The 140,240-nt window shown below is 44.1% G+C and overlaps 9 protein-coding genes across 25 annotated transcripts in view; 6 read left to right on the top strand and 3 right to left on the bottom strand.

Annotated features, from left to right (window-relative positions):
* The window catches only part of apmap (adipocyte plasma membrane associated protein), a 5,701-nt gene extending 565 nt beyond the window's left edge, over positions 1–5,136 (top strand). The window contains exons 2-9 of the mRNA XM_076973931.1: positions 133–249; positions 1,134–1,249; positions 1,509–1,601; positions 2,121–2,237; positions 2,405–2,579; positions 2,795–2,929; positions 3,561–3,753; positions 3,902–5,136. Coding sequence (XP_076830046.1) covers positions 133–249; positions 1,134–1,249; positions 1,509–1,601; positions 2,121–2,237; positions 2,405–2,579; positions 2,795–2,929; positions 3,561–3,753; positions 3,902–4,111 — 1,156 coding nt within the window. The 3' untranslated portion in view covers positions 4,112–5,136. The remainder of the gene's footprint in view (positions 1–132; positions 250–1,133; positions 1,250–1,508; positions 1,602–2,120; positions 2,238–2,404; positions 2,580–2,794; positions 2,930–3,560; positions 3,754–3,901) is intronic.
* Positions 5,137–5,266: 130 nt separating this feature from the next.
* cst7 (cystatin f) lies at positions 5,267–7,073 on the bottom strand. Its single transcript, XM_076973935.1, has 5 exons — positions 6,821–7,073; positions 6,505–6,665; positions 6,090–6,265; positions 5,890–6,009; positions 5,267–5,477 (listed from the first exon to the last, which is right to left on the bottom strand). The coding sequence occupies exons 2-5, from the start codon at positions 6,560–6,562 to the stop codon at positions 5,385–5,387; spliced, it is 447 nt and encodes a 148-aa protein (XP_076830050.1). The 5' UTR covers positions 6,563–6,665; positions 6,821–7,073; the 3' UTR covers positions 5,267–5,384.
* Positions 7,074–25,142: 18,069 nt separating this feature from the next.
* Positions 25,143–42,710, bottom strand: syndig1 (synapse differentiation inducing 1). The gene is made up of 4 exons (XM_076975540.1): positions 42,200–42,710; positions 39,084–39,715; positions 35,037–35,174; positions 25,143–26,113 (listed from the first exon to the last, which is right to left on the bottom strand). The coding sequence occupies exons 2-4, from the start codon at positions 39,630–39,632 to the stop codon at positions 25,955–25,957; spliced, it is 846 nt and encodes a 281-aa protein (XP_076831655.1). The 5' UTR covers positions 39,633–39,715; positions 42,200–42,710; the 3' UTR covers positions 25,143–25,954.
* Positions 42,711–44,391: 1,681 nt separating this feature from the next.
* cul9 (cullin 9) lies at positions 44,392–69,155 on the top strand. 6 transcript variants are annotated; one of them, XM_076975536.1, is made up of 43 exons: positions 44,392–44,582; positions 45,611–46,249; positions 49,138–49,292; positions 49,588–50,166; positions 50,327–50,468; positions 50,653–50,843; positions 50,931–51,345; positions 51,724–51,916; positions 54,726–54,927; positions 55,197–55,387; positions 55,588–55,784; positions 55,952–56,189; positions 56,574–56,679; positions 56,776–57,003; positions 57,152–57,242; positions 57,513–57,684; positions 57,766–57,871; positions 57,972–58,067; positions 58,163–58,338; positions 58,555–58,688; positions 58,929–59,114; positions 59,395–59,424; positions 59,781–59,920; positions 60,052–60,234; positions 60,376–60,533; positions 60,630–60,831; positions 60,956–61,127; positions 61,269–61,414; positions 61,549–61,675; positions 61,912–62,114; positions 62,214–62,476; positions 63,937–64,306; positions 64,676–64,813; positions 64,923–65,087; positions 65,284–65,447; positions 66,017–66,110; positions 66,242–66,316; positions 66,412–66,522; positions 66,792–66,909; positions 67,059–67,192; positions 67,526–67,617; positions 67,834–68,056; positions 68,403–69,155. In XM_076975536.1, exons 2-42 carry the CDS (start codon positions 45,616–45,618, stop codon positions 68,048–68,050), a joined length of 7,734 nt encoding a protein of 2,577 aa, XP_076831651.1. In that variant the 5' UTR covers positions 44,392–44,582; positions 45,611–45,615; the 3' UTR covers positions 68,051–68,056; positions 68,403–69,155. The 6 variants fall into 6 exon arrangements, 5 of the variants coding, with proteins under 5 accessions (XP_076831651.1, XP_076831652.1, XP_076831650.1 ...); XM_076975537.1 differs by having other exon boundaries at positions 59,398–59,424; positions 67,834–69,155; XM_076975535.1 differs by having other exon boundaries at positions 67,834–69,155.
* Positions 69,156–69,333: 178 nt separating this feature from the next.
* LOC143476923 (uncharacterized) lies at positions 69,334–90,052 on the top strand. Of its 2 annotated transcripts, none has more exons than XM_076975336.1 (19): positions 69,334–70,322; positions 72,004–72,132; positions 73,181–73,362; positions 73,522–73,564; positions 73,725–73,850; positions 73,949–74,047; positions 74,949–75,170; positions 78,495–78,632; positions 78,715–78,846; positions 79,034–79,156; positions 79,968–80,195; positions 81,146–81,280; positions 81,430–81,534; positions 81,620–81,702; positions 81,978–82,716; positions 82,805–83,200; positions 84,067–86,271; positions 86,467–86,557; positions 89,393–90,052. In XM_076975336.1, exons 1-19 carry the CDS (start codon positions 69,636–69,638, stop codon positions 89,410–89,412), a joined length of 5,883 nt encoding a protein of 1,960 aa, XP_076831451.1. In that variant the 5' UTR covers positions 69,334–69,635; the 3' UTR covers positions 89,413–90,052. The 2 variants fall into 2 exon arrangements, with proteins under 2 accessions (XP_076831451.1, XP_076831450.1); XM_076975335.1 differs by having other exon boundaries at positions 88,046–89,606.
* Positions 90,053–90,361: 309 nt separating this feature from the next.
* Positions 90,362–104,390, top strand: znf318 (zinc finger protein 318). 9 transcript variants are annotated; one of them, XR_013121424.1, is made up of 14 exons: positions 90,362–90,819; positions 90,905–91,008; positions 91,961–92,486; positions 92,668–94,009; positions 94,103–94,206; positions 94,463–94,562; positions 94,658–94,953; positions 99,229–99,396; positions 99,562–99,652; positions 100,184–100,302; positions 100,603–102,770; positions 102,887–102,977; positions 103,070–103,100; positions 104,257–104,350. XR_013121424.1 is itself a non-coding variant. In XM_076975337.1 (12 exons), exons 1-11 carry the CDS (start codon positions 90,550–90,552, stop codon positions 102,754–102,756), a joined length of 5,274 nt encoding a protein of 1,757 aa, XP_076831452.1. In that variant the 5' UTR covers positions 90,362–90,549; the 3' UTR covers positions 102,757–102,770; positions 102,887–103,531. The 9 variants fall into 9 exon arrangements, 2 of the variants coding, with proteins under 2 accessions (XP_076831452.1, XP_076831453.1); XR_013121425.1 differs by lacking the exon at positions 104,257–104,350 and adding an exon at positions 103,333–103,531; XR_013121423.1 differs by lacking the exon at positions 104,257–104,350 and adding an exon at positions 103,215–103,531.
* Positions 104,255–134,191, top strand: ppp2r5d (protein phosphatase 2, regulatory subunit B', delta). 3 transcript variants are annotated; one of them, XM_076975341.1, is made up of 17 exons: positions 104,255–104,353; positions 106,456–106,539; positions 108,926–109,100; positions 123,207–123,406; positions 126,171–126,281; positions 126,452–126,544; positions 127,064–127,194; positions 127,347–127,406; positions 127,537–127,645; positions 127,784–127,837; positions 128,012–128,182; positions 128,495–128,622; positions 128,754–128,855; positions 129,109–129,181; positions 129,898–129,945; positions 130,100–130,213; positions 130,985–134,191. In XM_076975341.1, exons 2-17 carry the CDS (start codon positions 106,498–106,500, stop codon positions 131,120–131,122), a joined length of 1,749 nt encoding a protein of 582 aa, XP_076831456.1. In that variant the 5' UTR covers positions 104,255–104,353; positions 106,456–106,497; the 3' UTR covers positions 131,123–134,191. The 3 variants fall into 3 exon arrangements, with proteins under 3 accessions (XP_076831456.1, XP_076831455.1, XP_076831454.1); XM_076975340.1 differs by lacking the exon at positions 104,255–104,353 and adding an exon at positions 105,212–105,357; XM_076975339.1 differs by lacking the exon at positions 104,255–104,353 and adding an exon at positions 105,956–106,249.
* Positions 133,679–135,393, bottom strand: mea1 (male-enhanced antigen 1). The gene is made up of 4 exons (XM_076975342.1): positions 135,235–135,393; positions 134,772–135,082; positions 134,536–134,644; positions 133,679–134,445 (listed from the first exon to the last, which is right to left on the bottom strand). The coding sequence occupies exons 2-4, from the start codon at positions 135,048–135,050 to the stop codon at positions 134,282–134,284; spliced, it is 552 nt and encodes a 183-aa protein (XP_076831457.1). The 5' UTR covers positions 135,051–135,082; positions 135,235–135,393; the 3' UTR covers positions 133,679–134,281.
* An 80-nt stretch (positions 135,394–135,473) lies between these two features.
* dnph1 (2'-deoxynucleoside 5'-phosphate N-hydrolase 1) lies at positions 135,474–138,308 on the top strand. Its single transcript, XM_076975343.1, has 4 exons — positions 135,474–135,879; positions 136,101–136,169; positions 136,516–136,626; positions 136,804–138,308. Exons 1-4 carry the CDS (start codon positions 135,744–135,746, stop codon positions 136,929–136,931), a joined length of 444 nt encoding a protein of 147 aa, XP_076831458.1. The 5' UTR covers positions 135,474–135,743; the 3' UTR covers positions 136,932–138,308.
* Positions 138,309–140,240: the final 1,932 nt, after the last annotated feature.

Raw genomic sequence — 140,240 nt, 5'->3', positions numbered from 1 at the left:
GTGAGCGGGACAGGTAGCCAGATATGGGTGTTTTCTGTGGACTCTCACCGGGAGTTGTGCTGACATTTACAGTCATGTTGGTGATGTACTTTGCGTCAAATTGTACTTTAAAATGTCAAAAACCCCTCTCAGCACTTACAGTGGGAAGGTGTTCCGTGTAACTTTGCTTGCGCTGGGCGGACTCCTGCTATTCCCGCTCATCGTGGTCGGATTTCTGCTGGAGTGTCCGATTGAGCCTCAGGCATTCAGGTAAGATGAACAGGTGAGCGCTTAATGGAAATGCTGGGCTGTTTCCTTTCCAGTATGTGATGTACATGCATGCTATGTGATGTGTCTATGTGGTTATGTAGTATATGGTTAAAAAAAAAGAAATAAAGGACCATAGGTGAACTTGGAATGGTTCCAGAAGATAAATGTCTGTTGATCCGCTTTACTACGCGATTATTATTTATATGTAGTGCGTTCAATCAAATCAACTAAATGGCCAAACATCTTGGGTTCATAAATGGTTTTATACAATATTTTCATACAGTCGTTCAAATGTTTGCTGAAGATATTTTGATATTTTTGGAGCTACATGGATTATCTTCTAAGATATGTATGTTGTCGTTCTACTTTAACTCTAATGTTTATGGAAGGGGTTACAAGTGGGCATTGGTTTTATGCTCAGTGTTTTAAACCGACAGCATGCAGTGGCTAAAACCTTGCTTCACTGACAATGGATGTTTTAAAATATTCAACTGTAGTTTTGAAATGCTTCCTGTGTTTGCTTAACCAACACTGGCAATCGTCCAATTTTCTAAGGGGGGGGGGGGGGGGGGGGTTGCTTGTTGAAGCCTAAAATGACTGCTCAATATTCAAACACCCTTGGCACTAAAGACTGACCAGTCTGATGTGACTCCTCATTTAGATTCATCTCCCCGTGTCGGTGCTGTGTGATTGATCTTTCTGCGGCTACAGGCTTCTTGTTAGCTGCTGAACCTTGTTTTGCTTCAGTTCCCCAGTTTAATTCAAACCTCCACTGGGATTACAAGCCTCTGAGAATCCAAGGTTTAATTAATCTTATCCCCCCTCCTTTCCTTTTATGTCCTTTTCTCTCGTGTCTTTTTTAAACCCTGCCCATGCCATGCTAGTCTCAGTGAGCCCCCTCCTATGACCGGCTGTTATGAACCCAACCTGAAGCTAAGGCAGGCGGAGAGACTGTTTGAAGACCAACTTATAGGACCTGAATCTATTGTCAATTTTGGAGGTCAGTACACACCAGTTGTGTCCTCTCACCCTTTTACACAGTTTGTAATTGTGCAACGAGTGGGTATGTGCCCATGTAGGTGAAAGGTCAGGTGTGTTTGTCTGGTGAAAATCTAACCCGAATGGCTTTTAAATATGTTTGTTAAACAGTATCTGTTTGATATCATCTGTAAAAAAGCAGTTATTTTATTTCAAGGTACAATTTATTTGAGCTGCAGTTTTTGACACCTTTAAAAAAATATATATATATTTTCTTGCAGATGTTTTGTACACTGGGACTGCAGATGGAAAGATAGTAAAAATAGACGGAAGGAAAATGAATGTTTTGGCAACTCTAGGCAATCCCCCATGTGGTAAGATCAGTTCATACTGCCACACTTAACTGTTCCCTCATTAGTGTTGTTATGCAATATTTTACAATCATGTCTTTGTCAACAGAGCTGTCATTGTTAGCGCACATAGACTTCACATGATTGAGCTCCGGGAAGCGATTTTTCATTCTCGGTCATTATTATAGTTACTCAGTAAACCAAACCGAAAAAAAAACACAGATTGCTTTGTGTGTTTTAAGCTGCAGTCAGTGTTCAGGTCGACGTTTGCTCTCTCATCTCCTTATCCTGTTCTGCATTGGTAGCTTAAGACTGTAAAGCCAGGATGGTTATGTCAGATATGTCAGGCATGTCTCTCTTGTTAAAAAAGCTGCTGCTGTGCTGGGCGTCCGAGAGACTTGGAGACAGTGGTACACATTTAGGCTCGTCAGGGCTGTAGTCTAGTGTAGGTGGAACTGCCTTTCAGCAGGTGGTAAAAACGCTGCATAAATGCTGTCGGCTAGTTTTTTCTTTTTTAAAACGTATTCATTATTTTTACCGAAGGTTCTCGTGAGCGGGAGCACGTTTGTGGGCGGCCGCTTGGAATCAGGGTGGGTCCAAATGGGACTTTGTTTGTGGCCGACGCCTACCTGGGCCTGTTCGAGGTCAACCCGATCACAGGTCAGTAACGACGACGATAGACTCTATTTCTCACTTCTTTCATCCTCTCTCTCTCTCTCCCCCATTTCTCTTTCTCTCTCAAACGGTCCAGATGATCACACGTTGGGGCACATGCATGCTTGCGTCAGCTGACGGCCTCTTCCTCCGTGTGTCTCTCCGCCCTGCAGGTCAGTCCACACTTCTGGTCAGTGCCAGGAAGGTGGTGGGCGGCAGACGCCTGTCCTTCATCAACGACGTGGATGTGACTCAGGACGGAAAGAAGGTTTACTTCACTGACTCCAGTAGCAGATGGCAGCGGAGAGACTTCATGAACCTCATCATGGAGGCCACAGCAGATGGACGGTAAACGGGGCTTAAAACGAAAAATATCATAGCGACCACAGCGCTTGGGGTGACCCCAGTGGCATTATGGCCGTGGTATAACTCCTGGTTTTTAGAGGTTGTGATTTCATTCAGGTTAGCACGGTTAGATCGCGTGATCCCTCATTTATGCAGCAGTCATATAAATGGTTTAAGCCAACGACTGCAGTGTTGAGAACATCATGTTTTTTTTTCAGGGTTCTGGAGTATGACACGGAGACCAAAGAGGTCACTGTCATGATGGAGAACCTGCGTTTCCCTAACGGTATCCAGCTCCTCCCAGACGAGGAGTCCGTCCTTGTCGCCGAGACCACGATGGCGAGAATAAGGAGGTGAGGCTCCTTTTTCTCTCTCGGAGGCTGCAGCAACAGTAGCGGAATTTCACCAACTGCAGCTGTCTGCAACTTCTAAGCAGCAAACGCGATTCGGCTCGTTCTTGGGGACCGCGCCAGGGAACGCGCGTCTTGATATAGACGAGGGAGGCTTGTCGGATTCCTTCCAAATTCAGCACATGAAATCAGCTTTACCTTCCCCCTGCCTTACCACAGCTCCACCCCCCCCATCCATCCAACCCTCCCAGGACTTGAACGTTACTTATTTTAGATGTTTCCTCACTTGGCCTTGGGTCAGTTCACTCCCCTGTCAACTTCTCTCGCCTTATCACGTCTCCCAACGGAGTTCCATATGTAAATGAGCTCCGCCCCCTCTCTGCCGTCTCACTTCGCCCATCTGCTCCAGGCAGTGCGAATTCCCCAAGAACCTCACCTGGATAAATGATGCAAGCTTGCTGTTGCCTAGGAAACAGGATCCCTCATTAAGTGTGGAGGGACGAATGGCGTGTTGGCGCTTAATAGTGCACACTGTAGAGCAGTAGAGTGTGGAGAGGAGTGTGGAGATGGCCTCTATGGCTTCTGTGCTTGCTGTGGAGATCTAAACACCTGTTGACTCTTTGAATTCCCTTAGGGTCCACGTCGCTGGGCTCAATAAAGGAGGCATGGACACTTTTGTTGACAATCTCCCCGGTTTCCCTGACAACATCCGGCGCAGCTCCTCCGGGGGTTACTGGGTCGCCATGTCTGCGGTGCGGCCGAACCCCGGTTTCTCCATGCTCGACTTCCTGTCCCAAAGGCCCTGGATTAAGAAGCTAATTTTTAAGGTGGGTACGTGAGGCCGCACGTGGCCCGTCGCGGTCCCGCTCGGTCGGGGAGAAGACCCGCAGGCTCGCGGGTTCATTCGATCCCCGGGGGGGCGTCCCAGACTGTTTTCCCACCTCACCCATCCTGAGCGTGTGTTTGTGCTTTCAGCTCTTCAGCCAGGACATGCTGATGAAGTTCGTGCCGCGCTACAGCCTGGTGGTGGAGCTGCAGGAGGGGGGGGCGTGCGTGCGAAGCTTCCACGACCCCCACGGCACCGTGGCCGCCTACGTCAGCGAGGCGCACGAGCACAACGGCCACCTCTACCTGGGCTCCTTCCGCTCACCCTACTTGTGCAAACTCGACCTGAGCAGCGTTTGAAATTAGTTTAGCGCCCAGCCAGGGGCCACGGGGTGGGGAAGGCGTTTTCTGTGGGGGGGGGGGCATATTAACAGGAGGACACAGGAACCTGTATTCCTCTGCTGAACAACCCGAATCCCTCACGCCCATTCCTCACTTCAGTCTCTTTCTTTCTTTCTTTTTTTGTTTTTCTTTCTCTTCCTCTCAGTACACGTTTGTTCTCCTAACTCCCCCCTGAGCCTAACGCCATGTTTTAATTCTCCCTTTTTGTGTGGCCTGCTGTAAGCATGTCTGGGAAAATGCACCAGGTTGCTTTATTTTAAAAAAGGTAGCATTTCTATTTTCACGTACCCACAAGAGAGGTGTTTTGCCTTTTCTTCGCCTGGTCTTGTTTTATTTGCACTGAGCTGTCATCTGGCCCTTAAAATAGTCACCATGGTTCCTACACAGGCTGTGTCTGTAATACCAGAGCTAAAGATGACTTGGGGAATTGTGTGACTTCATGCAACACTGGAATGTAGCTTGCAAATGTGAACACCTAAAATCAGCTTTACCGTTTAATTTCCATTACTAATCTCTCTGTGTTTAGTCCACTCAGACCAACTGAGATATATATCTCATATTTTCATTCTAGTTTGTCTGGGTTTCACAATGACACCTGCATCAGTGTTGAGGAGGTTCTGATCTTCCATTCACACAGACCATCCCGGCTTTGATAACGGTACCGATAAGTAGCAATAATTTCCTGCTGAATGCTTCTACCTGTATGTGAATATATGGTGTCACGCACATTTCAGGGCAATTACTTGATAGCTTGTGGAGAACAAATCTGTTCATATGAACACATCCAAACCTTCCACCCACCAGTCCTGTGGTGGCAGGAACCGGGAACAGACGAGACCAGACTCTGTATGAAACGAGTGTAGAAGAGGAAGAGGCTATTAAAGGTTCTTTATCTGAACACCTACTGGACCTGAAAGACACCAATTACATGATCTATAATCTAGTGTTTGAGCGCTTCCTCCGAACATCTCCATACCTTCTTTATCCCAAACAATAATGATAATAATGGATCATCACATGCCATCCTGCTCTTCTGAACATGCTGCCAGTTGCACGTGATGAATGTTAATGGGTCTATTTACCAATTAGTTCATATCCACATCACTTCAGAAATGTTGGTAACAGGTGTTTTATTCTGTGGCAGCGTAACGTTGACATACTGTTTCATTTCAGATTCATATTGCTTGCATTGTTGAAAGAGGCGAAAGAAAATTGTGGTTAGCATGGAATATTAATAGTTATTTAAAGGAAGGCAGAGAAAGAATGTGGTCTTCATTATTTTCAACCATGGAAGTGCCCACACCTCAAAATTACACAGGAAAGTCTGAAAGAAAGAGAAAATACTTTGCTAAAGATATGGTTAACACTCAATATCTGGGATTAAAGAAATGCTTGGTTCTAAAAATGAATGCATTACTGAATTTTTTTGTCCACTGATTTCTTGTCTGGGGATCAAACTTGCATGACCGAACCTACAGGACATGTCCAGTGCTAAAGAACCTACAAGACACGTCCAGTGCTCATGAAGCTTCAGGATGTGATGTCCAGTGCTCACGACCCAACAGGACATATCACCTACAGGGCATGTCCAGTGTTCATGAACCTACAGGACATGTCCAGTGCTCATTAAGCTTCAGGATGTGATGTCCAGTGCTCACGACCCAACAGGACATATCACCTACAGGGCAGTCTTTATCACCTGTCTGGTTACCTTTTTAGTTTGTTAACCACAGTACCTGTTGCAGTCTGTGGCGTGACTGGAAGGCACACTTATCCAAGTCGACATTCAGCTCTCTCTTCCTGCACACAGTTCTAGATATTTCGATCTTCAGAATGTACTTCACACCTTTAACGACCTACAACAGAGTGGGTGACGCACCGTTAACTGCAATGTACACTGCATATGTGAACACTAACACGTGGTGGGGGACCATACCTGTCTTTGTGCTTCATCAACAGCTGATTCCTTGAAGAGAAATGCATCGTTGGATTGATTATTAAATGAGTAGGTTGCAATTAGTACAGCCCTTTTAACTTCTGTGTCATTCTTGCTGATATTTTGTGGTTTTCCTGGATTTACTCCACTCACAAGGCTGTGTACAGGATTTTTTCCTGAAACAGGTTCAACCAACGTATCACTGCATGTCTGATAAACTCTTGATAATGTAAGTTGTTGGTGCTTACATTTATGCTCTAATTAAAAATAGATTTTGAATTTGTGTCCAGGTAGAGCCTGTTATTTTTTAAAGTAGTCCACGAAATCTCCAAACCAGTTTCACCCAACAACAGTCTACATATAAAAATAAAAATAAAAAACCCAGAAGTTTCAGTGTAATGAACAGGGTCCTTACCGAGTGAGCACAACCCAGTGAAAAGAAAGAGGAGAATGAAGTGATAACAGACGTCCATGTCTGTGCAACCAGCCAGTTTGCGTAGTTACTTCCTGTGCAGAGACACTTCAACCACTTTCCTATAACTGATGCACTATTGTCACATGCATCACTCGCATACACTGCAGATATACCAAGCCACGTCATATATCAATATGAAGTACCTCATATAATACATAGCAAAATCAATAAATTAATGCGTGTTAAGTATACTTTGCTGGTGACTGCAACTCAAAACTCAAACGTGACAATGACCAAACATTTTTGCTATTCTTACTTGTATCTGTATAAAATATCTAATTGAATTTCACTGATGATACTGCCGTCAGAGGCAGAAAATAAGAGAGATAGTCGTTTTGAAGTCAGCCAACGGACCCCCAGCGGTTTGCCACACATCCTGTGTTCAAACTAAACTCATAACCACGCAACGTCAATGAAGAGGCTATGGTCATGGGGGACCAAGTAGGGCCTACAAGTGCAGAATTTGTAAAAAAAAAATCTGTTCTTGTCTTTGATCAAAGGATTTTGCCAAAAAAACAAAAAAAAGCAAATAGCTGCTGCATATTTCTCGAGGTCGTGGAATTTAACTACATGACTGGTCCGTTCTCGACGACAGCGACTTGGCCTTTACGAAACATGTTTTTGGCCAGCAGGTGTCGCTGATGCTGTAATATTAGTGACTCTACAGAGGATCATTGCTGCTGTCAGGTCCTGTATACGGAATAATCTAATATTAAACAATCAGAAACTGCGAAAATTCATACCTCTTGAAATATGAGCATTATCAGTATCTGCCCATGTAAAATATGCAAAAAAATATGTTTTTTTTCCTTTTATAGAAAGGATTAAATAAATTAGGCGCAACATGTTTTCAAAAAGTGGTTTTTTGTGAAGATGTCGCGGTTTGCTCTTTTCGTGTCCTGCTCAGAGAGCCATAAGAAAACGGATGAAAGTCTATAAATGTTACGAGCCTCCTTCAATCGAGTTTTGTCAATTTATGATGGCTGATCTCTTTATGATGGCTGATCACTTTATGATGGCTGATCACTTTATGATAGCTGATCGCTTCTGTTCAAATCCAACCACTGCCCCCTTGCCCCCTCGCATATAATGCGTCTTGTAAAGGCGCACATGTCAAAGGGGGCTTTACGACTCCGTACATGGAAATCACACACTCCAACCACATCAAATACTTTCGCGTGCCCCTCTCCCATATCTTATCTGTTCGTGATTCAGTTCCGCCACTTCAGGCTAAATTGGATGCAGTTGTGTGTTTTTTTCCACCGTGCTACAGTGTTCTCGCCTACAGATGAGGGGGGGGGGGCGCACAAGCGCGCGCTTGCCGAACCCCTACAAATCCCTCTCCATCTGTTGTTTCGCAGCTCGTGCTCCAGCAGCCCGCGTGTCGAGGGCATACTCTCACAATGTTCTTCATACCGACCCTGGCAGGGTAACTCCCACACCCTAACGCTGCCAGGGACAGCTCTCAACCCATAAGCAGGTGGTGTTTGTTAAGATTAGTAAGACCTCACCAGCCACACTGGTTTGGTGCCCTCTGCCAACCGTATGTAGTCTATGAATATTCTAAGTATAGCAGTAATTGCAAATGCAAACCGATACCCACCTGAAACAATGGCGTTTGCTTTTGAACTGGAATGAAATGAAAAACGAATGATGAATACATTTAATTTTTTGTGCTCTTTTTTGTGGTCCCTTCAGATTGTAATTTTGTATGTGATCATTTGTGGATTCATAGGATAAGTGATGTCTCTAATATTTTTAATCCAAATGAACAGGGTTTTATAGCCTTTTTCCCCCCATTTTGTTATACAGTTTTTAACCTCAAAACAGAGCAAATGTTAATCTAACTGAGCTTCACTAGGTTAATATCTGAGAAACTCTGATATGAGCTCTCTCTGGGGTCACATGGCAAGGGATCGGAATATTATCCAGTCTGTACTAAAGCCAAAGCCAAATCTCAAAGGAAAAGGTCAGATACTGTAGGCAAAAAGTAGTTATCTAGCGTAGAGTCTATAGGGTAGAGTCTGTAGGGTAGAGTCTCTAGGGTAGAGTCTGTAGGGTAGAGTCTCTAGGGTAGAGTATAGGGTAGAGTCTCTAGGGTAGAGTATAGGGTAGAGTATAGGGTAGAGTCTATGGTAGAGTCTGTAGGGTAGAGTCTGTAGGATAGAGTATAGGGTAGAGTCTCTATAGTAGAGTCTCTAGGGTAGAGTATAGGGTAGAATCTCTATAGTAAAGATTTGGGCGTTGTTTGTTGTTGCCATAAAGGCAATCCACAGCATTGTCTTGAGATCACAGTGCGCGATTTCAAAATAAGAGCGGGTAGCGTGATTGAAAAAAAAAGATTCCTAAAAAAAAAAAAAAAAAAAAAAAAAAAACACTTTTCAAAACAGCTCGCGGGCCAGAAATAGATAGCCCGCTGGCCGCATGTGGCCCGCAGGCTGCTATTTGAGTATGGGGGTGATAGAGTCTGGATGGTAGAGTCTGTAGAGTAGAGTCTAGGGTAGAGTGTCTAGGGTAGAGTCTCTAGGGTAGGGTACATAGGGTAGAGTCTATAGGGTAGAGTATCTACGGTTGAGTCTCTAGGGTAGGGTCTCTAGGGTAGGGTACATAGGGTGGAGTCTATAGGGTAGAGTATTTACGGTTGAGTCTCTAGGGTAGTCTCTAGGGTAGGATACATAGGGTAGAGTCTATAGGGTAGAGTATCTAGGGTAGAGTCTCTAGGGTAGGATACATAGGGTAGAGTCTATAGGGTAGAGTATCTACGGTTGAGTCTCTAGGGTAGAGTCTCTAGGGTAGGGTACATAGGGTAGAGCCTATAGGGTAGAGTATCTAGGGTAGAGTCTCTAGGGTAGGATACATAGGGTAGAGTCTATACGGTAGAGTATCTACGGTTGAGTCTCTAGGGTAGGATACATAGGGTAGAGTCTATAGGGTAGAGTATCTAGGGTAGAGTCTCTAGGGTAGGATACATAGGGTAGAGTCTATAGGGTAGAGTATCTACGGTTGAGTCTCTAGGGTAGAGTCTCTAGGGTAGGGTACATAGGGTAGAGTCTATAGGGTAGAGTATCTACGGTTGAGTATCTAGGGTAGAGTCTCTAGGGTAGGGTACATAGGGTAGAGTCTATAGGGTAGAGTATCTACGGTTGAGTATCTAGGGTAGAGTCTCTAGGGTAGGGTACATAGGGTAGAGTCTCTAGGGTAGGATACATAGGGTAGAGTCTATAGGGTAGAGTCTCTAGGGTAGGGTACATAGGGTAGAGTCTATAGGGTAGAGTATCTAGGGTAGAGTCTCTAGGGTAGGGTACATAGGGTCTATAGGGTAGAGTATCTACGGTTGAGTCTCTAGGTTTGGGACAGATGCTGATTTGATGGAGCTGCACTTTAAAAATACCACACATGCTATATACAAGATAGAATCACCACCCACTTTATTAAACACACCTTACCAGTACCACTTTCATAGGTACACCTATCTTGGATTTATAGATGTACAATTACTGTAGACTGTAGAGCCGATTTATTGTTCAGATTGTCTCCGTCTACCCTGTTCATTACTTGTCAGACTGTAGGGAAACTTCTGAGCAGATATCCTCTGGGTGTCCGGCCGTCCCTCACGCAGCTAGAACACTGAATCGGTGGCATGCTAGTGGGTGTCGTGCAGATATGAGCGTCTCAGGGACGGAAGCTTTTTCCGTGTCGATGTCACTGCTGGATTGAGAGTGATCTGTCATCTAAAAATATCTAACCTGAATGTCTAATACATACCTGATCTCTTCAAGTTATACTTGTCACGAGGCTCCAATAGAGTTTGTCACCGCATGTGCTGGAATGATAGCTATATCAAGATTGGTTTTTTTACACCACTGAGACGGTTGCTGATGGAGCTGTTGGGTTTCGTCAGGGGAAAGAGCTCTCGCAGGACACGGGTTGCAGGACACGGGTTGCAGGACACGAGTCGCAGGACAAAGGCAGAAGGAGCAGAGCAGACCATTATAGAGCTGAAACTGGGACCATTGGCACCCAGTAACTTTATGTCCCTGCGTCACTGTAGTGAATGGACAATGAAGTTAATGCAAAATCTCCAATAGCAGTAAATAAATAAACCAATACCTGTTATCTGCTCTACTGATGTGGTCACTTGTTTTTCCCACCGCATGTGACCCACACTGAAATTCTTTTATTCTATTTCCATCCTATCTGAACGTGAATTTACGTGGTTTCCATGTTGACTATTGTGTCCCTCCCTTTGGGACATCTGGCATTTGTATTCCTGCTGTGTAGCATTTTTAATAAGCCTAAGGGATTAAATCCCGTAATCCACAATCCTCCATCAACAATTAATAGAATGTGAGACCTCGGGAAAAGCATCGTTAACACAACTGTGTGCCATGGTAACTCAAATTATTCGGAGACAAGAGCCTGGCATTTTCACAGGCGCACCTCTGGGGAGTTGAAGATCCACACGCTCCCTCTGATTAAACTATCACTAATGGAACGTCCAAACAAGGGGGTAAGGGACGGAGCGGTGGATATAAACCAGTTTAGTCACAAAAGACCAATGCAGACCGCATTGCTTATGTAACATTGTTATCGAGTCCGAGGCGTCACGTGAAGCCGTGCGGCGAGGTTGACACAGGTCACATGTCCAAAACATGCACACGGAGGTAGATCCATCTGAACAGCATTACGCTGACATGTGAAAGTCAGACCATTGTGCGGACACTTGTAAACACCCCCCCCCCCCCCCCGCCTTGTTTTTTTTCTGTCTCCGCTTATTGAAGAGGAAATAAGTGAAGTGGGAGAGCTTGACTTTGTGAGCGACTCTGCAATTGGTTTGTCCTTAAGGACTTGGCTGAGGGTTTTGGAAGCCTTCTGACAGAAAATGTCTGGCAGAATAGTAACCATGAACACCTCGGCTTGAATACAGATACAGTCATCTTAAGCATGCTCTCAGCTCTCACTGCAGCTGGGAAGAGATGCTTATAAAACATTGCCTAATCCTGAAACATTATAGTTTCTACTAATTCACTAAATAAAAACTTAGCTGTCAAAGAGAGTCCCTTCCTGCCATCACTATCTCTAATCAAGACTCTTCTGTCTTTTGTCTCTGCTGTCCTCAAGGCTTAAGTGGGACTCCACCCATGCACATTTCTCCCCGTAAACGCCTTTGTCTCACTGGCCTTCCTGCTTACTGCGCTCAGTTCCGGCTGAAAGGGAAAGGTCGTGCAGAAACGCCGCGTGTCTGCAGTCCTCATCATACCCGGGCAGGAAATAATAACTTCAAGGTCGAACACGCGATTGAGATTCCAGAACCTTTTTAAAAAAGAAAGATCACTGCTTAAAAAGAAGAAATTGTTTTTGTCGGTCTAGGTTGCGTCACCTATGTGGGCTTGTTTTGGTAAACGCTAAGACGCGTGGATATCTGCTACTGATGCTGCTAGTTCAGAAGCTATGTCTGACAGATGAAAATCTTTCTACCGCATCTAATTCCCATCCCTCCCTAAGCTATCGAAATCCAGGAACCGCTTCAGATTGCCATCAACAAAATTGATTTGTTGATGAATATGTTTTAAACAGAGGGCCCTAGAAAATGAATTCAATCTCAAGTTCAATCTTAAATCTGGAAGTGGCTGTGACAATTCGAATCTTTAGGGATGTAACCCCAAATGAACAAGACAGATACTGTGCATCACCTGTTCAATATTTTACAACACTGCTGACATAAATTCAGAAGGCACCTGAATGAGATTAGAAGGTTTGGATGGGCCCAGATAACACTGTATTCTGTTCCTCAATCAGTATGACAGGAGTTTTATTTATTTATTTCTGTTTATTTATTTATTTTTATAAGGCACGTGTCACTGCAGAAGGACTATCAGTCTAACCTCACTCTACACCAGCTGGTCTCAGGAAGAAATAGAAACACATTTGGCCATGCAGTCTTGCACTGGCTCTTGCAGTCTTGCTGAACTCAACCTGTGATATTCCCTACTCACTGTGATCAGCCTTTTATAGTTCAGTGCTGGTGCACACCCCAGTGACTGACTGCAGCAGTTTCACTACAAAGAGGAAAGAAAAACAAAAATGGAGGTTGCGGCTGGTGCACAGATCAAATACACCCCCCCCCACCCAGCCCCCCTTCGTGGAGAAGTTGATACAGTCTCAATAAAATTCTTGCCAATTCACACACAATATAGAGCTACATCTCCCTATGCGGTGTGTGTTTACATTTGTGTATGTTACATAAGGCATTGTGCAAACGTAAACAAGCTGTCTCCGACCGCAGCGTACAGCCGAGCTTGTGCTGCAGCTCAGTGTGGACCATCACAGTGTGGCCTGATGTGCTTCCCCACATTTCACAATATGGGCCGCCCGTGAGGTCCAGATCGCAGGGAGGTGAGCCCAAACCGCATTCCTGGAAAGCCACAGTGCCGCACACCTCTGGGTCTTCCTGAGTCAGGCACACCTGCACCGTGGCATTTCGCCCACGCGCAAATTCAGTCGGGGGGGTGCTGACCTCTAGACCTGCAGTATTGCGGCCTGAGGCGTTTAAAATAGGCCGGTCTTTCATGTGGGTTAGGTATGCAGTAAGTCCTCGTGAAAGTGCACTATTGTTTTTGAGCGCAGCTAAAAGAAGTGTTATTTAGAAAGCCGTTGCTATTAATATGTTCAGACACAAGGGGACCTTCATCAATATTCAAGTGATTCTGGGAATGTCACATGTACAGATTTTGAAACACAGCCAACATGATTGCTAGTTCGTTGGTTATTCATGTGGAGATGCCTTGGCAGACGTTACACAATAGCCCAGCGATATGATTATTCAACAAGTTCAAACCATTAATCTTTGTTATTAGGGGAGTAAAATAGTGAGACGTACCTCAGGGGGGAGTCTTTGTCCTCTAGAACATGTATCCATGACGTGCTACAGAAATGAAATGAACTGAAGTGATGAAATGACACTCGAGTGTAATTTCACCTGATATGGCCAACGGTGGCATGACAGCTCTAAATGTGACCGGCAAACTAAACAGTGCTAAAAATAAGATGTAGCGTGCTGCATGTATGTGTGATGGCACTGTTTTCACACTGTCTGCATGCAGTGTTTGTGCACCAGCACAATTATATTCCTCTCTCCGGGAACATTAACTGTTCGTCGCTTTCTGAGGCTGTCACATCTGCACAATGAACTTTAACCCTTTTAACAGGAAAACTCGCGTTTCAGACCATTTTAAGCAAGGTTGGCCCTCAGCTCTGCTTGGAGGGTAACCTAGCAACAGTTTGCTGAATAGTGATGCAGGGTAGATGTTAAGATAGAAGCAAATCCCACCGGCACTGGATCGTAAGTGCCTAGTACTTCAGCCTGGACGTCCAGCACACAGGCCCCAAGCAGCATCCGTTGTATTTCGTGCCATCCGCATTGACGTATTAACATTGTACATCTGACTTTCTTTAAGTGGTATTGCATAAACGTTGTATTTTTAAAGATGCAAAAACACATCTACTCGCTGGAATCTGCTTACATCTGCTGAAAATGGCCATTGTATCGAGTTACACCTATACGCTACGTCTTGCTGATAGAGTGTGAGGACTCTGCTACTCGTGTGTCGCGATACAGTTATGACCTTCGTCGCATTGTTACTTGTTATGTAAATACGGAAGCAGCTGTGGTCACTCCCTCCACGGCTCACATCGTCTCCGCGGGGCGGCCACGGCGTCACTCTCCTGTCCTTTAAGCTCCCGCAGCGAAAGGATTTCAGCTCGCGGGTCATTCGTCCTCCCAGACCCCACAGGACATCCACCTTTGCGGCGGGTTGGGTGGCACGGAGCTCTGCAGGGAAGGAGAGCCCGACGCAGACGGTGCGGTCGATCGTGAGCGGCCAGGCAGGCCAGGAGAGCCATGGGAGGTTTGTTTTTCCAGCAGGCAGAGCTGATGGATGACATTAGAAAAGACATAATGTGTTGTGTACAGCCCATCCTCCTCCACTGTACCCACCTACCGTATGTTAATTGGCCACCGCCTCTAACGATGTTAATCTTCCACACACTTAGAGACTGTGGTGCGTTGGGGGGTCTTTGAAGGTCGGGTGGAACTCCATCACCAGTAAACTATGAATACTGAGCTCATTCCTCTTCCTTCTGATCACTTCTAACTTCTCCCACGTTGATTTAGATGTTCCTCACAATCACATGCAAATATCAATAGGAGGAAGACCTGGGTTATCCTATCAACTGTGAGGCCCAGGAAAATCCCTTGCTGGAAACAGGATTCCAGAGAATTAAAAAAATATATCATCATTATATCATCAGGCCAGTGGAATCTAGAGGGAGCATATCTCTTACATCTACACTAAAGACTTTTGCTATACCTTTGTTCACATAAACTTGCTCTAACTAGCATTTCTCACAAACCTATGATAGAAACATATCTGTTTATGCTGTGTATGTACAGTGATGGCAGTTTGAGCATTTAGTGGGCACCCTGACTACAGTTGTGGGTGTGGGTCCAGTGACACAGTAGTGTCGACGTCTGAATCAGTGCTGTGGGTTGAAAGCTGAAGCTGATATGGAATGTGCTGCTATAACGTTCTTTGTTCTTTGCTCAAATGATATTAATTATTTACTCTGTAATAATACCAATGTATGTGCCAGATGGCATATACTGGAGACATAAAGAGTCCTCTGGCAAATGAAAGCTATTATTCCTAAACTATTTCTTTAATTGACATAAAAGGTGTTGGAGTGGTTTTGTGGTTATAAAAATCACATGTTGATGTAGAGACTGAAATGGAGTTTTGGGATCCATTCATGGCATTTAGTTTAAAATGAAGAACAGGCACTGTGGGCAAGAGAGAAGCAAACCCAGAATCGTGATGGAAAACACGAGAGCCAAAGGGTCAAGGGTCAAGCTCAGTCAACCAAAACAGGCCACGGAAACCAAAGAAAAACACAAAAGACCAAGTCTGAAGAGTTAGGCGAGGACCCACAGTCAGGTGGAATACAATACAAAGTGATTGGACATTACACAGAGCCCTGGGAATGGCAATACTTCATAATCACAAAGAAACAAAAAGTATTTGTACAGGTAACAGGTGAGCCAGTACACGAGTCCTGGTTAGTTCGAAGCAGCATGGCGAAGGACCAGTTAGATTTGGTTAGCATAAAAAGCTATATATAATGTCTGTGGTAATATGTGTGAAATAGCTCCCTTCTAACAGCTATGTCAAGTAACTTTAGCTTCTGCGCAGGGCTTGATCTGGTCGTACACTAAACTCTACCATGGTCTACCAATTTGAAAGACCAAAATGACATCAGTGTCAGAGTGATTATTTTGTAAGATTGTAATCTTTTCTGTATCTCTTTCTATTTTACTTATTAGAAGCACTGCCCTTTCATGTAGTTTATTACATTATGTTTTTTAATTATGATTCCTGTGTGATTTTGATAGATTTTCAAGATATTATAATAGTACTGGTGATGATGACGGAGGTGATGCAGTAATTCATTAATATGCAATTTTTCAAAAATAGCTTTATAAAGTGCTTCAAATGATAATCGTGACATTTAAAGTAAATGGAGCAGGAAAATGTATAAAAAGTGAAATTTGTAAACATCAAGCCACAGAAGTCACAATTGAATGCAATACTGAATGTGTCATTGTTGATTAATAATGTAGTCATTAACTAAAGTCAGTCAAATGCGTACATAACAGCCATTGCTCTTTAGAATAGTGAGTTCTCTTGAAGTACAAATGCCACTCACATCAAACAAATGTAGGTTACAGCGCAACCCTCTCTGAGGCTTTCTGGAATTACAGGGTAGTCTTAACACCAAAGAAATGAGGCGGACCTGAACACCACTCCTCTCTTTATCTGAAACCCCTCTTCATATTTGGTTATCTCCCCTCCCATTTTCTAGAGGTTGGCTTTACCCCTTTGTATTCAACCTTTGATTTTTCCATGCGTGCAAATTTATTTTCAGTGTCACTCAGAAGAGTGAAGGTCACCTTGCCATCCTCTATGGTGTATCATATATCTGTGTGTGTGTGTGTGTGTGTGTGTGTGTGTGTGTGTGTGTGTGTGTGTGTGTGTGTGTGTGTGTGTGTGTGTGTGTGTGTGTGTGTGTGTATTTGTGTGTGATTGCACCTGCTGTGTTTTACCTAGCAGAAACCCAGTGTTCCCAAGAGGATGGAAAATCCTGATGGCATGTGTCATTTTCCCCCACAAGAAACAGAAAATGGAGGTGTCTGTTCCAAAGCTAAAAAAATATGCAGGTATAAAGGTAAGGTCTAGAAGAACTAAGCGTAGTGGTACACTAATACAAAGTTCAATGGACACCCACATTTCCCCCATGATACTCTCTGTGTAGAATTAATTCCTTTTGATATAGTCATCTCCATTTGTATCTCTATTTCCCCACTTCCGATTTGCATCGTGTCAGTTATACGGCTATTTAGGCTATGTGACGTGAATGGCTAATGAGCCTCCTTACTGGAGAGAGTGTTTGAATAAGTATTTTATAGTTATTGGTGTTCAGTTTCTTTCTGGTGTTTCTTCTTGAGTTACATAACTGCCATGTATTTGACCATGTGTTTGTGTGTGGGTCTGAGACAACAGCCAACACCTACTGCCTTCAGTATACATGCTGCCATGTCCGTGTCCTTAGTATGATTCAGTTCATTTGACTGATTCTGCTCTCTGGTGCCAACTTTATACCTCATGCTGCAAATTTTGGGCACATTACACTATAAAATCAATGTTCCAGAGATCTGTATCGTATCCTCTGTCAGCTTGTGTGTTTCTGACATCATTCACCTTTAGTAAAAAAATCAAGATAATAAAAATGAAGCCATCTTTGTCAAAACATCTGAATGGACACAGATCATTTGATCATTTGATAACGACCCTTATATGACTGGCTTCCTGTCGTGTCCTGACTTCGTATCCCAGCATGCCCAGGAATTGCATAGTAATTAACTGCTTGTTTCTGGGTGAGAGCGATTTCCATTTGACTGCTTTAAATGTTCTTTTAAAGGTTGATTTATTCTATCTTCTTTTTAAACGAGCCCCCCCCCCAACCTTCTCTTTCAGCTCTCCCCTTTACAATCTGTTTTGCTTTTCTTCCCTAATTATTCCTCAAGCTACCGTTCCGTGAAGAGCTTTAATAGCAGCTTGGACCATCTTGTTTACTCTGTGCTGTGAGTAATGTGTTCTTCCTGTGTTCAGGCATAAACTTTGCAGAATATATTTTTTTACTTCCTGATATGATGCATCCATCATTTGAATAGAAGCCGTTTGTGTACCTTTGTGTGTCAGGCTGCCTACACATCCTTGTGTACTATCAGAGGACCTAGGATATGAACACATCACGCCTCATCAAGTTCTTTCCTGTTAGCGGGAAACATGGCTGGATTTCACTCTTAATCAAATCACAACGGTACGAGGGTACTAACTGCTGGTGTGTCTCCTGTGATGTCAGCGTGCGGCCTACACCGCAGGGTGTCTCTGGGGTGCAGGGCCACCATCAGTGCACACATAGGCAAGTCTGTGCACAAGTAGGCAAAAAGTTAAGAAGCTCCTAGGTGCCCTTCAAAGAAGCCCAAGGAACAAGTGCCTATAGGTGCTGTGACCCAGTGGATGAGACACACAGTAAAGGGCATTTCGGTATTTTGATGTGATCTTTAGAGAGCACTAGTAAAATTGCTCCAGTTCCATCTGCATACTCTATCTCTGATATATGCAGGCCCGTCGCGATGGGGCAGGCAAACCAGGCAATTGCTTGGGGCCCCAAGCTGGCCTGGGGCCCCCAGACAACAACAGGTTAAGAATTAAATGCAGCGACAAACTGTGTGAGCCCCCCTTTACATTCTCAAAGTCATGAGCAATGACACTGTTCTCAGAATCCCCCTCAAGGGGCCCCTCCCACCAGCTGCTGAAGGCAGGCAGACACTGTCCTGGCAGACAGCCAAGTTTTAGACGCCGGCAAATATGAAACTTAACCATGAAGTGAATTTATCCATCAGGAAGCCAAAAGAGAAAACAAAAGAAGGAAGAGGAACACAAAAAAACAAGTGGTGGGCCGTTAACGGCGTTCGTTAATTTGATACTCTTATCGGGCGATATAAAAATTATCGCCGTTAATATATCTACTAAATGGGTAAGCAAACTATGATGACTTTCAACTTGACAGTTTAGCTCGGCTGTATTCCTAACCAAATTGCACAGTAGGGGCGAGAACGAGTTTTCAAACCTGTGAATTAAAAATCGTACGTGTGTTTACATGGATGCAGCCACGAAGTCGCCAGGTTTGCTTCATGGAAAATTCATTTTTAGGAACGTAAAATATTACCGGAGCGGAGCTCGGAGCGGTCGTTTTCTGCATGGTCCTAGCGCTAGATTCGTCGCTATTTAAATATTTATTTTTAACCGTTAAAACTGCAGAGGACCAAACCGGCTTTTGAAAAAGTCCCCCCCAAATTATGTCCGTGAGGTTAAATGTACTAAATGTTGGCTTACATTTCAAATATCATGTTTAGCTGAATAAACATGTTATCAACCCCTTTTAATGTACAGTATGTAGGCTTACAAATTCATGTTTAACTGAATAAACCGTTGAACATGAGTAGCCTACATTTTATTGAGTATGTTTTTTTCTTCAAGTATCAAAGTAGAACAGCTTCCTCAAGCAGTCATTGATGCATTTTGGAAACAGGAGATGAGCCCCTGGTCTAATGCATCCTCTGTATTAAGAAACCCTATCTCAAAAGCTGACTTTTAGTTATTACTTGGGTAGCACACATATGAGCCATTTTAATATAGATTAATCTAGATTAATTTCAAGATTTCAGTGAGATTAATCTAGATAAAAAAAATTAATCTATGCCCACCCCTAAAAAAAACACAAGACAGTGGTAAGTGATGATTTACACTGGATAAATTAGGCCTACCTGTACAAATGGTGTAATTTAGCAGCAGGTAGGCTAAAAACAATATATACGTCCCGGGTAATCCCATACTTAAATCTGCTATGTTCAGCTACAAGTAGTAAATTTGTAAAGTAGTTAGTTTGAGGTGTATATGCTGTGGTTCTTGAAGGTGGACCGCGGCCAGATATGTTTTTTTTTTTTGGCCGGAGGGGGGTTTGGGCATGAGATTTCTGGTGTGGAGGTTGGGGGGGCCCTGGTTGGTGTCTTTGCTTGGGGCCCCCAAATACCTTGAAACGGCACTGGATATATGTATTTTTTATATAAAAATATATAGGTCTATATTATATATATATATATATATATATATATATATATATATATATATATATATATATATATATATATATATATATATATATATATATATGAGAGTACTTAGAGTGCAAGCTCACTTTGCTTGCACAGCTGATAAAAGGAATTCTGTCTGACACGTCCTGTTTCTCTGGAATTTTTGTGTAGGCCTGCTTCATCACAATTTTTAATATTTCTCTCTGTCTCTCTCTGTCTATATATTTTGCTTGCACAGCTGACAAAGGACCTCTGTCCGAAACGCCCTGTTTCTCCGGAAAGTGTGTGACTGACTACAACTTTTAATATCTCTATAGATATCTGATATGTCTATGCGTGCAGTGTTTTGTATTAGGCTGTGTGTAAGTCATCGTTACCTGTGTCTTTTTAAAGTCATGAAATGCAAACACAAGATAGTTTTGACTGAACACTGTGTATGATTTCTCATTTAAAGAATTTTTAAAAGAACAAAAATCACTATTGATTAAATAAGAAATAAGCCCTTGTGTATTTTTAGTAACTGATCCATTTATTAATTCATTTGTTTTTTGTTTGCTAGTAAAAACAAGTTCAGCGTTTTATTGGCATCTGAAAATATCCAGTGGCTTTCATACACGCCGGTGTCACGCTACGGTCCCCGAACCCTTCCTTTTGGGGCGTGTGTTAACGTTGTCTGTGTCTACTCGTCTGCGTCAGTGTAGCTCCGTGGGTGCGGGTGTGTCTTGTCATTATCCGTCTCACCTGTGGCTCGTCTCGTCATCACGTGGGGTTGATGTGGTCTGTCTATTTAATGTGCGTTCGCGCAGTGTCTTGTGCTCGTCGTTGTCTATGTCTGCACGTTGCTGTGTGTGTTGGATGTTTAACGTGCGCTATTGCGCAACAGTCAGAAAAATAAAGTGTGACGTTTGTAACGGAGAAACGGATTCTGTGTCTCGTCCGTCTGTCGTCGCCCAGCGTCACAGAACGACGAGCCGACCAGAGACACCATGCCAGGATACACCACCCGACCTAAGAAGGGGAGGAGGCCCAGCAAGCACCACCACGCCTCTTCCCCTGCACAGCACCGCGGAGCCCCCGTCACCCTCGAAGCGATGCAGCAGGACCCGTTATGTGAGATCATGCTGCTCCGGGCTCGGGAAGCCAAGACGGAGGAGTTGGCGGACTATTTCCGCGAGACTGCGGTGCGGTTGTGGAAGGAGCGTCACCCCTCTCCCTCCAGAGACCTCTCACCTCTGCGGGTAGGCTCCCTCGAGCTCTGCTCCACGGAGAAGACCCCCGAGAGCGAGTTCGAGGGGGCGGAGTCTCCGGACGAGGAAGAGGAGGAAGAGGACCGTCCACCCTCTATATGTTCCGCGCCCACCGTAGATTATGGCGAGGGAGAAGAGGAGGTGGACTATCCCCACTCCGTGTGCTCCGCCCCAACCGAATACTACGGTGAGGGTGAGGAGGAAGACCGTCCCCCTTCCGTGTGCTCGGATTATACCGAGTACACGGACAGCGAGCGGTACACCGAGGAAGAGGAGGGCTCCTACAGGGAGGAGGAGACGCCGCCCCCTTCGGAGCTCTCCGCTGGGATGGTGAAAAGGAGGAGTCCAGATGTGGGCTCATCCCCCGAGCGCTCCCAAGTCAGCGAAATGGACTGTTCCCGGGGTGGCAGCTCGGGGCAGCCCATGAGCTGGAGCCGTGGTAGTGAGGAGGCGAGGGAGGACGAAGGCACTACAACTGCCGGACCCAGAGGGAGATCCCAGGGCAAAGATGGACTCCCATACGGCCCACCGAGGGGAGGGGCCAGCCGCGCTGCATCTGGCGCGTCCGCCAGCCGCGCTGCATCTGGCGCGTCCGCCAGCCGCGCTGCATCTGGCGCGTCCGCCAGCCGCGTTGCACCTGGCGCGTCCGCCAGCCGCGCTGCGCCCGGTGGAGGGTTTGCAGCGAGGGCAGGAGGAGCACCGCCCACCGCAGCGCCTGCAGCACCAGCAGCTCCCGGTCTCTCTCCCCTGATCGCTCTCCTCCTGGCGCGCAGCCTGGCGCCACTGTCATGTGTGTCCGTTCCTGTTTTCGTATGTATTCCCGTATGTCTGCCTAATCTCCTTTTCCCTTTCGTGCCTCTGTGTGTTAATGTTCCTGTTTGTGTGTTTGTAAATGTAAATGTTTTCCCCGGTCTTCCCAGGGAGGGTGTTCTAGGCTGTTCGTGGCGGATTCTCCACCGAGGGCGGTCATCTCCCAGACGCAGGACTGGGCGCTTCGGATCCACCCATCGACGTGGGTTCGGGGCACTCGGTCCTGTTGGCACCCCGGGACGGGTAGTGCCCTTGGTGGGGGCGTCTGTCACGCTACGGTCCCCGAACCCTTCCTTTTGGGGCGTGTGTTAACGTTGTCTGTGTCTACTCGTCTGCGTCAGTGTAGCTCCGTGGGTGCGGGTGTGTCTTGTCATTATCCGTCTCACCTGTGGCTCGTCTCGTCATCACGTGGGGTTGATGTGGTCTGTCTATTTAATGTGCGTTCGCGCAGTGTCTTGTGCTCGTCGTTGTCTATGTCTGCATGTTGCTGTGTGTGTTGGATGTTTAACGTGCGCTATTGCGCAACAGTCAGAAAAATAAAGTGTGACGTTTGTAACGGAGAAACGGATTCTGTGTCTCGTCCGTCTGTCGTCGCCCAGCGTCACAGCCGGAGTGTAACATGGCCGGTAGGTCGATAGAGGCACGTGCCGCTTCCTTTAGCTCACTGCTCTGCCCCGCTGTTTGTGTTCATGTCTAATTAATGACCCCGGTGGAAAAGCTGCCCTACTGATTCATTGACTAGACCTCTGAACACAATGACCAGCCTCTGATAAATAGTGACACTCTTTATTTATTTTTTCTTTGACTTACCCTTTACGTTTTTGAAGTTACATTGTACACACTCTGTAAACCTGGAGATGAATCTACCTCGAATAACATTTGATAGGAACTTCCCATAAAGGAAAGTCACTCTGTCATTTGACATAACGTACATGAATACGTTACATATGTATATATTCTTTCTTTAAAACGCCAATTAAACACTATCGTGAATACACGGACAGGGGAATTCACTTGGGGTCCGACTCCCACATTGCTACTCGTCATGGTGTCAGAACTGTAATCTGTATTCACCTTTTCACCTTTCCTCAGGGGGATATCGCCCAAACAAACTCCGCTTATATCATCCCATCTATTTAAAATCTGCCTCAGCGAGCTATTACAAACGAAGGCAAAGCTGCATTAAGCTAATTGCGCCATGGCCCTTTCTGCCATTTCACCCTTTTAGTTGCGTCGTATGAGTAATGTGCCTGTAATGTAATGAGTATGATTACATGTAGCGTATGAGTAATGGCTGTGTCCGTGTCTTAAGGGTTTGGATTTTGATGCGAGTGATGAAGTGTATGTTGATAACGGGCCCCAAATGGTTTTTTTTCCCTACCTCAACAAAATTTTGCTCAGCCACGCTGCCAAAACATCAATTTAATTTCTCCATCCTTTCCAAAAGATATCATAATAAAACTGCCCACAACCAACAGACTGCAAAGGAATACCGATATGGACTAAACCTTGTGCACACGGCTTGGCCAGAATTTTAGTGTGACATTGTAGCTTAATTATTTCAAGGCGATGTCTTAGTCAATGTAGCAGATGGTAGACTACGATCATTCTGTTGAAAAATGCTGGTGAAGCCTTTGAATATGTTTTATATATATTATCGAATATGTTTTATATATATTTCATGAACATACAATTTTTTTACTGTAAACTATCACCACACCACAAATAATGACTGTAACAAGAAGATATGGTGTTAGATAGATGGGTTGTAAACTATAGTGTCAAATCAATTAAAAAATGTACTACCGGTGACGACTAGATGCCGTCTTGCTACAGTGGTTAGTAGACCAGTCTAAGAAGATAGTCGTGATAAGCACTTGTTTTTGGTACGCTGCTGGTAGAGTTTTTAAGTTCCGGTGACTCATCCGTCATTAGGGAACAGGAATTCAGTGTAGACTTGATGGTCCTCTCTCGGGATTCACTGCACTACACAAGCGCTTTCTCTGTGTTTTCAAATCTTACAACAAGGGTATCCTTCAAAAAGAAAAATTAAAGCCATCCATTGTAAGGCAAATGGTTCCTGTACTATAATAAATAACTCCTTTCACCTGTCCCCGCCAGTATCATCAGTCTGGTTCACTGGAACAACATTTGATGCCTACGGACCCTGAATGGAGACGTGCTTGTGTTGCTGATGGAAGCTACGAGTGTTCAGCGATTCTCTTTCTTTAAACGGTGGACCTTTGTGAGTTATGGCTGCAGACCCTTTGAAAAGAAGGCAGGAAAGACCTAGCTAGTGATCCTGGCTATAGAGCGCTGCCACATTTTAGCTCCCAGGGTCGCAGATGAGATGTGATGGAAAAACAGAACGTGTTATAATTGCGATTCAAGTCAGTAGCCGGCTTTGCTACGTCTCTCCTTCCTGTAGCCTGCACTCATGCACACTGGCTCACCAAGAGCTTCACTAATTACCTCGAGATGAGCATCCTGGCAATTTGCTTAATTAGAGAGAAACCTCAGTTCTCTCTGATCTTCCTCCATGGGGTCCTCACCTCTCACTGCCAGCTCTTAAGTGGAGACTGTCGTGACCTACGATGTGCCTGTCTACATCATCCAAATGTAGGGGGCAGGGCCAACTAAAATTTTTGACAGGCAGCGAAGATGTTTCTGTTGCAAGTGAAACATGCGTGAGTGATATGGGTGATTAGTCATTTAGCCTGTAGAAGAGAGCCAACCTCATTGGCTGTGATAAGTTGTGATAGGACTGGACCCCTGTTTATACAGTACAGAGTAACTGTGCTGGTGTACGTGATGTGGTTTTGTCATTTAAGTCCTGTTGGTGTGTTTTCATGGGCCACGTTCACCTGATCCCATCAGTTTTTGTTATACTATATTATAATAATATATTCTGGAGACTTAGGCTCCAGTTTTAAGCTATTAATTTGTTTTGTATTCCTTAGCTGCATCTCCAGACTCCAGTAATTTACAGTAACTGGGACTTCCCCTAGCCGACTGCTAACATATGTACAAGAAGCACAGGCCTCATATTGCTCACACATACGCTGAATTAATTTCTGACCAATGTTTTTGTGTCTAATTTCTGGTTTGTATGACTGCTCTGCATTTGAAAATTGATATGTCACACCTTAATTGCCTGTTTTTTTTTAAAGTTTTTTTTTGTGCAAGAGTCCTCTTAGCCGTACAAAATCGAGCCCGTCGTAAGAAAGGTCACATAGATGACAACTAGATTTGAATGAAAAGACTACATTTAATTGGCAAGTGATGGCTGGAATCGGCCAATGGTAGAGCTCATTTACAGTGTAACCTTTCCAGAGACGGCAGGTGGAGCGTCGTTGTTTGGCGTGTTGAAGTTGAAAGCATGGGGCCTGGTGACGGAAGGTTCCTCAGAACTGGACGGTTTACAAGTTTACACGTGCTCACTCGGATCAGAAGGTCACTGCAAGATCAGAAGAGTTGACATCCAGTCTTGCAGCCCACTTATATGGCTTTGTGTCCATTTTATCCTTGAAATGTCTTGAAAAGAGTCTTGAAAAAGGCCCTTCTTGTGGTAGAGAATCCACAAGATAATATTGTAGCTCTTGTTAAAACGTCTTCAAAGCACTGTGGCATGTCAGATAGATTGTTTTTCAAATCCCAGCATCACCATCCAAAAGGAAAACAAACACCACCAAAGGTTCAAAGGGTTAAATTAGCACATTGAATACTGTACACATTTTGTGACTGCTCAAGACCAACTGGACCCAGGTCCTCACCTCATAAATATATATTGAAGTGTCTGTTTCTACAGTCTCTCAGTGCAGTCTCTCCACTGTAATGAACAGTAAGTACAAAAAAAAAACAAGTCATGGGTTCACACTGCAAAACAATCACTATGTTTAACAAATGAGCATCCATTCAGTGATCTCATGTGATTCATAAAAGTGCTGGAGTCGAGTGTCTGTTGTTAATCAGTGTTCAGTGGCCCTCAGAGTAAATCCACACTGACTGGCCATTCGTCCAAGAGAAGGAGGGGGAGGGGGAGGGGGGGGGGGGGGCAAGGCTACCAGTGGTTGTTCTTGGAGAGGTATGCTATAAGGGCCACGGCCACGCCCACATAGATGCCAGTCCCGATGGTGATGGAGAGCACAGCCAGGAAGAGAGCTCGTCTGGAGCTGGAGCTGGCCTGCTGGAAGTCCCCTTTGGTCACCGCCTTGTTGGTCTGTTGGAGAGAGACACGGAACCGGGGCGAAGCCCGTGAGTACACCAAGGTGGGACAGAAAGAGAATCAAAACGCACGCATCGAATATTATTAGAGTGAAAGAGGAGGGAAGAAGATGATGAGGGAGAGAGGAAAAAGAGAAAGAGAGAAAACAGAGGCGAAATTATTAATTGGCCCTCTCCTGCAGCTGACTGACATGGGGATCTGGTGGAGAGTGGCTGCATAAATAATTAGACTGCCATGGTTCTGTTCTCTCCTAAGGGCCTCTAAGCCTTTGAAGCTCAGTAAATGTGGCCAAGATTAAGGACTTTTTCTTTTTCTTTTTTTTGGATGAATTAATTTATGTCTCCTACTGTTCTAAACGTACACCCTGCTGTCATGTTGTTTCTCTTCTCTTCCTCAGTGGCAAATGTCTCCTTTTGACCTGTCCAATATTCCTTTTCTCCCTTTTTCTATTTATGTGATCTATTGCATAACATCAAGTGAATAGCCAGGCTGTCTGCTGCCTGCTGCCTTTTGGGTTACATCTTCACCAAAGCCACCGCCGATCAAACAGGCCACAGCAAGCATAACCCGATGACGCTAATTATCGTACTTGAACTCTAATCTATCAGCCAATCATATTATGAAAAACCTGCTTCATACAAATCTGATTACAGCCGGCAATGGAAGACCAAGATGACAGAAGACACAAGAGGACGCTGAGAAAAAACCTTACGCCCCACAACATCTTTACTCTCAACTGTCTGTTAATTCATAATAAATAAACAAATAAATAAATACATTTATAAATAAATAAATACATAAACACATCATGCATTTGTGCATTCTCCACACGACTGGATAACCACAGAGATATTAGCATTGTGAACGCAATCCCCAATGAAAAACCAGTGTGAAGTGATGCACATACTGGGGTCTCAAAGAGGATGAGGGTCGGTGAATAAAAGCAATTAAAGCACAAGTTAACCCATAATTTAGCATTGCTTTTGCAAGAACATAAGATTAAAAATACTTTATTGATCCCAAAGGATATTTCAGTGTTGCAGTAGTAAACACAAGATCCACATAAATATTAGAAAAGCAATACTTATAGGCGATTGCAAGGACCCTAACAACACCATGGGTTTACAAAACACTTTGTAGGTTACTACATTGTTACAAGTAATAACAGTTGCATTTTATCTACATAGATCATTTTTTTACACATAGTTTCTATTGGCACCAGCTGTCACTCGCTAAGAGCCCAACAAAATCAGAAGGTGAGGCGATGATGTGGTTTTCCTGCCAGTGCTTTGTATCTCTGTCATCCTGAAAACGCAATCTGTTTCACCCAGTGCACCAGTGGATGGAGCGGCAGTCACTGGAGGTGTGAGCGTAGTTGATGAGAACGTGCAGGTTCAGGCCGGGTCTCCGAGCTCCTGCGGCCTGCACGATGGACTTAAACAGTGCGAGTGTGATTTTAGGCTCATGGTGACTACACTGAGGTCGAACAGGCAGTAGAGTTTAGTAGAATCTACTAGACATTCAACATTAATTTTGCTTTGGCATGTAACAAAACTGGTTAAATGACCAGGTGGCTAAGTCTTCAGTCCCTTGATTTGTATAACTGGGTCTTCTGCTCTTTAAATCGATGTATCTTTATTTTTCAGTATCTGGGTGGGCAGAGGCTGTCCTTTGCATTACCGAGGACCTGATTTAATAAAACTCTCAGTGATATTTTCATGATGCAGTGTTTGAAAAGCAAACATACCGCCAGCTCAAAAGCCTTGTTGGTACAATGAGTCCTCCCACACAGACACTCCCCTTGCACGCCTGCAATACAAACCCAGTCAACAAGATTGGTGTAACGCTTTCTGCCAGGGCATAAATTTTAGCCCTCAAACCCTAAGAGGCAAGCCAGCAAGTCGTTATCTCCAGCTCTGTGATCGATTTTCTTTCCTAACATATTGCTTAAACGTTCCTGACTCTTTGGAAACATGACATAATGTACACCAGGACCACCAGGACTGCATGATGGTTTCATAGGCCAGGACAGGAACTGGCAGGAGAAATGAATTTATACACAAACATCACTACCTTTCAGGGATACATCTGTGAAAAATATATATGACTGAAACCTAATCATATGTAGGTATAAAACGAATATAAAACTCAAGAGCAGTGATGGCATAATTTATTTGCCTCATCGTTACCAACCTTAGAGCAGTGCAGCAGACAGGACCTGAGATTCATTCTGAGCTGCACCATTCTGAGGCAAATGTCAAACAGTCTCTACTTTTAACAAAAACTGACAGTGAGTCTTCATTGTAAGCTCAGAGTTGACAGTCTGGAAGATCCAGATAAACAAAAGGAATAATTTCCATGAAGGTGAAAAGGAATTACAACTGTTGTCCTTGTGAAGAGAGAAAGTAGCTATTGCTCTCTGTATAGAGATTTTTTTTCTCATACATTATAGCTATCATTTTCTCCTTTTGCCCTAGAAATGCCCTTGGGGTAAGTTTTTTTCATAACAGTCACTTGGCTTTAAACCAAAGCCCCAACTTTAGCATGGTACGGTGAACACCAAATATGCCTCCTCTAATGAAGGATGTGTACACACACACACACACACACACACACACACACACACACACACACACACACACACACGCACATACACGCACTCACACACACACACACACACACAATGTAACCCTCCTCACCTTCCAAAAAGAAACCCGTAGGTGAGCTAACATACTGTGACAGGAATATTAAAATCAAGCAATAAACCGAACTCATAAGAGCTCTGAAACACACACACACACACACACACACACACACACACACACACACTAAATGTTTTGGAAGTACTGTATACAAAACTACTTGGTTTCACTGATTCAGCTTCATGGTTTGCTGATTTATGGTGACATTTCAGAATATATAAGCACAATGAAGTCTGCATGCCTGTCAAGTAATAGGTCAGCATTGCTATAAATAAAGTGTTCGATACAACAGAACAAATAAGCAAATATGTCAGATGCATTAACGGCACAGAGCTGTAACTACGTCGGTGTGCACAGCCTGTTATGTGGATTGCAACAAAAACATGATGGTTTGTCTCTTCCATATACATGGATGAATGCCTCGGGTAATCTTAGTAGGCTAAGGGTGAGAGTTTAAAATGAATTGAACATTTTTGAAATTCTGAAATTAAGTATAAAAGACCTACATGCCCTTTTCTTAGCATTTGATTAAGCAAACCCTAGCTGCACAATTACAGTATATGAATTGTGTTTTTTCACTTTCAGCTAGTAAAGACTTTTACAAGGCAAACATGATTAACAAAAGTATTTTTCTGCCCAGATAGGACATTTAGCTTTATGTCTTCACATTTTGCTTGCTTAATAATATAAAAATCAAAGCCAACCTAATAACAACTGTGCAGTGGTGATGTTGGAGATACAAGGGAAATATAGATTCAAGTAAACTTGAAAATGGCAAAAATGTATTTCAAGGATCGATCAAGCTGTTGTGTTTCTCTTTGGTACACCTTCAAGACTACGTACAAGTTTGCATGAGATACGATTGAGATACAGAGCACTTGATTGTCAAGAGATACACAAAGAAACACTCACGCATAAAGAAATGTAAATCTGATCTGCTGAGCGAATAAGAACACGAGAGACACCCACGTGCCTGTTCATCTTTACATATACATATTTATATATACATATTTATACATAAGTAACACCTGCTTTTGGTTAAAATGTCCATTCATTGTCCTTGGAACATATTTATTCTCAGCTTATGCCTACGTGGCCCACACATGCTCTACCATGAGCCAAAATATTACATAAAGAGCTTTACTCCATTTGTGTTAGAATGCACTCTATAAGTAACAAATCAGATTATGCTCACAGGCTTAGTGGAAACAGATTGTTGAAGATCAGTTTCAGGACTTTGAAGGAAACAGCATTAGCAAGGGATCTTTCTCCCTAACTGAGTAATTGCTTAGGAATTACTGCAAAGGAATTACTGTGTGCCTCAGTTTCTCAAAAACGAGCAAAGATGAGAAGAAGAAAAATAAAACAAGACTATTTTGGATGTAAACCCTATTACATAGTCCTCGGGAAAAAAATATTAAACACAGCCTTATCAAATCAAGGACTTTCTAAGTAATACATTTCTTTGGATTTCCCAGGTTAGAGTTAGAAACTATGCTGTGTTGATCTCCTAGACAGTTTAGAACTGTGCTGTCACTTGGTTACAATTGGTTTCAACAATCAAAATAAACGCCATTCTTAGACACAGCAGTGATGAAAAGGATATGTTGCAAGTTGTTTACCTCTGACCTCTCTCACAGAATCGATACTGGTCCTTTCATAGAAAAAGTCCTGTCTTCTTCTATGAGTGAATGGGTTTCACAGAATTGCCTGTCTGTTTGCTTCTTGGCCAACCCAGACAAGAGATGAAAACACTGTGCCAGGGCTGAATGCATAAGTCATGTTATTTTAATTCCACTGTACTCTACTCAGGGCACATAGATAATGTACTGCTGAAATGTTTCGATTGTTGAAGTTTGCTTAAAACCCAGAGATAAGGCAAACAATTTAAGGCAGGAAAACAATTTAGGAAGACCAGTTGGCATCGACGTGACAGAATATTAAATCTCACCTGGGATACACACATTTATCAGACATAAAGCAAACATGGAGGTGGGCTATCAAACGCAATGTTGGGATTTGGTACAAGAACTTTTCTACGTCTTTGGTTTGTTGCAAATACTGGTCAGTCAAAAATACTGTAATCCCCAGAGGTTGCACTGAGCTGTTTGGTGGTGCAGAAATAAACAAATCCAAGAGAAAATACAGAGAGAAAGTTGAAGAAAAAACCCAAAACAATTTAGGCTGTAATGGCTCTCTTGAAATCCTATTTTGAGCCAGAACAGCAGGGGATCATAAAGACAGACAGACGTCTCGTGTCACCATGTCCCCCAAAACGAGACGTTTGTGTCTCAACGTGATCAGTTTTCTATGGATTGTTTGATGAAAAAAAGAAGAAACCAGTTTTAAGCCATGTGACCTTTGAAGCTTATGTTGATACATTGAGATCAAGCTGAAAGCTGTGGCCTAAAGTGCCTCTCATTTTGAAGTCTGTTTGAGGTTCCCGCCTTTGACAGCAGGGTTGTTAAGCAACCATAAGGTAGCATTCAACACCTCACTGTCACGTTGTGGGGGGGCCCCCTACCGGTCGCCCCCGGTTACAGCGGCAGCGGTCCTGTTTTTTGTCATGTGATGTTCGTCCTTCAGGTGGGCGGGACCCGTGATCCGTCTCACCTGAGGGTCGTTTGTTCGTCTATATATGTCTTGTCTTTGTACCAGTTGACTGCTGGTTATTATTTCCTTCATTTGGAACAATGCACGGGTTTTTGGTTTGCACACTTTCTATTAAACCATCCTCTTTCCCTGAGACTTGGCGTGATCGCTTCCTTTTTTAGTTGCTCACCCTGCCCGTCACAGAATAACCAGCCACCTTTCGGAAGCCGCCAGTCTCCTTTGCTTTCTCCTTCGTTCGTGGTCATGTCTCGTGGTAAGTGTTTGTCTGCGTGCTGTGTGTTTGTCGTGTATTGTCTGAGAGAGTGTTGAGTCTGTCCCCACTCGTCCCGCCATGTTTAAATGTTGTTTGTGTTAAAACCCGTAAGTCACACGGCGGTGACTAGAGCTGGGGACCGGTAGACTCCGCTCTCGCCCAGCGAAACTACCGGTGCCTCACATTGCGCACGTCCGTTGTTCGTTATCGTCTGTATGTATGTGTGTGTGTGTGTATGTATGTTGTGTTTTGTTTTAATAACGACGCGGACGTGAGCGAGTGTGTGAGTGTGCCGTGGTGTGTGTGTTTCGCTGGTGGTGTTTGTGTGTATGTAGACGGGTCCACCGATGCGTGCTGCGCGCTAGAACGCGTGAGATGCGTCTCTCTGCTCCTTTCGCCTCGCGGTGATATCCCGTGGTGACGGGGGTGAGCGACTGCGAGCCAGAGGGACGCGTCGCTGTGGGCGTGGCGCGCAAGCCGCTCGCGTATAGCTCTCTCTCTCCAAAGATCTACGGATCCCGTGGTGAAAACGGTGAGAGAGAGAGCTGGAGTAGGCGTGTCGCGCTCCGCAGAGCGCACGCATCGGTGGGTCCTGTCCGTTTGTTTGTGTTCTGTCTTTGCGTGTTCGTTTTGTCCTAGAGTGTAGCATGCTTTGTTTTATGTAATTCCTCTCTTGCACCCCTCTTCACTGTGTGTGGGGAGGGGCCCATTTGAGGTCCCGTGCCACTGGAGGTGGCACGGAGGGCATCTTAGGTGCGTGTGTGTTATATGTTGTATCTGTGTTTTTTGTTTTGTTATTCCCCAGAGGGGCCCCCCTAAATATGTTTTTGGGGGGGAGCTATGGGGTTCCTGAGCCACGACATGTGGCTCAGAAGGCACTGCTCCATCAGGAGACCTGACCGGTTGGGAGGGACCCCTGAGCAAAGAGGAGCCCCTTTACCCCTTTGTAGGCGGAGGAAGCCTGGGGTGTAAGGACAGGGTGTCTCCTCATGCCAAGAAGGGGTCCCTTCCCCCCTGTGTAAAAGGGGGGTCAGTGGTCGGAGCAGTGCGCGTTTTGTGTTATGTGGTGTCTGTGTGCGTGTGTGTGTGATGTGTTGCAGGTCGCTCCTGGTGGTGGACTGCGGCACTCCCGGACCTAGTGGGGTCTCCAGGAGGAGACCCCCTCCTTCGAGCTCGGGGTGACCAGCGTGTCCCTGATGCGCACTGCCAGGGCCCTGGTCTCTGGCGCTCCTGGGTTGGGTGGAGGAGTCCACCTTGAGATGAGGGGCCCCGGGAGGGGTTCACTCCCCAGGAGTCTGGGGTGACCCCTAGCGAAAAGGGCAGGGGTCAGCTCCGAGCGAGGAGGTAGGTTCGGGAGGTAGTCAGTAGAAGCCGTGGCCGCACCCCAGTGTGGTGGCCTGCACACATCCACACCTGTGACGTTTGTTGGGCCATGTGCTCCCGGTCCGCGCACAGCGGTGGGGCTTAAGTGGCCTAAGGCCGGTTAGGGCGCGAGGGCCCTGTGACCGACCGGGGCGTGGTTATCGTCTTGTTGACGGCCCAGTCGGTCCAGGGTCCCGCCCAGGAGGTGAGCTAACCTATGTGTTTTATGTTTTCAGCTCCAGGACAGCAGGGAACGGGTCCCTGCCTGGTCTGCGTCCTGCGACGAGGAGCTTTTGTGTTGTGTTTCAGCTCAGGACGGCAGGGAACGGGTCCCTGTCTTGTCCTCGCCCTCCCGCCCCTTTGTTGTGTTTTGTGTGCTGCCGCTGTAAGCCGCACATCCGGAGGGGAGTGCGGCTTTGGTGGGGGGGTCTGTCACGTTGTGGGGGGGCCCCTTACCGGTCGCCCCCGGTTACAGCGGCAGCGGTCCTGTTTTTTGTCATGTGATGTTCGTCCTTCAGGTGGGCGGGACCCGTGATCCGTCTCACCTGAGGGTCGTTTGTTCGTCTATATATGTCTTGTCTTTGTACCAGTTGACTGCTGGTTATTATTTCCTTAATCTGGAACCATGCACGGGTTTTTGGTTTGCACACTTTCTATTAAACCATCCTCTTTCCCTGAGACTTGGTGTGATCGCTTCCTTTTTTAGTTGCTCACCCTGCCCGTCACACTCACATTTTAACAAAAACTCGAGGTCACACAATCTTGATAAGAGTTCACTGTTGAACTCTGAACTATGACACAAAGATTTAACCACAAATTTCAATTTATGTAAATCTGTTTTAATCCGTTGTCTATTTTATTGAGATAACAGATTAAATATATTTTGTGTTCAGTAAAAAGACACTATTAGAATGTGTAAACAGCACCTATCTCTAATAGTAGTTGTAAAACAATTTCATTTTTATGGAAAAAATAAAATTATTAATTGCAATGAAGTATGTCGTTGCGCATAAACACATATCTTGAGAATAAAGAGTAGAAGTCTTCTATACCCTTACTTAATTCTAATTTCCGTACAGCGTGTGACAGTTTTGCTTTTTGGAATAAAAAAACTGTAATGTTTTGGTGGGTGGTTTAACTGAATTAATTTTGATGTGAGACTTTGTAGCGGGGATTTAGGGAGCTAATTTTGTCATGAAACTTCATAGTGGGGGTTTTTGGGCATTCATTTTGGCACGAGACTTTGTTGTGGGGTTTTTGGGAATTGATTTTGGCGTGGGCCTAGTTGCCAGTAGCAGGCTGAGCTAACTTTTTTTTCTCCTTTCAGTTGGAGAATTGCAGAGCTGTAGGTGTTGAGTCGTGATGTGCAGAATGACAAAGAGCAGAGGGAGGGTGAAAGAGAGGAGAGAGAGACTGTAGTGGGTGAAAGAGAGGAGAGAGAGACTGTAGTGGGTGAAAGAGAGGAGAGAGAGACTGTAGTGGGCTGTCAGCTGCTTCCAGCATCAGCATTTAACAAAGAATCAATGTTTGGACAATCAACCAGATGCAAACTTTGGGATACAGTCACAAATGCATACAGTTCTAAATATTCATCTACTTTTAAAGCAGTAGCAGCATCTGCGAAACGACATGAAATGCAATTGACTTGGTACCACGGACAGCGTCACTTCTCCCTTGGTTAGTCTTGTGAGGAAACCTCTCTTCTCTTGGTTAGGTTCTGTAATTTCACACTGGACCTATAGAGTTGCAGGAGGTCCTTGTTGCACAGTAGTGTGCCTCTGAAAAGATGGCACACGCCTCCTCACTTATCGTGCCCTGATGCTGTGATCTATTGCTGTGTGCCATTATTTTCAAAAAATTCATCCTGAAAAAAACTCGTTCCACCAACCCAAGCAGAGCAGAGCCGGCAGAGCAGAGCCGGGTACAACAGACTTTGGCACGGGGTTGGGGGGGGGGGGGAGGTGCCGGGTGGCTGAGCGCTCGTTACCTCGTGAGACAGGTAGAAGGCGGCAATGCCCAGGGGCCAGAAGCAGCACAGCATGGAGAAGACGCTCAAGCCAAGGTGGTCACGCGGGGGCATCATCAGGAAGTTGTCCTCGCTCTCCGAGTCACTGGAATACTCGCTCTGCGGAGAGGCACGTGAAAGGAATCAGAGGTCAGAGTGCGAGCTAGCACCCTCTCTACGCACAAACGAGATGGAGCTATGACCCACGATGTCCGGTATCTACTCTCCTCTTTCTGACGGGTGCACATTCTTTCCCATTCTCAGGTTTTCGAATCGGACGCCATGATGAACGACATGTTCGTGCCTCCCATATTTCAGGATGCTATTTGTGTTATAGCCTGGAAGTATTTCCAATTCAAATCTGATATATTGCTCCTCCAGAACAATGATATAATTTGCCATTCGAATGGCAGTGTCAGCTTAATTGAAAAGTTTGATTTTAGATAAAGGAAAACATAATCTATTCTTGAATATGAGTGTAATCTACTTTGAGAATTATTGTCAGTAAATATCCTAAAAAGGTCTTAGCATAAAGATAACAGCCAGAATCAGCAATGTCAGACGTTTGCGCACACTATTGGAGCACTGAATGGTAATGGCGATGGGTCAATGTACAGACATACAGTAGAGGAAGCATGACACCCAGAGTTATGACAAACCGAGGAAACAAACGTCACGCCTTGTGCCCACAGAGAACGACGACAGATATTTGATTATTTGTGCCACATATTTGCAAACCATGTGCTTTGGTGAGTATCGTTGTATAGCTCATGGATCTGTGAAGGGTTTTGCTCTGCTGTCATAGTGTTCTTTTCCCCTTATTGTGGGTATGCAGAGGGATAGTGTGTTTCTTTTGTCACACATTTGCAACAGCATGGTTCTCTGAATGGTCACAGACACGGGCATACTCCATCACCCTTGCTGGACAATGGTTTATTCTCTCGTGCTCTCTCTCTCTTGTCATGTGACTTTGTTTTGCACTTTCTCCCCCTCTCTCTCTCTTATAAAACGCTCCTTAGCAATGATTCGATGCCTCGTGTATCATGGCAACATAAATCTTTTCATTTTAATAGTCTCTATCCGTTTAAAATGTGTAATGGAAACTCAGTTGCAATATTGTAGGTGTTTGCAAAGATAGCAGGACTGAACACTAGTAACAGTGTGGGAGATTTTACACCCACACACACACACACACACACACACACACACACACACACAAAAGCATAATGGAACATGCATCTGTGAAACAGCAGATCAAAGGCAAACAAATCATGTTTATATTGTTAAAATATAATACATTCATTCCGATTACTTCAGAGTGTAAGTCCCTTAAGCGTGTTACATTTAAAGAATTCCTAAAAAAAGTGTGCAATGCATATTCATGAACAGCAGTGTCAAATGGTCTGCACCCCAAATGAGATAACAGGTAACCACCAATAGCAGCTAATAAAAATATTTAATAATATAATCATAATTAGAATGCTAAGGGAAAAGAGTTTAGTGTAAGTCCAACAATCCAGTCACACAGCTCACTACAATGTATATTTGCTACATTACAGCAACAGGTTTGCAAGGTCATAGTAAATAGTAAATGCTTAAATTAACAGACTGAACAATTGTCTTTCCTGACAACTACTTTTGGACTGATTCATACAATGCAAATTCCTAAGTCCAGAACAAAGACATTTATTCCTAATATGGAGCCTTTTCCCAACAAAGGAATGTTGATGTGATCAGTTCGGGTCTATGCACGTGAACGGCCCCCCTAAATTAGAACAAGGGTGATTTCCTAACTAAGGTCTAGCAACATTCTCTGAACACCCTCTGCATACGTTCTCTGATCTCTCGTTTCTAAGTGGAGTGACATGACAGAAAGGGGAGGAGTCCAAATCACCTGAATATGTGCAGCCACATAATTGGTCGAGTGCTCTATTAATTTGATGCTAAAATGAGTTTCAAAATACAGGTTTATCAAAAGGTCAGAACACATCCTGAACGGTTAAGATAATTGGAGGGTGAAGGAGGTATTTCAGTGCAGGGATGGATAATGGATGTCTTCCCCAACACAGCTCCATCAAGGGAGGCTTCATGATGCCACACTCTTGGCTCATGAAAATGACGATGGAACCTGCTACATTATTCACTTAAAGGTACTGAATAAGTTTTTGAATAATATTCATGTTGTAATGAGATTTACATTTGTTGAAAGAACAATTATTTCTGCACATTAGTGGTTTATTATTATTATTATTATTATTATTATTATTATTATGAATATTATCATAGGAAGCATTTAACAAGAGAACCAATTACAATGTGTAGTCTTAAGTGTTCATGAGGCAACGATGATTCAGCATCAGAAATACATACTTCTGTATTTTTACATGGCTAATTCTAAACAGTACCTGCCTAAAATGGGCAGTCATGGCCTGGCGGTTAGGGAACTGGTCTTGTGACTGGAGGGTCGTGGGTTTGATTCCCAGACCTGAGGCCATGACTGAGGTTCCCCTGAGCAAGGCCCTCAACCCTCAATTGCTCACTTGTATATATTAAAAAAATGAGATAAAAATGTAAGTCGCTCTGGATAAGGGCGTCTGCCAAATGCCGTAAAATGTAAAGCAGTTGTGTACTGCCTTTAGTTCTCCAAAGGGTATTCAATTCAACTTTATTGTCATTATATAAAGCAGAGTTGTACAGTATAACAAAACGCTTCTTCAAAGGGTACAGTGTGCGGTTAGATTTTACTTGAAGGATTCAATGAAAAATGTGTAGCCCTAGCTTTTATTTCCAAAATATTTAAGAATTCTTATGTAAACATTTGTCGATAGTGTATGTCAATATACTGTATATGCATTATATTATTAAAATTCACCACCAAAAGTTTCAGCTACCCTGCCATCACACTGTGTAGCTGTGTAAACGCCATTATTAGAGGTTTTAAAGGGACAAAACACAAAACACACTAACATCTGTTAATTATGCCACACTATAAAGTAAAGAAGCAACAACTTGTTATTTTTGTCTTGCAGTATTTCAGCACTGCATAGTTATTTTATGACCTTAAAATCAATGTAAAATTGATGTGTTCAATACAGTTAGTTAGCTATTATGACCCAAGAAATTACGAGAATTATTATGCTTCAGCTTGTGTGCTCTAAAATCTTTCATGAAGCAAATATTATTTATGCTGTTTTGGCAATTTAAGGTCATTGACTGGTGGTTTGTCCTTCACCATGTTAGGAGATGATCATCCAAGACGTCCAGATAAACGTCTAGTGGGGACTTGAAGACAAAAGGGTGAATGACACTGATGACTGTTAAATATCTGTCTACAGTGGAACTGGTTCCCTGACAGGGACCCTTAAATAAATACTGGATACACAGAGAATCATTTTCCAGTGAGCTTCACATAAATGTTCTCTTGCTGTTTTTCGGGCATCATTTCAAGGTTTCTTAGAGGTTGTTTGGTTTAAACGAAACGACCACTGACTAGGCCGCCCAACACATCTGCACGCTCTCCTCCTGTCCCAACATTATGGTCGCATCGCAGGGATCCGCACAACTGCCGGGCCGCCTCAGAACAGGTGGTGGAGCCTGTCGGGCCGCAGCAGGAGCCCCGGGCCGTTCACACAGCCACCCCACTCACACCTCCCCTCTCTGCCTTCCAACAAGCACTTCCCCCCACCGAATACACACCTCACACACCACACATGCCTCCCATGCCACACACACACACACACACACACACACACACACACACACACACACACTCACACACACACACACACACAAACACACACACACTCACAGCCAGTCATGTGGAACAAACTTGAGAAACGCGCTCCATATGACTTGATAGTGTGAAATGAATAACAATAAACTACAATTCTTTTTTTTTTAAACACAACAAATAGGATAAATAGCATTAAAAGCACTAATAATAGTGAGGCTTTGAAAAACATATGTACTGCAACCACAAGAATACTTGGTATTGGCACATTCTACAAATGAGAAATGTCCTAATCTTACCTCCAGTTCTTGAAATTCGTCATCTTCATCCACATCATAGGAGAGGGTGTGAATCTTGGCGTCCTCCATAGACAGGTCCAGGAACTTGCTGTCGGCGAACATGATCCCATCTTTAGTGGCAGCGGAGGTAGAGGAGGCAGGAGCCATGTCCTCGATGAAGGTGGTCTCACAGCAGTCCCCGCCCTCCCCCCACGCTCTCAGCGGACCCTCCGGGTACAGGATGAGGTTAGGTCTGAAGAAGGAGTCCATCGACTGTGGGAGAGCACTGGGGTTGAGCAACTGGGGGTGGTGCCCCCCAACACAAGACCCACCGCTGTCCCGGCCCACCTGTTGGGGCGAGAGGTTGACTGCCATGTGGCCCTGATAGTGCGGGGCGGAATAAACCGGCATTAAGCCGTCCTTGGTCTCCACCATTACACCGTGAGTGTTGATCAAACCGTTGCGTTGGTAATGCTCATGGCCCGGGTCTCCCGCTGTCGAAGGCTTCCGCTGACCGGGAGGGTCTTTCTCCTCTCCTGCCCACGGTCCTGCCCTGAACCCAGTATCCATTCTGACCTAGAGGATGCTGTTGATGGCCTGCCTCATGAGTGATGTTGACGAGACTTGAGGTGGAACCATTGCCCAGTTCTCTCCTATAAGGGTTAGAAATGAATGTGATGTCATATATTTCCATCTCCTTGTTTGCTCACAGAGGTTTCATAGCTGCTCATATCTAATCACAAAACACTGCCAAAACACAAAACACAAAACACCCCAGTCCAGGGTGGGCTACATCCCCACATACATCTTCCACTTTGAGACTGCTATTTATGAAAACTAGGTCCTTATCAAAGGAATGGGGTTAACCCTATAGCAAGCTCAAATATCTAAGTTTCAACTTTTCACAATCCCTGAGTAATGGGAGCCACTATATATTATATTATATTATATTATATATATAATATATACTATATTTTTTTATCATTTATATCTACATGCATATACTTTTTAAAATAGCTTTAACATATTCTCACCGGTTACAAAGATCTGATTGATGACTGCATCATAATTATTATATTTCATTAATGGAAGATTGCTACACAAATGCATAAGTATGCTAATGATTTAGAATCACATGCATTATATGAGTTACTGGGTTTCTGTGAAGCATATCATGGCAGGTTTAGCACATCCCACTTGTTGTAATACCACGCACACTCAACAGATGGTGGCCCAAATCCAGATTAATGAGACATTTTCCACATGCCTTTAAAGAAAAACATTTAAAAGAAAAACTAGAATCTAAGTCATCAAAGCGACCGTGATCCGTGTTTAATATTTAATAGGCAACCTTTTTAAAATAAGATCAATGAACCCTCAAAAATATTGCAATTAATGTCCTGTCCCCAGGTGGTCTCAAAGGTGCCTGACATCTCTCTACCATTTCCTGTTTAGAATTCTTCTAAGGAATTGTTTCCCCAGTACGTAAACGCTATAGCTACCCAGACAACACTGTCATGCACCCGAGAGCCATTGATTCTGCCCTTAACATCAGCACATTTTTAAAGCCACATGATGAAGCAACCCAAGAATTTACACACACGTTTCTGCGAAGATCAGCAGGAAAACTCTGTGTCCAAGATGAGAGACGGTCATTGCTGAGGCCCCTAATGTATAATGCACATACACCTTATTATTAATGCACTCCACTGTAAAAATGCGCTTCCAAATCTATAGGTTTGAAAAGCTGCACTTTCATTTCATCTTTCTGGTGCTGATGGATTTTGCATAGGGCCACATCACAAAGGACTCTAATATTTTAACACTAATCTAGAGCATGAAGCCTAATTTGTTCTCACGTCCTGCTAAACAAGTGAACAGACAACATGTTTCTTCTTCAGGTCTGTGTACCCAATTAGATGCTTAGTTACTATTAGGAAATTAAAACGTTTGGAAACTGGATCACAGTGTAATGGCAACCAACTTCCAACTTCATGTACTACAAAGCAGTTTTTTTACGTGTTGGGAAGGGAGATAAAACTATCAAGTAAAACCAATAGGTCCCACGAAATAAGACTTTCAATGTTCAATGTTCGATTGCATGTAAGGCTTGGTAAAAATTGTAGATTTACAAAAATGTCACATTGTGTAAATGAATGTAAACACCAACACTGCTCATTGGCCGCAACTACATAAATTAATTAAAAATAATTGCCCATTGGAACAAGCATGAGGAGCCTCGTCAAAAGTGCTAGATCATAATTCAATATGACACTGAAAACGAATATCTGCAGGAATCATTGGCGCTTATGTCAGGTGTGTTGAATCTCCATCAGTATTGCTTTTACTGAGTGGGAATGTCCACACAGGCTTATTGTCATGGTCTGTCATTCAAGACAGGGGACCAGATTCTTTAATTATTTGCAGTGGTTGTCGCCTTTATCTTAAAATATCCCCATCACACTATTATTTGGAAGGCTAACTCTCTCGCAGTTCTCTCCTTAACCGTAAGAGGCTGTGATGATACAACAGCGTGTGTGATTAATGTTGGAATGCTAAAAATCTAAAATTAATTAATTATTTATTAACCAAAAACAAGCGCCAATGCCTACAAAAAACCCCAGTCCATTTTAATCTAAACTTTAGGTAATTTCAATGGTACATTCAGCCGTTGAAACACTCAGCTTCTTGAATTGTGTTGCTGTCTTTTTAGTTAAGCCCAGAATATATGTCAAATATAAGAAAGATAAAGCAAACAATTTATTGGCAGCATTGCGATAGATGCTACGAGAAGTCAGGAAAACATCATTTTTGGCGCTACCACAGGAACTGTCCATGGTACCGCACTACATCGTTCCAAGAATAAAAAGAGAAACAGAAATTAGGTAATCAGTCAAGACCTTCGCCGACAGACCGTGGTAGTCTACAGGCCAGTGGAGCAAAATGTATAAAACAGCTAATGCTACCAATTTATACAAAACCAACAAGAAAACAAAAATACTAATCCAATGATTTTACTCATTTGCTTCGAACAAATCTAAAGGGCTACGCGAGGCTAGAATGCATTTATGTGGCATTGGTGCAATCATTCATTTGCTGTACAAGTTCGTGATCTGACTGGTAAGAGATCCACTTACCTTTGGAGCTGAACGCATAGTCTATGAACCCCGTAGAATTTACGTTAAAACAGCTGCTCTATTGCACGGAAATATTGGTGGCTTATATCCTTCCAAATGCGAATTCTAGAGGTCTTAAAAAGTCCAAAGTGTCCGACTTGCTGTCGGTATCTTCAAAAAGTCGTTTACCAAAGTGAGGGTTGAAAATCATCCAGATAACAACGACTCGCCTTTCGTGCGGAAACGGTGTAGAGGATGTTGCATTTTAACACTCGTTTTTAGAGTACGGTTGAACCCATGCACACCTACTGCATTTCTCGGACGTCTCGTGTGTGTCGGAGCTCCGTACGCTAATGTACGTGACTTGAACGTATCTGCCTTGTTTATAGCAGCGCGCCCACTTTCTCTCGCGCTCTTACGGAATAACAGACAGTGGGACGCGCGTGCCAGATATTCTTCAGGTTTACGTGAACAGAAGTAAATGCCATATCGTTACGTTACAGGCAGCGTAGCCTACTGAAATCTGAACAGAATCAGGCCTGTTTTTTTTTCAGAGTTAACCCTATGTAGTCTATTCCCTGTTTTCAAATGCCTAGTTAAAAGATGTAAAAACCGATGTGTATGTCAACAGTTCAAGTAATACTAGTAGTTAATCTGAGCTAACAAACATATTGAACATATTTTACGAAACTTTTGCAGATTTCATGTCGCCTGCCAAATGTAGGTTGAACTACTAGGATAACATTGCCACCCAGTGACAGAAGGTAAAAGAACAATTAAAGATACCTTTTCTTTTTTTTTATGGCCTGCTATGAAAGCATAAAAGTAAAAGACACATAACAACTCTAATAGGAAATATATGTATATAACATATACATTGTGCCTGACGTCTACCCAAAAGCAAATCTATATCTAACTGTAATGCATCACAAGCTTTGTGAAGATATACACACATATTTTGATTCCAGTTCGATTAGACCCTGTTTGTTATTTACACCTCAGGCAAAAACTCGGGCAAAACTTGCAGACTACATGAGATGAGTGCATGAGAGGTGTTTTGTACAAATCCACAGAGGGCCCAGAAGGTGCTGTTCTTTTGTTAATTCAAGCCGTGAGCAGCAAAGACAGGTGCTTCATCACAATAGCAATATCCCAAAGCTCCATCCTTTATCCTCTCTCTGTCTTTATTATTTCTCTAGGCTCTTGTGTCTTTCAAATTTTCAATTAACCCCTTTGTTTTATTCCCCACATATCAAGTTCTTCTTAGAACCTTCACTTTGCCAGACTGCTTCTTCCTTGCTTAGTGTGTGGTAGCCATGGTAATAGTGGCCAGCAAAGAACAGTAGATTTTATTATACATGTTGAGTATGTGTAGATTACATGCTTATGTGTTGCAGTTTCATTGCAGTGTTGCAGTTTCATTGTCATGGATATATTGGGATGTGTTTGTATCTGTATCAGAGCTGTAGTACTGGAGAACATTATTTTATTAGTCAATGAGGCAATTTGAGGCGGAATAGGCGAATTTTATTAAAATGTCTTTTTGCAACAGTCACCGTGGTCCTTTTGGGAAGTTTTTGTCATCACAAATGAACAAATCAAGCACGATTTATGAAGTCATTGATCATTGGATCATTGAGGATCATTGAACTATGTGCAGGATCACTGTGGCATAACCCCCACATTTTGGCTGCACCATCAATGCTGAATTAGCTGGAGAATGTCATTCTGCCCTGGGAGCAGGGCTAGATGTGCTGTATGTCCCTAACCCAGTGAGAGAACTTCTTCATTTTCAAAATATATTTTCAGCATGCACTTGAAATATTTGAAACATTATGTATTAGTTTATAATTTTGTATGCATGCATGTAATTGTACGTATAGTGAGACCTATATGCAGCCAAACAGGTTTATTGGATGTTTATAGTATTGCACTGGATAGTTGATCATAAGATAATGATTTTTTTTGTTTTCTACGTCAGTGGATGTAGATCTTGATGATATGGGATGCGATTCTGTTCATTCTAAAAATAAACGCTGACATTCCGTTTCAAACGTCAACGCTAGGACAAGAAAATGATTGAGTATCTCGAGTTTATAGGTGAATTCTCTACTGTGCTTTGTTCAGACACTGGGGGGCGCGTTGACTTCTGTACATGTTCCAATAAGAGTTCTACGGTTAAACTTTTTTTTTTTTTTTACTTCCGCTCTCAGACCGGAAGTTAGTCGCATAATTCACGCAGAAGCGTAGCTGCAAATATTGTGGATGGATTTCTACGCGTAACACAAATAGCGAAGTTCACCAAACGCGTTCAGGCTGGGCAACGACACTTTACCACGGAGACGAAAACTCCATCGACCGAGGGAGAAAGTAGCGAAGAAGGAGCAAACCCACAACACTGGAGGTGAGCGGAAACTGTGGTTTTTGTCGGGTTTTTATTTCACAGAGCCAGCTGGCTAGCTTAGCTTAGCCGTGCGCGAGGCCGCGCCGCTCGCGGGTCTCTAACGGTAACGGCGCGCGAGCTAGCTGGGTCGCTAACGAGCTAGCCTGCTAGCTGCGCTCGACTCGGAAGTGGAGCCTAGGCCCCCGTCCCGGCTACTGCCAGCCCCGCTCCGCGCTCGCCTTCTCGGGTTCGTGGCTGCCGTGTCGGGGTGCGTCGCCGAGACAGCGACGTTTCTGGCGAGCTGGACGAGCTGTGGAGCGGAAGGTACCGGGAGGTACTGAAGGAGCGGGGCGCGTCGGGCAGCACCGGGGGGGGAGGCGGCTGGTGTGTGAACCCTTCAGAAGTGAGTCAGCACCTGGAGTCGGTTCGCTGTGGCCCAACAAACCCTCGAGTCTACCGGTGTCCCGTCGTGACAGCGGTATTAATAATAATAATAATACTAATACTAATAATAATCTCTCTCTGTTTGGGAGGGGAAGTGTAACTGAGCACACAAGTCGCGTTAACCCCGTTAACCTGACAGTTAGAGCGATCAAGTAAGCCAGCTAACTCGATAATGAAAGTCAATGTAGTTGATGGTTAACTTGAATAACTACATAGCTAGCTTAATAACGTTGGACTTGCTACAAAACCGCTTCTAGCTTCTTGTTTTACATCAAGAGAGAGTGAGTGTGATGGAAGAGTTTAGCAAGGATAGTTACCCCGACGTTTTCTTTTTTTCACATAGCAATCCACTCCTTCCTACTGTTGTGTACTGTATCTTTCATACTTTAACTGTCTTAATTGTTCATTCTCATCTTAATTTGCGTATCTTGATGGATATGCTTGATGTAGCTTGACAGGTGAAAACGAGCGAGTTATCTTGTCTGTATTTCAGGACTGGCACACCTGTAACAAATGTTATTATAGTTCACTAAGAAAAATGAATTAATATTATTAGACCATTACCTTTATAATATACACAAAATCTATTTGTTGTTACTTTTCAGCTATAATGGTGGGTGAGCGCCGCAATGGGAACCTGCTGGTTCAGCTGGGTCCAAAGCAGCAAGCCTACCCAGAGGAGCTGATCCGGCAGAGGCGCACCCACGACGGCCAGACGGAGTACCTGATCCGCTGGAGTCTGCTGGCGGTGGATGATGGGACCAGCTCGGGCGGCAGCGGGAACGAGACGGGAGGCGGTGCCGGGGGCAGCTCTGGCTCGGGGGGCTCCGGCGGGTCCTCGTCCAACGAAAACAAGACGGAGAACATCCTGATGTGGATGTCCACGGAGGACGTGTACGCCAACTGCCCCACGCTGCTGGGCAAGCGGCCGCTGCTGGAGGAGAAGGCCCGGCCCAGCGGCCAGTTCCCCGCCAGCGAGGTGGAGCAGGCCTTCGACATGAAGGGGGACGTCAAGAACCTCGTCGAGCGCGCTCGGAAACAGATGGCGGAGAACAGCGATTTCGCCGTCAGCCTCACGCACACCATCCACGTGCTGAGTGCCTACGCCAGCATCGGCTCGCTGGTGGGGGTCTTCAAGGAGACCGGGGCGCTGGACCTGCTAATGGAGCTCCTGTGCAACAAAGAGCAGCAAACTCGCCGCAGTGCTGGGAAGATGTTGCGTGCCCTGGCATCTCATGACGCAGGTGTGTAAATATCACTTCTTTTCCTCTGCTGGTGCTCACTCTCGAGACTGAACATTGTCACAAAAAACTTTGAGCCATCACGTTCACATTGCTGTAATTTTTGCCTCGTGAAGAATGTCATACTTGTTGCTTTACTGAATTTTCGTCTAGGACTGTCATGCTGTAGCCTAAAGAACATGCTAATAACAGAGGTTTATGGCTGTGACCAGACTTTTATATATCACCAAACGTAAATCAGTGTGTTTACATGCACTTAATAATCTGATCTGCATTCATCTGACTATTCAAGTGGTCATGTAAACAACACACTTATTTGGATTAAGGCCTAGATATCCAATTAAGAAATCCAAAAAGAGACCTGGATTGTAGCTCGGCGATCAGATTCCTTAGATGTTTACCCTGGTTCACATTTACAGCGTTTAGCTGGCACTTTTATCCAAAGCAACTTACAGTTATGATGGAACACAACTTGAGCAATTAAGGGTTAAGGGCCTTGCCCAGGGATCCAGAAGTGGAAGCTTGGCAGAGGTGGAGCTAAAACTGCCAACCTTCTGGTTACTAGCCAAAACCCTTAATCACTGACCTGTCGCTGCCCTGATTTGAATTGGCCAACAGAATTAAATGCAACATGGATATGGCTACAAAACACTTCAGTATCAATATAGGGAAAGCTGTATGGAAGACGTCATCATCAGTAACCATATTGGCCAGTAAAGTGGGTTTGTGTTCACAAAAAGCTGTGGCAGGGAGTTTGAAGTTCACGTCATACCCCTCTGTGAGACTATTGGTTGGTGGGTTGCACAGTTGAAATCCGATTATTGACTGACTCATGTAAACATGGAGTTTTTACATTATCTGATTACTCAAGCGCATGTAAACGCATCCATTGGATTACCGACAAAATCTGATTTTCTGCAGTTATCCCATTAAGTGAATGTAAATGCACTCAATAATTGAATTAAGAAGTCCCTTGTTCTTTTGACAATGTCCTGTTATCTGTTGCTCTGTTGAGCTGGCTTGCCTCTACACCGTCAATATCTTACAGTTCCACCAGCTTCGCTTGCTGGGTTATACTGAGATTTCTGGATAATAAAAATGTATGGACTGCGAGGCTCAATGAGTCATACTTGTTTTGCTCAGGGAGTTCCTATTTGAAGAAATGTTGGGCCATTTGAACGCAAAAAATCGAATTTATTTAGTCTGCGCTTTTGGAGAGAAATCATATTTCCAGGCCTTGTTTTTGTCTGCTTGAGTCTTGCACGGTTGTTACAGATGTTGGTGCTGTACCCGCTTGCTGGGGATGGACTGAATAGATGGAAGTCTCTTTCATCTTGTGATTTTGCCCTGTATGTTGGGATTGAAACTGGGTCATCAGTTGTCTTCAAATAAGCCCAAAATGAGATGTGCTTATGGCGGGTCTCTTTCACAAAGATAAGTGGCTTGAATCAGCAGAAACAGGAAGAGCTTAATGAATGAGCTCCCACTGAATTTATATGTGCACAAGATGCATTCTGAATGAACTCACCAAGCTCTATGAAGCCATTTTAAATGCTGTTTGTTTACTCAGAAATGACTAAGCAGCAGAGTTTAAAGCAAGAGAGAAACGTGCCATTTTAGGTTTTTTCCCCCCTTTCCGTCATTAGAGTTTCCTGTACTTTAAAGTAAAATACTTGGGTTTTCTATGGTTAGGTATATTTGTACTCATAAACTGCAGGGTTTGCCTCAGCTGGTCTTATGTAGTAATGGTAATTCTATAAGATATTGGATGATATTAAATGTTTATGCTCACAGTATATGGCCTGTGTATTTACTTTTCATACTTGGTTAAATTAATTACAAACCTTAAGCTAATGCTGCAATTTGGGTGCATATTTTTGTTCCCAATTTTTTTTACGAAGCAGAGTCTATTTTCCCAACCGCATCATAGTGTTAAGATAATCTTAAATGAAAAAGTGTTTGATGTGATACTCTGCCAGTAAAGATTGTGTTAAGCCGCTTTGGGGAAACTTGGTCCAGTTCCCAGAGTTTGACTTCAAAGAAGGTGAAATGGTTATAAACAACAGGTGAATATTTAGTGGACAATTTTACTGAGACCGCATTGATTTTCATTTTTATTTTGGTTTTTATTTAGATTTTAAAATACTCTGTGATGGGTGTGTTGCCTTCCACTTCCTTTCTGCATTCTTTGGTTTATGATTCATGGTCTCCTACCCACATAATGTTCTATGGCAGGAATTGTGATAAAATTGTGAGTTATTTTTCCATTTAAGGTATCAAACAATTTTTAAGCAACCAAAACCAAAACCTTGTGGTCAAATGTGTTGTAGGAATGTAATTCGTTTTCTGCTAAGAATATTGGCAGTGGTTCTTCCAATCAGAGCAGCGCGGTGAACATTCTGTAACTCATCCTTCACTTTTGTCTCTTAACTGGGAGAATTAAATGCCTGTTAGATTTTCTGGCATCTGGTGTCAGAGGTATAGTGGAATTAAATGGACTGCATGCACGATATTAACCTTAGTTCATTCATATAAGCCACCTTGTATTGCATGTTGCCTTGTATTGGTGTTTGCTTAAAACATGTTTAACACTTGTAGTGCACAGCAACATTGATCGTTTATTGACACACATGTTGTGTTTATTCCTAAAGGGAAATGCAGACCACTTATTGCAGTATAGAATGTGGAAGGCTAGTCCGTTTTTAATGCATAAGAAACAATCCAGTAAACATTGACCTGTTCACTTATTTCAGACAAAATGTTGATTACATTTCATGACTTCTTTGACGTTATAAAGATGGAAGGGGTAGACTGCGTGATGTTTTAGTGTAGGCCAAACTGCTTTCCAAACTGGTAGCTTTCACAGTGTCCTACTCTCTTTACTCTTACAGGAAGTCGTGCCTATGTACTGTTGTCCCTTAGCCAGCAGGATGGCATTGAGCAACACATGGACTTTGACAACCGTTACACCCTGTTGGAGCTGTTTGCGGAGACCACCTCCTCCGAGGAGCACGGCATCTCCTTCGAGGGCATCCACCTCCCTCAGGTGCTCGTCCTCGTGTCCTCGTGTTTGCTTTACCTGTTTAGAGCGCTCTACCGTGAACGAGACGGCCACCGTTTACTGATGGTGGTTTGAATATCCGCAAATTAAATATTAAACATCATATCTGAATGCTGTAAAGAACTTTTCTGCTAATAACAGAATTAGGAGAGTGCATGTGTGAAGGTTTTGTATCGCGGCCAGCATGAATTTAGCCAGCTTGTGTAGCCTCCATAAAACGGTGAACACCGAGTTAATTCTGGCACCAGATCTTCACGCAGGATTTCCTTGCTTGCTGCAGATCCCGGGCAAGCTGCTTTTCTCTCTGGTGAAGCGCTACCTGTGCGTGACCTCCCTGATGGACAAGCTCAACACGGCGGGGGCGGAGTCCAGCGGCGAGCGCCAGGAGGCGGGGCCCTCGTCCTCCTCGGCGGCCCACCAATCGGAACAGTCCCGAGTGCAGCGGGAGTTCGAGTTCACCATGGCCATGGCCAACCTCATCTCGGAGCTGGTGCGCGTCATGGGCTGGGACCGCAACCGCCAGCCGCCCCTGCTCTGCCCCGCCTCCGGGGGCGGGGCCAACGAGACGGAGGACGAGGCCGGCAGGCGCACGCTCCGCTCCATCTTCCAGCCCCGCTTCTCCGCAGCGCCGACCGCGGCGGCCGCCACGGCCGCCCCGCCGGCCGCCCCGCCCAAGAAGAAGGCGGGAAACGGTTTCAAGACGCGGACGGACTTCGCCACGCGCTCCGCCTACGTGGAGTACGTGCAGGACAACCTGAAGAGCGGCATGCAGGTGCGAATGCTGGAGGACTACGAGGAGGTCAGCGCCGGAGACGAGGGAGAGTTTCGATACAGCAACGACGGATCGCCGCCCGTCCAGGTAGCTGCCGGCTGGACGTCCCAATCGTGTGGGTGTGGGCTTAGAAGCTGCCGGTCTGTTGATGTGTGTGTGTGTGTGTGTGTGTGTGTGTGTGTGTGTGTGTGTGTGTGTGTGTGTCTCTGTCTTTGTGTGTGTGTGTGTGTGCGTGTGCGTGATACAGGTATACTGGAACTCCATCTCCAGGACGTACTGGGTGCACTGGCACATGGTTGAGATCTTAGGTGTTGGGAGCAGTGGACAGGCTGAGAAAGAGACCCAGGAGAAGGCCTCGTCTCTCACAGAGACACTTAAACTCACCGCAGGTTAGACTAGTGTGTATATATACACTTTATATCCGGTTAATAACATTTTGGGGGCGTGCGGTAACTGAGCTGATGTGACATTGACTGTTTGTCTGTAGTGCGTGTGATTGGTGGAGAGCTTTAAAAGGTATGTTCATCCCGTCTGAATGTTGTGACCCTTGACCCCTCTTCTTCTGTGTGGCAGTGAGTCAGACGTTCTTCTCGAAGCCACCGGGTGGTTTGTACTCTTTGCCTTATCTGATGGAGGGTCTTCAGGACGACCCTGGCACCCTCAGCCGTGCCGAGTGGTGGGAGGTGCTCTTCTTCATCAAGAAGCTGGAATCAAAACAGCAGCAGGAGGTCAACGACATCCTGAGGCAAAGCCTCGACGAACAGGTGAGGACGTAGCGGCGCCTTTACGCCGCGTCCCGAGGTTTAGACGAGGGCCTCCGGTCGAGATCTCTCCCCTCTGCTCTCTTTAAGATGGCGGAGCTGGACGAGTCCACGCTGATCCAGCTGACCGTGTCGAGCGAAGTGTCCCGTAAGGTCCTGCACTACCTGAAGGACACGCTGCAGGCCTCCTGTCTGTGCGACCTGCTTTGCTCGCACACCTTCGCCAAACATTACCTGCACCGCGGCGGAGCCGGCCTGGAGGACGAGGAGATGCTCTCCGCCGGCTCCTCAGGGCTCGCCGCGCAGGGCAGCACGCCCGCGTCGGCCGCGCCCCCCACCTCCGCTCCCTCACCCTCCTCCTCCTCCTCCACGCTGGGCTCCGTTTCTAAGAAGGCCAAGAAGGAGATTCCCACGGACAACGGCAGCTGCAACAGCGACACGGAGAGCGAGCTGCCGGCGGAAGACGAGACCAAGTACCCCGAGGACCTGGAGGAGAAGATGAAGGGTAAGCAGGGTCCTGAGCAGAGTTGGTGCTCCTCTGAAGGCCAACTGCGATAACCCTAGTCCTAGTCCTTTAAACTCATTACCACATAACATTTATTAGTATTGAACAGTTATAAGGTGTGTTCTCTAAAGAAAACTCTCTTGCTTGATTGAGCATGATTGTTTTACCTGTGTAATCCAGTCAAACAGGCTTACGGGTCGTTAAATATGCTCAAGGAGCGTTATGAACAAGGAACTGCAAACGGCTTTGGCAAAAAACTACAGGAGCTTTTTGACCACGTCCATTGAACTTCTTATCGTGCTCACGTGATTGCATTTCCCGAAACGGATCGAGGTCTATTTTTGCGTAAACCTCTCGTTCTGCTTCCCGCGACCGCAGTGTTTAACAACCCGAAGGTGCAGGGTAAGAAGACTGCGTTGGAGAAGATCGGCGAGGTCGTGGACATGATGAAGAAGAGCAGCTCGGACTCGGGACACATGCTGGCTGGCATGAAGTTCGTTGGCCGGGTGCTGGAGGAGGAGGGGCCTCAGGAGCGCAGCACGCTTAGATCGGACTCCGCACAGGCCATCCGGTGAGGCTCCGCGTCCTGCCAGTGTTTACATTCAGGGCTGTGTTTTTTGTCAAATTTACAGTCCTGAACTTTGTAGGGAAGAGGGCTGTTCAAGACTGTTTTCCACGCTTTATGTTGTCTCAGCGTTGATGTGGTCATTTGATTGCACCGTACTATGCTAATACAGGTTGCACAAAAACTGTAAACAAATATTAATGATAATGCAAATGTTAAATCGTGCAATTGCGTACTTGTCCCCGAAATACCTGGGATCAACAGGATTCAAAGATTGCAGCATTGCAATTGTTCATTGAAGAATGGATTTTTAAAACTTTGCAATACAATCCAAATATGAAAGTTTCTATTTTAAATAATTATAAAATGTCAAATTATTTTTAGAAATACTGAAATTATTTTGTAAATGAATTTCTGTCTGTGGTCCGTCTGTCTGCTCTCGGGTCATTACTCGAGCTGTGTCAGGAATTTCACCTCACGTGACTGAAGAATGCGTGTCTGTAGGTTGTTACTTGAGTTAATTATGCTCGTCTGTCCTGGTGTCATGCGTGTGGCTCGGGACAGTAGACAGGATTGCGTGCTTAATTGTCATAAATATGGAATAATTTTACAGAAACTCTAAAACTCTTGCCCACATAGCCCAGGGCACAATGTAATGGTCTTTTGAAGTGTAAAACAAAGGATTTGGCCTTTGAAAATAATCTGCTGTGAAAGAATTTAGAAACAGCTTATGCTCAAAGCAGAAGACCACCCAAATGCACACTACGCCGGCACTGGGCTTTGTAGCAGTAGAAATGTGTTCTCTGCTGAGATTGATCACATTTCACTATCTGGAAACGTGATGGTCAAAACTGTTTTTGGAAGATGCCAGATATATTTTTCCCTACCAAGCAAAATACTTTGTGCCAACAGTAAGGTTTGGTGTAGGAGGGATTATGCTTGATAGTTGCTTGGGCTTTCAGAGTTTGGGCTAAGCCACTTTGTCAACGGTTATATAAATGCTATAGCGTAGTTGTATGCTTCCAACTTTTTGGGGCAACAATTTGGGAAAGGCCTATTTCTGTTCTAGTGTTACTGTGCCCCTGTCCACAAAAAACAAAGTCCATAAAGACATTATTTGATGACGTGGGTCGGGTGGCCTGCTCAGAGCCCTGACCTCAGCCCCACTGAACACCTTTGGGATGAATTGGAACACTTGATTGTGAATCAAGTCTCCTTGTCCAATTTCAGTCCCTGATCTCATGAATGGTATTACAACTAAATGCGTTTAAATCCCCATTGACATGGTTCAAAGTCTGCCCAAGAAACGTGGAGTCTGGCTTATATTTGTGCCTTTGGAATATGTTCAGTTAACTTTGTTTGCCCAGTAGTTAATTCTTCATGACCTTCCCAAGGTGGTCTTGGGTTGTAAAAAAGCTTCTTCTTTTTTCCCCTGTGTAAAGCACTTGCTGAATTGCTGTCTTGTATGAAGGGTGCTATATAAATAACTACCTTGCCTTCAGTCTTAAAGTATTATTTAACAAGAAACTAACAACCTGGAAGAGTCCGAGTAGCTCGGTGTTGATGATCCGAGCCCACAGCAGTACCCTTCCTTCAGGTTGCTGATGCATTGCTCCAACTGATACACCACCTACCCACACAATCTGGTTCATCTAGAGTGACTCGTTTCATCACACCTCAGTAGTTGCAGTGTAGTGGCATTTTACAGAGTTTCTCTTTTCAGTCTCGTTTAAGTCTCCTTTTTGGTCCAGAGTCCTGACGTAGAGAAGCTTCCTAATAATAATGCGTACCTTTACATAAGGTGTTGGTCACTTTAAGCCACACCCTCCCTCATAAAGCAATTAAACTTCACCTGAAAATAATTATAACCAGTTAGCATTTAGGTTTTTATGATTAAGAGTTGGATGTTCTAGATAATAATGTAATAATGATTCAATCATAGCACTGAGTTGACTAATACCTTTTATATACAGTGTACATTCTGCCATCATTTAAATCAATCAAGACAACAAAGCTTTTAATATTAGGATAATTGCCGTCTGTTCAATTCAGCATGAATAAAAATGGCTGTAGAATCACTTCCTTCTTCAAAATGAAAGTAAAAACACGTGACTAAGAAACAAGTTGCAAGGATCGAGTACTGCAGCTGTTGGGCGTTGAGCTCAAAAACCATCTCGCTGTCTAGAGTACAGAAATGAAACACACCAGCTCTTCCTCCATTTGTATCTAAACCTCATTCACCAGTTAATGCTGTAAAAATATGTAACTTTCATTAATTTGATCCAAATTTCACAGCTTTCCACAATATGTGCTCAGTTTGCAAATCTATGCATCCTTAGTTTTCTCTCATTATGAATACCTAGCTTGTGAAGCATCACAAAGACGCTGACAGTTGCCCTGCCCTGGAGTCCAGATCAGTCGTCTTATCTGTACTCTGGTCTTGAGTGTGCTTCTCGGGTTTTGCATATCCAAGCAAAAACTCGAAGCAGAACTCATAGAGTTTGTTGTTTAAATCAATATTGAACAAAAGAACAGCAGATACCCTTTGGACTAGAGCAGGGTTCAAGTTTGTGTTTCAAGAATGCCTTCTATACTTGCAGGGCGAGGCTTTTGGACGAGTTACAAGAAATGCTAAATATTTGGCCCATAGAACAAGAAGACATCATAAATTTCTTTTACAATTGACCGTTTTTAGGGGGGGGGGGGGGGGGGGGGGGTGAGAATCTAAAACAACGAACTTGTTTGTGTTGATTTTCTGTTGAGCGATCGAGATAGCAACGGAATGATTGAACACGATGTTTTCCCCGATCCCCAGAGACAAGGTGTTAAAGATGCTAGTGGAGCTGATCGGCAGTCCGCCAAAGCAGAACGCCATTTTCGCCCTGCTCCTCACGCGCAGTCTCATGCTCAAATACGACTGGCGGGTGTCCTTCGCTACCGAGGGGGGGGTGAAGGCCACACTGTCCTGCATGCAGGAGTATCCCACTTGCCAAAGAGTGCAGCAGATCGCACTAGCAGTAAGTCTCCCTATTGACGACCAAATGTGACGTCCTTCCAAAGAGGCTGGTATTGTTTATGGTGTTAAAGAATCAACCTTGACCAACCAGACAAGAATTTTACAGTCTTTTACCATTTTACCATCAGTAGGAACCTGTGATTTAATATAAGCTATGTGAGCACAGACTAAACAAAGGTGTGTGTGTGTGTGTGTGTGTGTGTGTGTGTGTGTGTGTGTGTGTGTGTGTGTGTGTGTGTGTGTGTGTGTGTGTGTGTGTGTGCCCTGCAGACTCTGAAGGTGATCACAGGCGCCAGTAAACACGATCTGCGTGGTGTGGGCAGCAGCCTGCCCCTGTCTGAGTCTGGCACTCAGATGATGCTGGAGATCTTTGCCAGCATTGGGTCAGCAACACCTGAGGGCTCCAAGGGTCTTCTGAGTGCCGTTCCCTCTGCGATCGACCTCATGCTCAACACCCCTGGGTACGTGACTCATTCTGACGTCAGTCAGACATCGTGCCTCGCAGGTTTATTTGTTTGACTTACTGATTCGAAGCACGTTTTCAATGCAGTAATTGTAACGCTCGAAGTGTTGTCGACTTGTCAGCGATTGTTCAGTAGGCGGTATGTAGTCTGACGACGTGCAGATCTTCTAACGATGTTCTCCCCTCCGATTCGCCCAGCTGTGGTCGGTCGGTGCGGAATGGCCTGCTGGTCATAATCATGCTGATATCCAATCACAAGAGTCTGGCAGAGCAGCTGGTGGCCTGTGATGTCATCAGCGTCCTCAAAAAGTGTCATTCTGGCCAGCGCTCGGAAAGGGTGCTGGCTATACTTGCCCTCAAGCTCATTACGTTGGTGCACAACTTGGAAAATAAAGGTACAGTGATGAGGAGACATGTCCTGTGCTTGTTCATGGTTTCTTCCGAGCATATTCACGTTTACATTTTGCTCATTTCTCGTGACTTTCTCGTGAAGTGGTTTGGTACAACCAGAGTTCTGTCACCCGCGGCGCTCTTCGACGTTTTTGTGGTGTCTTTCCTCCAGAGTCCAAGGAGGACATTGACTTCAAGGACCGAGAGCTGATGATGCTGGTTGTGGGCCTGAAGGAGATGACCACCACCAAGGAGGTGATCCTGGCCCTGGAACGTCTGCTGTGCGACGACGCCACTCAGCTGGAGGAGGAGAGGAGCGAGGTGATGCAGAGCAGAGACACCTTCCAGGACCTGGTGCGCGTGATGGACCAGCACAGGGTGGACCGTGCTATGCAGCTCCCCATCCTCAGGCAAGTGTTCAGTGATGCAGCCACATCAGGACACGCCCCCTGTTTATGGGTGGAGTTTGGCCACCATACTGATTGTTTTTTTTTTTTAATGCCTTTGTACTGCAAAATGGTGAGGATAGTCTGGATCAGCTTTTAGAAATCTACGACAGAATCCTCACAAATGTGCTAAATGGTGGTCATGAAATCGTTATTGTTGGTTTGATTCAGTATGTTCAGTTCTGGTTGTCGTTTGCGAGAAACATTTGGATATTTATGCCTTTAGTTATTTGAAAGTGCAGGAGATGTTATGATGTGCTGCGGTGTAACAAAATAATAATTTGGGGAATAATTTAGGGCAGAAAACTGAAAAATGAATGTTTCTTTTTTTTTTTCTTGCATTAACAGAATCTTGAACAAGTTCTTAGACCACTATCAGGAGGATCTGTTACCCTGGCATGAGTGCATTGAACCTTGCCTCTCCTCCATGACGGCCTGCATCAATGACCGAGAGGTAGTTATTGGTCTTCGCACATATGCCTGGGCATGGTTGTGTCTCCACACAGAACCTGGGAGGTTCTAGTCTTTGTTTTCCTTGCACTTTCCCCAGACTGTCCAGCAGGTCGTCCAGTTCCTCTATCGCCTGGCCTCTCTGAACAAGGACTACGCCGTGGTCATGTGTCGCCTCGGGACGAAAGACGCGCTGGTCAAAGCTCTGGACAAACACAGCACCAACCTGCTGATGGTCACAGAGCTGCGGGATCTGATCAGTGACTGTGAGAAGTACGCCAGCCTCTACAAGAAAATGACCACCAGCGTGCTGGCGGGATGCATCCAGGTGGGTGACTGTTGCAAACTGCTTTGTCAGATTCTTACAAGAACACCCACACACACACACACACACACACACACACACACACACGCTTGTACTGTGTTTGACACATTTTCCATAGGATCTATTATATATAATTTCTCTTTTGCAATAGATGGTTTTGGGCCAGATTGAGGAGCATCGGCGGAGCCATCAGCCCATCAACATCCCTTTCTTTGACGTCTTCCTACGTAATTTGTGCCAAGGTTTGTAAAAGACACGCGGTACTGATTTCTGTCTGATAAAGTGAGCCTGTCACCTTGAAAAAAGTAACTTCAATGTATTACAGTAAAGATGGCCGCCTGTTTGAATCAAACTTGAGCTGCACAAAAAGCTCAGAACCTGCTGGTACTCCCTCTCAGCTGACTTGACTTCCCCTCTAGATTTGGAAATAGTGTATATAGATGAAATGTGATGTTTTGTGTAAGATGCTCAAGTCGACACAATGTTCTCAAGATGTTTTGTGTGTCCCTCAGGCTCCAGTGTGGAACTGAAGGAGGATAAATGCTGGGAGAAAGTGGAAGTCTCCTCCAATCATCATCGAGCGAATAAATTAACTGACAAAAACCCCAAAACGTACTGGGAATCCAATGGGTGCACAGGTTCCCATTTCATCAATATCTACATGCACAAGGGGGTGGTCATTAGGTACGTTTCCAGGCATTTGATGTATGTTTTTGTGGTTGTGGTGTCTAAATTCGTTTCTCTGTGTTTCCCCCATTTCCCCAGGGAGCTTGCGGTGCTGGTGGCCAGTGAGGACTCGAGTTACATGCCGGCTCGTATAGTGGTGCTGGGGGGAGATGATCCCACAAACATCAACACTGAACTCAATACTGTAAACAAGCACCCTTTCCCCTCTGCAGTAATCTTGTCAAATGGGATCGTTACGGTGTGCCACACACTCTGACTAAACGCTCGATTCTGTCTATGAACAGGTAAACGTTCCTCCCTCTGCCGGCCGCGTGGTTCTGCTGGAGAACATGACCCGCTTCTGGTCCATAGTTCAAATCCGGGTCAAGAGATGTCAACAGGTCAGACGAGAATTGCTGCCTCCCTTGTGCCCATTGAAGTTGAGACAAAGGGGTCAGACTTGGTCAAAGCGCACTTGTTGTTGTTTCTGCGTCAGGGTGGCATCGACACACGCGTGCACGGCTTTGAAGTCCTGGGCCCCAAGCCCACGTTCTGGCCCGTGTTTAAGGAGCAGCTGTGTTGCCGCACCTACCTCTTCTACACCACCAAGGCCCACACCTGGTGCCAGGAGGTCCTCGGCGAGAAGAGCCAACTGCTGCAGCTTTTTAATAAGTGAGTCTGCCCTGCCCAACATCTCCTGTCTCCTGGAGCCAAAACTAACGTAGCTCCTTTGCGCATTCACACCTCTCGGAAGTAAATCACGCACCATCCGTACCACCGCGTACCGTCTCCGTGCCGTCTGCGGCCGTGCGGTCCTGCGGCTCCCTCCGTCTCTGGTCTTCTGGTCTTTGAAAGCTGCTTTCTTCTGCCCCGTGTTGTTGGTATCAGGCTGAACAGCGCTCTGCGTCACGAGCAGATGTTTGCTGAACGCTTCCTCCCTGATCCCGAGGCAGCGGAGGCCTTGGGCAGGACCTGCTGGGAGGCCCTCATCACCCCCATCGTGCAGAGCATCACTGTGTCTGGTAACCAACCACAGTTCACTCTGAGGAATATTGAATTGGCCTAACACGGCTTGCCCACTTAAGCTTCTCATGCCAGGACATTCTCCTGTCTGTGGCCTGCGTTTATAATCGATTTAGGAAGTTAATTAGAATAAATTTCATTTCTTCTGAAAATCGACAATAACATTGGTTCCAAATGTACTTTTTTTTTCTTCTTTTTTTATTTTTTTATAAACCCACTGTTCTCCTTTTGCATAACAGAGACGTCTGTTCTGAGCCCTCTGGCCTGGTTGCTCAGCGAGTATTTGGAAAACGCAGAGTCCTCCAGGCGCTATAAAAGCAGGGCCTCCATCTTTAACTCTCGCGTGCGACGCCTCACCCACTTACTCGTGCACGTGGACACCAGCCAAGCAGACACGGAAGAACTCAAACCTCCCGTCAAATCCAGTGAGTGACCCCCGACCCCCCCCTTGTAGGAGAGAACCCCACTCATTTGGCTCTGCCCTCCCACACGAAAACATCTGAATATTCTTCTTTTAACGTACAGTTCACGTCCGATGCTAGCGATGCTGGTCGTTGCTATGATTAAGAATTCGAAAATTGCTGACGAAGTTTTCAGACGATGTAGAGAAGTGTCCTGGCTGTTTCGTTCTATCTGGTGATCAGTAACAGCTTATAAACCACAGTAGTTCAGGCTCCTTGTTCAAAGTATTTCTCTTGTTTTCAGAAGGTATCAACAGAAGCAAAGATGTGAAGAGTAAGTAACAGCTTAGAGGATAATCAGAGATCCCTCCCCCATTTAATTTTGTCACACAACACAATGTTTTGCTCTTCATTGGACCTTTCAGCAAAATCCATCCATCAACTCCGTACTAACCATAACAAAGTACCGCCAGCGTTTGGACTTTTTTTTTTGTTTTATTTATTTCTTTTTCTTTTCCTCTTGCTTTTTAAAAAAGTCGTTAACGTAAACAGCCTTCAAATCCCACATGCCGGTTACAGAAGGCATCATTTCCCCCTCAGTTCAGCTTGGCTTTTTGGTTGGCATGGAACTCTTTATAGCCTTCCTCGTGAGATGTGGGTGAGGACAGCTTTTGCGGTGTTGCCTTCCAGATGGGAAAGAGGGCAAGAACAAGGAGACGTCTGCCGCCTCCTCCTCCTCCTCTTCCTCATCTGCTGCTAAGCCCAAAGTGAAGAGCACCAGCAGCATTGCAGGCATCGCGCTGTGCTGGCAGGGCGTCGTCCAGCGCCAGGTAATCGCCTTCCTTGCGAATAAATTTGAGGCGCTACGGTGTTTTTCCCCAAGCGAACATGCCGAGGAAGAGTCGTTTAAGCGGAGCGTCGTACCGCCGTTTTTAATGCCTTTGGTTCTTGTGCGCCGCAGGTGAAGAAGTTCCTGGACTTGACGTGCAGCTTGGGGGACTTTGTGGAGCGCTACAGGAACATGTACCTGCACCTGAAGAAGGCCATGGAGGAGCTGTTCGGCCAGCAGACGGCCTTCGTGCTGGCGCTGCGCCAGGGGTTCTCCGCCGCGTTGCTGCAGCTCTCCATCCTGACGTCCATGCACGTGAGTCTGGGGTTCCTCACGGGTTCCTCACGGGTTCCTCACGGGTTCCTCACGGGAATCCACCCCCCCCGTGGGAGCCGTTTTGCCAAAATGTTCGCAGCAGGTGCCGTGTTCTGATTTTATTTATTTTTTCTTCGCTAGGTGAGCGAGAGATTTGCGCAGTACATAGACCACATGATCGAGGAGAGCGGTGTGGACTCCGGGAACGTGGAGACCCTCAACCAGCTGCAGCAGTTCCTGGAGCCCATGCTCTTCCTGTCTGGCCTGGAGCTGGCCAACACCTTTGAGCATTTTTACAGGTCCGATAAGACGCTCCTCGTGTTTGAAGGCACACGCCGGTCTTTCTGGTTTACTCACGCCCCCTCCCCCGCCCCCCCCCTCCCTCCGCTTCGCAGGTACTACCTGGGCGACCGTCTGCTGAGTCAGGGGAAGGTGTGGCTGGAGGGGGCGGTGATCGAGCAGATCGGCACCTGCTTCCCCAACCGATTCCCCCAGCAGATGCTAAGCAACCTGAGCGAGTCCGAGGAGCTGCAGCAGGAGTTCCACCTCTACCAGCTGCAGCAGCTGGACAAGAGTCTGCAGGACATGGACGAGGAGGTGAGGAGCCCGAGGGGCCCCCGCACGGTCAGACACGCCCACACGGGAGACGGGGCGCACGAGCGCGTTTCGGGCCGGACGTGGCGGTGACGTCCGGGCGCTGACTTGCGCGTGTGTTGATCAGATGAGCGAGGAGCAGCTGTCGGAGCTGGAGGAGGAGAGCGAGGTGAAGGTTCTGGTCTTGTCCCCGCGCTGCTGGGCCGTCTCCGCCCCGTGCTACTTGGAGAACCCCGGCAAGTTCTTCCCCGTGCAGCTCTGCAGCTACCTGGCCGAGTTCACCGACTTCTACTCCAACAGTTAGTCCTGCGACTCGCGCGCACACACACACCGTCCAGATTCATCTTCGTGCTTATTTTAGAACAATGTCGTTTTGTGATGATGTTGGTCTGACCTGTGTGTGTGTGTGTGTGTGTGTGTGTGTGTGTGTGTGACGGTAGGTCAGTGCATGTACAGCCTCAGCAGCAGTAAGCCACGGCGTCTCCAGTGGACCTGGCTTGGCCACGCCGAGCTGAGTTACGGCTCCTGCACGCTCTACGTCTCCACGCTGCAGATGTACATCCTGCTGCAGTTTAATCAGCAAGAGGTACAGGACACACAGCCGACAGCAGAGAAATCCATTCATCGGCTTCTTTAGACTTCCCCACTGCTGAAATTCCACCCCCTCTCTCTATCTCTCTCTCTCTCCCTCTCCCTCTCTCCTCTTCTTTCTACCCTCAGGAGGTGAAGCTGGAGGGGTTGCAGGAGGCCACTGGCCTGTCTCCTGCTGTGCTTGCACACGCTCTGAGACCTTTGACCTCCGAGAAGGGCGTCCTGACGCAGGAGCCAGTAAATGGTGAACACACTGGTGAGAGAGAGCATCAGTATTGTCTCGCTCAACCAAATGCATTATTGTATTGTATATTTATATTTATTTATATATGTATTATTATTTGTTTCATTGTAACATAATACAGATTTAAACACTATAAAATGAGTTTTGATTTATTGTAAGATCCATGTTAAAAGGAAGAAGTTATCCTTGACAGATAGACGTGACGGAAGACGTGAGTGTGTTTAACTAATTTACCGATGACACTCCAGGTGTTCTAAGATTAAGAAAGAAGTTGTTGGCACAGAACTGTGAGAAGCAGAGTTACTGCTACCTGCTGCCCAAGCAGACCTACCTGAACGTGGACGAGGACGTGGCCTGCACGCTGGAGAGGAAACGCAACTACATGTACTGCATCATCGTGCAGATCATGAAGAGCGAGAAGGAGATGCACATCGACAACCTGGTCTTCAAGGTAGGGTCACCTCATTATAGCACCTAGCCCCTCGTTATAGCACCTCGCACTGATCCGGCTCGTCGGTGCTCATTCTCCGCCCCTCCGTCTGCGCCACAGGTGCTGGACGCGTGTCAGAAGCAGGAGGCGGGCCCCTCCCCCGGCCCCGCCCCAAGCCCCGCCCGCTTCAGCTGCAGCACGGCCGACGTGCTCTCCTGCATCATGCACGTCATCAACAAGGGCTACGTCCGTCGCAACGAGGACAACCCCCACATCGTGGAGTTCCTCGCCGAGGAGCCCTCCACGCCCCAGAAGGGGCAGGCACACTTCTTCAGCAAGCTGGACCTGAAGAAGGCCCCCAGCAGTGGCAAGGCCGACATCAGGTGTGCTGATGACCCTTAACCCTTGACCCAATGTACAGGCGGTGGGAGAAGATACTCGGTGGCTTAAATATGGCCGGATACATGCTGTGCCCTTCGGAGTTTGTTTGTTTGTTTGTTTTATTCATCAGTCTAAAGAAAGGAGAGATTTTTCCAAGTGGGCTCTACTCTCAGGGCAGGCAGACCTCAGCTCCGCCTCCCCGACGCCGTCTGCTTTCGCAGTTTTCCTGTCTATGTATCTGAGGCATTCTAGGAAGATCATTTGTTTATCATTGTCTTCACATCTCTAAGCAATATTACAGACCTGCTGCTTCTGTGTTTGATCTTTAAAGTGCACTTTATCTTAAATAAAGGCTGAACAGCTCCGTTCCTGATGACTCCACCTACATGGTGCCAGACTAAACCAGACTAAACCAGTGCCATCGGCTTTGGCCCGATTCCCTTGAGATGACATCGTGGTCCCACTGAATTTGACCAGCCCATTTTTGAGGGAAACTGAAGAGGGCTTATTTTCAGATTTGTCAGAATACTTTTGTTGAGGTGACCAAACATAGAAAATATGTTAATCGGTTTTGTTCCTTTCATTTAGCCAGAGAACATCTCGTAACACAATCTACTCAGCAGTCAAGTGTGATCTCAAACCTTCATGTGGTCTGCAACGAGATTTCTCTAAAACGACTCATGATACCTGGAGTACAAGCAGAATTGTGCTCTTCCTCCTGGTTCTACAGTGTGTACATGATTTGAAGTTATTAGAACAGCACATGCATTGATCATCAGGAATGTTTCAGTCCTCCTGTAAACTTGACATGTTTGGTTCATGTCTGTGAGCAGTCAGGTTGACTGACTGAGCTTTACAGCTAGATACTGCACTTCACTTTAAAGCCATCAACCTTTCAAAGAACTATATGGCTCTATGATATTACTGTGCCACAAAATTGAAACATGTAGTTATGCCACATGTTTAGAAGCAGGCAAACGTATACATATGTTTAACAAATTTTAAGAAATAAAGTTAATATTCAATTTTGAACCGTGCTTGTTGTTTATTCTTTTGCTTAACCTGAAAAACGTTCAGAAGAAAAATCTATGTGTCTGCTTGTTGATGCACCGCTGAAAAATCAGGAAAAAACAGACAGCATGTTTAGTTTACCATCTCTGATATGACCGCAAGTTAAACTATCTTCAGTCTGTTGATATGAAGAAGGAAAAAAAAAACCTTTGGTACTCTTAAGTATAAATTGTCACGATGGATTTCTCGGATGAGAAGTCCGTGGCTTTCGAGTGTACAAATAACCACATCTCAAAAAGATAAACGGAGCCCTTGCTGAAAAGGGTGCTTGCAGAAACGTGTTCATTTGAACCCCTTCCTACATGTGACTTGGTGTGTGTGTGTGTGTGTGTGTGTGTGTGTGTGTGTGTGTGTGTGTGTGTGTGTGTGTGTGTGTGTGTGCCCTCTGCAGCCTGGGAGGCCTGGCCGTGGCCCCTGCGAGCTCGGAGGAGGGCGTGCTGGAGGCTGTGCTCTTTTCCATGGGCCGCACCATGACCCAGGAGGAGGTGAAGCAGCTCATGCAGCGGACCGTCCAGCAGGTGGCCTGCACTCTCAGCCTGGACCGCGACCGGGCCGAGCACCTGCTCGTGCACTGCAAGTGGAACGTCGACCTGTTGATCCAGCGCTACACGGACGATCCGGACTCCCTGGTGCTGGCCGCCGGCCTGGAGATCCGTAACCCCCAGCCCCCTCCCGTCACCCTCTGTCCCGTGTGCCTCATCTCCCGGGCAGCCGACGGCGAAGCCACACCCATGCTCGGCTGCATGCACTATTGCTGCAGGGTGAGCGTCCGATACGAGGTTACGCAAGTGACCTCTGCACTGAATTGTGAGGTCCAGACATGGCAAAATAGTATCGTGAATTTTTGCAGCCGGTGCTGTTCATTTTTTAAACAGTTACGAGTATTTGAAAGGTTTTGCTAATGTATTTAAAGTAGCTAAAGGTTCTTTGCAAGAACAGAAATCTCAAGCTAGCTAAGGTAGTTGATGGAGATTAATTACTCAGAAAATACTCAGAGAAACATTTTTTTTATTTCTTACAAAGTACATTTGCCTGACTTAATGTGGCGGACTAAGGTTATGACTTGGGGTTATGGAGTGCGTAATGCATGACGTTTTATATTGCTGTATTTCAGTTCTCTCCCCTCTCAGTCTTGCTGGCAGGAGTACCTGACCACCCGCATCGAGCAGAACCTGGTGATGAACTGTGACTGTCCCATCATAGACTGTCGCGCTCAGCCCACATCTCAGTTCTTCTACAACATCCTGGACAAGGACACCATCGCAAAGGTTCGACCTCCTCTGCCGTTTCACTAAACTAAACCCAGTTGGTTTGGCGGAATTGACGGAGGCGCGGGGGGGGGGGTCTGAGACGTCTTGACGTGCGCCTCTCCCGCAGTACGAGAACGCCCTCCTCCGAGGCTACGTGGAGTGCTGCTCCAACCTGACCTGGTGCACCAACCCTCAGGGCTGTGACCAGATCCTGTGTAAGGAGAACATCGGCAGCATGGGCACCTGCTCCAAGTGCTGCTGGTCCTCCTGCTTCAGCTGCAACTTCCCAGAGGTGAGCGCGGAGCACGGCTCAACTGGGTCGGAGCCCGGACCCTCCCAGCTCGGCTGAACTGGGTCGGCGCCCGGACCCTCCCAGCTCGGCTGAACTGGGTCGGCGCCCGGACCCTCCCAGCACGGCTCAACTGGGTCACGGTTCTGTTTTTTTGCAACCCTTCTACACAATAGCCGTTTTTCTGCTGTTCTCCAAGGCTCACTACCCAGCCAGCTGCAGTCACATGTCCCAGTGGATGGACGACGGTGGATACTATGAAGGGATGACCATGGAGGCCCAGAGTAAACATCTGGCCAAACTCATCTCCAAACGCTGCCCCAGCTGCCAGGCGCAGATCGAGAAGAATGAGGGCTGCTTACAGTACGTGTGGACACACTGTTACATCACACACACACTAATGGGTGGATGGGTGTGTCTGAGTGTGTACTGCCTGTACAGCTAACCCCACCCCCAACACCATTAGCCTGCATTTAATGACGGACTGCAACAATGATTCCACCCAGTACAATTACAATCCTCTGTGCAAAGTTTTTACCCATTACACAAAGCATAAATTTAATGTTGTTGGGTGATTATCAAAGAGTAACTGTGATTATTCAATCAGGATAATATAAAAAATATTACATAATAAAAAGAAAAATAAATACTTATGAGAGACTATTGGTTCACACCTAACTGTGCCACATATTGAACACATATTGCATTGAGCACTTAGAATAGGTCAGGTCCAAGGTCAACACATGCCCTCCCAGAGACAAAACACAGGACTGGATAATCCTGAAACTGAAATAGAGAATGAACACACACACACACACACATGTTCACACACAAAGTAGTTGCCCATATCCAATCACTTAAAAGAAAATGTAGTTCTATGAGGGAAAAAAGGACATTTTTAATGTATATAACAAATTTGTTTGATCTTCTAGCATGACCTGTGCCAAATGTAACCATGGATTTTGCTGGAGATGTCTTAAGCCATGGAAACCAACTCATAAAGATTATTACAACTGTTCGGCCATGGTGAGTGATTCATTCAGAAGTGTGATTGGCATTTCTTTTTCTTTTGCACCCGTCCTGTGCTTGTTTTAGATGCTTCTTATAGTGGGAGAATAATAATTAACATGTGAGAATAATAATTATTCTCGCTGCAGGTGAGCAAAGCTGCAAGGCAAGAGAAGAAGTTTCAGGACTACAACGACAGGTGCACCTTCCACAATCAGGCCAAGGTCAGAGGGCGCTGTGTGCCCGTGAAACACACATCCACAGTATTACCTGCAATGGTCAAAGTAGCTTATTTCACTTTGTTAATGACTTTCTTCAGGATTTTGCCATCAATCTGGAAAACAAGGTGTCTTCCATCAATGAAGCCCTGCAGATGAAATCTTTGACATTTGTCATTGACGCCTGCAAGATTCTTGCTCAAGCTCGTAAGGTAAGATCTCTTTTTTTCCAGTCCTGGTAACCCTCCTCTAACACGCATTTTTGTTACATTCCATGTATTACCCTAAACCGAGGAATTGGCGTTCTACAGTACTCGGTTACCTAGTCGGAACGGACTGACTCGGGACCCTCAGGACTGGACACAAACCCTCTGGTCTACGGCAGTTCTGTGACTTGAGGACTAGCTCTTCTTCTAGATCTCACTTTTCTAATGTACGTTTGTGATGGACATGCTGTCCGCTCGCTCCTCTCATCCCCCAGGTGTTGGCCTACTCGTGCGTCTACAGCTATTACAACCAGGACACGGAGAAGATGGATGTCATGGAACAACAAACAGATGCTCTAGACCTTCACACCAACGCCCTGCAGATCCTGCTCGGTTAGTGATAAAGAAATGAGTATGTTTAAAAAATTTACAAACTGCACGGCGTCTCGCAATCCAACTTTCCTTTTCGCTGCGGAGTGCTTTGGTTGCGAGTCATCACAAGTGCGAGTCACTGATGCGAGGTTTGTCTTTGGCCCGCGTAGAGGAAACCCTGCTGCAGTGCACGGACTTGGCTTCCTGTGTCCGGCTGCTGAAGCCCGAGCACCTCAACACTGGATTGGAGCTTATTCGTCGCATACAGGAGCGTCTAGTGGCCATCCTGCAGCATTCCACGCAGGTACACGCCCACCGCCACGTTCTACAACAGCAAACCCAGTGAAACCCCAGTGCGGCATTGTGCTTGTTTTCTTAATCGGCATGGTTTGAGGAAACTATTGATCCGGACGCAACTTGTTGCGCTGAGAGTGACCGTTGATCCCAAAGTCAGTGAGCTGCTCTGGAGCGTAACGACCACGCTCAAACCCTCTCCACACCTCCTGTATCCCTTCTCCGCTTGTTTGTAGATGTCCCATTTTCAGGTGCATTTCTCCAGGTATTGTGTACACTTAGCTGCAAAGGGCTTTTTTAAAAAAATTATTATTTATTTTTATTTTTATTTTTTTATCGGTAGGACTTCCGTGTAGGATATCAGTCCAAGAGTGGGCCAGATCAGGAGGCTGCTCAAGCCTCAAACCTTGCTAACAACACAGACACGAACAAAGAGTGAGTTATTACACATGGACAAGAGTGATGTCAAACCTCTCAGACTCGCAGTGTACATTGTGCTCAGTCTTCCTGATGGAAGAAAATGCCTGTTTAACCATTGTATTGTGTACCGTGCATACTGCGGATTTTTACATCAGATCATATGCATGTTTTATCGTTGCATTTGACAGACAAATGGTTTGTTGCGAAAAGTAATATTCCGCACGTTTTCAGGTCCAAGTCAGATAGAGGCTCTGAGACGGGAGACTCCGACAACAACAATTACACCGGCGAAGACGTGGGTGATGAAGCAGAGGAGGATGAGTATGATGATGAATACGTACCAGAATGGCACGAAGATTACGATGAAGAAGAAATCGATGAGGATGACTTCTTCTCTGATGACGATGAATCTGAGAACCTAGAGAGGGACTTTAGTCCTTTTGATTAAATAAAGGTTAATGCCTGTTAATTATATTTAGAATGGGAGAACATGAAGGAAATATCTAGAATGGCGTTTCCCAGTTCTAGTCCTGGAAGTCCTCAGGAATAGATTTGAGAAACTGTGATCTAGGAATAGGCAATCGAACACTACCACCGTCATGTTTGAGGACAGACAAGCGCTTAAAAGTAAAAAAAAAAAAAATTGCTTTTTTTATATATCAAAAGTTCTCTGCTTGTCCTCTTAGTTTGATTTGCCCCATATCAATCAATATGTTGCACTTCAGTTTGCTCTTTTTCTGTGTAAAATGTTAATTCACTTAAGTTTATGCTATTTTCTATTCCTCACGTTTTCATTTCAGATGAGGTGATCTTTAAGTCCATGGAAGGATCCATTTTGAGGATATACTGCAGCATATGCTGCTGTTACACTTATTTTTTTTAATATAGTCCTCTTTTTAATAACATTTACAGCTTTATTGTTCACATGCAACAACAAAGAACGGATGTGTGTCCAAGCATTGACAAAATGTTTAAAAAAAAAAGTGTTAAAGGGTTGCATTGATTTATTTTGTAGTTAATTCTGATGCCTTTATATGCTGTATTTCAGAAAACTTGTTAGGTCACAATGGAAAATTGAATTGAAGATTAATATGGAAAATATTTGCAGAGGCCAATATTATTTGTAGAAAGTTGAATGAATGAGCGCTTGTGTTTAAGGGCTATGTGTAAAATGAATGGAGTCTGAATATGGTTACTTTAAAATGGCTACACATTTTGGGGCCTGTGTCAGAAAAAGGTGGCAAATAACTTGCGACTCTGCTTTATGAACATGTTATGGCAATAAATATTTGAAAGTAAAATGACACATAACCACATTATTTGCTGAGCAAAACCTTATTTTGCTGTTATTTTTTCCTTAAAAGAAGAAAATGGAGTGATTTTTGGACATGTTCATGTTCACTTGTATAAAAAATTGAGATATCAAATATCTTGCAGTGTCCAACTTTGAATCTGCTGTAGGCTGAGATATTATATATTCGTGTACCGTTCCGCTCACATGTTGAAAGAAGTGCAACTTCAGCTAACTAAATAAAATGCTTTTCTTGAATTTTCTTGGCCTGGTTGTTATTATTTCTAAGTAGTGAGTTGTGTTAATGCAAAACAAACGTATTTAACAATAAACCTATTTAACAAGAAATACTACTCCATACAGGACGGACTTTTAATAAGTTTGGGCTTTAAATTTGAAAACCGAACGTGACTTCCGTCCACACTTCCGTTGGAGGAGAAGTTTGGAGAGGCAGCGGTCGGGGTGGTGTGTCCACAGTTTGTGGTCAGCATGCGGCAAAAGAAGAGCAGCGCCTCCAAATTCATAGTAAAATACAAGCGTGTCCCTGTCGGGCATTCAATAACCGTCTGTTTTAGTTAGCTAGCTACGGGGCTTTGTTCTACTTGGCCAAAAAAATAGCTAGTTAGCCTAGCTAGCTAGTCACTTTATTTGGGATCTACGCAGCTTCTTGTTTACGTTGCTGGTAAGTCACAGTTTACAGTTGGTGACCCGAAAGGGCGAAGTACCGAAGTTCCGTGAACAGATGGCTAAAGGTCGGAAACGGGGTGCGGGACATGGACCTGGGTTTGGGGTGTATTCAGGAGTCCCCCCTCCTCCCCCTGACGGATGTTGGGGTAGGCCTCCTCATCCTGGTGGGTTTCGTGGGCGTCCTCCACGTCCACTGGGCCCCCCTGGGCCAATGGTACCAGGAGAACGGTTTCCTATGGGCCCGCCTGACTTTGGACCGCACCATCCTCAAAATGAACCCCCAGAGTTCATGATGAGGTCTCGGTATATGCATGAAGAACATTTTCCCCCACCAGAGTTTGGAGGTGGGCCTGGCTTCCATCCAGCAGAGTTTGGAGGTGGCCCACGGTTCCCCCACCCTGACTTTGACGCAAGACCACCCAGCTTTCACCCGCCACCTTATGAAGGGGGACCCGGACCCGGACCTGGGTTTCACCCGCCACCGTATGAAGGGGGACCCAGACCCGGACCCGGACCTGGGTTTCACCCGCCACCGTATGAAGGAGATCCTGGATTTTACCCAGCAAATTTTGAGAGTGGGCCGCCAGATTTTGTCCCACCAAATCTGAGGGGTGCACCGCCTGTCTTCCATCCGCCAGAGTTTGAAGGTGGACCAGGTTACCCAGTAATGGATGCTGGATGTGGTCCAGCAGAGGGTTACAGTGTCATGGACCCAAACTATATGACTCCCTTGGAAGTCCATGTAAGTATCCAGTGACGTCTGCTTGTTTTAAGCATATTACACATTGGAGTCAATATAGAGGTCTGAAATGTGAAACATCTTCTTTTTAATATATTTCATTATACTACAACTAGAATAAAATTGTCAGTGTTGCATTATGATTATGATTTCACAAGTTAATAAATGTCACAATATCGCACACTTACAGTAAGTCATGCGACTGCTTTAATCAGTACAAGGCTCTCGCAACACCCCTCAGAAACATCGACCCTGAACTAAAACAGACATATGCAGACAGACATCATAATCATAAAGCAGAAATAGTGTTCCAGCCTGATTAGGCTGGTTGTGATTGGCTCATAATAACTTTTACAGGAAGTCAATCTCAGAAACAGAAATTCTTTTTGGGAGGGGAACCCTGATGCACAGCAAGCATTCACAGATCAGGCTTTCATGGCCTTTCAGTTTGTTGAATTGCTGAATGTTTGAGACATCTTTAAATTAATGTTATTAATGTCAAACAGGGACCTGATAGATCTGGGAGCATCAGGTTGTACATAGTTCCCTGCATGCTGACATAAAGTGTTTTATTTATTAACTTTCAGCTAAGAGAAATGGACACAAGCGGTCAGTACCCAGTACAACACAGTTTTCCACAACCACCAGCACTGCTTACAGTTTTTAGAACATCCTCACAGAATTTCCTCTATGAGTATGCATAGTACCGTCTCAAGAATGAGCATTTGCGGAGTGAATAAATGTAAGCAGGGTATTTCTGAACTTCCTCTTGGAAGCAAGCACACAGTACATCCAGTGAGAGTGTTTTCTTTGGTGATTTATACTACAACCAGTTGTAATTTCTAGGAGCCTTTCCAACCACCACCCACCACATTTCACATTAATGTGAAAATAAGCAAGACAGAAATATAAGATTGACGAGCCCGATTACTCAAAGAGTGAGTTAATGTAGAAGCATCAGCCATCAAGTATACAAATGTACGTCTGCCCATCGATGTCATGATGTCATGGTTAGGCATGGTGAATGATTGGACATTTAACTCATCAACTTTTTCATAATAACAAAAATAGGTTTCCTTGCATCACTGGGCAACAAAATTTGAACTTGATTTTTGCTTCCCAAACTAAAATCGGTGGACCTTTGTGGTACCTTTTATGCTGATTTCAAGGGTATTTTCATAATTCCTCACAATTCACATATGTGACAGGCAGTTAAAAATGGCATTAATCATATTTGAATCGTATTATATTTATTACACAAATATAAAGAATTATGTACTTTTTCTGCAACGTCTCTACGATCCCCCAAAACCATAAAGTCTTCACACTGATGCCCATAAAGTGTGTTTTTAACACTTATCTCTGTGTCTGGTCCAGTCTGTCTCTCTGTGTCTGGTTGGATGTGTGAAGGAACCAGGATGGCCATGACTCTTTATAGCAGCCCCTGAATATTGCAGCACAGACAGTGATTAAACAGTGCTTTAAAAAGGACAAAGAACATACTGGCAATCTTTCTAAAGTATACTTTGTGTTTAAAGAAAAGATTATTTTTCTCTCTTATACCGGAATCATTTGGTTCCTTTATTTTTTTTACTATATCATTTAAAAACCATGAAGAGCTTTGCTGTTAGTACTTGACTTCCTAACTGTGCTTTGGTTGTCCATTTTATTTCTTTATGCTAAGGGTGATCCTGGGTTTGGAGGACGAGGTTTGTTTGGGCCTCCACAGGAATTCATGGGACCAGGACTTGGACCAGGACATGGACCAGGACTAGGACCAGGACTAAGACCGCCACTGAGCCAAGATATAGCTGTAAGTCACTTAATGTGCATGGTAACTGGTTTTCCTGTAGCAGGTGTCGTATAAATTTTCTAATAAATGGATGAGGACTCAGACGTGGTTAAAATGATTGATTTAATACAGAATATAAAAGACAAAAATCACACAGACATGAGTCTCATTCCAGCATAGCATGACAACTCTGAAGACAGGGGGACAGTCCCCTTGCTTATATACAATCTTAAAAACAGTTCAGCAGTTCTAACAAGCAAGTTATCTTTAACACAGCATGTTCCAAAACATAAGCGTCCAGCAGGCTACTTTGTCTCACATGTGTGTATCTCCTAATATGGACTCCCCTAGAGTTCGCGGAAGCAACTGATGTATCAGTAGAACGCAAAGAACAGCTGAATGACCCAAGTATAGTAGCCTAGTGACTACCAGTTAACAGAGTACTCTTACCCTCAGCACTCTCCCTGACCTGGGTCACGTATAGCACACATGCATAATATGAACTAAACATGGTTACACTGAATCACACTACTTCATTATTGTAGTTCTTCTGCTTAGTCAGAATGGACAAATACTAAATCATAAAGTTCATAATGATCTCTTATAATAACTAAACATAATCTAATCAATAATGTCTGTCACACATGTCACTATGTGCCTCGTGTGTCTACACCAAGTCACAGTTCAAGGTTCAAAGCACATTGTAGCTTTATTTGTAAGGTAAATGCCAGTAATATATATTTTGTTAAGTTATAGGTTATTTAGAGTCAAAAGTAGCCTATTTAATAATTACCCAGCTGGTGCAAATGTATAGCAATTTATTTACAATTAATTTGAAAATGTTAACTAGCCTTATAAATAGTGTCACTCTTTGGAATAAAGCCAAAGTTAGGGGATAGCTGAGAAAGTATGTATTGGCCTCTACAATTTTTGGCACATTTTTTAGCCTTATGTTTGAAATTTATCTCATAATTATTGCATGTTGCATTTGCTTATAATATAGTAAGGTTGAAAATAAGAAGTCCTGTGCCAGTATGCTAATTCTTTAGGTACTTGTGTTTTATTTAAGGGTGTGGCTCCTCCTACATTGGCTCCTCCCCCTCCGGCTCCCTGTCCACATCCCAGCATTCAGTGCAAAGCTGATCAGCAGGCATATAAACAAGGCAAAAGCGAAAATGGCAAAACTGAAAATCCCAAGGCTCCAGCTTCAAAGGCAGTGTCTGTTGCCAAGATCGCCTCGGCATCTGTCAAGTAATTCCTCCATTTGGCTTGAGTGGGCTGGGACGTTTGGATCGTTGCATGTTGGATCTCTTACCTTGTGTTCTGTGGAAATTGCCCCTAGGAAAGTGATTCAGAAAACGCAGAGAAATCACCGATTTAAATCTAACAAAACAATCTTGTGTTTTGCAGGCCCCCCCCTGGACGCTCTATGGGAGTCATCTCTTTTGTTGGTGTAGGTGAAATCACAGTTGTTTTTGTGGTGCTAAATATGGAAAATTTAGCTTTGAAATTTAACTTTCAGATTAATTATCGCTTTATAGTTCAGCAGAATTCACAGAAGATTTGTTTCATACTTACCATTCGCTTTGCGTTTTTGTCCACTTTTGGTGTAGAACAATTACGGCTTCATTGAATGTGAGGATCTGAAAAAGTTCTCCTTCTCTTTTGATGCTTATTTTGGAAACCGAGACCATCTACTCCCAGGGGTTAAAGTGCATTTCACAGCAGTGAAAGAACTGGTGAGTGATTCACTTGGCTTGGAAACGTAAGAACCGTTGTTAAAAACAATAATAACAACAGCCTTGTGTTTGTTTGAGCATGTTCCTGTTGGTTGCAGGGAAAAGAATGTGCTACTGATGTGAAAGTGGCACCAGGAGGGACGGAGGAGGTCGAGGCCACAGTATATGAAGGTGTGGTCACCACAGTTCTTCCAGATGTGAGTAGGAAGAACCGCCATACATGACCGCATGGTGAAGTTTGGGCTGATTTCCTTGCGTTACCAGAGTCCAGCTTCATCTCTCTGGTTTGATTGTGTTGGGCTCTGTACTTCTCGCAACCACTTCAGCCCACCGCCTTCGTTTGATGCAAAAGGAGATAGCAGGAACAACAGACCAGAATTATTGTAATACCAAAAAAAAAAAACCTTTTATTTAAACAGAGATATCTCCAGGGATCTCTCTCACACACACACACAAAACATGTACATCAGAGAGATCCGAAAGGTACTGGTAACAGGCAGGTTTTTGTATGCTACTGCTCCACCCCTTCAGTCCTCTTCCATGGTCGCAGTGTCTCAGCCTGATAAGGTGTCATTACAGTTGTTGCAAGTCACCTTCTGTGGAGCTTATCAGTATAGAACAGATTCTACAGACACTTGCAAGAATCTAACACTTCCAGTAGACCAAACTGTTTTCTGTTGCAACAATATGCCATATGATCCTTGTAAGGCCCTTCTAAGATTATGAATAAACTTTTATAGCTTAAAGCATTTAAGGCAACAATTATATATAATTTTAATATCAATTTTATCAAATATACTGTTGCTAATGTTATTGCTAAGCAAAAACTCATTTTCTCAACAATTGGTAAACTGATCTTGTGGTAAATTACGTTTGTCATAGCTATTCTTTTTCTGAAACACTAAGTTAAAGCCTTATCTTGAACAAAAATAAAATGTTCTACATATTCTACCAAATGAGAAGACAGAAATTGTTCTTTTTCATCACAGGAATTGAATGCTTTTGGGGGGTGGTTTTTGTTTTTGTTGTTGAAGCCCGCCAGTAGAATTCAAAGTGCTAAAGAACCATGTTTTTCTCTGTTTCTTTCTATTGGTCCAGACCTACGTAATGGATCCACACCCAGGCCGCATCAGAACCATTGTCACTACTGATGCCATAAAATTGCCTTTTGGCAAGGCAGACTCCAAAACCACTCTTTTGCTGTTTGACCGGGTGAAATTTCAGCTGCTCACAGATATTATAACAAAGACCAACAGAGCCACAAACATCATGCCACAGATACCGGAAACATTTCAGTTAACCAAGGAAATCAGGGAAACGGTAAGAGTCACCATTTCCATTTTGTATAATGATGTTGAGTGAATGTTGGGAAGTGTAACTCTGGCCAGTCACACTGTAGTTACACTGGTGCTACATACAGTTGATTCAGAAAGTACTTAAAGTACTTACTCCCCTTCACTTTCTGCTCACTGTTTTGTAGACATCGTTATGAATGAATGAATTTAGAACAAAAATGTAGACTTTTGAATTGTTTGCAAATGTTATCTCAAGCTGAAATCGCTAATTTTTAATAAGTTCTTCAGTAGTTTTGTAGAGGTTCCTTCGAGACTTCTTGGGTAAGTCTCTACAAGCACCAGCTCCAAGCAGACATGTGCTCCTTGCTCAAGAGTGCTTTCCATTTAGCTGCTCTGATGGTCACCTATCTAGCAGGTTCTCCCATCACAGTAGAGGACATCTGACACTTTGGTAGTGGGAAAAAAAACTTCACCTGCGCTATTCTCTCACTGTATCCCGTCCTGGCCAGTTATTGTTGGGGCTTTAAACTTCTATCAACCACTTTAGCCCAGCGCGTTTGATGGAAAAGAGAGAGCAGAAACAACCATACCAAAATTATAGCAATATCAAAAAGGCCTTTATTAAAACAGAGATATCTCTGGGGATCTCACACATCCTAACATTTACACCAGAGAGGTCCAACAAGTGTGTGTGCAAGCAGTCTTTATATACTATTTCTTCACCCCTCAAACCCTCAGATCTTCTTGTATACCTTACGTGGTGTTCTTCTTCGCGCAAACATGATTTTGCTGTTCAAGCAGACATGACTTTTCCATTTGTTTCAACATATTAGAATATCTGGTCAAAGGGATGCTGTCATACACCGGTATGTTGTACTTCTCCTTTATCAGTCTAACACTGCGGTCCTCAACTTCCCATTGACCGGGTCATCTTCCCTTTGAAACTCCTTACACATCATGATTTCCCAAGGCCCTTCTTAGGGTTTACAGCTTAAACACATCTAATGCAGTAGTTATATTTAATTACTATATTATGTTTAAAGGGTAAGCAAAATATATTGTTGCTAATGCTATTGCTAAGCAAAAACCCAAAATCACAACATTATCCAGTTCTGACCCTCCTCCACACAGAAGTCTGGGGAGGTCTTAGCCCAGTGGTTCCCAAAGTGGGGAGCTATTGCAGGGGGGGCGCAGAGCTTGAAAGTAAAACAAGCTTGAAAGGTTGCGTCGCGACCGGCGCGAGTGTCCGTGAAAAAACTCTTGGGCTGTGTTCGAAATAGTTTACTACATACTACTGGCATACTGATCGAGCCCCAAATCAGTATGCCGTATGCAGTATGTGACCAAAATGAAAATTTCCAGTACGCAAAACATACCCGGATGACCTACTACTTCCGCAAAATATTCCAGTACGTGAACAGAGCTATCTTCGTTGTGTACTGCATCCCATCATGCAACGCTACGTTCACGTGACCCCGTAGTATGCTTTGCTTTTGTCACATACTGGAAACTGTACTGCATACTACTACGAGGACCAGTATGCAGTATCCAGTATATACTGAGTCCAGTATGCAGTATCCAGTATGTAGTATTTATTTCGAACACAGCCTTTTTATACTTCGGTTTATACTTGACGCGGCGCGAGGGTCTGCGCGGCGAAAATGACGTAATCGCTGTGGCTCCGCCCGTGCGCGAGGGCCTCGCACGCTGTCGATTCGCGAGGTCGCGCACTTCTCGAATTTTGTAACTTTGCGCACGCCGCGTCTCAGCGCAATGAACAAAGTCATGTTTGCAGGGTTCATACACCTTTATCTAATGTGGAATTAAAGCACTTGTACGTCACTTTCAAGGTCCAGTTCAATATTTCCCAGCACGATAAACTTAAATAAGTTAAATATTTATACATATACTCGTAATGATTCGAAATAATTCGCTTTTTTATCACATTATTTAATTTCGCCTATATTCCAACACTTTTCAAACCTGAAACACAAAGCAACATTAAAATTCGGCAGGTAAATGTTCATTCCCCTTTTTTTGAGGGGTGTTTCTTTATATTACCACATATTGTTTCGGACAAAACTGCAAAGAATGTGACGCGGCTAGTATAAACGCCTCCACCATTCGCGCAGGTTCACAGATGTATATGTATATATACACACACAACAACTTACACTCGCGAACCCTCACTTATTTTTTTTTTAACTACACCACTGGTCAATATGCATTTGAGTTTGTAGGGGGGGCGCAAAAATATTCTCATCTACTAAAGGGGGGCAGAAAAAGTTTGGGAACCACTGTCTTAGCCAGAAAGAAGAATCAGGAGTCCATCTCTGAGTAAAAAGTTCAGTTTATCGTAGAAGACGTACAGTATGATGTAAGAGATTACACCACCAACACCCTGCTGCAGCCTGGCAGAGGAGAATGGAAGCAGGATTTTCCCCGGATGGGAAGAGAGGAAAATTCCAACACGTACACACAGAGTTAGAAGCTCCATCGGTTACACACTTTTCCATTCACAGCCATCAAGGCCATTCACAGCGCTCAAAGTCTTATACTCTTGCCAAGATGTGTGCCTCGCACCATTTTTGTCATAGAGGTTTACAGAGAGTTCCTCGGACTGCATGGTTTGGTTTTCGTCATGCTTAATGAATTTCAGGACCTTGAATACACAGGTATGTGCCTTAAGATAGAACTGGCCTCCTGGCATTCTAATCAGGTTCAAAAAGTGTTTTTGCTTCATCATGATGGATTGTTGAGTGTAGACTGATCGGCAGAAATTGAAACTAAAATCTACCACAGTATAAAGTGTGCAGAATGTCAAAGGGTCCGAATACTTTATGAATCCACTGTATATTTTCCACAGAAATTCTGTGAAAACTGTACGTAAGATAATGCTGGAGGAGTGATTTGATGTACAATGAAAGGGTTCCTGTTGATTGTGTGTGTGTGGAATGCATAGGAGACAGTAAAACTACTAAAACTTGGTAGATTGTGAGACACGTCTGCTAGAGCTGCATATGAGCTTCAGTAAACCATACTGATTGCACAACATCTGCCTACTTGTGCTCTGTCTTTGCAAGAAACTCTGTATAATCTGTAGTGGAAAATTACTAGAACAAAGTCATTATTTGTGGCCTTACCATAGAGCACTTGTAGACCTGTATCTTTGTCGTTGTCTCTGAGTGAGAGACAACAACAATTATTAGGCTTGCAAAGAGCTTAATAATAATACAGAAACAGAAGTTTCTGGTCCAAAGGTTCATTTCCAGTACAAATACAGCAGGAGTTTTGCTCATTTGATGCTGGCTTTCCTTTGTCATGTGACGTTTCTCAAATGAATCATCAGGGTGTGATAATGAACATCAAAGATGGCGTCTGCACTGTCATGTCGAAGAAACACGAAAACCTCGCCGCCTCCGTCAGCGACCGTCTGTCGGACGATGAACTAAAAATCATGGACGAAGTGGAGTTCACAGTGCTGAGCGTGAGTCGAACGAGCTCTTCGTCTCTACACCTCTTCATCTTCAGCGTGGACAAACGAACCGTGCCGACTTTATCCGCTTTAGGTAAAAGACACGGTGAAGGCCATCAGACTGAAAAAACTCCCTGAGGGCTCGGTGGTCTTTGATACGCAGGCAAAAAACAAAATTGCTGAGGTGAAGGAGAAAGCCACTGATGTCCCTGGAGCCAAGGACAAGGTAAGTCTCCTATAACACTGCTGGTTGTCAGGCTGTGTTTCAGTGTTTTTTAGTTACACGTGTTTTTGTGAAAACAAGAGGATGGAGAATTATGCTGACCTAACATCAGTAAAATTATTCTGTATTTAAAAATTGTTTTAAAGTTGCTTAATAGTGTTTAGTGACACTTCCTGTATTTTCTCTGTAGTGGAAGCCTGTGTCTTCGGTGTTGACCACGGAGGGGACAGGAGCCAATGAGGACATAAGCAGTGAGACGTATGAGGGGACAGTGTTCCAAATCCTCCCAAAGAGCTTAAAGAAGGAGAAAGAGGTGAACACGTTGAATTTAAGAAAAACACTACCCCTGTACGGCCCTTTCACCTGTACAGTTAGTGATGCTAACATTTTATAATGAATGAAAATCATTTGCTTTATTTTGTGGTACTTGATCACGTCATCAGTCTAAATGAGGACAAATATATTGGACATGTTTCTCAATTGGCATTTGCTGTTCGCTCGGACACAGTAACAAATTAGTGTTCTATTCAATAAAGTGTCTATGGCAGTTAAGACAATTGATGTTAATTGGGGATATGCAGGAAATCATGATTGGCTTGTGAATTTTAGTAGACCGCCTTAAAAGTGAAGTTAGTCAAACAGGTTAGCCTAATAATTAACAATCCATTCAGTCTTGAGAGGGAAACCTTCTCAATATGTCCGATTGGCATTCTAAATTCTCTCCTGATCACCGTTTCTCTGATTGGGTGACGTATCTTCAGCAGATAGGACTGGCGTATCGGGTCAGACTGACCTCAGTAATGTCTACACTGTCCTCCCTTGTCAGCATGAACAAATATTGCTCCTAGATATATACTGTGAGTTTGCTATGAGCTGGATCTATTGGTACATTTCAGTGGCTCTTGATCAAGTCCTGGAACATGTTTACCTAATTTCTCCCAGATAGTAAGGGGGGCACAGCTCAGCACATTCCTGGTGCTTAAGGCCACTTGTACTCCCACACACACATAGCTCAGCTTGGAGACCCAAGTCTAATTACATAGAAATAGATGATGTTGTATAAGTTTGTGATGTAAACTTCTTGATTTCACAGTTTATTTATTCACAGTTTTTGTTTTGAGCAGGTTGAGGAGCAGAAGCTAACCCAGGGTCTTCTGGATTCCATGGTGGAAGGCACACAGAAACGCTTCCCTTTTAGGTCAGGTGATGTGACCACACGGGCCACCATGATGGTGGGGGACAGGGTCCACTTCAACATCTCCACCAACCGGGAAACCAAGGAGGAGCGTGCCGTTAACATCAAGATCCAGCCGGACACCTTCCAGTCCGAATCGGAAGAGCAGCGCAAGATCGTGAGTCTGGTGCTAGGGAGTAATGAAATGCCCCAAAGGAAAAACCACATCAGGAAAGACTGATGCTTTGGGTGTATTTATTTATTGTAAAGGTTTGGGACTGATGACCATAACTCGCTCTGCGGTTTTTAAATGTAGTACAGTCTTCTATTAATGGTGAAACCGTTAACGTTAAAGTTTTATATATAATTGCAATGTCATATTTGTCTCCTTCAGTGGATCATAGATAGTTAGAAAATCTAGCAATAAGTTAGAAAGCTTACTAGTTAGAAAGCTAGGTAGAATTACAGTTTACTTCTTCGTGAATTAAGCATTTCTTCTTATGCTCTATCTTAGGCTGCTGTTAAGTATTTGGGAGATATTTCTGAATAAGGATGTGGCAGGTGCCTGGAGAGAAATTCTTGAGAGGTGTCGGAAGATTATAGTCAGCATGCTGTCTGTACTGACCCAGTTTCTTGTGGAGTGGCACGAATAATTTAAAGGCAGCATGTGGGTGTCAAAGGGGCGGTGCGAGCTGTGACAATAGCAGACAGCAACTGTCACAGCAGCGTATTATTGGAGCCTTGTGACCATGTGCATATTCTTGGAATGTGGTCGATACAGTTCTCCTTTACAGCAGCTGTTCCAACAATACGAACATTTGCCTATCAACAAAAAGGACACGGTGTATTCAGAAACCAGACAGTGCTAGTTGACTATATATAGTGAAAGTAAGAGAAAATGACAATAGTATCTAAAAGAGGAAGTCCTGTGTAAGCATGGGTTTCTGATGCAAGAGAGGATTTGAACTGCTTCGGTAGTTTTGAAACATTTTATTTTTGCACCTGGTGCTTTACATCTAAAGCCAAAAAAAAAAAACCCAAAATATGTAGTTTGTTAGTAAAAACCCAAGATGGCAACCTTGGAACCAGCCTGAGTTAATGTTTTCATAACATGTCTTCCCCTGCCAGGGTGTTGTTGTGAAAGTGGATGGTAGCTCTGGGTTCATCAAGACTCCGCAAGACCCACAACTGTTTTTTGACCTGAGTGAGGTCATGGATGACATCAAGCTCACGGTGGCAGAAAAGGTTGAGTTCACGTTAGCGGTAAGAGGTGTTTTGTTTTTTTTTTTTTTTTTTTTGGGAATGGCGGGTGGTGTTCAACTCAGAACCGTTTGATTTCTGTTCAAGTACGATTTTCAGTGCTGATAATAGGGTACGGTACATTTTAATACAACTTTCTATTTTACTCCAAGCCTGAAGGAGGTGAAGAAGTTAAACGAGCTATTAGAATCAGGAAGCTGACAGAGAGCGTCTTCACGTCTGTGCCAAAATTAGAAGCCCTTGGGGAGAAAGAGAAGGTACACTTTTTAAATGTAAAGAAAGTGAACCACCCAAACCCTTGGTATGGATCACTGACTGTTATTTTGCTATTGACCTTTGCAGAAGAAAATGACAATCAAATTGTTGAGGGATCCAAAGGAGAAGATCATGAACGAGGGGAGAAACGGAGACTTGATGGCTGCTGTGTGAGTAAATGACCAGTGACGTGTTTTAAATGACCAGTGACGTGTTTTAAATGACCAGTGACATATTTTAGGCTTTTTTGGTGCAGAAAGCCATTGTCTAATACCACTGTGGCAAAATATTCCCAGAATTTGTTTTACTGAATGCATTTTTGTAAACCGGATCGCCTCAGCTGGTAGTCTCAGGTAATCTCAGACAGGCCTGATTGTGTTCTAGTAGGAGCCATTTATAAGCCAGAAATTTGACTTTTGTTCTTGGTGATTTTCTCCACCTATAGGAAGCAAGAAAAGGGAAAGGCTGACTCGTCCCAAGCTGCTAAACTACCAAAGGGTTCACAGCAGGAGACTAAAGGTAGACAAGAGAAAGAGAAAAGTAAAGCAGACCGAGAGAGTAGCAGGAGTCGCGAGAGCAGGAGTCGCAGGCGTAGCCGGAGTGGCAGCGGCAGCCGTGACAGGAGCGGCAGCTACAGGAGACACAGGAGCTCCAGCCGCGAGAGAAGATCGGGCCGAAGCAGACGCAGTCGCAGTCGCAGCAGGGAGCGGGCGCACAGGTACGGCCGCAGCCGCAGCAGGAGTAGGGAGAGGAGCGGTCGGATGGCCAAGAAGAGAAGCCACAGCCCAGAGCAGAGGGACGAGCATCGCAAAGAGCAGAGAGGCAGTAAGGAACATTCTGGCAAACGCAGAAGCCCTGAGAAGCAAACGGAGGTCCTGAAGAAGAAGAGCGCCTCCAGCTTTACGGGTCCGTCCGGTGCTGAGAATGTAGATGACGAGTTGACGAAGAAGAGGAAGGAGTTGTTGGAGCTTAACGAGCTGATAGCGCGGAAAAGGGCAATTATTGCAATGGAGCAAAACATGAAGTCGTTTAAAGATGTGCTCCAAATGGACAGACAACATGGCTTCGCCACGTTTGATTATCAGCACAAAACGTGTTCAGACAACGCGTGGGTCACTGATGCAAAACCAGTGAAGTCCATTTTGAAGAAACACTCAGAACTTCTCATGGATCCCCAGAAACAGGTCTGTTTTCTCCGGGCGTACAAATTCCGAGTTGTGTTCAGTGTTGACCATTTGATCGTCTTACTTTTTACTTCTTCTTTCTCTAAAGGTAAGTAAAAGAAGTGTGACACCAGAGGAACCAGTGCGGTACCCAATGAGCGGTACTTCCGACTTGTATGAGACGGCTAGCTCTGTTCCTGCGTGGATCGTGCGCAGTTCTTCACTTGAGATCGAAGATCAAGAATTAATCCGCAAAAAGAAACAACTGGAAGAACTAAGTGAATCTATAGCCCGTAAAAGAGCAATTATGGCCATGGAACAAAAAGGTAAAACTATTTGTGATGAGCCCGAAATCAAAAAGGAAAGCACGTTTGCTTCTTGCTCAGAAAACTTGGACATTTCATTGCCAAATGAAAGCACCTGGCGACTCGACATAAAACCAGATCTTCAGCCAAAGAAGTCCATCTTGAAGAAGCGACCAGAGCCTCTCACAGAACAGCCTCAGGTCTGTCTAATCTTAGCTCATGATGGTTTATGCATTTAGGATTATTGAGATTGCCAGAATGCAAAAAAAAATGGAGATTCTGGTAGAGTTAGAGACTTCTGTTCACTCAGAAGTACTAGTATTTATTTCTTCCGCAAAAGTGCTAGAATGTAATGTACAGTGTCGTGAAGCATAGCCTACTGCACCAAGAATACCTACAGATTAACCGCAGAACGCATGTTGGATCATCCAGGTTCCTTCAATAATACAGCAACTAATTAGATTTTCCCCCCACAAAATCATAGAAAATTATGTTTTATTTAAACTACAGAGGCATAGGTGGTTAGCAGGTGTTTTAAGCAAAATGTAAACATAAAGGAAGGTTTAAGGAAAAGTATAAAAGGGGGATAAATGTCTCATCTTAGGACACCATTTTTAAATGGAGGAAAATCTCATCTAGTGATCGCCCGAGAAGCAAGGAAATTATTTAAATGTAATATTTTTAATCAAAATTGAGTTTTATTTATCACTAATATGACTAAAGCTATCAAAACGTTCATGAGGTAATCCAGACACCCAGTAGCCCACTTCTCTCCTGTGAAGCCTTTAGCGCCCTTTGTCTTGCTAATGGGTCAGATATTCTGCTAACATCATTACTGATTCAACCTACCAAACAGTTTTCTGAATCCATATTTTCCTCCAATTCATTAGAAACGTTTCTACTGTAAGATTATTTCGACTCTGTGTGTGATGAATATATGGATTCAAAAGGGATGAGCAAAATGCAGTCGTGAGCATTGTCTGAATGAAAGTGCATTTACTCTGAGAACTGGGAAATGTGGAAAATGTGATATTTTGACTTAATATGTTTCCTTTATTTTTTGCAGAGTGATATCAGTTCGTCTGATCAGTATACTTATAGTCGTGATCTTTTTCCAATTGCTAAACCTCCTCAAGATGCTTTGCTCAAATCCCTTGCGTCCTCTCATACCTCACTGGAAAAATGTACTAATCTACCATCAATGTCCTCCAAAAAGGATGATCTGTTCAGAAGACTAATTAATGAAGTTTCTACAACTTCACGGATTGGTGCGACCTCAACATTTAGCAAGTCACCAGGTCAGCAGCTCCCAGTATCAAATTCGGGATCATTTTACAACCCCAAAAGTACAAAAGAGTCCAAAGCTGTGTACTCCTATGAGGAGCCTGGCTCTGGGTCTACTTCACACTCCAGCGAGCCCCAGTTTTCTGACCAGGCTGGGGACCAGTCTACTGTTGGTGCTGGGCCTTCCACCGTCTCTTCAGCTTCAGACCAAAAGGGAAACCTCACAACTCAAATGCAGCGTTTTCTCAGTGCCCTCAATAAAGCGGATCCAAATCTTCTGTCATCGTTGCTACGGGAAGCCAAAAAAGACTCCGCTCCTTTGGCAAGTCCGAAGAACCCACAGCCGCATGCGGATAGAAATAAGGACGAGTTGTATGACCCCTTCAAAGAAACTGAAGACGCTGATTCTGCTCTGATGGGGAGAGAGGCGGGTAGGATCCCTGCATTGGAACGAGTTGAAACCTGTTCGGACGACCACAGCCAAGATGATCTCTTGCCACACGAAAGAGCTGTGCAAGATGGTAGTGGCTTTTCTAAAATTGTTGGAATGAAATATGGGACAGATACTAAGGTTGAAAACCGGTTTCTTTATGGGGAGAAGGTTGTTTCTCACAGTAGTTTTTCAAAAGAGCAGAAACATATTTTAGAGCATCGCGATCAGTCTGAACTTCACCAGGATCGTTACCCTTTTGAGCACCAGAATCGTCCAGCTAAGGAGTATGAAAACCCTCATTCACATATTCAGGATATGTATGCTGGGAACAGAGAGAGATATGACATACGGAATGAATCTGAAAGGTACAAGGTAGAAGCCAAACGTAGCCCAGTGCACCAGAAATCGCAGGATGCCGGTGAACGTGGAGACAAAAAGATGGAGCACTATGAAAAACTCCAGAGTCTGCTCCAAACGATCGGCCTTAAACTAGATACCGCGGAGGTTAGCAAGCTAGCTGATAGGACAAGGGAACGTTTGTATGGCAAGAAGGTGAAACCTCAGAGTTCATCGTCTCATTCTCTGGAAAAAGATGAGCAGTTGATGAGCAGATACGATCGAAAAAGTAGTAGGGCCGATTCCACTGACTCTGAGGGTGTGCGTTCTGTATCTCCAGTAAGATCCTCTAATCGTGAAGTTTACTTAAGCTACCTGGACTCCATTAGGCACCGAAACCAACGTGAAGAGGAAGTGGCAGTTATGAAGGACAGAGAGAAGGATCTAGTCGGTCTTAAAAGGACGATTAAGAACAGCCCGGAAGAACTGTGTGTGGTACAAGATCAATACAAGCTTACCTCACAATTATCAAATGACAAACTCGATTCTTACAAAACAATGGAACCTCTGTCACCATCAGCTCAGACTCTTAGTTCACTGTATGCTCAGAGATCCATCGAATCCTCCTCGACTGCACACTACCTTAAAGGTAGGCAAGACTTCTGGGAGAACAGCTATCTCATGGATGAAGACCGGAAAGGGAATTCTCAGACTCTCGCGTCGCCTTATGGTGCAATTCCTTCAGTTCCTCTGCATTACGCAGTTGCTCAGCATGTCCCGCCCCCTCATGTCCCACCCCCTCATGTCCCACCCGGCTATGGGTCCTATGCTCCACCAGTGAACCCTTCGACCATAATGCCACCGAGCCCAGAGCTGTACCCAGTTCTTTCCCCTTTTCCCACTCCACCTCCATTTGGGCTTCCTCCCACTCTGACTTTTCCCCCTCCCACAAGTCAATTTGATATGTCCGTACAATCAGGAGGTTCGGCCAAGACAAAATCTGTTGTCCCAACCAGGTGCCTCAAAAGGATAGAAACAGTCAAAATTGAGAAGATAAAATCTTTTAATGTAAAACCTACCATGCTTCATGCGCCGCCTGCACTCATTAGCATACAGACCGTAGAAGACGCTCAGCATCAAGATGTCCAAGGAGACGCCGAGTCTAAACAGTCTGCGCCCATAACGGAGGAAGACATCAAAGCTAAACAAAAAAAGAGGGTATGTCATCATTCTTCTCTCACCCCGTGTGCAGGAAAAGGGGCTCCTGATGGTTTTGACGCACGCTCTTTTGATTGAAGGATCCTTGGCCACTTTTTTTTTTTTTTTTGTATTTTGTTCGGTGGTGTATTCCATGTAATTGCTGTAACGGTTTTGTGCACTTGAACGTCTTTGTTTTTTCACACCTCTGAGCAGCTGGAGCAGTTTAACCAGAGAATGAAGCTGAAGAAAGAACAGCAAATGGAGGCCCAGCGAACACGTGGACCGAGCCAAAAAACAGCACCAGGTACCAGGCTAGCATTTCTGACGCTTATAGGTATGAGCCACTCTCATAATCCATAGAAGAGGTCAGCTCAGGAAGTCTGATCCAGTTACCAGCCTAGTACTAGAATATGCATTAGTCTAGTATTAGAATATGCATTAGTCTAGTATTAGAATATGCATTTGTCTAGTATTAGAATACACTGAATGAGCCTAAACCAAGCCTTTTTTGAAGTTCCCTTGTTTTGGGCAACTAATTAATAAAGTACTATTTTGATTGTGTAAATTATGACAGTAAGCCTCTGTCATTCATTTTTAAGTTAAATAGTAAATAAATAAAAAAAGGTTTTAAGGACAGTGAAAAACTGAATAGTTACTCCTGTTTAGGCATGTGCTCCTGAATTATTTTTTTTATAAACTTCCATAGTTTATTAGCTCAGCGGGTTTCTGTTCGTCTTATGCAGAGGTAACTCTCCTCTAAAACAAGATAAGGATACACAGTTAAATCTAGGTTTACAGTTTAGATAGCATTAATACTCATTAGCTAGTTAGCTTGGCTTTGGGATTTACTAACAGAGCAAGGGAAATCCACTGAAAGGGGGTGTATTTTATATATTTATATATAATGATCTAATGGTCAAGGCTGTATAAGGTATATAGTGATAGTGAGCTAATGTATAAGTCTGTGGTGTTGTGTGTTACTACTAATTTACTTATTTGGTATAGGTTCTTTCAGGTTCAGATATCTTAAAACTGAGATAGAAGTGTCTTCAGAGTGAAATTATGTTACAGCTTTGGGTTTATTAGGAGTGACCAGGAACGTATTGTCTGACCTCAGCAGGCAGTCTGTGTACCTTTTGAGATTTCTCTGAAATATAAAGTGCATTATAAATAAAATGTATTATTATTATTATCTGTGTAGAAAGGCAGGTGCAGAGAAGCTCAGCTAGATAGGAGACAGAGAACAATGATTTAAAGTAGCAAGCATATGGTTGTATGGGAACAGATAGATAGCTAGTGTGACTGAAAAGGAATGTGAGTGGTTTGCATTAACTGTGTAGTAATGTGTGCAGACTACTCCACGGGTTGAGTTCAGGAAACTGAGGTCTGTTCTACATTATATCTAGAGTAACGCTTGCTCTTGAGATCTTCTAGGTGATTAGTGGATATAACTAGAAAGGGTCTTCAAAACACTGTTAATCTCTTTAAACAACTTTCATCTTAAGTCATTTGCTCAAGATATTTAATGGTCTTTAAGTCTTTAGATCAGGGGTTCATACTGAAAGTGTAGAAGAAATTGCAGATGAAGATGTATAGCTGCAAGGATGAATGTGGGGAAAGGTCCGCCATAGTCAACGTTTGTGAAAGGAAAAATAAATTGTAATGGGTGATTGTGGGGGGGAAAAAATGCCATATGTGGACCACCACTTTAGAAAAAGGGAAGATTCTTCGCTCCCAGTATGGCCAGTCTTATTGAGGTTAATGCTCCTGCTATATTGTCACATCTTTACAGGAAAAGTTACCCGAAAAGAGGTAAAGAACGTGTGGATATGTGGCCACTCGCTCGTGTTCTGGGCTGAGAAGAGAGCCACATCTCCAGAGATCGGTATGCAGCTCGGCATGGACCCAAACAGTGTGCGAATATGGTGGAAAGGTGTGCAGGGCATGATATGGCAGCAGCTTCTGCCCCAGCTGCACCAGCTCAAGGACAACTGGCCCAAACCTGATGTCATTCTCATGCACCTGGGGGGAAACGACATTGGCAAGATGAGCGTGGGTGCGTTTCTGGCAGCAGTGAAGAAAGACCTGATTTCAATGAAGAACATATTTCCTCAGTGCCTCCTGGTTTGGTCGGACATCCTGCCACGCAGATCCTGGAGGCACTCGGACGACAGCGCAGCAGTAGACGATACGCGCAAGGCCGTCAACAAAAGCGTACACGCCATCATTTCTGAGCTCGGCGGTTCTTCTCTGACTCATGAGAACATAATGCCTGGTTTGGACTCTGGCCTCTACAGACCAGATGGGGTTCACCTCTCTGGCAAGGGAATTGACACTTTCAATTTGAACATGCAAGACTTGCTTGAGAAGTGGGAAAGTGAGATGAGTGAGATGGAACCTTCTGAAATCTAAGTCATCTTTTACTTTTGCGTGCACCTGTATTGCAAAAATGTTTTACAAATTTTCTCCCATGTACATTACGTTGTCAGCGTTGGATACCAACCTACTTGTGAACTATGTAATTGCATGTTTTAATTCGCTGTCAAGCTAAAAAAAAAAATCTGTTGGAAGCTTTTTGGAAAAGATCTGTATAAAACCTTTATTAATAAAGCAACTTTAATCTTTTTGCTTATTGCAAGATGGAGATTTTTTTATTAGTTGTTTGTTTAGTGAAAACTAACAGAAGAAATGAAAATAAAGGAGTACAGGACTTTACTGTGTCTATTTATTGAATATGAACTGATGTGTGTCCATCTACGGTTCTGAAGCTTTATTGAAACCTAAACCTCCAGACATCTTGTATGTGCTACTATACATGTATCACCAGTAGTAACTGTTAATGTTTTTCGCTCCTTATGAATTTTTACCGAATCCCACAGTTATCCCACTTAATGTGCCTTATTGATATAAGCTATTCCTGAATTCTACACATCCATCATTACAAAGTAATTATTAATACAGACCTTTTAAATGTGGTAATGTTTGTCCAATCTGTGATGTTATCCTGATACTGTACTATACAGTGGTATAATACCTGGGGATGTGTGTGGACTCCTCTTGACAGTTTTCCTATTACCCAGTTGTCTAATCCATACGCCATTTTGGCTCTCGATACAGCAGTTGCGTTTCTCTTCTGCAGGTGGTAATGGGATCCCTTAGTATATTCTGCCTTCAGGATAGACTCAAGTTAATTTAGCTCTGGAGCATCCAATGGACTGCAAAGTACATCTGGAAAAACAAGCAAAGTGGACAGACTGAATTGAGGCAAACCAGCGAAGACGCCACTATCCCAAGAAACTGCTTTAGTTTGTGTCTATAAAGTGTGTGGATGTGAATAAAACTATGTGTGTCGAGTTTTGTACTGTTCCCTGTATGTTTCTTTTTATCCTTTTATGGTAGTTTGTGTGGTTATTTCACAAAAAATGGCCTTTGTTGGCACTGTGTAGCTAATACACATAAGTTTTTCTGCATTGTTGCTGTAGAGAAAACTGTATTGGCAGGGCAGTCTTGACTTTTGCAATATGTTTGTACTGTCTGTATAAAGGTTTGGATAAATTATTGAATGCATACATTAAAAAAAATATTTTTCTTAGCAGTTCAGGTTGGAGAAGAATTCCTAAGAATGATGGTCTTTGAGTCAGGCTCAAGATGTAATTATAATAGTATAATTATTGTGTGTGTGTGTGTGTGTGTGTAGTACAGTAGAACATGTAGCAGCTTCAGAGCATTTGAGGAATAAATAGTTCAGACTAAAATACTGGTATCATCATTGTTTTGAACATAAAAGTTTTAAAACACATGAGCCTCGTGATTCTTTTTACGTTGGTAATCTTACCCAGTTTTGGTACGTACGTAAATGTCTATATGTTAATAGTATGCTGCATTGAGGACTTCATTGCAAACCCAACAGAATAAGTACACCTATATAAAATATTGCCTATATAAAATTTGTGCTTAAATAAATGCAACGCCTACATGTAGTAAGCGCTCAGATTTAATGAACACGCAGCCTGTAAAATAAAATATGAACGAGATTTTAAATAGGAAGAATAAAAAATAAAAGACTTATAATTTCGGTATTTGATTGGTCCTGCGAGACACGACGTAATTTCCTGTTTAGGTGTGTGCATGGCGGTGCAGGAAGCAGGTTTAATGTTTCTTCATCCGCGCGTTGTGCCTATTATAAAGTTTAGCGCGTGCCGAACGTTAAGCGCGAGCTGCTCGCACGCGGATCGTGATCCTACCGTAGACCGGTCATATTAGGGCGCCGCAGCAGGGTTTCCACACGACGGGAGGATGTACCGCGGTGCTAGGCCGCACCGAGGAGCCTATCCTCCGCCGTCTCGCGGTTTCGCTCCCCGCGCGCCGCCTCCAGGAGCCGCTCACTCGTTCCCTCGCGCGCCGTACCGCGACGATCACGCGCGCGGCAGGAACGGCTACCCCCACGGTTACCATGGACACGCCGAGCAGCAGCAGCGGCGCTCGCCTCCCCGACGGCGCTACTCCCCGCGGAGGGAGCCGGGGGGGGAGTACGGGGACGGGCCCCCCCCGCGAGACCACAGCCGTGTAGGCCCGGTGCATCACTCACTAATACTGGGCACTGCAGTTAGACGTGGCTCTGATGTTCTTGTGGTTCTTTTCCCCCCTGCAGAGATACAGCCCGTCACCTCCTCGCAGGGGTCTGCCGCTGGACCACAGCCTCCTCATAACCGTGGGCAACGAGCTCACGGGCGTCCCGGAGAGGCCCGGCGCGAGGTAAACACCTCTTCTCGTTCTGCAGCACAATGATGGCCAGACCTCAGGGTAGCAGTGACAGTTATGGGAAGAATCCGCTCTGGGATATTCCGGTCTACATGCATGCGTGTATTTAGTGCATGGAAAACTATATTTCCACACCTCTTACGGCGCAGTGTTCATAATGTCAGTGAGGTTGTATGAACTTTCATTATGCAGCCATTCAAAAAGATGCGTGATCAGTCTGTCGGTGCATAGAGAGAGAGAGAGAGAGAGAGAATGGTGCAAAACAGTAGCAAAGCATGTAAGAAAGGCACTTTATGTCCTGGGATAGTGTTGGGGTGGGAACTAATCACAATTGACAAAATATGGCACATTTACATTTAAAGGAATGCAAGTAGCTGAAAGATAATCACTGCTGGTCTGTGACAGTATTCTGAGGTCCTGGTTTTACCATGTTATATGTCCCCATATGATTTTTGTAGGTCAAGCAACAATTTCTGTAATTTGTTGTTTTTTTTTTTTTTTTTTCAAATCAGGCCATGGTGGTTTTTTAAACAGTTTTACCTTTTACCTTTAAACAGTTATGTTGTACAGATTGTGGAGAAAGGACAGAAATCCTGCATTGAGGAAGCTCTCAAAAAGACGGTGTATTATAAACAGACAGGTGTCATTGGTGGTGTGTGTTGTAGTACCCAGAAAATGCTTGGCAACACAGGTCAGAGAAAAGGGCGGGGCTAGAGAGAAAAGGGGCGGGGCTAGTCAGACTCTCTTCGACTCTTAACAGATACCTCAGTTGACTTGTTGACATGCATTTCACCAGCCATCACATTCTTAATAACACATTCTCATTGCCACTCCTGATATTCTAAGATATGCCTTCCTTTCTTTTATTTTATTGCAAGATAAGTGTTATTTTAAGTCATTTTGAATGGCTGCAGTTGTAGTTTTGAGTGTTTTCTTCACATCACAGAGACTATTCCCCGCGGCGGTTAAGTTACGAAGGCCCCGTTGACCGCAGCTCACGAAAGCGCAGTCCTAGCCGTGGGAGGAGCCGAGGGAGGAGCCGCAGTCCGGAGAAGGGCCGGCCACGCAGCCGTAGCCGCGGACGCGCCTTGAGCCGGGGCAGGGCGCCGAGCCGTGGACGCAGCAAGAGCAGACCTCGCAGCCGCAGCAAGAGCAGACCTCGCAGCCGCAGCCGGGGGAGGAGCAAGAGTCGCCCGCACAGCCGCAGCAGAAGCCGCAGCAGGGGGCGGAGCCGGGGGAGGAGCTGGGGGAGGGGCCGGGGGAGGAGCCGGAGCCGCAGCGGCAGCAGTAGTAGCAGCAGTGGCAGTGGTAGCGGCAGTAGCACCGCTGGCAGGAGGCGCAACGAAGACTTCAGCGAGCTGGAGATGGCTCGGCGGCGGAAGGAGCTGGAGGACATGCTGGCGATGCCCACTAAATCCATCCTGAAGAAGAGAGTGGGCTCCTCGGAGGCCGATTCTCCCATAATCACGCAGGTAGGCACGGCTTCGTGCGTTGAATCACCGAAACTGCAGTACACTCTTGGGTCGAGCTCGGTTAGATAATAACCGTATTGTATTTGCCGAGAAAATGCATGCTTGTGCTCTTGTGTCGTAGCAGAGGAAGCTGTCTTACGTGCTGTGTGTGGTTCTTATTTAAACACTTAATGTGTTTCAGAATAGTGATTCTCCACAAGAAAACCCTGGCAGGGCCCTTTTACAGGAGGCAGAACACGTGCTAAGTGCGATGACCAAAAACCTGGACCCGGACTTATTAACATCAGTGTTTGCGCAGAGTTCCAATGCCAGTGTTCTTGAAGAGCTCATAAGCAGACTTCAGCCTGCCAAAGAGACCGACCGTGACCTTCCTCTTCCTCTTGAACGGGGTGGCCAGCAGAACGCGGACCTCAGTCAGCTTCTCAGCGTGATGGCCGAGGCAGTATCTCAGCCACTAGACAAGAAGAAGAATTTTCTAGACATTGAAGATGAGGAGAAGTTTCTCTATGGGGATGAAGAGGAGGACAAATGTCCAGCTAAGGGGACACCTAAAGCAGGACAGAGTAGTTCGTTAAATGCCTATGGAGACACCAGAGATGACCGCACACTTTATCACGAGGCAAAACCAGTAATAAATCAGCTTCACGATGTGCAGAGTAAGGAATATGGAGTGTCCTCTTACATTCATGGATGTTCTGTGGAAGATGGGGCCAGCCATTCAAAGCGGGAGAGCAAACATAGAGACAAGCACTGTAATTCACCTCCACGTGAGAAGCATATTCAAGAGGAACCGGAGCGTTACCCACCTGGAGTTGGGCCCAACGACGCAAAAGTTAGGGAGGAGGTGGAGGAATACGAGAAGATACAGGACCTCCTGAAGACTATTGGCCTCGACTTGGGCATGGCCGAGATCAGCAAGATGGCCGCCAGGACCCAAGAGCGCCTCCATGGCAAGAACCCTGCCAAGAAGCCTCCTGCTCGCCACCAGTCGGACAGGAGACACAGGAGCCGCAGCAGGAGCTCGGGCAGCTCCAGCAGTCGGAGGAGCAGTGGAAGCAGGAGCAGCAGCTCCAGCCGGGAGAGCAGCCGCGAACGCACGTCCAGCCGCAGCAGGAAGAAGTCCGTTCCGCCCGAGAGGCGACCGTCGCAGCCCGACACGCAGAGCCTGAGGGAGGGCCAGCCCGCCGACGAAAGGCGCTGGCCCAACACGGCTCCCAAGCTTCCCGATGTTGTCGGTCCCGGGACAAACCCTTTCTCCGCTCACCCCCTCCCCGGCCGTCAGATCCCTCCCTACCCGCAGCCTCACCCGCACGGGGTTATGCCACCAAACTACCACCCCACTGGCTATGACCCGTATAGCAACTACATGCCGTATTTGCCCCAAGCGTGGCCCATGTACCCACCCCCAAGCATGCCCGTGCCACCACAAAGTCCCATGGATGAATACTCTCCTTCCATAGAACGACCCTACCTTAAAGTTATTGATACAGGAGGGAGCGAAGGACAAGAGATGGGTAAAAAAGGTGAATAACTATATATCTTTTTGATCTTCCGTTAACCACAGCGCTTTAGCTGTTCAGATGTGAGTCTAGTGGATAATCTGTGTGTCTGTACAGGACCAAAGGTGGAGCCTTTACACAGTATGACCTCTAAAGCCTGTGGCAGTGGCAACCAGAGGAGGGTAACTGAGGAGAAGAATACCGCTAGCCAAAAACAAAAGGTAATTACTGGTTCTCGATGTCACTGGTCAAACAAACTATTGGCCTATTATTTATCCTAATTAAATTGTATTTATCCTAATTGTATTTATCCTAATTAAATTAACCAAATTCATTAAACCAAATTAGCTACAGCTAGGTAGACAGCTACACAAATAAGTAATTGGTTCATAGCTTCAATGCAATTCATCCACTGTTGGTTTATCATGCTAAGTTGCTCCTAGTGTGCAAGTCCTAAGCATGGTTCTGAATGGGTAGGTCATCGAAGAACTTGAGAAGCTGAGGAAAGACAAAGAGTCTCGACTGAAGAAGAAAGATAGTCTAATAAAGGAGCTGGAGACGTTGCGTAAACAACAAGGTATTTTTTTTTGCCTGCACTTAGTTATGTCATGCTTATGTTAGTCATGATAGCTAGAGGGGCTTGGATGATGATAAAATAAAAACTATCACCAGGGGAACTTTTGAGAAAGAAGCGACGGGAGAAAGATGGCCACAAGGACCCCATCCTCGTGGAGCTCGGCCGGCTTCAGGAGGACGTGATGGCCCAGATTTCCAGACTGCGTTCCGAACACGAGGCAGCTGAGAAGAAGCATGAAGAGCTAGTGAAGGTTGCTTCAATCTTGGGTCTGGATCCCAAAAATCTCAGGGGCTCGGGAGACCATGAGCACCAACCTCCTCCCAGCAAGTCTAAAGACATGGCCAGAAGCCCAGAGAAGCCTAAAGGTGCCTCCAGCGTCCCTGCCAATAAGGTAGAATTCCCTATGCGGCTACAGGATGGGCCCAGAGGACCAGTCCCCTGGTAAAGTCCACTATCACTATATGATCTGGTACATTTAGCCAGAAGGGACCGCCTTGTCTGATCTTTGGAAATTAACCTCATGTTTTATGCCCTGTGATTAGTGACAATTAACCGAGTAAAAAAAGAAAATGGCAGCCCTCTGACCAGCTTCTAATAGCTACACGAAAACAAAAAAGGTTCAATAACAGTAATAGAAGTATTGGTCAATATTACACAGGATTGCATACTCTCCATGGCAATATATGGATAATTTTATTAATGGTATCAACATATTGATAAATTTTCTTGAGCCTGTTTTGAAATTGTTACGTGAGCAAACATTTTGGAATTGTTCCTCAAGTAACAATTTCAAATTTTCATGTTACTTGAGTAACACAACGGATGACTGTGAGGATATGATGCAGTGTTTGGTTTCATATAGAGAGCTAAAATTGAATCATATCAAAAGGGCTCATACTCGTTACATCACAAATGGTGCAGGAGGTTATTTACCAGCTTGCATGAGTTGTCCGTCGAAGACTTTAAAAACTATAGCAGGGAGTTGAAGGAGTGTGTCACGGCACACGAATACGAGGGTAGATTGACACTTCTCAGAATACATAGAGGCTGAATGGTCACCTTCTATTTCAGGTTTATTATTTGTATACTGATTAAACTATATAGCTTCTTGTCCTTGCAGACAGGAAGTAGGACGGTGTTCTCTGCATACATGGGTTATTTCACCAAGACCATGCAATGTTTCAACCCCAAGGCTTTATAGCAGGGGTGTCAAACTCGTTTTCATCGCGGGCCACATCACCATAATCGTTACCCACAGAGGGCCATATGTAACTTATAAATGTAACTACTTCTTAATGTTAAATACCTCTGAATATATTACTTATTCAAGTTACAAATATTACAGATATATTGGCATAGATGTAAAAAAAAAATGTTTGCTTTTTTCTCTGTTATTATAACACAACTCCTTTCAATTTGGTAAGTAATGAAACCCACATTACACCATCAATCAACAATCAAACTGTCCAAGTGAAAAAAGAAAAATAACATCAAAGATATCACATTTACTTTGTTTAAAACTTGAAATATCAAATAACTGAAAACAGCAATTGTGCTTCAAAAACGCTCATTCTGAAAAAGACTTTGAAGTGTGAGCGATTTCTTCAGCCACAACAAAACCAGCTTTTACTGCCATTTCGTTTGTGGTTGTGAACACATTCTGTAGCGATCGTTTGCATTTTAATACTTTGGCAATTTGTTGTTTTTCTTGATGTCTAATTTTGACATACTTAACTCTGTGTTTGGTCTCAAAATGCCGACGTAGGCTGTACTTTTTGAAAACCGTCACCGCTTCATAACATAAGACAGCAGTTTTTCTCCTTGAAGCACAAAGGGGGGGGGGGGGGGGGGGTTTACTTTTATATATACAGGGTTGCCAACTCTCATGCATTGAGCGTGAGACACATGCATTTGACTGTCTTCACACGCTCTCACGCCACACATCCGATTTCTCACGCTGAAAAAAATCTAGTTTATTTATCTCTGATCTACGTCTATGATTCAATGAGTTACTAGTTCGCTCTGGCACCAACCACTGGCGGTCGATCGATCGCGATATAATACTTAATTTGTGTCCATTTTACACCCCGCCCGGTAATAATGTACGTTCGCCACCCCACCCCCAAATTGCGTTTAAATCATACAAACGTTATTCATTTATTGCTAAGCGGGACGAGAAGTGCTATCTAGGACCTAGTGCTATCTACGACGGAGACAAGGCAGAAGAGCGTACATTTACCACTACATTTACCAGATCGTACATTTACCACATCGTACATTTACCAGATCATACATTTACCAGATTGTACATTTACCACATTGTACATTTGCCAGATCATACATTTACCAGATCGTACATTTACCTCTACATTTACCAGATCGTACATTTTCCACATCATACATTTACCAGATCGTACATTTACCTCTACATTTACCAGATCGTACATTTACCACTACATTTACCAGATCGTACATTTCCCAGTGGATTTAATTTGGTGATTAATGGTTTTGATCGTTTTCATATTTTGCGGTAAAACAAAGTTACTGCCGTTCGCTACAGCGTTGAACACTGTCAGAGCTACACAAGCTCTTGTGATAAATAGATAAATAGATAAGCCTATTAAGTTCGCGTCAACCCCTTGTAGTTAACAGTGACAAAATAAGAAACAAGATTTTTTCTAGTGTGTCTGTAGTTGTAACTGGTGAATCTAGGGACGTGTGAGGATCACATTTGCGCCAGGGCTGAAAAGGTTGAAGATGAAGTTGTAATCTCTTGTCATTTGAGTCTAACCTGTGTTTTAGCCCATGTTGGAAGCCTTTTGTGACAAAATAAAAACACATGAACCGTGGTATTTTTACACTCATTTTCGCTGCTGATGTATTTATTGGTTCATTAAGACGTAATGGTTTTGACTGAGCCATCTGGAATGGCGAAAGCGGCTTCTCGCGTTTACGGATCTGGCTCCATATATTAACAAGACAGGTCAATATTTTTCAGCGCCACATTACCGTGAGAGAAGTCAACAGGGAAGAGCGTGTCACAAAAGGCTTGCCGTGTGAGAGCTACTAAGCTGTTGCTATTATGTTGCTATTATTTTTAGTCGCTGTTGTAGCTTATGTCACCTTTTTGCTACATTCACAATAGTAGCGACTAGTTACTCGCTCCTCCTGGATCGTTCGCTAGCGTCCCCGCGGGTCTAAAGTGAGAAGTAAACTAATCCGCACTCTGCATTCCAATAGCCACGTTTCAGTATTGCCTTAATTTTGGTATTTTTACTATTATGGCCGTACTGTCACCGTACCCCCGTGGCATCACCTGTTGCCATACACTAGCGCGCGCACCCCCATCTTCTCACCTTTTTGACCCCTGACCCATTTTCATGCCTGATTTCACTAGAAATTAAATATATCCGTTTAAGTTTTTTTTTTTTCATTTAGGTGCCAACAACTGGACTGCGTCGTCATCTTAAAAGGTGCTATGGTCACACGTCATGCACAGTGTGTGGTACAGGGACTTGTATGGCGTATGTGCTCAACTGTAGATTTGACATGTGTGTTGACATGTTTCTAAAGACTCAAAGAAACCGGGACCGTTTGGGTTTGGAATGTGTGTAGGTCAAATTGCTGCATCACATACTGACTACAGGACTAGACAGGCTAACCAGCTAGATAGTTCGAGTGGTCTAGTAATGACTGTAATATTGCAAAGTTACAAATCTTTGTTCTCCAGTGTACCTTGTTTTGTTTTTGTCGAGTGGTGGCACACGTGGAAACATTAACACGTTAGGTGTTTGACAGTTGGTGGACTTCCAAGTCATTTCCTTTAAGTACTCTGGTCAGTTTGAGTAGTTAGATAAATTGTCTTACTGAAAGTAAATTGAGGATTTGTAGGCCTTGAATGTCAGATCTGTATTAGATTCTGACTTGACTGGTTGTCTTTTCAATGATGTTCTTATCCTCTGATTGCAGCAAGACTTTTATTGTCATCCTACTTGATCTGAGTAACATGGGACACAAGTTGGGATCAGGGTTATACACACTGTCCAAGTGTTTTTCATTTCATAACATACATTCCACAAACAAAAGGCATTTGTATTGTAGTCTTTCTACATGTATATTAGGTATATTAGGTATATGAGGTAATGTATATTAGCTACACTACTGAGAACTGCTGTTTTGTGTCAACAGTAAATTATTTTTATATTAATATTTAGAGTAATGGTTATATACAGAACTATGTATTTCCAGAGTTCAGGTCATATATGATGAGCTATATAAACCAAAAAACTTCATTGTACTTTCATTTATAAACAAATGCAGCGGATGCTGGGATATATCCTATCACCACTGATGAAGGCACGTTCGTATGGCCTGTATTTGAAAGTCTTACAATTTAACACTAAAAGCCAGTTATTAGTCCAATGAAAAATTAGTAAGTCTGTGGCTAACTCCCCCTCAACTGGAGCACAGATGGCCTAAATTTCTAAGGTAAGACTCCTTTGTCAAATTTCAATAATTCGGAATCAGGATTGACTTTTTTTCCATAACTTATTTCTTGTTCAAATTGAGGTGCCTCGATTTCTGTACGTTTTGTTGCTGCTCTGCTTTCGGTTGGCGTTGTCACTTCCTGACTGATGTGTTTTTTGTCCTCCCTGACCCGGACCAGGGCCCCAAGTCCTCCACGACGGCGGCGGCCTGTGGCCACGCTCCGGACCAGACACCTGAGCTCTTTGAGTACTATGATGCAGGAAACCACTGGTGCAAAAACTGCAACGTTACCAGTGGTTCCATGTTTGATTTTTTCACACACTTGCACAGCAAAACACACAGGAAGGTATGTGCATGTTCTAACAGAGGTACATTTTATTGTTGGTTGTATTAATTTGTATTGTGTTTTTTTTTTTGGTCTTGTCTTGCTGCTCATAGTTGAGTCTCTAGGTCTTTTTTTAAATCAAGGTTCTTGGTAAAATTAGTCACCTATCTTGCATTTGGTTTAAAGACTGTAGATCCCTACGACAGACCATGGGCACCAAAATCCGACAGTGAGAAAAAACAGCCTTCAGGTGAACTGATTTCTAAGCCAGCAAAAGGTATAAGCTTTTATTTATTTAGTTTTGACCGTGTGTGTGTGTGTGTGTGTGTGTGTGTGTGTGTGTGTGTGTGTGTGATATTAAAAATGCTATGTGGCGGTGCAGTACATCAGTTTTCCAAAGATACAAGATGTTGTGGACAAAGGTCCTTCATCAGGTATAGGTGTGAAAACATACCAAGGACCTTTGTCTGAAATGTCCTGTTTCTTTAGAAACCTAAACTGAAATCTTCACTAGCTCTACAACTTTAACTACAGTGTACTGCAGTTACTCTGGAGAATACACAAAGATGGATATACATGTATATGCATTAAATACTTTTTGAGATTAACGAACATTTTCTACATGTATGTAATGAAAACTTTTAGACTTTGTGAGGGCAGAAAAATTGTATGTTTACTAAAATATTTATACAATTTTTTGTTTTGCTCTTCCTCTCAACACAGGAACAATGAAAGGGTCATTTTTAATTTAAATGTATGTCTTTATGAAATTGTTCTTTCAAGTTTTTTGTGCTTCTTTTTTTTGTAGGCTCAGAGTTTTTGATTCCTGCGAGAGGCTTTTTCTGCCAGTTGTGTGGAGAGTTTTTCGGAGATCCTATTTGTGCAGAAGCCCACGTCACGTGCCACGCACACAACGAGAAATACAAGGTCCTTTACGCCAGACATTTAGAAAAATACTTCAACACGGGTTTTGTTTTTTGTTGGGTTTTTTTTTTTTGGGGGGGGGGGGGTAGTCTCACGCAACCCCATTTTCTGAAAGTTTTACAGAGAAAATTGCCATGTTTTCCTCAAAAGTCTTCAGATACAACATTTTAAGGTTTTAATTGGATTTGACACTAATAGCAAAAAAAAGCCAAAGTTCGGTTTTCTATCTTTTCATGGCAAATGAGTCATTGTCTTTGTTCCATACACCATGTTTACTCATCATCACTCTTATTTCTTCAATAGAAACAATTGTATGAGAATCCTCTCTATGAACAAAGGAGGAAACTGGACCGCCAAGCAGGCATGGAGAGTGAAAGGAAGCTGGCTGATCATAAGCGAAAGCGTGAAGATGAGGATGAGGATGAGCAGAAGAAGTCCAAGTCCAGCCGAGATGAGGGGAAGAAGCTCAAGTGCAAAGCTGGAGAGGACGACAGACCTAAACACGGCAAGCTAGAGGAACACCAAGCCAAGAGTGTCAAAGAAGAAGAAAATAAACCTAAACCCAAGAAGGACGAAGATCAGCACCCGAAGTTCAAGAGGGAGGAAGAGAGACAAAGGTTCCGGAAGGAGGAAGATGACCGGATCAAATACAGGAAGGAAGAGGAGGAGAAAAATTGGTATAGAAAAGAGGAGGAGGAGAGGTATAGGCAAAGGAAGGAGGAAGAGGAGCGATATAGAGGGGAAGAAGAGAGACTACGATATAGAGACGAAAATCGGTACAAGCACAGAGAAGACGATGACGACAGGTACAGATACAGGAAGGAAGAGGACCGGTTCAGGTATGGGAGAGAAGATGAAAAGAAATACAGATATGGTCGTGAGGTTGAGGAAGACAGGAGACCAAAATACAGGGACGAAGAAGGCGTAAAGTGGCCAAAATCGAAATGGGAAGACGAAGAAGAAGAAAGTGAAGACCGGTCCGTATTTGGGAAAAAGGAGGAGAAACGTGAGAAAGACAAACCTGGTCGACGTAAAGATGACCGAGAGAGTTCTAAGGGTTCTGCTAAAGACATCAAGATGGAGCCGGAGAAAGCTAGTGAACCTCCTAAGGTTCTGTGTGGGCCAAGTCCAGCCATGCTCGCAAAACTTCGCAAAAAGAACGAGGACGCTTCTTCTCGTCCTGCCTTTGGCAAATTCACCTGGAAAAAACCTGACAAGACTGCACTGGAGAAGGAGGCAGAAAGAATTGCGGCACAGTTTATAAAAGAAGATGAAGAAGGAGCAGCAGAGGCCACGGCACAAGAGACGGGCGATGACCCAGAGGACCAGGATGCTTTCGCCAAGTCTGTGGCCGCTGCCAAGAGCATTGCCATCAAACTGTCCGGCAAGACGGTCATTCCCCCGGCCCAGGAGTGGGTGGCATATAATCAAAATAAGATTCGTCCTAATTTACCTCCCCCTTCCACTTTTTTGAGGAAGACCAATGCTGGAGTGCAGAACAAACCAGCTCCTCTCAACACATTCCCTCCGGCTGGATCCACAACTACAGCAAGCAGCAAATCCCCTGGACCAGCAACTAAGAAAGACGCTGTGCTCTCAGCTGATCTGATTTCCAAAGCATTTGGGGGTGAAGAGGTACAACTAAAAACTAGCAATAACTCCTCAAATTCTACTCCTGCTCCGAGCTCCTCGGCGCCAATACCTACGCCACCTGCAGCGCCCCCGATTAAGGAGGTCAGGAGTGTCCCGCCAGCTCCCTCTGTCGAATGTATAGTGAGTCTCGAGTCTGACGTGGCCGCCCCTGGAGTTCCCGAGGAGGAGCAGAATCTGACTGTAGTGGTGCGTCCGCCTCCTCAACTTCATACCAACGCGGGTGACCCGTCTTCAAAGTCGGAGAAGCCTAAAACGAGCCTTGCTGCAGCAAAGGCGAAAGACTTGTTTGACATTTTCTACAGCAGCAGCAGCCCTATGGTTGGCTCCAGCGTTGCCGGTACCGGCCGTAAAAGTGATTCTAATCCCGTCTCCGAGGCGGGAAGTAACGCAGCGCTTCGAGGTACCGATTCAACAAAGGATCAACACCCTAAAACTAAAAACCTACCTGAGGTCATAGGATCGATGCAGGAGGGACCGTCTAAGGAGACGGAAGCAAGATCTCAACCACTGCTGGCAGACGCAGGATCCTTGGACAAGGAACACTCACTGAAAGAGGCGAAAAGTAAAGAGAACAGTGAGAGTATGGAAACTGAACATTACGAGAACGAATCAAGCACACTCGCCTGTGAGGCCAATTTGGGAATTTTAGAGAACACTGGGATTATGGAAACCAGCGATAACCAGGAGAGGGAAAACCCTCTGAACTCTGAAGAGGCTGTGACTGTTTCGTTCTCACCACCACCAGGTTCTTTCACAGAGCAGCTGAACTTGGATACGTTTGAGTTCAATTTCGAGTCTTTGTAAAGGACCTTCAGACAGTAGGTTTAGGGGAGTGCTTGAAACCTCTGAATGTTTCAGTAAGATTGATTTAGTAAACGTTTGATTTGCTTTATTCAGTCAAGATGTTTCATGTTTTTTCTTAACCTTTTGGCAGGTAATGCCAGTGAAATGGACTGACAAGCACTCATTCTGAAGTGGGTGTTAAGAAGGAGGTTCACCTGAAAGAATGAGCACTTTCCCATCAAGTAATGAATCATTAATACATGTCAAATGTTACACAGTACCATATTACGAACATGGTTTTGAAATCCTTGCTCTGTCCTTGCTCTATTTGCAGCTGAAACGATTCCTTTTTTAGAAAATGAAAGGTAATTAAAAATATTATTTTGTATAATGTGTTACAGTTCAGGTTAAGTTTTGTCTAAATCCATTCCTTTCATTTGTCTCTCCCATTTAAGTAAATAAAAGATATCTTAATACAGGAGCCAGAGACAAGCTCAGAAGTGCAAAATGGTGTGGAGTTCATATGCTGCGGGGGCAAAATATCTTTGGATTACATTTGTTCTTACAAGTTCAGCATAAGATGTTTTCTGTTCACAGCTCTTGCCCACATAGAAAGGACGCCAGATCGACATACTGTATTTTCACTTGTCTTGGATACTCCTGCTTACTTTGTTTCATTAAAATAGAGAGAAGTGTATTATTCTCCAAATATAGTATTGTGAGTTTCAATATTGAAAATATTGTTCTGTAGTTGCTGGTGTACAAGGTCTAGTTGAAATAAATCTCAGTGGCTGCCTTTTTGTGGGTTTATTTCCCCTCTAATGGAAAAAATGCATGTTTGAAATAGGCTGTACATAATGTTCTATTTCATATATTTTAGGACGTGTTTGCTGTGTTCATCTTGTTAAATAGTTCAGTGTGTTTTTCTGCTCAATACGCACATGAAGCCAATCGGAGGATAGTGTCATGTCGCGTTAACGCAGGACTGCAGAACGTGGAAGAAAAAAATTATGCTAACGGTCGATAATAGCTTGCACACAGTACTATTGTAGATCAGGATTATGAAATGACTATAAATACCTGAGAGAAGTGTTTTCGTATTTTCCTCTACTGAAGTGTTTAATTTTGGTTGTGCCCCCACAGTGCATAATAGCTGCATGCATTAATTATCAGGTTATGAGTTACTGCAGCACTAGGTATTTTGTAGAAATGGTGTAAAGTAAAAAATACAAAACAAGTCTTTTTATATTATATGGAAGCAGTTTCTATTTTCAACTAAAAATTCTGATGGGATAATTTTACTCCTCTCCTTGAGTGTAATTCTCACCACTTCATTTACTCAAACTACTATATATGAACACAAAATAGCGTTTTGTACATGCAAATATTTATGAAAATTTGGAGCTGCCAAATTTTACATAGAACATTTTTGACGCATTCTTCACAGTTGAAAACGTGTTTTTTATTATTTACTGCTTTTGAAAGTGACTTCAAGTGACTAATAAATTAATTTCCTAACAGTAAATGTTCCAGTAACGCCAAGAACTGTTGAGCACAAGAGCCTGAACGTAGTTTCTCTCTGTGCCTTGCACTGGGGAAGACGACTGAGGCCAAGAAGGTAAGTATATACAAGTCTGAAATTTACAGTCTAAACGAAAGTAATGAGGCTGTTTTCATACGTTCGGGTTATAGATGTGTAAATGATACGATGTTCTGCTTATGCGGCTGTTTTGAGAAATAATTACAATCAGTTGAGTTTATTTAATAAACATGACTACTAATGCCACTGTTTTCTGTTTGTAGAATAAAATCTTTTAGATTACTTGAAACCTTGTCTTCGTTTGCATTGTTCTATAAGTGTAATTTCAATGCACACCACTTTAGGTGCATCACTCGGTAAGATCTAGTGGATACCGCTAGATGGCGCTAGATTGTGTCGCTCTACTGCAGCTTATGAGTTGGCAGAATCAATTTACCACAGAATTGGATTTTGTTCCCATATATGTGACGAATAATTTGTGGGATCCTTATTAAGAAAGCAAATGTGTTCCGATGTTAATGTGAAACTCGGGGATATAACTAGTTTAGGCTGTTCTGGTAAAAAAAAATATCGACTGGGGTGTTGGACTCGATGTAAAAGCTGATATAGTTTGGGTCAGCTCAGATGTCTTATGAAATCAAAATCATCTAATATTGACCCGATGTGGCGCTGATAACTAAATGGTTCAAAATTATTTATAATACGCGGATAAAACGTACAATCATCGATTATAGCATGTTTTGTTTAAATATTAAGGATGAATTATAAAAGCCAAAATCTTGTGATTTTAAGCATCGTTTTGATTAACGTCTTTACTGAACACTTGTAGCCAGCAACAACGGCGCTATCCCTCCCCTCGTCGCCGGACTTAATTCGGGGAAACGCGGCCAATAGGAAAACGCCGCCGCTTGTCTCCGGGCAGCGTCGCGCGTCGCCGACCAATCAGAATATTCCTGGCCTAGGAGTGCGCAGTGAGCCAGGGCGGCGACGGTCTGAGCGCCCGATCGCTTTGAAAGTCTGGCACGGAGGTACCGTGAGAAAGAACGTTCGCAAAAATGCCGAATAAAGCTAAAAAAGAAAAGGTAAAAGTATTCGTCGCAGCGCAGCTACGGGAAACTGTGGTTCCGTGTCAGCGACGGCAGTTTATTTTCCATACGTCCTACAACGCGGGCAGCAGTTCGTTAGCTCGCCAGCTAGCCTGGCTGTGTGTGTGTGGTCGAGGCCCGTACGTTCCGTTGCTAGCTAACGCTCCATAGCTACGACGAACCGTTAGCGCGCGCACCATCTCGTCACCCAAGTAGCTAGCTAGCGGGCTAATATCATTATAATCCGCGTTAAACATGATTACAACGAGCTGACTGTACTTTAATGGAGGGTTTGTTAAAATACAGCTAACCAGCTCGTCAGTGTTCCTGTTTCGTGTTTAGTTGTTGGTCATCTCCCTTTTCTAAGGGTCTCTGAAGGTGCTAGCCTGCTTAGCGCCCTAGTTGTCTTGTCATTTTCTTTTGCCTTTTCGTGTCAGTCGCTGTTTTGATTGTTTTGATGTGTTGGTCACTTACAGGCGTTCATTAGAGATGTGTGTGATTACACGGCTGTGCAACTGGTTTGCCGAACTTGACTAGATCACGTTAGCAGGTAACGCTGCGCAGCTGCACCTCACAGTGTTAGAATATCTCCGCTGTTATCCAGCCACCCTAGCTGGGTTACTGTCCCTGAAACATCTCCAAGGCTTCGTTGTCGCACCAACCAGCCCGTCTCGATCTGGAGATGAGTAACAGCAGCACGTAATCTGTCGCTAACCTCACGTATCTCGGCAAGCTCGCCCGCCTAGCTTGGTAGATCTAATGTTATTAGCTGCAGAAAGCAAGTCGCACCGTGTAAGAAGTTTATCAGCACGAATAACGTGCTCGATGATGAGCCTGGTTCGTCGCCAGCTAGCCCGGCATGGACATCAGCGACAGCGCAACACGATGCGTCAGTTTGATGATCAACAGTCGTGTGTGTGTGTGTGTGTGTGTGTGTGTGTGTGTGTGTGCCGCCGATCACTCGATGATGTTGATCTGGTTTGTGCTGCGCTTCTCAAACGACCTCGGTGATCTGCGCATCTGAGACTAGCGATGTCATTTCAGTGATCTGACACTGAGCTGGCGAAAAAATGTGATTTTCTTTTCTTTTCATAGGAATCGGCGAAATCTGCAAAAAGCAGCACCAAAAACAGTAACATGAGCGTTGGAAAGGATACTGGAACTGACAATTCAGATGAGGTAAAATAAATCTGAGTCCTTTTTTACTTGAATGTCCTAATGTTTTAAAATTGGTTTCTGTGGCTCCCAGAGTAATGCCACATGGATAATTGTGAGTCATACTCCAGTTTACTTGTGGCTACATAAAAGGTGTGCTTTACTTTGCAATTAGAGAAACTAGCAATATATTTTTCCCTGAGGCTAACCTTAATTACTTTTAAAATATATCAATTAAAGTGATAGCTATGCAATGTCTTTGGCTGGCTGCGATATATATATATGTATGTATGTATGTATGTATGTATGTATGTATGTATGTATGTATGTGTGTATAATAATATATATATATATATATATATATATATATATCCAGGTAGGGGCAGAACTGGAATACTTAAAATGATCTGCCTGGGTCGTTTGATGGTGTATGATGCACACAGGGCCATTAAAGCACTTTGGCTGGGTTCAGTCTGGAGTGTTTTGTCAGGAAGGGAGCAGCTAACCAGAGCAGCTGACCTGTGTAGAGCAAGAGGCACAGCTGTGCTTTCTAGCTGAAAGCCTCTGAAGGAAAGCCGTGGCTTGTTTCCTGCCAATGAAATGCTGAGGTGTCTCCCTGCTAACATACAAAGAGTTTTCATATGTATATGTGCCTGAAAAACTAGATCTTGCTTGTCAAAAACCGAGCATGGATCATTTGCTCTGTGAAGCTTTTCAGCAGGCCACGCAAACATTATTCAGCACATTGCAGTGTCCAATAGATTACTAGGATATGCAACTTGTAGATAACAATGTAGATACAACCTTTATTACCTTTATTACCAACTGTGGTCATGTCCCAGAGGTGTAACACTTGGAAGGCTATCAAGGAGATGGATATATATATATTGTGTGTGTGTGTGTGTGTGTGTGTGTGTGTGTGTGTGTGTGTGTGTTGATCTGCCACAGTAAAACAAGGGAAACATGGATTTAATCAGAACTTTAATTGAACTGTTTAGCTGTAATTTAGCTGTAATGTGACATTCGGTCACATTTCTCTTTAGCAACCATACCACATTTTGCACCGTTTCTGTGACTTCTTTACTTTCTTAGTACTTAATGTATTTACTGGGAGTTAGTGCTGAGTAAGGATGTTGGGCAGTGTTAACTGCCTGTTTCTGTAACACTTTTACTCCAGAACGTGTGTACATTCTTGTTAAAGCAAAGCACACACAAAATCAGCACCAACTCCTTCATCTTAATCAATCAGATCCAAGTCAGAGTAATTAGTGGTAATGTATGCTACAGTGGTGGCATTTAGCAGGCTTTGTTGGTGTAGTTTTGTAGTTTTTGTAGTTTTGTAGTCAATGTCTGTTGCTTCATTCTGCCTGCGAATGCCGATTTGTTATAGTGAGATGATTGTAGACGTGGCAAACTTAAGAGAACTTTCTGCACCTTGGTTAGACAATTATTACCGTGATCTACCTCAATAAATGTCTTGTGTGGTCAGACCAGCCTTTTAGCAGTCCAAAAATAAAACAAGAATGTATATAAAAATGTGATTTGTAAATGGTTTTGTTCATCAGCACTTGGACGTGTACCAGAAGCATCTGTGTCCAAGTAAATCTGATTTATTGCCTGTTTGCTGATGCCGAGATTCTTGGAAATGGTGCCGCTGATGGTGTTGTGTGCGGGTCATTGTTCCTGTTCTTGTTTTTGCCATGTTGTGGGTTTTTAGTTATACATCTTAAGTAACTATACTTATATAAATGCGTCAGGGCACAGTTGCTGTCATTTGCAGTTGGCTTATTTTGATGGGTGCTGGGTATTTAAGAAATGCAGATCTAAAACTTCTCCGTCATCTGTTCCTAAGTCTGTAAAGATGAGTAGAGTGTTTCATCTTTACCAAGCTAAGCGTAGATTTGAATTTGTCCACTCTATGGTGTGTGTGTTTGTTTTTTCACACTTGCTGGGGGGGACCAAGATACTTTTAATATCTCATCTCAGATTTAGTTTTATGTATTTATTGTCAAGGCTCATTCTTCTCTTCTTGGAATTGAACAGCACAGCTTTACTTTATATGTGGGCAACTTCAAAGTCCGTCCATCTTAAGATAAAAGAAACTGAATTACTCGTAGAGCTGTTGCTCTGATTTTTGGCTGGGTTGCAACCTTTTAGCCCGGCAGTCTGTGTTGGAGAACAATTCATCTCATTATTGCAGTGAGTCCCTAGGAATACAAATGAACTATGAAACCCAATATTATCTTAAATCCAAGATTGAGACCACACTGTATCCACTCATTAATGTACAGAGGCCAAATCTGACCATGGAAATAAGTTCCCTCCCGTAGGATTCATTCGTCTGTAGCGTTTCCTTACTCCGTGTGGCGTTGCATGTGGCTCTTTTGTTTATTTTTGTTTGTTTGTTTAGGCGCAGCAGCAGACGGCCAGCAAGCGTCCTAGCAACAGCACCCCGCCCCCGACTCAGCTCAACAAGATCAAGTACTCGGGCGGCCCGCAGATCGTGAAGAAGGAGCGCAGACAGAGTTCGTCACGCTTTAACCTCAGCAAGAACCGTGAGCTGCAGAAGCTCCCAGCACTCAAAGGTAGAACCATCCCTCTGTGCCCATTTGCAGGTATTGATTATCGGGTCCCTTGGGAGGCTGGAAAGAGCAGAGGTGCCTGTTGTGTAAACCAGCAGTCCACAGAAGTTCCAGGATGTACAGCCTGTGCACGTAGTGTTGCCTGTGGCCCCTTTCATGAGTCTCCTGGTTTGGCCCAAAAGGCAGGCATGGCTGGATGCTTATAATGTGCACTTACTGGTCTCCTTGTTAGGAACACCTCCTCGTTTCATATAATTATCCAATCGTTTGGCAGCAGCACCATAAAACCATCCAGAAATGGGCGAGGAGCACCAGGCAATGTTCACCTTAAACGTTGGAATGTGGAAAAAACACGAGTGACCTCGAGAGTGGTGTGTGGGTTGGGGCCAGATAAGCTGGACTGAGTACTTCAGAAAACGCTGATCTCCTGGGATTTCCATACAAGATGCTCTCTGGACTTTACACAGAATTGTATGAAGACACCATTCAGTTAGCAGCAGATCTTTAGGCAGTAAATGCTTTGCTGATTAGGGAGGTCAGAGGAGAATGGCCAGACTGGTTTGAGCTGACAGGAAGTCTCTGGTGAGAAGGAAACCATTTTGGTCCGTACTACACATCAGATCTTGAGACTATAGGTCACTGCAGCCGAAGACCACATTGATTTCCACTCCTGTAGGCCAAGAACAGGAATCTGAGGCTTATCGAAACTGCTGAGTTTCAGACGGGAAAATATTGCCTGGTCTGATGAATGTTGATTTTTGCTGTGGCATGCAGATGGGGCTAAATTCATTGTAAACATCACGAATCCCTGGATCTGACATGCCCTGTATCAACTGTTCAGGCAGGTGTTGGAGGAAAAGTGTGATTGAAGTGTTTCTTTGCACACAAGTCTTCTGATACTCATTTTGAATCTTTGGATGACTGTTGTTGCCCTATGCACCCTCCTAGAATATAACCCCCATCTTGAAGTTTTCAGAAGCCCAAGGCATCGCTGACTGCTTCTATGACCATAAAATTTAGTTTAGTGTATTTCACTGGATTCCGCCGTCAATAGATTTGACAAGAGCACCTTTGGGATGTGGCAGTTCAGGAGATTTGTAGCATAAAAGTGAGGCAGTTATGTGATGCAATCATATCAGCGTGGATGAAAAATCTGTAAGGCCAGTTAGAGGATTTAATATTTTTATCATTTCATTTAGTTTGACACACAATTGTATAAAACTGGACTGTTTTGTAATAAGTGACTGCATTAACACGGAGTTGTGTATTTTTAGATGTACAACCTACATGTTGGGTTGAAATATAATTGTATCTTGTACTCACCGCCGCTGAACTTATAGGTACTTAGAACTCAGAAATCTAAAAGATTGCTAGGACGTTCTTGCATAGAAGAGGTGCAACACAATGTCTTTTAGTGCCGAGGCAAAACATGCAGCTAATGAGATCCACACAGTGTAACCACAATGGCAACATTTTCAATTCTGTTCTGTTTCTGGTCATACCGAATAAGTGGAAGCATTTTTCCACGGCATTTCCCCACGGAGAGGAGGAGGCCTCCTTCCGTTTATACCTCTGGTTGAAGCTGCGTATACTTGCTTACTAATCAAATCTATCGGTGTACTATTATAACCCGCCCGGCCTCTGAGCAGCTGTTCGTTCTTCTGATTGGCCAGCTGATAAAAATAAATAAATAAAAAGTGGTTGACGTCACTTGGCACTTTTCTGAAAAGTTAAACTTTAAAAGCACTCTACCACAGAAAGGGGGGGGGGGGTCGTTTGGCTGCTTCACTTTTTTAAAAGCTGCTTTCTGTGAGCTTCTGAGTAAAATAGGCAGTGGCATATTGGGTGGGTGGGGGGGGGGGGGGGGGGGTAGTGCGGTGTGAATGTATCTGGTGGGGGGGGGGGGGGGGTGTGAATGTAGCTGTATTCTGTTTAACTCCGAACACTGGAGTTCTGTCACCGTCTCCTCGTTCTGCCTTCATGTTGCACGATCACGGAGAGCCTCTCACGGTCTAGCCAAGCAGAGAGGGAGCACATGATCACTGACTGGCAGTAATTGGATCTGTGTGTGTGTGTGTGTGAGCGCACGCACGCAGTAAGTAGGACAGCGAAAGCTCATCACAACCCTCATGGATAGGTGGACTCCCTGCTGGGCGACTTGCAGAAATGCATTCAAATATAATGGACTCTTAAGTTATGCTGTTGAGAAATTGTGTTTATAGCCCTATGCCAAGATTTTGCAACAATCCCGCCAATGAATTTCTTAATTCATGGTAAATGAATTGCTCTTACCTGGATGGTAACACTGTTTTAGGGGAGTTAACACCCCAGCTGATGACCAATGTATTGGAGATTGCTTGTGACTATGCTGTCAGCACTGTGGCTTTGCACATTTGTTAGTGCAGTATACTTGTTCATTACTTTCGTTGCAGAGCTGTGCTAAGGGGGCATAAAGACATCAGAGTTCACCATGATTTATTATTTCTTCCCTCGCACATTAAAAGTCGAAGCATGTTGTATATCTAAAAATGAACAGCTGAGCAGCTATTACACTGATGAACCTGTTTAGTTTCTGCATTACACCCATACACAGAGCATAGCATGTTCCATTTACATGTGTTCATATAAATTCTAAAAATGAAGTGTGACTTCTAATGCCCAGAGAAGCCCTGTTATGGTTTTGAAGTTGCAAAAAAAAATTGAGTTGTACATTCAGAGAATTGTTGTACATCAAGTTTGATAGATTGTTCATTAACTTAAAGGTGAAGCTGCAGCGTGAACATGTTTTGGAGAAACTCAAGGTGACCAGGCTCCATTGCTGAAACACAGCTCACATGTTTGTAATGGATGATGATTAATTTTCCCTGTGCACTAAATGCACACAGTAGCGTTACCACAGATGTGGAACGCTTGCAATGAACTGACGTATACAGATCGTTTAATCATCTGAATCTTGTACTCCAAAACAAAAAAAACGTCAGCCGTTTAAAAAAAGATCTCTGGTGTGCTGTGTGGGGAAATACTTAACCGTAACACCTAAAGCCCCAAAGGAACCTAAATCCATGATGGCTGTCTCATTCAGTTAATGTTGTCCACACGCACATGCTAAAAATTACGTACTGCATTTATACGTACTTTGCCAGAAATGTCCTCCTTTTTCGTGTAAATTGGTCAGATGGAATTATGGGTAGAGCTTGCGTCTTTCCTTCTTTATCGCGAGGCTGACATCACTTTCTCCCTCCCACACGGCTTTCATCACACTTGAATGGTCTCTGAGTCCAACAAACCCAGCCAGTGAAAACCACTAGTGGGAAAGCGAAACGAGCCGCCTCAGGATACTGTAATTAATGAGCACATTCAGTGTGTCCATGTAGAGCTGTAGACTCCGTGTGTGTCATGCGTAGGTCTTTGAGTGTATGGGACAGAGGTGTGCTCATCACAGTATTAGGACCATGTCTATCCAGTCCCCAAATGGGTCTGACCTGCAAAATCATCTTGGGGTGGGGGGGGTTTATTTGTTTTTGTTTGTTTGTTTTTAAACACTGCATTGTATTTCATTATTGGCTGTATGTTATGACAACATTCATGTTTTATATCATACCAGAATCTTTAATATTTAACACCACATGGAGCTTTTATTTTGGCAACCTGACTATTGCTTTTCAAAGTTAAATGTGCTGTATATTCTGAAGTTTCTGAGCTTTGCTCTGGCATTACTACCTACTGTTCAGGCCTATTTCACACATGGTCATTGAGCAAAGTTCTTTCAAAGTGTGTGAATGAACCATCAAAGGAATGGTGTTGGAAAAAGATGAGAAAAACTAATCTCAAAAGCATGCTGTAGCAGGAATATTTTGTGTTTCGTTGTTCAATTTTTCCCTGTTTCTATGTCCTATATTGTCCTGATTGGTTGTTCTTATCAACAGACGTGTCTTGTACATCAGTGGAAGACCGTGATTGGTCTGGGTAAAACGTGTATGGAGACACAGTTCAGGGTGGTGGAGGTGGTGCCAGCCTGAAGCTGTAGAGTGGATCAGTTAAACCCTATGAGTGATGGGATCATTCGACCAGGCTCCTCCCTTTAAATCTAGTAGTTTTACACGAGCCATAGGTGGGAGAGATGAATAGTCCTGATCCCAACAGTATGCTCTAAAGGGCATTGGTATCAGCCTTCTGCACTTCACATGAGGAAGATTACCAATTACATTACAACCAGTGCCTTTACACTGTTAAATTAAAACTGCTTAGCTACAAATCGATGATTGCATAGTAGGATTCAAAGTAATGCCTTTCTCACACTCAAGGTTGCTTTGTATCATCAGTACAGAAGGGGAAAATGAGCACCAAATGCCAGTGTCAAAATACTTGGAACTGATGGCACTATTTGAGTATATACTAGACATTAAGAGATGACGCCAGCATGTATGTATGCTTTAACTGACATAAATTGTCTGTGTTCAGTGGTGTGTAGTGATGCCTTTCTGGATGTCATTAAATGGTAGTGATATTTTCCCTTATTCACTTTGAGTGTTCTTCTAAATCAACACTTCATGCTGTGGTTCAAATAAGTGTAATTTTATAGATAATCTCTGAAAAATGTCAAATATAAGAGTAGATTCCCCCCCTCTATTGCCTTGCTCTGACAACTTCTACGAGTCATGCCACACTGATCTAAGCTCAGCTGCACTGACCTCTTATGTTTGTTCCTGCACCTGTCTGTTGTTTTGAGGTCAGTCTTTCCTGCTTTTGTGCAGAATATGAAACTCAGTGAGTAGTTTGGTCAATGTTTTTTTATATGATCTGGCCTTAACTAGCTATTGATTACCATTTGTAGCATGTCTGTAATCCCTGATGATGTAACCCGCTCACAAGCATTACCCCCATCTCTCTGTATATCTCTCTTCTTCTAGTTCTAGGAAGTGGAAATGTATATGCTTAAAGGAGAAATTATAGTGTTCAAAAGCAGCTAAAAAGTGTTCTGTTCAATAAAGGGGACCATGTACTAAGCAGACTCAACCATTATAGATGAAATATAATTGAATGAAAGAAATCAAATGTTGATTGAAATATTGTTCGGTCTGTTGTGCTAAGTATCCATCACCTGGCATTGTCAAAGGCCCAGTGAGGCACTTCAACTGCCAACGTTTACTTTAGCTTTAAGAACATGTAGTGACTGGTCTGTTATTTTGTGCTCCCCATGCTGATAAAACTTACTGTTAGTAAATGAGAGATTGCAGTGTTTAGCTGTGATCGAGTACTATTTATGTCTCAGCCCAGAGAGAGAGAGAGAGAGAGAGAGAGAGAGAGAGAGAGAGAGAGAGAGAGAGAGAGAGAGAGAGAGAGAGAGAGAGGAGAGAGAGAGAGAGAGAGAGAGAGAGAGAGGAGAGAGAGAGAGAGAGAGAGAGAGAGACGGAGAGAGAGAGAGAGAGAGAGAGAGAGGAGAGAGAGAGAGAGAGAGAGTGTGTGTGTGTGTGTGTGTTGTGTGTGTGTGTGTGTGTGTGTGTGTGTGTGTGTGTGTGTGTGTGTGTCTTTACTGTGCCCTCAGGTGAATGTTGTTCTTTTAATACTGTCATTGCACAATAACAGTATTGGTGTGATCTGTTCGGTTACAGCAGTCCCCACACGACCATGGTGATAAGAGGTAACTATTAGCACTGCTCTATAAATATATAATTCTGAAGATGAAATATGGGAGTGCCAAAATTCAGGCATTTCCCTGTGTGAAAACAATGCTAACCCCAAAGCCATTCCACTGAGGAGTATTGCATTTTGGTGTCAGGCAAAGGGTCGGACGAGGTAAATCACAGAGCCAGAATGGTCAGAATGGTCCACCCTGAAAATGAACCCTTTTGAGATGAGTTGTTCCTTAATAAATGAATAAAACTGAAATAAATCAATTTCAGTGGGAAAAGTGTATGTCGGTGTCAGCACTCTATAATAGTTACTTTTTAATACAAGTAATTATTTATAAATTAAAAAAAACAATCTTTAACTGTTAGAACTGTTACAAGTCAAAAATTAACTTCTGTTAATAACTATAACCTGCTAAGAATTTAAACTCTAATACATTAAATTAGTTAGACATAGGAAATGGTAATCGGACAGAATTACCACTGAAACAATGTAGATATTATCTTGGTTAATGGTGATCTCTAAGACACCATGCTTCACGTGTGTTAGTCCTGTCAGACCAACACTCAAACTATAAGAGTTTCTTTTTATTATTATTATTATTAATTATTATTGTTACAAAAATTCTTTCTAATATAGTGGGTAAACAGCTTTTTTTTTTTTTTTTTTTTTTTGATAAAGAAAGGCTACAGGCATAAGTAGTCAATCCCAGACCCATGAAGCCAGCCGTGATTGTTAAGAATGCAGTAATTAAGCATTTGGACTTCAGCTCAAGAGCTCAGATTGCTGTGATTCTCCTGCCTCAGTTTGCATCTTTAAAAAGACGGGATGGTTATATGATTGAATCTGTTGCTAACATTTTGGTATTTGACATTCAATAGATTTTTCTTGTGCTCACTACCCTTTTCAAAATAAGATGCATGAGCAGAATTAATATTAGTGTTATGAAGATGCATCTTTACTACACTTAACTACGCTTGTTTTTCCCAAAGATCTGTTCTCGGGAAGTAACTTGCACCATTCATCTAGGTTTGAATGTACAGCTGTGAATTGGAAAAAGAAAATGTAATTTATGGCATTTGTGTGAAATGGAACAGAGAGTGTATGGCAGATGGAACAAATGTGTAAATGAGCTGCAGACAGACATCTGTGGATCTGGGGCAGTATCGGAGACTAACTTCAAACGGCGGAGTTTGTCTTGTGGCACAACTGTTTCCAGTTAATAGGTCAATAACATTCTGGGGTTTCTGGCATATGCCTGTTTCGTTTGGATGGCCTATAACACAAATTATTTGAGGTAATCATCCAGCCCTTAGTCAGGCATTTGGTAAGATGGTGCACACTCGGGTTGCACTATGTTTCTTGTGTCAAGTTTGTTTTGAATTCCATGCCAAAACAAAAACAGCGAAGAAAGGCCGACAGCGTAAAATGAAAACAAGTCAGAAACCTGCGGAATGCTGAAGCTAAACAGGTGGTGTTTATCTTTTCATTGACTATATTCTAGCTGTTATATTCTTCATGAGACATTATTTGATCACAAGGTATGTGTAAAGATCTTTGTGTTCAGTAAAAGCTGTTGCTGTAAGCAAGATATCCTGTAAAAAACCGAGCTGACTGCTTATTGACGGCGTTAGCTGTGGTATCTGGGACATCACAGATTTTGTGTGTGCGTCAGCTGTCCTGAATGACCTGTGGCTGTGGTAGACAGCTGCGGGTTGTCCTCTCCACTGCTGCTCTGTTGGGTAGTGTTTCTCTGTCCTCTGTGTTCATAACAAAAGTGCTTGCAAAGGAGTTGTGGGTTTCTGTTCATTATCTGCATCATAATCATTCAGCGCACCAGTGAAAATGTGGCACCTGTAGCAGTTCCCGACATGCTGGAAACATTCCAAACTCGTGTACAGATTTTCTCCGTTGTGTCTCTCTTCTCCTCCCCCACCGGCCATGTTGAGTGTAGCTCTCTGCAGGTGTTGCATAACACCTCATGTCTCACACCAGTTGCCCGAACTGCAGGATCCTTGAAGAATGGGTAAAACTGTGCACTTGGCCAGGGACCAGTCTAAAATGTAATCACCTTTTAGCCATTACCAGCCATTCCCAGCCAAAGTAGATCACACAGAAGGTGCTGCTTTCTTCACAGCATGACGTTCATAAATTAATTAAACGAAATTAACATTTTGCAGTGACAACAGTGTATCTAATGAGATTTTAGTCTCGCCACCCACCTGCGTCTTTTGTGCAGGAGCTGAATAGTTTAACTCTAATTGTTTACCATATTGCTGCCAGATCATGCGCTAGACCAGGGCTAATCAACTATATTTTTCTGCGGGCCAAATTTGGCAGATAGCTAACACTCGTGACGGAGTGTTTTTTCAATAGCCCTGAAAGAAATGCTCCGGTTTAAAATGAATTCTCCCGTCAAAATTAAAAAATAATTTTTAACAATTTATTCTGGGTCCGGATGGGATGGCATTTGGGTCCGTTGGTTTGTAGTGTTGCACGTAGGGTTGCAGCGGTATGAGATTTTCACAGTATGATAACCGTCTCAGAAAATACCGCGGTATCACGTTTATCACTGTATAACAGTATGTTACATACAGTTGTGATCAAATTTATTCAACCCCCAATGCTGCGAAGGGTTTTATGGAATTCAGTGCACATTTGTAATTGTGTTCATAATGAAATCTTACAAGGACTTGTTAAAGAACTAAATGCAACTAAGATAGCATCAATTTTTTTTTGTCATAAAGTATTAAATGGCCTTTTTGTGATTTCTTCATTGACACAATTATTCAACCCCTTTACGACTACCACTCCTAAGAACAGAGGTTCAATTCCAGTGTTTTCCATCAGGTATTGAAAACATCTGTGGATGTCAACGAGCAGCAATCAAGCATGATAAGCACCAATTAGGCAGATTTAAAAGGACTGTGATACTCAGCTCCTTCTAGACATCTACTGGTGTGTTTCCAAGCATGGTGAAGGCAAGAGAATGGTCCCAGAAGACAAGAGAAGAGGTTATTGCTCTTCACAAGAATGGCAATGGATATAAAAACATTGCGAAGTTGTTAAATATTCCAAGAGACACTATCGGAAGTATCATTCGCAAGTTCAAGTTAAAGGGCACAGTGGAAACGTTACCTGGTCGTGGCAGAAAGAAGATCCTGACCGCGACTGCTGTGCGCTACCTGAAGCGTAATGTGGAGAAAAATCCCCGCGTGACTGCTAAGGAACTGAAAAAAGACCTGTCAGATGTGGGCACTGAAGTTTCAGCTCAGACAATAAGGCGCGCACTGCATAACGAAGACCTCCATGCCAGAACGCCCAGACGCACCCCCTTGCTGACTCCAAAGAACAAGAAAAGTCGACTGCAGTATGCCAAAAGTCATGTGGACAAGCCACAAAGGTTTTGGAACAGGTTTTGGAAACTAAATTAGAACTGTTTGGGACAATGGACCAGCGCTATGTTTGGAGAAGGAAGAACCAGGCTTATGAACAAAAGAACACCTTGCCTACTGTGAAGCATGGCGGGGGGTCAATTATGCTTTGGGGCTGTTTTGCTTCTAATGGTACAGGAAAGCTTCAACGTGTGCAGGGTACCATGAATTCCCTTCAGTACCAGGAGATCTTGGAGGAAAATGTGATGGAGTCAGTCACAAACCTGCGGCTTGGGAGACGTTGGACCTTCCAACAGGACAATGATCCGAAGCACACATCCAAGTCCACTAGAGCATGGTTGAACATGAAAGGCTGGAACATTCTAGAGTGGCCATCGCAATCACCAGACTTAAATCCAATTGAGAACCTCTGGTGGGACCTAAAGAAGGCAGTTGCAGTGCGCAAGCCTAAGAATGTGACTGAACTGGAGGCTTTTGCCCATGAAGAATGGGCTAAGATACCCATAGGTCGCTGCAAGACACTTGTGTCAAGCTATGCTTCACGCTTGAAAGCTGTCATAACTGGAAAAGGATGTTGTACTAAGTACTAAAAAATAATGTCACTAGGGGGTTGAATAAAACTGATAATGATGTGAGCACAGTAAAGACATTTGTGGTTATTCCATCATAAATATTATGTTATGTTTGTCTAATTTATAAGTGCCTCTTTGATATAATTGTAAATAAGATGACTGAAATGATCAAAATCAATGTCAAACTGGCCAAAACACTTTATTTCAGTGGGGGTTGAATAAATTTGATCACAACTGTATATTATTAAAAGATACACTGACCCTTAAAGAAATTACAACAAAAGTTTTTTTTTTTGTTCAATGAACTATTTATTGTAGAAACCTGGAACTATTGTATACAAAATATCTCCTTTAAAAAAAATAAGCTGTACAAGTGTTTATATAAATACTGCAAAATTAGAGAAACCTAAATCATGGCTTTCAGTACAATTATTTAAGTTTAAATTATTTAATATCTGATAAACTAAGCCTGAGTCAGTGTCTGATCAACAACTGTTGTAAATGTCCATTTTACTGCCAAGTTGGAATATAACCAGATACTGCAGAAAGAGAGGATTTATTTCTGACATGATCCTCACAATAGAGATTTCTATTTTAAGGCTTTCACAAAGAGTCTGGTTTTAACATATGAAAAACAGGCACGCCAGAATTTGAAAATGAACGCATGTAAATTAATGGCGTCTTTCACATCCAGTGAAAGCAAGGACCTTAAAGCTATTTTTATACTTTCGCAAGTGACCGTAGCGCGTGACTCCGCCGCACACTTCGCGTGAACCTCGCGTTCATACTTGCCGTGTCACATTCTGTGCAGTGTTGTCCGAAACGATATGTGGTAGTATAAAGAAACACCCCTAAAAAACAGGGGAAGGAACATTTACCTGATGAATTTTAACGTTGCTTTGTGTTTCAGATTTGAAAAGTGCTGGAATTTAGGCTAAAGTACTTTAAAATGTTTGAAGTTGTAACTACTTCATTTCACAACAAATATCTGTCTGATTGAACAGTTCTCTTGTATTACGTTAACAAATACGAGCCTCTTGTAATTCCAGGACGAAACATGAGAGAACGTGAAGACGTTAAGATTGGGCGTTTTGAAAATAAACCACCATTAAATAATGTGATAAAAAGCGAATTATTTCGAATCATTTTGAGTATATGTATAAATATTTAACTTAATTAAGTTTAACGTGCTGGAAAATATTGAAATGGACCTTTAAAGTGACGTACAAGTGCTTTAATTCCACCTTATTAAGGTGTATGAACCCTGCAAACATGACTTTGTTCATTGCGCTGAAGCGCGGCATGCGCGAAGTTACAAAAGTGGAGAGGTGCACGACCTCGCGAATCGACAGTGCGTGAGACCCTCGATTACGTCATTTTCCCCCGCTGATTTTAGTTTAGCCTTTTTTTTTTTTTTTTGTTAAAAAATTTGTTGTCTGATGCACTTTCTGCCATCCTCACCGCTGTGTGCTGAGTAGCTGAATTGGAGCGGAGTTGCGCATGCGCGGGTCAGTTTCTCCGCTGGCTTGCCTTTTACCAGTAATAAGCAAATGCACACGGTATGATAACCATGCATTTTAATACCGTGGTATACCGTGAAACCGGTTACCGCTGCAACCCTAGTTGCACGGTATACAGATACTAAAGTAGTACTTCGATACTTCGTCATTAAAAACGGAACAATACCCAATTTGCTTAGTATCGGTGCTATAGGACTGAGTGCTTTTTTTTTTTTTTTTTTTTTTAAGAGCAGTATTTCCAAAGTGTGCCACACGGGGGCAGTGTGCGCGTACAGCAGTGCAGCGCTTGCCTCCTCTCTGCAGAATAAGAAGAAAACGTGTAGGATGGCTGCTAATACAAGCAATATTGTGGCCCATCCTCAGCTTGTTGAAAAACTACATGCACGAAGCGAAATATGGAATTATTATATGGAATATAATATGGATAAAATATGGAAGCAGCAGAAGTGCTGTGTAGAAATACTTTGGTTTCGAAGCAGATGGAAAACCGAAGGACATGAACAAGCCAGTTTGCAAGCTTTCGGAACATTTCAACGAAGAGCGCTACAGCTTGGTTCATATACTTGATGCGAGCGGCGCGAGGGTCCGCGCGGCAAAAATGCCGTAGTCGTGGCCTCGCACGCTGTGGATTCGCGAGGTCGTGCACCTCTCGAATTTTGTAACTTTGCGCGCACAGCGCAATGAACAAAGTCATGATTGCAGGGTTCATACACCTTTACAAGGTGGAATTCAAGCACTTGTACATCACTTTCAAGGTCCATTTCAATATTTCCCAGCACGTTAAACTTAATTAAGTTAAATATTTATACATATGGCCATGCGGTGGACTGGCGACCTGCCCATGGTGTACCCTGCCTTCGCCCGGAGATGCTGGGATTGGCTCCAGCCCCCCCATGACCCCGCCTAGCGGGATTAAGCGGTTCAGATAATGGATGGATTTATACATATACTCGAAATAATTCGCTTTTTAATCACATTATTTAATGGTGGTTTATTTTCAAAACGCCCAATCTTAACGTTTTCACGTTCTCATGTTTCGTCCTGGAATTACAAGAGGCTCGTATTTGTTAACGTAATACAAGAGAACTGTTCAGTCAGACAGCCATTTGTTGTGAAATGAAGTTACAATTTCAAACATTTTCAAGTACTTTAGCCTAAATTCCAGCACTTTTCAAACCTGAAACACAAAGCAACATTAAAATTCATTGGGTAAATGTTCCTTCCCCTGTTTTTGAGGTGTGTTTCTTTATACTACCACACTACGGTCACTCGCGAAAGTATAAACCTAGCTTAACACAACGAATCTGGCCAAACACCTGAAGGACCGGCACGCAAATTTGTACAAAGAATTCCAAGAGGTTGGTGATTATTTCCATTTCTAGTATTACTACAGCATACAAGATTATGTGTCCGATTATGGTATCCTAGCAAATGTTTGTCATATTCTTGGTTTAAGAGCTATAAGTGCGACAGCATACAGGGAGGAAAAAAAGAGTGGACAATGGATCAATGGACAATGGACCAATCATCTATGAATACTGAACTCTACTCTAATACTGAAGTTGTAGTTACTTAGATTTAAAGTTAAAGTTGTTTAAAGTATACTTAAAATACTCTTTTTGTAGTAGCCTTTTTTGACTTCTAAATGTGAATTCCAGAGTGCACTACTATTATTTATGTTAATTTATATTAATGTGCAATTATTAATTTTTCTGATTTAATGTGGTAGGGACTACACCTTTTATTTAATTGACATTTGTGAAACAAAATACAATATTCATTTGTTTGTTTATAAAAAAATAATAATAAAAAGGCGTTAAAACGGAAATGAGCATAGTATCTGACTTTGGTATCGAAATTCAATATTTTTTAAAGTATCGTTTCGAAGTTGTAATTCTTAGTATCGTGACAACCCTAGTTGGTTGCGGACCATGGAAATAGAAATTTGCAGAGTTAATCAGGAATGAGATTGGGTCTGGACAGGACTGCGTTCGGGTCCGGATCCGGACTGCGGTCCGCCTGTTAGTGACCTCTGCGCTAGACTATAGGGAGCAAAATTGGAAATCCTGACGCTTGATGTTCCATATTGCTGTGATGTCTGGTGTTTAAAGATCAATAAAGCGCCACACTTTCAGAACCTAACTATCATATGGGGCTGTTTTTAGAACCTCCCCCTCACTTGCAGTAATGTTATGTGTTCCTCTTCCGTTGAAGGTTGTTGTGTAGCACCTGACGCTGCAGCGCTGCATAGTGAGAGCAGCTCCATCGTGGCTCTATGTGGGTCCTGCGTAGTGTGTCCTGCGTTCAGTGCAGCTCTCGTCTGCTCCAGATTTTAGTCCCCTCAATCTGTGCAAAAGTGGATCGATCCTGCCAACCTCTTCCCATTACCCCGCACTGCTCCGCCTCTGTAGGAAATGACTCATCAAAAACACCTTTATTAGGTTGCTGGGCCTTGATTAGACATTTCTTTTAAAGTTTGGTCATGCTAGACCAAAGCCTCTCCCATCTCTGAGGCTTGTGTGTGTGTGTGTGCACGTGTGTGCGTGCGTTTGTTTTTTTGTTTTTAAGATGACCTTATATATCGGGAATCATGCGGACTGAATCAGGTTTGCTTTTGCTTTCTGTTTTCAACACCTGAAGGGTTTTCACTCCCAGTGCAGATCATTCCAGAAGACACAGCGCGGGTACACAGAATCACAGTCTGAAGGAGACTGGAGACATAATGTGTGGCATGCAGACCTGACACAGCAGTGTAATTTTCCACAGCGTTTTGCAAGCTCACAAGGCCCCTGTCATGCACGCACGGTATTTACTGTCATTACGCTGAAGGTGAGAAGGTGATGTCAGCGAGAATTGACGGTGTGACAGCAGGCCGCGCTCAGTGGGGTTCAGATGTAGCTTCGAAACGCACCGGGTCAGAAAAAGTGACTAGTCGAAGTGGAACCCACTCTGCAGCGCGGCCAATCAGATCCTCGTCTTTCCTTCTTTCAGATGCCCCGCCCATCGACAGGGAGGAGCTGTTTGTCCAGAAGCTGCGGCAGTGCTGTGTGCTCTTCGACTTTGTGACGGACCCTCTCAGCGACCTCAAGTACAAGGAGGTGAAGCGGGCGGGCCTCAACGAGATGGTGGAGTACATCACGCACAACCGCGACGTGGTCACCGAGTCCATCTACCCCGAGGCCGTCATCATGGTGAGAGAGCACATGCCCTCGCATGCCTGCCGTCACATGCTGCAGGACACCGAGGAAACGCCTGCTCAAAAAGATCTCACAGGGGGCCTGTGCCTCACTCGACAAAAATATCCCCCAAGCCTTTTTAATCACCTGATGGATATCATAAAAAAATTTTTCACCTAATTTATATTTTTACATTTTGCCGTTTAGATATTGGATGAACGCTTTGAGCCATTGGACATTGAGTTGGCCCATACAAGCAATACAAAAAACTAATTATATAAACATATTTATATAAACACACACACACGTCTGTAGGTCTAATCTGGCATGAAGTCACTGTCCTGTTGCTCCTCCACTCCCCTTGGTCTGCCATCTTTGCTCCTAAATCCTCATGGTTTACTGGACTGCAGCAGCTACAACTCTGGAGCGCTTGTCTGAATTTCTCAGGATCCTGGGACATGCGCGGTTGCATTATTTCTGCACGCTATGAATTTCTTTTCTCAGAAGATGTGGAGAATAGAGGCTGAGTACCTCAAATCTGCGTCACCCCTGTGGCTGTTAACAACATCACTCACTTCACCGCAAATCTTAAAGGATAAATAAGGACGTTATTTCAGTGTCCTTGAATTAGCAGTCTTGTGTAAAAAGACCAGTTGTACTTTCTTAATTATTAAAATCTTTTGGGGGAAAAAAAAAAGTAACCGATTGCTTTTAAGGATGACTCAATCTGCAGATTTGTAAGTAGTTTTGAAGGGGGTGTGGCTGGCATGTTCTGGCCAACGAGTTAAGCTTTTAATATAGCCAAATTGTGTAAAACGTATATGAAAATGAAGTCCTGTTCTCATGATATTGTCTCTTTAGTGGCTCAGCTGTTACGTCATGCTCCTAAATGACTCCTCAGAAGTGTGTGTTTCACCGAACAAAGAGAACACAACGGCCATCATGCTAATCTCTGCTTTGATCATGTGCGTGTTGTGCTCCTAATGCGTGATGTCTTGAGTCTTCAGAACAGCAGAAAGCTGGAGGAAAAAATGAATAACAAATAAAGCCGGCGAGACCATTTTTCAATAAATGTCTGAGGGCCTCACGTCCTCCTCTCCCTTATCTCAGCATGGAGCATCCTGTCAGTTGGCAGTAATGACTTTTGCCTGACTGGTTCCTGGAGGTGCAAAGGGAGGCAATGGATTTCTGGCCAAACCAGGAGACTGCGTCTCCGAATGTATTTCTGGTGGCAACAGCCCGTGCGTGCCAGTCTGGGCCCGTAAAGCCCGCTACCCTTCCAGGGGTCCCGGCCACATCCCTGCTTCACCGACAGCTGGGGACGTGTCTCTGCTCACGCGTGAACCATCACTAGGGGGGTTTTGGTTAATTAGCCGTCACAAATCCAAGGCCCGTACACCTGCGCTTCTTCTCATCCATTCATAATTCGGAGCACATACCTGCTGTGACGTGCACATGTATACTAAAGTATTCATATGCAAAATTATTCCAGCTATCTCTGTAATATCAGTACCAGCTAAATGACTCTTGGACCTGTACAGAAGCCACTTTCAAAATATTCATTGCAAACCCCTTATGGGTGTGTGTGTGGGAACTATGACTTACCTCTTACAAGTGTGTGGTTGAACCACTCATTATAGTCAGGAAGACCTAAATTAATTTCTAGTTTTGATTAATCTGAAGCAAGAATACTGACTGTCAAGGTTCCTGTCTTTTTAAACACATTGCACCGCACACACCAGGATATTTCAGCCCAATAATGAAGGAGTGGCCTACAGGAGAAACCCACTTTAATTAGAAACATTTATTGTTGGCTCCTAGTTGATGTACAGTCAGAAACTGTAAACCGTCTGTTGCCAAACACGATATGGGATAGCCGTTCTCCAACTCACCAGTGGCCGGTTCTGTACTACAGGACTGCTGTGTGCTGGCTGGTTATTGGTAGCAGATGGCTCTTAACCCTGCAGTGACATGGACACATGTAAGAACTCCAAAATTGGACGTGAAGGACTCTATATCGTACCACTACCACCATGTCGGTGTTCCTGCCGTGTGCAAAATGGCCTGCCACCAAAATGTCTGGACAGCAGTGTTCCTGTTGTCAGATACAGGTTGGAGAAAGACTGTAAGTCTCGCCACACAATGGATAATTGTACACCTATAAAAAAAAAGACCTGTAGGTGACCCCATGTAGTGGTCAGGGTGTGTAGGTAGGTGTCAAAAGTGGGTGGTGTGATCATGTATACAAACTCATTTCTATTTTTACCCCATATCTCTCTCTCTCTCTCTCTCTCTCTCTCTCTCTCTCTCTCTCTCTCTCTCTCTCTCTGCAAACAATACTACTCTGCTACAAATGCTCTTTCTCTGTTCACGTTGTCACGTTGTTTTATTTTACTGCACCGTCCCGTCTCTGTGGGGGGTGGCGGCTGAGAGTGTCTGGCCCCTCCCCGTCTCCTCATGTCCACTGAGCAGACATCGGTGTGACTCTTACAGCCAGTCACAGCAGGGGGGCCACAATAATGAGAACCTCCCCTTAGTCAGTTAAGCAAATTGTCTTTTCCAGCCTGTCTTCACTGACCGACAGCATTTATGGATTTTAGGTTGTTATTCTAAAGATTTCTAAATCAAGTGATAGTGAAATCTGAAGGCAGAAGATATTGTGTAGCTGACACAAAGACTAGCTGATTATCTTCTCTGCTCTTTATCGCCATGCTTTCATGGGTGCCATTGATCACAACTAAGTGTCTTTCGTTCCTCGTTTATTTTATACTGTCTGTAGTTTTCCGTGAACCTGTTTCGGACGCTGCCTCCTTCTTCCAACCCAACGGGAGCAGAGTTCGACCCTGAAGAGGATGAACCGACGCTGGAGGCAGCTTGGCCACACCTACAGGTGGGCGTGGCCCTTTTGGCCCACCTTAACTCAAGCCCACGGGCGTTCCATGACGCATCTGAATGCCTAGAACAGATACGTTTCCTTTCTGGAATGTCTGTGAGTTTGTGAATCGCAGCTGTGTTTTAACGGATCTGTGTTTGGTGTTCCCTGTGCTTTTCCTCCTCCAGCTGGTATATGAATTCTTCTTGCGCTTCTTGGAGTCTCCTGACTTCCAGCCCAATGTCGCCAAAAAATACATTGACCAAAAGTTTGTTTTGTCTGTAAGTATCTGTTCCTCCCTTATGCACTTTGCTGGCTAAAAATGGGATTCAAGTGATATTGAAACAGGAACTACAGATCAGAGATTTGAACACCTTTACTGTTCACACGTGCATCTAACGAGCAAAAGTCAGCCCAAATATACAGTATAATTTGTCAGTTTGTGTGGGATGTATGGGAGTGTGTGTGCATGTCTGTGCTGTCAAACTGAAACAGATTGAAATGCTTGTACACGAGCATCTGATTTTGTCTTGGAATAACAGATTCTATGCAGGCAAATGAGATTGCAAGATTTAATCACTGATTTAGATCACACCTTTATCACTCTGTATTAACAAACATTTTTAATATTTTAATCTGTTTCCTGTGTCTGTATTTATGTAGTTTTATGTAATGTAAATATTGTAAATGAATTTATACCTTTCACTGTGTTTGGTCAGTTCATTTGCTTTAAGGCCATTCAATGTTGTAGTGCTTTGTGACTTGGTGGGTAATTTAAAATGCAAACGCTTGTCCTGTAGCTGCTGGAGCTGTTTGACAGTGAAGACCCTCGAGAGCGGGACTTCTTAAAGACCATCCTGCACAGGATCTACGGCAAGTTCCTGGGACTTCGAGCCTACATCCGCCGTCAGATCAACAACATATTCTATAGGTGAGGTCTCGCGTTCTCCAAATACCTCGGAACGATTTGAATCATTTCGTAAATGAAATTTACAATTTGATTCGCCGTCGATATGTGCGCCCGACGTCATACTTTTCCGCGGTTTCGTTTGGCAAGCGGTTAACCTTCGTCTCTCACCGCAGGTTTATATATGAAACGGAGCATCACAATGGGATCGCCGAGCTCTTAGAAATACTCGGAAGGTGAGTGCGCCCCCTGACCGCGTTGCCATGACGATCCAGACTAAAGAGAAGACCTCTCTGTTATCCGTGTTGAATTGAGCGGACCCGGCGTGTCACGTGACCAGAGCTCCATATCCTGTTCCTCCCACAGTATCATTAATGGCTTCGCTCTGCCTCTGAAAGAGGAACACAAGATGTTTCTGATCCGAGTTCTGCTGCCTCTACACAAAGTGAAGTCTCTCAGTGTCTACCACCCTCAGGTGAATGAATCTGATTTTGTAATATAATGTTCTCTCCTGATTCTGCTACACAAACCCTCGACCTGTGTTCATACGGTTCCTCGTATTTTACTGCTGTTTAATACTGGGCTAAAAATAAATAAATCTTATTTGTTCCAGCTGGCGTACTGTGTTGTACAGTTTTTGGAAAAAGACAGCAGTCTCACTGAACCAGTAAGTGTTCCAGCTTTAGCAGATCTAGGTTTTCATATATATTAGTTGATGCTTTACTGTGAAGTTATGGTTGTTTTGAAAAATCTAACAATTGATGAGCACATGTAAATGAGGATTTTGGTGAGATCTGTCAGTTATCGGACATGTTCGCTGTCTCCCCTGCTGCTGCAACAGGTCATAATGGGGCTGCTGAAGTTCTGGCCCAAGACCCACAGTCCCAAAGAAGTGATGTTCCTTAACGAGCTGGAGGAGATCCTGGATGTCATTGAGCCATCAGAGTTTGTCAAAGTCATGGAGCCTCTGTTTAGACAGCTGGCCAAGTGTGTATCCAGTCCACACTTCCAGGTAGGAGCCTGGACCAAGGGGGCCGTTCTGTGGTTAAAGTGCTAATGCTTAACCCCCCCCCACCCCCCCCCCCCCCCCAACAACAGTTTCACTCTGTTAAAATGACATTTAGTAAGTTAAAGTAAGTCAGGCTCACCTTTTTTTTTTACTCTTCCTTTTCTATGAAGTCTTAATTTTGTTTTCTTAGATTAACCTGTTCAATTTTTATCATAACTTTGTCGGTTATTTTGACAGTGGTATCCATGGTGTTGTTGATGACTGTGTCTTTGCTGTGTTGCTGCAGTATATTAGCTGATATTACCTTTGTGTTAGGTTGCTGAGAGGGCACTGTATTACTGGAACAATGAATATATCATGAGCCTGATTAGTGACAACGCTGCCAAGATTCTTCCCATCATGTTCCCGGCCCTTTATAAGAACTCCAAGAGCCACTGGAACAAGTGAGGAACCCGCATCACTGCATTACAGCTTCTTTTTCTGCACGCCAATTAAAAAATAAAATCCTTTTCAAAATTCTTCGGATTTTGCCGAGCAGCACGGTTGGGAAATAATTATCCTCTCCTTCCCGTAGGACGATCCATGGGCTTATTTACAACGCTCTGAAGCTTTTTATGGAGATGAACCAGAAGCTGTTTGACGACTGCACTCAACAGTACAAAGCTGAGAAACAGAAGTAAGTTAGACAGTACCAGATGGAGATCAGAGCAGGATGAGGTACAGTTAATGAAATGGAGATGTGTACATTAAAGGTAAAACGCTGAGACACGCTCCAACAGTCTCTGAATAACGGCGCCACCCAGCTGTGGCAGGCAGCCTGCTGCTTTGTCTTCGCGTCGTTATAGAACGTTTGATTAAAAAGTGCTTTCTCTGTGTTTAAATGAGTCCCATTTAAGAACTGCAGTTATAGTGTAACCCTCCCTCCCCAGAGAGAAATACAAACTGAAGGAGAGAGAAGAGATCTGGCACAAAATTGAAACGTTGGCGGAACGGAATCCTCAGGTACACACCTCCACTCATCCTCCACTCATCCTCCCTCGCTCTGAAGGGGCCGCACCAAACAGGCGCTTATTTAGAAAGGACCAGGGAGGGCTTTTCAGTCCCTGCTGAACCGGTGAAGCGAATTTCCCGACGGCAAGTGCTTTTATTTTGGCCTCAAAACGTCAGGACCGTGTGTTCTAAGGCTCGTAGCTAATGCCATTAGACCATGAACGCTGTGTGAAAAGTGGAGCTGATATCCTAAAGTGTGCTCTGAGGTGAAGGGTTTCCTTTTATAGACTCATTATGCTTTAATTAATGCTCAAAACGTAGTGAAGTCTCATTATCGCATGGCTTCTCTCCCCAGTTTCAGCTTTACTCTGAGGGCACGCATTAATGAATCAGAGTTTGAATTCTAGTGTTATAAACTAATGCATATATCTGTGGCTGCGTTTAGTGGAATGTTTTGGGTTTTGTTTCTCTCTCTCTCTCTCTCTCTCTCTCTCTCTCTCTCTCACTCACTCACTCACTCACTCACACTCTCTCTCTCTCTCTCTCACTCACTCACACTCTCTCTCTCTCACTCACTCACACTCTCTCTCTCACTCACTCACTCTCTCTCTCTCTCTCTCACTCACACTCTCTCTCTCTCTCACTCACTCTCACTCACTCACTCACTCACTCTCTCTCTCTCTCTCTCTCTCTCTCTCTCTCTCTCTCTCTCTCTCTCTCTCTCTCAGATGACGAAGCTTCATCCTGGCCTGCGACAGGGTCTGCCCCCAGGCGAGGTTGGTCCCTCTCTCTCCACGAGCGTTTGGTGTAACAGAATCACTTGAGCGTTGCTCCTCAGAACCTTGTTTAGCGTACTGCTCCACGCCGCAGTCGCAGAGGCGTTGACCTTACTGTGCACGTTCGTATAAGCGGCCGTGTTTTTACCAACAGTACATGATGTACAACGAGAGCCCTGGGATGACTCACTACTCTATGGAGACAGAGACCCCCACCACCGAGGACATCCAACTGCTGAAGAAGACGGTGGAGTCCGAGGCGTCCCAGGTAGTTACGACCCGTGATGTCACCAGCCTGTGCACCGAGCCACCCGGGCACATACAGGCATCTCTCTCTAGTGAACCAATGTGAATCGTCGCTGTGATTTAGGTCGTCGTGTGTGTACACATTGTACACATCAGAATGTTTCACCAGCATAATTTACGTGGCAAAAAAAAATGAATCCACTCAAACTGCAGTGTAGCTGCAGTGTTCAAGGACGAGCGCGTTGTGTGATTGATGAGTCATTGGCTATAAAATGGTTGCATTGTGTTCATGTTCTACCTTTGAAGTTGCCTGAACCACAGTCAAATAATCCATTGTGAAGTATATAATGACGATGTCCGTATTTATATTTTTACAAAAGCGAATTTCTACAAATGTATGAAGCCCAGAAGTGGTTTCAACTTCTGTTGATGTCAAATTTCTATAAGAGTTTGAGATGCAGAGCACTTATTGGAACTGGATTATAAAGTGTACACACACACACACGCGCGCGCACACACACTCTTAGCAAGCGGTAAATTCTCCATTAGGGGTTGCTACTGGGAGAAACCCAGCAGGACTCCTATCACTGTGGCCTCATTAAGTGCCGTAGCCGTCAGACAGCAGTTGTAACACTACCTGCTACATGCAACACGTTTTATTTGGGCTTTGTTCTCTTGTATAAAGAGTGTGTTTAATATGTTTTTCGCGTCCTGGTTTGTTTTGTACCCGAGCGCGAGCTAAAACACTCCCACTGCTGTAGTGATGTACAGAGCCCTTCCTCTTCCTCTTCAGGGGATGAAGGACATAAAGAAGGACAAGGTGCTGATGCGGCGGAAGTCCGAGCTGCCGCAGGACGTGTACACTATAAAGGCCCTGGAGGCCCACAAGCGGGCAGAGGAGTACCTGACGGCCAATCAGGAGGCCCTCTGACCGGGGACACGCCCACCCTTCACCCGCACCGCGCCTAAACCCTCCCTCTCGTCTTCGTCCAGAAATGTCGCCTGCTGTAAACTCCCCTCCCCCCCTCCCCCCCACCTCTTCCTCTCTCCCTCCTCTTCCTCTTTCCTTCCTCAGCTCCTCCGGAGAGTCCTTGCTGCAGGATCCTGGCCAACATAGAAAATAATGGAGCTCCCGTGACCTCCGTTCCTTCCGCACACACACACACACACACACACACACACACGCGCACGAACGCAGACCCACGCACACACACTTGCACCAGCGTGCATTCCAGTGTGCACTCGGCCACAACTAATCACGCAGATTGTATTTGAATTGTTCTAGCACTGTTTTTTTATGTTACAAACTGACATTTCCACTTCATCGTAGCATGTTCCCATTTTTGTTTTTGTTTTGTTTTTTTTTCTGAATTTGACTTTTTGAGCAGTCTTGCTTTTTCATGATTCCCTCCATTGGCTCTGTAGATTCCTCCATTGGCTCAGCCAATGGACTGTTATCCCAAAGATAAGAAGGACCTTGACAGAGACACTGAGCATGCATTGGTGTTCCTGTGTGAGCTGGGTTTAGGGACTCTCGGGTGAGTGCAGGCCTGTCACACTCTTAACACTCAATCATGTTGCCTAGCTCTTGCGTCTTGCGGGACTATACGATGCATATGAATGTAGGAAATCTTAGCAAAACGTGCCACAAGCATTGCTGACACAAGCTGCCGGCGTCCAGCGGGGACGCGTCCGCGGGTGCCGGCGTCCAGCGGGGACGCGTCCGCGGGTGCCGGCGTCCAGCGGGGACGCGTCCGCGGGTGCCGGCGTCCAGCGGGGACGCGTCCGCGGGTGCCGGCGTCCAGCGGGGACGCGTCCGCGGGTGCCGGCGTCCAGCGGGGACGTGTCCGCGGGTGCCGGCGTCCAGCGGGGACGTGTCCGCGGCTACTCTACAGCAGGTCCAAGCTCTTCATAATGCTTGGTTTTACCTTGAATATGGTTGCTTAAAATTGCAATAAAAGTTCCTCAAGACATCATGCTTCCCTCTTGCACGTCAGAAGCAATTTCAGTCGTCACCAGTTGAGCGTAACAGGATTAGCCATTCATAAGGGTCCAGATCCATATGCTGTATTCCAAGTGTACCGAGGCCTAATTCTGCAAGCCTTGCTGTCTAAGATTCTGAGCATCAGTTGAGGCATCCTGATGTGGCTGCTATGATTTTATTTAGACCCATGGGCACATTTACACCACTGTCATCGCAGGATGTGAGGAAAAATCTATTTCCTGTCTTGTTGGTGATTTGTTTACGAACTGCGAACCTAAGAATGTAAGGTGCTTAATGAAATCGCTGACCTCCTAAATCAACACCAGCAGACCGAGTTTCATGATCATTCTACAGAAGAACGCCGTGTCTCCACGTCCCGTCCCTCTCACAAACACGCCGCCACTTTGTCTCACGATTGTCTCCGTGCTGCCGCGGCATGTCTCATCATATTTGTAATGTTTAGTGATTTTATAACTAATTGCCAATAAATCGTAAGATTCCCTACAGCGAATTCTTTTGATATCATAGGCCCGCCATTATAACATCTTATTTAGTCCCATGATTGTAGTTTTTTAATGTTTATTATTATTTAAAGGAAGGCTGTTGCTTTGAGTCTCGTGTGGAATGGTAAAGGTTAGTGCGATGCGAGTGTGGGGAATCTCTTCACTCATTCCTGCGTTCTCCCATCAACTTTCTTTAGCTTCATTTTAATAACATAATTATGCTTCCTTTTTTTTTTAAGGCGCCTAAGCAATATTTTTTTAGAAAGAAGATAAAGGATAAAAACCCACATTGAAAGCAGTGGAATTGAGCTGCGTACAACCCTCTTACTAGGACAAGAAGAGGCTTGTTTATGTGCCAGGCTCATTAAACGGGAGACACAGCCTGCAGTTACTTTTGCAAACATTTGTATATTGTGATGTATATTGCTTATGGTTGCACTCTTGCTCATCATATCCTGTATGATTTTGCCTCCACCCCGTGGCTTTGATTTTGTTTCCTTATGTTGCTTCCACCTGCTGCGCAATGTCCCATTTAAAAAAATTGAAGTGTCAAGAACTCTGATCATTCCAAGAAGACGTTCACATCTTAAATACGCGGCTAGACAACGTAGCACTTGCCTCATCCATGCCTGGCTACAGGGTTGACTTATCACAAGTGATGTTCTGTTTTTGATAATTGTTTGCACAATCACTGAATTGGTGAAGGGGGGGGTGGAACTGTGCAACTGACAGCAGTTGTGCACAGATCACAATCACATTTGCAATTGAACAGTTTTATTAGGCCAGTAGCAGCAAGTGCATGAATTGGCAGTTTACAGCGTAAGTGCAGGGTCCAAAGTGCTGCTAGAACACTGTGGACCGGGCAAGTGTTTGTTGTCGGGCAGCAAGCCGGCAGAGAGAGAGCTGATAAGTCTGGGTCTCTCCACGCTCACCTTCCTGTTCCCTGGTCCAAACCCTCTTTCCCCAGTCTGACACTAATCTTAAGCTGCTTTCCAGGTCATATGTACATATGTTGTACTTTAATTAGGTAGAGCATTACATAGTATGAAAGTCATATTTTGTACAGATGTTCATGTATGTACAGAACAAAAATAAAGTCAAAGATAAAGACCGAGTTTGTGAGTGTTTGGGACACTACACACATCTACATAAATGATATGCACTGCATACGGATCACTGTCAAGTTGCAATAGTTAAATTGTCACATGAATGGGATGTTATTCATCCTTGGTGAAAGATAACTGAAAATTGTCATAACTAATTTAAAATTAAAAATAATTTCATAATCTGAAACACATCCATCTCACTAAGGTATTTTTTTATGTTAAACTACCGAAATACTGAGTTTTTGCAACTGGGGAATGTCTGTAAACACCTGCAACTTAATTTGGTGCAGTCATTCAAGAAAAACACATGCAGGAAATGTTAGAGTATTAAGTTTTGTGACATTGGGACTCCGAGGCATATTAACCACCTACTCCAGCACATTCCTTCCAAACACAATTTCAATATACATTTTGGAGAAAAATAAAAAAGTTCATTAGTCACTTTAAGTATGCAAATCTGAGCCGCAGGGCAGAGGACGTGGGGGCCTCGGCCGGCTTCATTTGCGTTCCAGTATGAGGCCTGCAGAACTCTGGCGGGATTGGAGCGTCTTCTCCACCATGTCCTTCCACTGGTCATCAGAGATGTCCCGTGCCCAGGCAGGGACGCCAAGCGTTGGGAGGTTCACTGCGGCCATCGTCCTCTTTACCAGCTCAACATGGTCTGTAGTGAGATCACGTACAGAAAATGATCAAGGAGGCAGACGGGAGGGGGGTGTCTTTCAGATGAGGCTTCTGCAAACATCCTGCTTACCTGGATCCATTGGGATGGAGGCGTGGCTTCGCCGGGCCGCAGCGCCTTCCTCCTCCTCCTCCTCGTCACTGTCTGGAGGTGGTGGCTGAGGCAGGAACAGCCCCATGGCCTGCACGGGATACTGAGTGTCAACAACACCTGCCAGACTGTCGACACTTGCTTTCCCCCATACAGAATGTTAGGTGATGACCAGAAGGTGGACACTTCACCCTTCATCACCAGAGACCTGAGCTCACCTCTATTCTCTCCTGGACATCTTGAAGCTGTTCGGCGTGGCTCCCTTCTTCAGCCTGCTCCATGGTGCCCAGTCCATCAGGATCCTGGTTGAGTGGCTGGTAGTAATACCCCCCGTGTTCCTGCTCCTCCTCCCCAGGGCCTCCTTCATCCTCCTCCAGGTCTTCGCCGCTCCACTCCTCGGGAACCGCCGTGTCTGAAGGTCGCTCCTGCACCAGATCCTCCTCCGAGCTCGGTAAGACTCTTTCTGGACCCATCTCTCGGGCCCTCTCCACTTCCATCCACGGGCTCCAAGTTCTGACTGCAGTCGTGCCTGTAAAAACCCAAACACGTTGTTTTATTATTACAACACAACAGTAAACATTAAATGACCACTACAGTCGTTACTCGGTATTAGTGACGTCAACAGCGTCCAAATATACAACACAACAAACCAATAACGAGTTGTTTTGTATCACTTTATACCTCTATCGGCGTCGTCTAAACCCGACACACCGGTCTCCGGTTCTCCCGGGCTCCAGTTCGTCCAGCCTTCACCGTTTATTGATCTTCGGTTTATCAGTTTGGAACTCTAGACGTAGATACAAATGTATCATTTGGTTCCGGGTGGAAGCGGAAATGCGTATAAATGACGCTGATATATGACGTAGGCCTGTATCGCGCCAAAATTACATAAATACAAAAAACGAAGGTGAATCCATTGAGCACATACTATTAAAATAGCAATACTATTTTTTTTTACCCTTGAACGTGAGATTTAGGTTGGCGGTACACACGACCCCCTTCAGGGTTTTTATGCACGTTTTGCAGCTGTGCGCTAATAATTCGTGATCGTTGAACGACCCTCGCCACCAGGTGGCGCCAAATCAAGCGTCAAAATACGAAGTTAACTCGCAAAGCTGAGGCGCTGCTGCAAACTTTTATTTTCGCAAAGTTGTCGCTTGTTTCTTCGTTTTTGCTAAAGACTCCACGCGATGCACATCTATTTTTGTGGAAGTATTCGCGGAGGGAGGCAGGACGTGCCGATTTATCAGACAATTGTGAAGAAGCTTCAGACGTATGGGAAAGTTTTGACGGAGCACGTCAGCCACGCTGATCTCTCCGAGAAAGGTGGATGGAGCTAAATAGATAGATAGTTACGCTATCTTCTGTCTTAACGTCTTCAAACTGCTATAAATCTGTGATGGCTATAACAAGATGAGCTTATCGCTTTGCTCACTGGCCAACGAGGTGCTTATTAAGCACGATTGACTAAGGTTAATAGTGTACACATTCAGGAATCAGCTATCAAGCACTCAGTGATAGATGCGACCTGTATGCTCCTGTCTCAGGTGAGGATGCTGTTCTGGGAGACAAGGCCATCCACGATCGGGACATGGAGTGGCTGACAATAGCGGATGGTGAGACAAGTGTTTTGATGAGAGCCCAAGGAGTACATGTACTCCGATCTGTAAAATATGAAAGTCTCCTATTGTCTTAAATGTAAATGTAGACCACTGTGGTTACTGGTGATCTGTATACCACAATAAGGTTTATGATTACCTGTAACTACTGTAATAATTAAACTCTTTTCCAAAAATGGGGTAAGAAATCTGATGTGGTATGTTTTTTCCCTCTCCCTGAAAGCTCCTTTTCAGCGTTGGTCCATGTCAGACATAATCAGGAATTTTCAACTTTCCAAAGAAACGTTTCCCATTGACCAGTTTACAGGGCCGTGTTCATCCCGACCTTCTTCTTCTTCCCCAGTCATCGTCGCCGAGGTGACGCAGCCGTCTTTAGGGGTCGGCTATGAACTAGGACGCGCTGTTGCCATGAACAAGAGGATCCTTTGTCTTTTTCGACCCTCATCTGGGCGAGGTGGTCTTACTACTCATTTCACACTGTTACAGTCTCATCATGCTGAACGTATATTAGTTTTTCTTAGGACATAAACCGTAATACTCAACCGCAGCTCTCTGCTCATCCTTCTGTCTTTTAATGTGTTTTAATGCACATTATTCTTCTGTATGTAATTCTTCTCTTGATTCTCTCTAGTGTTGTCTGCAATGATCCGAGGAGCCGGTTGTCAGTCCCCCAGCTCGCTCTTTCAGGTCCAGGATTACGTGGAAGGGGACATCGAAGGTGTCTTGGAAAATTATTTTGGTCAACTGACCAATAACTGATTTGTACTAAAATTCAGTTACCATTAGGCGTTGAGCAGCTCCTGACATCAAGTGAAGCGTTTTCGGTTTTATACGTGAATGTGTTGGAGACAGGCAGTCTGCTTTCTGTTCTTTATGCTTTTCACAAGGGGCCATTTGGATTTGTTAAAAATAACTCTGGAAGAGATGATGTATTAGTACTGAAAACATGTAGTTTATCTGTCTGTTGTATCCATTATAAAAAACTAATTCGTACTATTGCCTCTCAGTGGTCAAAGGTGAACAAACCCTAATGTGGACCAGTGTGTAGTTTCACTCTCCCTGGGAAGGCCCCAAGACACAGGGGGCCTCTTGGGGCAGTTGATGCATCCTTCACCTCCTCCTCCATCTCCTTTACCTTCTCCCAGTCATGTGATGGTTTGAGGAAGCTGGAGAATCTTCTCATCTTCTCATCCAACCTCAGATGTTAACCATTACTCATGTGGATGTTGCGTCAGAGAGGCATTTAATACAAAAGGTTAATAGATAAGTTGAGCGAAAATATATTTCACATTTTTATACTTTGCTATTTGAATCAAATCTAAATAAGAATGAATTAAATGGTGAGAGGAAACACAGTCAGGCAGTGGATGATAATCTGTAAGAATTACATTCTCACAACCTAACTGAGAAAAAATTTGGAGGAACAGTGATCCCAGTGAACCAATATACTTGATTTAAGTATTAATCCAGTATGATCACTAATAATCTAGTAATGAATGTAATTTAGAAAATGTCTAAAACATTTGTGCAGAGATCTTTTTTTTTCAGATCTTTTTTTCATGTGTTTCTTTTATTCTCAACTCAAACTGATTCTATTCTCTGTATAAAGGACCTAAGATGGTATTGCTACCGTCATTACTTTGAATTAATGTCGGCACTGTCTGCAGGGCTGATTCTAGGAGTTCTCTATGGCTTCCCTCTGTGCACCATCTGCTGCTGGGATAAGCATCCCCAACGGTGATAAGGCAGCAGTGACCAAAGGTCATTTATATTATTTCAGACCAAGTCATCCATTATAAAAGGTTAAATGTAGCACAACTAATTCCAAGACAAGATCTCAAAGCCATGATGTATTTCATAATGTCACCTTTTGCTTGGAGGGCAAAAGTAATGTTTAGCTTATTGGACTAGCACAGTCACTCTTTTTAACAGTAGTCATCAGTACTGAAACGAGAAAATCTTCACACACCCATACACACATATCCATACCCACAGACACACACCCATACACACATATCCATACCCACAGACACACACCCATGCACACATATCCATACCCACAGACACACACCCATACACACATATCCATACCCATACACACATATCCATACCCATACACACATCCATACCCACAGACACACACCCATACACACATATCCATACCCACAGACACACACCCATACACACATTTCCATACCCACAGACACACACCCATACACACATATCCATACCCATACACACATATCCATACCCACAGACACACACCCATACACACATATCCATACCCATACACACATATCCATACCCACAGACACACACCCATACACACATATCCATACCCATACACACATATCCATACCCACAGACACACACCCATACACACATTTCCATACCCACAGACACACACCCATACACACATTTCCATACCCACAGACACACACCCATACACACATATCCATACCCATACACACATATCCATACCCACAGACACATATCCATACCCACAGACACACACCCATACACACATTTCCATACCCAAAGACACACACCCATACACACATATCCATACCCATACACACATATCCATACCCACAGACACACACCCATACACACATATCCATACCCATACACACATATCCATACCCACAGACACACACCCATACACACATATCCATACCCACAGATACACACATATCCATACCCACAGACACACAGTCTAGTTTGCCTGTTAATCAGCAGGTAGTCATTGCCAAGAAAAAATCTTCACTTTTTCCCCCTAGTTGTACGAGCTTCTCTGTAATGTATTGCCCTTTTCCTTAGTTTCAATGTGGGCTGCCTGTGGGCAGTATGGACCTGGGAAAACCCACATGGACATGCAGGACGTAGTCCATTCAAAACCCACATGGACATGCAGGACGTAACCCACCCAAAACCCACACGGACATGCAGGACTTTGCCTTTCTGGGGTCCTGGGGCACCATTTCGGAATTTGGACTGGCAGTGATTTCAAGTTTGAGCCCACATTGGCCCTGTGTAGGCACCCCTTGATTTCCTTCACAAGTTGTCCTTTCAAAACCGACAAACTTGCAGGCTTACTGGGTTCAGTCTTAACCATTAACCCATAACCCTTGCCAAACTAGGACTATCATTTAACTTTCCTAATAGCCATGGCAGAGCGGCTGTAGGCGTTGCCATGTCTTCCATATGTGTCCTGATTGTAGGGAGTCTGGACCCGTTGTGCTGACTCTGCCCGGCTGTGACCCACTCACCTCCATCACCACCATAAACAGTGAACGCAGTACAAGCAGCCATTACACGCATTTCCACATCTGCATGCAACATAACATACTCTCCTGTGTTAAAAGAAAACTGAATGCCTTCAAAATAAACCTTCACCAGCCTTGTAATCCTATATGGTAGCTGGAAAAACCGAAATGCCTTCCAGAAGAGATTAGGCAGAATCGAGACGATTACAATAGCCATATTTAGGAATACCACACTTGCGTCCTAACCGTCTTTCTCTGATGACAGTTCATAGTGCTAAGCTCCTAACAACCCACTAAAAACCTGATCTCCTGTCTTTTTGTACTGACATATCGGCTTATTTACTTTCAAATATGCAGCCAGTATCCATGCTGTCACACTAAGTAAAATCTTGCGGTCCACATTAAGAAGGTTTATAGGCAGAATCTGCTCAATAGCCAGAACATCCTCTCTTAGTATAAGAATACCCCTGCCTTCTCCGCTCTTTTGAGATAATCCCTTTCTTACGTTTGCATTACATTTATGAGATTTACAAGCTTTAATCCAGAGCAATTTACAAATGTCCTTTTGTCATTTTTTTATAGAATGTGTCCCAGTCAGTACACGAGGTTAGAGTACAATTGGACCATTGGACCATCATGATGGTCAGAGCCAGAGTGGCTAATCGGGAGATTCGGGAGGATTCCAGATGGGCCGGCTCATGTCAGTCTGTAGTTTGGGCCGATTGGGAGGGAAAAATAATTTTGGGCCGGATTTGGGCATGAAACTCCCGGACTGAAAAAGTGGCCCACTCCGGCCCTGATG

Source organism: Brachyhypopomus gauderio, chromosome 15 (genome assembly GCF_052324685.1).
Source record: "Brachyhypopomus gauderio isolate BG-103 chromosome 15, BGAUD_0.2, whole genome shotgun sequence".
NCBI classification, from domain to species: Eukaryota; Metazoa; Chordata; class Actinopteri; order Gymnotiformes; family Hypopomidae; genus Brachyhypopomus; species Brachyhypopomus gauderio.
This window is presented reverse-complemented; position numbering and strand designations above follow the sequence as displayed.

Coding starts and splice junctions, on each gene's coding strand:
- cst7 (XM_076973935.1), bottom strand. CDS start 6,562: ATGGACGTCTGTTATCACTTCATTCTCCTCTTTCTTTTCACTGGGTTG. Junction 6,266..6,504: donor CACTGGGTTGTGCTCACTCG/GTAAGGACCCTG, acceptor AACCTGTTTCAG/GAAAAAATCCTGTACACAGC. Junction 6,010..6,089: donor TTGATGAAGCACAAAGACAG/GTATGGTCCCCC, acceptor ACTCTGTTGTAG/GTCGTTAAAGGTGTGAAGTA.
- syndig1 (XM_076975540.1), bottom strand. CDS start 39,632: ATGGATACTGGGTTCAGGGCAGGACCGTGGGCAGGAGAGGAGAAAGAC. Junction 35,175..39,083: donor ACGAATTTCAAGAACTGGAG/GTAAGATTAGGA, acceptor GCCTCTCCGCAG/AGCGAGTATTCCAGTGACTC. Junction 26,114..35,036: donor CCTTCTACCTGTCTCACGAG/GTAACGAGCGCT, acceptor TCTCTCCAACAG/ACCAACAAGGCGGTGACCAA.
- cul9 (XM_076975536.1), top strand. CDS start 45,616: ATGGTGGGTGAGCGCCGCAATGGGAACCTGCTGGTTCAGCTGGGTCCA. Junction 56,680..56,775: donor CCTGCATCAATGACCGAGAG/GTAGTTATTGGT, acceptor CACTTTCCCCAG/ACTGTCCAGCAGGTCGTCCA. Junction 66,523..66,791: donor TTCTTGCTCAAGCTCGTAAG/GTAAGATCTCTT, acceptor CTCATCCCCCAG/GTGTTGGCCTACTCGTGCGT.
- LOC143476923 (XM_076975335.1), top strand. CDS start 69,636: ATGGCTAAAGGTCGGAAACGGGGTGCGGGACATGGACCTGGGTTTGGG. Junction 75,171..78,494: donor CCAAGGAAATCAGGGAAACG/GTAAGAGTCACC, acceptor ATGAATCATCAG/GGTGTGATAATGAACATCAA. Junction 81,703..81,977: donor GGAGACTTGATGGCTGCTGT/GTGAGTAAATGA, acceptor CTCCACCTATAG/GAAGCAAGAAAAGGGAAAGG.
- znf318 (XM_076975337.1), top strand. CDS start 90,550: ATGTACCGCGGTGCTAGGCCGCACCGAGGAGCCTATCCTCCGCCGTCT. Junction 94,563..94,657: donor GACGTTGCGTAAACAACAAG/GTATTTTTTTTT, acceptor AACTATCACCAG/GGGAACTTTTGAGAAAGAAG. Junction 100,303..100,602: donor CACACAACGAGAAATACAAG/GTCCTTTACGCC, acceptor TTTCTTCAATAG/AAACAATTGTATGAGAATCC.
- ppp2r5d (XM_076975339.1), top strand. CDS start 106,220: ATGGACATCAGCGACAGCGCAACACGATGC. Junction 109,101..123,206: donor GAAGCTCCCAGCACTCAAAG/GTAGAACCATCC, acceptor TCCTTCTTTCAG/ATGCCCCGCCCATCGACAGG. Junction 130,214..130,984: donor TGGAGTCCGAGGCGTCCCAG/GTAGTTACGACC, acceptor CTTCCTCTTCAG/GGGATGAAGGACATAAAGAA.
- mea1 (XM_076975342.1), bottom strand. CDS start 135,050: ATGGAAGTGGAGAGGGCCCGAGAGATGGGTCCAGAAAGAGTCTTACCG. Junction 134,645..134,771: donor ATGTCCAGGAGAGAATAGAG/GTGAGCTCAGGT, acceptor TATCCCGTGCAG/GCCATGGGGCTGTTCCTGCC. Junction 134,446..134,535: donor CTCCATCCCAATGGATCCAG/GTAAGCAGGATG, acceptor ATCTCACTACAG/ACCATGTTGAGCTGGTAAAG.
- dnph1 (XM_076975343.1), top strand. CDS start 135,744: ATGCACATCTATTTTTGTGGAAGTATTCGCGGAGGGAGGCAGGACGTG. Junction 135,880..136,100: donor CGCTGATCTCTCCGAGAAAG/GTGGATGGAGCT, acceptor CTCCTGTCTCAG/GTGAGGATGCTGTTCTGGGA. Junction 136,627..136,803: donor TCGACCCTCATCTGGGCGAG/GTGGTCTTACTA, acceptor GATTCTCTCTAG/TGTTGTCTGCAATGATCCGA.